This window comes from Pipistrellus kuhlii, unplaced genomic scaffold (genome assembly GCF_014108245.1).
Source record: "Pipistrellus kuhlii isolate mPipKuh1 unplaced genomic scaffold, mPipKuh1.p scaffold_m20_p_9, whole genome shotgun sequence".
Classification (NCBI taxonomy): Eukaryota; Metazoa; Chordata; class Mammalia; order Chiroptera; family Vespertilionidae; genus Pipistrellus; species Pipistrellus kuhlii.
The window spans coordinates 30,302,710-30,446,888 of record NW_023425595.1 but is presented as its reverse complement, the minus strand read 5'-3'; the positions used below and the strand labels follow the sequence as shown (position 1 = coordinate 30,446,888).

General features: G+C 37.3%; 13 protein-coding genes and 2 pseudogenes across 13 annotated transcripts; 10 read left to right on the top strand and 5 right to left on the bottom strand.

Annotated features, from left to right (window-relative positions):
* Window positions 1–7,821: 7,821 nt before the first annotated feature.
* On the bottom strand, window positions 7,822–8,742 carry LOC118713510 (putative olfactory receptor 52P1). Its single transcript, XM_036428141.1, has one exon. The coding sequence runs from the start codon at window positions 8,740–8,742 to the stop codon at window positions 7,822–7,824; it is 921 nt and encodes a 306-aa protein (XP_036284034.1).
* An 11,326-nt stretch (window positions 8,743–20,068) lies between these two features.
* Window positions 20,069–21,049, top strand: LOC118713515 (putative olfactory receptor 52P1). The gene has a single exon (XM_036428146.1). The coding sequence runs from the start codon at window positions 20,084–20,086 to the stop codon at window positions 21,047–21,049; it is 966 nt and encodes a 321-aa protein (XP_036284039.1). The 5' UTR covers window positions 20,069–20,083.
* Window positions 21,050–28,714: 7,665 nt separating this feature from the next.
* LOC118713491 (olfactory receptor 52N4) lies at window positions 28,715–29,698 on the top strand. Its single transcript, XM_036428119.1, has one exon. The coding sequence runs from the start codon at window positions 28,720–28,722 to the stop codon at window positions 29,683–29,685; it is 966 nt and encodes a 321-aa protein (XP_036284012.1). The 5' UTR covers window positions 28,715–28,719; the 3' UTR covers window positions 29,686–29,698.
* Window positions 29,699–33,773: 4,075 nt separating this feature from the next.
* Window positions 33,774–35,963, top strand: LOC118713214 (olfactory receptor 52N4-like). The gene is given in 3 exon segments (XM_045577901.1): window positions 33,774–33,897; window positions 35,022–35,176; window positions 35,178–35,963. Coding segments are annotated over 3 exon segments (969 nt in total). The 5' UTR covers window positions 33,774–33,869.
* Window positions 35,964–45,124: 9,161 nt separating this feature from the next.
* LOC118713211 (putative olfactory receptor 56B2) lies at window positions 45,125–46,084 on the top strand. The gene has a single exon (XM_036427612.1). The coding sequence runs from the start codon at window positions 45,125–45,127 to the stop codon at window positions 46,082–46,084; it is 960 nt and encodes a 319-aa protein (XP_036283505.1).
* An 11,779-nt stretch (window positions 46,085–57,863) lies between these two features.
* Window positions 57,864–58,823, top strand: LOC118713210 (putative olfactory receptor 56B2). Its single transcript, XM_036427611.1, has one exon. The coding sequence runs from the start codon at window positions 57,864–57,866 to the stop codon at window positions 58,821–58,823; it is 960 nt and encodes a 319-aa protein (XP_036283504.1).
* A 5,667-nt stretch (window positions 58,824–64,490) lies between these two features.
* LOC118713209 (olfactory receptor 52N5) lies at window positions 64,491–65,456 on the bottom strand. The gene has a single exon (XM_036427610.1). It carries the CDS (start codon window positions 65,454–65,456, stop codon window positions 64,491–64,493), a length of 966 nt encoding a protein of 321 aa, XP_036283503.1.
* Window positions 65,457–76,646: 11,190 nt separating this feature from the next.
* LOC118713482 lies at window positions 76,647–78,234 on the top strand (annotated as a pseudogene).
* Window positions 78,235–85,524: 7,290 nt separating this feature from the next.
* On the top strand, window positions 85,525–86,524 carry LOC118713490 (olfactory receptor 52N2). Its single transcript, XM_036428118.1, has one exon. The coding sequence runs from the start codon at window positions 85,541–85,543 to the stop codon at window positions 86,504–86,506; it is 966 nt and encodes a 321-aa protein (XP_036284011.1). The 5' UTR covers window positions 85,525–85,540; the 3' UTR covers window positions 86,507–86,524.
* A 6,589-nt stretch (window positions 86,525–93,113) lies between these two features.
* LOC118713208 (olfactory receptor 52E4-like) lies at window positions 93,114–94,085 on the top strand. Its single transcript, XM_036427609.1, has one exon. The coding sequence runs from the start codon at window positions 93,114–93,116 to the stop codon at window positions 94,083–94,085; it is 972 nt and encodes a 323-aa protein (XP_036283502.1).
* A 7,887-nt stretch (window positions 94,086–101,972) lies between these two features.
* On the top strand, window positions 101,973–102,935 carry LOC118713418 (olfactory receptor 52N2-like). The gene has a single exon (XM_036427918.1). The coding sequence runs from the start codon at window positions 101,973–101,975 to the stop codon at window positions 102,933–102,935; it is 963 nt and encodes a 320-aa protein (XP_036283811.1).
* A 5,505-nt stretch (window positions 102,936–108,440) lies between these two features.
* On the bottom strand, window positions 108,441–109,382 carry LOC118712961 (olfactory receptor 52E8-like). Its single transcript, XM_036427261.1, has one exon. It carries the CDS (start codon window positions 109,380–109,382, stop codon window positions 108,441–108,443), a length of 942 nt encoding a protein of 313 aa, XP_036283154.1.
* Window positions 109,383–120,147: 10,765 nt separating this feature from the next.
* Window positions 120,148–121,090, bottom strand: LOC118713207 (olfactory receptor 52E8). The gene has a single exon (XM_036427608.1). It carries the CDS (start codon window positions 121,084–121,086, stop codon window positions 120,148–120,150), a length of 939 nt encoding a protein of 312 aa, XP_036283501.1. The 5' UTR covers window positions 121,087–121,090.
* An 8,266-nt stretch (window positions 121,091–129,356) lies between these two features.
* Window positions 129,357–130,304, bottom strand: LOC118713206 (olfactory receptor 52E8-like). Its single transcript, XM_036427607.1, has one exon. The coding sequence runs from the start codon at window positions 130,296–130,298 to the stop codon at window positions 129,357–129,359; it is 942 nt and encodes a 313-aa protein (XP_036283500.1). The 5' UTR covers window positions 130,299–130,304.
* An 11,471-nt stretch (window positions 130,305–141,775) lies between these two features.
* LOC118712582 lies at window positions 141,776–142,709 on the top strand (annotated as a pseudogene).
* Window positions 142,710–144,179: the final 1,470 nt, after the last annotated feature.

Sequence of the window (144,179 nt, the reverse complement as noted above, 5' to 3'; positions counted from 1 at the left end):
GAACTAATGTATGAAGGTAGAATGTAGTGAAAAAAGATACCTCTACTTAAAGCTACATAATCATTATTTTAAAAAAGACTTAAAAATTTAAACTACAGTAAATAAACAAAACTTCTCTAGAGTGTGGTGCCTGATATGATAAATGATAAGAAAGGCTCAAGTTCATGGAATAATTCATTAATATGGTCAGAGAAAGCTGGGATATTTCATGTGCTGCCTATCTGAAATGAATACCAAGAGTAGATACTTTACCCACCATAAAGATATAATAACAAAAAATTCACTCAGCTAAATGTTTTATGATGAACCATTTAATTGACCAATAAGTATCAGATTGTGAAGGGGATTGTGTTGAGATCTTAAAATGATTTTTAAAGATTTGATTCAAATGGGATTGATGTAGAGAAACAGAGTTCATATGCCAGAAAATATTATCCACCTTTCATAATTATTTAATTTTTCTTTTTTATTTGGTTAGATAGTTTTAAAAATGATCTATTTGCACATAAACACATTATGTGTTGTTGGAATTGTGCCAGGAACACTGGAAGGAGCAATGAATTATGGGAAAATTGAGGGAACTAAAGAAAATCAAAGAAAATGCAAGAAGAAAGATTAACTGTGCCTGTCCTTTCTGACTTGGACTTTTTTCCTTCTTCAAAGGTGTTATTAATCTATGGTTGATTGTTTCTACTGAGGGATGAGCTTGATTCCTCTCTTGTGGGCTTGCTGGAAATGTGACAGATGACACTAATATTAAGTATTTTTCTTTCCATGTCTATAGAGTTGTTCCTAGCTATGGAAAAGCTAGAAAAATGTTCACATGTTTCATATTTTGGTTAGGTTTAATCACTTGCACTTGTCTATTGGGTATTTCAAAGTTGAATTATGATAGGGTCTACTTCACTGTTATTATCACCATTATCTATGTATAATTTTAAATGGTCTCAAGCACCCCAAATGGAGTATAAATAATTATATAATGCTAGTTATATAAATGTCTCCTAATAAATGATCAGGGAGGTGACACCTCTGACCAGATTATAGGGTTTGTGGGAAGGTTGTTCAGCATTGGAGACTAAAAAATAGAGTTTCCCCCAAAACAGGCCAAAAACTTGCTTATTGGCAATTTATTTAAAAATGTGATCACAGAGATTAGGAGTGAAAAACAGTCAGAGTGAATCTGTGAAGGAAGAAAAGTCAATGCAAGGAATTGCAATCCAGTTTTATGCTGCTAGTGGAGACTAGTGTCCAACCCTGCCAGGACCCTCAGAGGAACCTTATGAAATATTTCACAATTGTCCTTCCCAGGGGATGAAAGAATCATACTCTGTTGATTATGTGGGGCTCATGTACTGCCTATCAAGTGTTGACTTTTCCTTACTACTGGGTTGTGTATGCACTGGTTGCTAGGGGTGTCCTGTGGCATGGAGTTAGGGCAGCTCCATGGGAAGAAGCTCTAGGTTCTATACATGATCTGATTTCACCTTCATGGAACTGGTCACTGTAACAGTGGCTGAATAAAGTGTGAGCAAGCAAGAGGATTTTGAAGTGGTGTTCCAGGATTGTCTCATGTAACAAGCTACAGCCTGGGGACCACTATAAATTTGGTTGTAGAATATTTTAATTTTTAGCCAATTACTAAACGAACATAAGAAAAATTCAACCTTGAGATAAGATAGGTGCTTTACATGTCTTATGGGGAAAAAAAAGTATAAGGTGAGAATTAAACAAGAAACAACTTCTCTGGGCAAAACTAAATGATACTTTATTAATTCTACAAAGAAGAACAAATTATTATAATTTTGTGTTTTGTTAATTTATTTAATAACACCTCTTAGCAACTGATCCACATGAGCATAAACAGACTTATTTTGTTATTTTTCATGCTTCCTTAGCATTTCTTTGTATGTTTGTTAAATTATTTCAGCTGTCACCTATTAATGGCCAGATGGGTGTTCCAGGCTTTTGTTGTTTAAAAAGGTCATATGAACATCTTGTTACATTGACCTTTTTTTCTGCAAATGGCAAGTATTATTGAAGTGTAAATATGTAATTATAGGGAAGGAAATATATTGTCTTTTTACTTTCTTATTGTTGTTCTTTTTGCCTAATCACCAAAATATACCACATGAAATGTAAGCATTAAAATGTAAAGGGTATAGGTCTAGCCAGTTTTGCTCAGTGCATAGAGCATTGGTCTGTGGACTGAAGGGTCCCGGATTCAATTCTGGTCAAGGGCATGTACCTTTCATTGCAGGTTCCCTAGCCCTGGTCAGGGTGTGTGAAGGAGGCAACCAATTGATGTGTCTCTCTCACATCAATGTTTCTCTCTGTCTCTCCCTCTCCCTTCCACTCTCTCTAAAACTCAATGGAAAAATATCTTCAGGTGATGATTAATAAAAAAATAGAAATAAAATAAAATATGAGGGGTATAATATAAACATTCCACTCAGCTAATGACTGGTAATAGTTGACATTGTATTAAGTTTCTTAGAGCTAATGTAAGAAACTATCACAAACTAGGTAGCTTAAAACAATTTTTTTCTCTCTCATGGTTCTGGACGCTGCAAGTTGTCAAGTTGTCAGCAGGATCACGCTCCCTCAGGAAGTTTTGGGTAGGGGGAAAACTTTCTTTGCCTCTTTCCTGGTTTTTGATGGTTGATGACAATTCTTCCTCTTCCTCAGCCTGAAGATACAATTCTCCAACCTCTGACTCTGTCATTATGTGGCATGTTCTGTGTATATCTCTTCACATCATTCTTTCTGTACAAATTTTCTTCTTTGTATAAAGACTCCAAGCACTGTGTTAGGTTTCACCCTAATTTAGTATAACCTTATCTGAACTCAGGAATTAAGCAAAGGGAAAAAGCAAACAAACAAAACACAATCTCATAGACACAGACAAGACTATGGTGTTTAACAGAGGAAAAGGGAGTTTGGGGAAGGTAAAAGAGGGGTTAAAGGAGGATAAATGGTGATGAAAAGAGACTTGACTTAGGGTGGTGAACACACAATATAATATACAGATGATGTATATTGTATATCTGAAACTTATATAATTTTATTACCAATGTCACCTCAATAAGTTCAATAAAAGATAGAAAAAAAAACCCTCTCCATTATGCATAAAAAGATACTATTTCCAAATAAGTTCAAATTCTGAAATTCTGGGCATGTATTCACAGTTATTCCTTACCCAAACAAATTTTGTTAGTATTATTACTACAAAATAAAATAATGTTTATGGTACTGTTTTGTAATTTATTATTTATCTTAATATTATTAACTGCCACCCATGATACTACATATAGATTTATCCCTCTCTCTCTCTTTAAAAAACTGTTTTATAGTCCTATATTGGTTGACATTTGGATTTATTTTTATTTTAAAAAATTTTGTGGGTGGCCTTAGAGCAGGGGTTGGAAACTATGGTCAGTGGACTAAATTCAACTTATTGCTTGTTTTGTTAAATATAATTTTATTAGAACACAGCCACCATTTTTGCTGCTACTAACACCACAGTGATAGTGTTGGTTAGTTGTGGCAAAGACCAGGTTACCCACAAAGCCAAAAATGTTTACTATGTGACACTTTATAGAAAGAGTTTTCTGACCCTTCCTCAAAAAGAGTCCAGGAGTCAGAGAGAGACAGTATGTTACTTGGAATTTCCTTTAAGATTGCCCTCCAAATTCTATTGGTGTCCTATGATGACCATATGAATGTGCCTTATACACCTCCTACTATAGGGTGTCAATTGACTGAAGGACCTAACCACTGCATTTTGAAATTCATCGTTACATTTGTATCAAAGTGATGTCTTACATTGAATTCCCCTAACCAATGACTGTGTGTGGCAAGGATGTTAAGGAAGACCACTTCCTGGGGTCATGCACTATCTTGGTAGGCATCTTGTTCAGCTGATTTGTCTTTGCATGGCAGTCTAAGATACTTTCACTCAGCCTTTTCTCTATTTTTTAACTTGGAGTTAGACATGTATTGTGGTCTGACTGTTCTCTCAATCTATACTGATAGTCTTCTTTATTTTCTTTGATACAGATATTACTTCAAAAATATTCTTACCTGTTAAATTCCATCTTGGCATCTGCTTTGCCAAGAACTGAGGCTATTACAAATTGACACTGAGAGTGGTACAAGTGGTAAGATAGAAAATTGGGACAAATTTACTTCCTGCCTGGTAGGCAGAGAATGCTCTTCTGATTGGTAGGTGGGGTAGGATAGTACCTGGGGAGAGGTCAGTATCTTCATTGCTAAATATTTTACCAATGGTGGGAAATATTGTATTAAGTACAATTTGAAAAATATTGAGGAAGTAGTGCCAACAATGACAGGAATGTACTTCTTACTGGGAACTTGTCTTTATGTTCTATACTAGTAGAAGGATGAAAGAGTCAGTAACAAGTATTTAGTAGCTAAAAGGGAGAACCAGAGAGCCTTAGTGGTGGTAGTATATAAAGAGACCTTCCTCACTAATAATGGAAGGAAAGATATAATTGAATGGCAGGCAGGAGTCTGAGGGTTCCAAGGATGTTTTAATATTCAGCAAAGACAGGTCTGCTATGTATAGATCAGGATCTTTGTAGAGAAAACATGGAAACTTGAAAACTGAAACAGAGCATTAACATCCAGATAAATGTTATTGAAGGTGATTCAGTAATCTTTTTTTGACCTTCTGGACAGGCAGATATCCCTGCAAAGTTCCAAGACTACTTCTGTGACAAAAGATGCTGTAGAAGCATCTACCCCTAATGACAACAGATTTCCCTATTCCATGACATACCTCCTCTCCTCTTCCTCTTTCTCAGGCTAATACATAGGGCTAAATCACTGAATAGCACAGCTAGGTACATTCTAGAATTCCTACAAGAAGAAAAATACACAACCCTGAATAATTATAGGACATAGCTGGCATGTATTGGTGGGAGACAGGGATAATCTCTGAAATTAAATTTTGAGTTTGCTTAATCAAAGGTGTAAGAATATAAGGCTAGATGACCAGGAATTAATTCACTTTTTTAATGAATGGAACTGAATACACATATTAGTTTTCTATTGCTCAATAATGAACTACCACAAATCGAGGAAGCAAACTAGTTGGAGTTCACTGAATTAGGTTTTATGTCCTAGAAATAGTCCTTCATGGCTCCTAACTCTACTCTGTGGGCTCTTGGTTCTGGATTCTGGGCTCTTAGTCATCCTTAATTTTCAGCCTCTTAGTCATCCTTAATTTTTCACAAATAGCAGCATGTGTTTGTAGTTGAGTAGTTTATCAGTCTGTTTGTTGCCAATGTAATTTTGGAGGTATGTGACCCTAATCAACAGGAGGGTATAGGGAGGCTTTCAAAATGTCACTAGGAGGAAATCATGTACAACTAGGTGACTTACTTGGGTACTTACTGGTATTTCTTTGCCCACTATAAATAAAGATGTAGAGTAATTCTAAACTGAGAATATGACTACCAAGAGGTTAGATATTTCAGGAATGAAGTTTGGAGTTATATAACCAGGCAAACCATGGTACCTGCCTTGGTGATAGTGAATGGTGAGGGAAATTTAGAGTGGATAGTGAAGGACAAAATGAATATTGGTTGAAGTCCTGAGATCAACTGCATAGGCAATGACTAGAGTTCATCCCACTAACCCTTCCTCCTGAGTTTTCCAACTGGAAAAAAAAGCCTTTAAAAATAAGATCAAGCCAAAACCGGTTTGGCTCAATGGATAAAGTGTCAGCCTGCAGACTGAAAGGTCCCAGGTTCAATTCCAGTCAAAGGCATGTTATCTTGGTTGCGGGCACATCCCAGTAGGGGGTATGCAGGAGGCAGCTGATCCGATGTTTCTCTCTCATCGATATTTCTATCTCTCTCCATTCCTCTCTGTAAAAAAAATCAATAAAATATATATTTTTTAAATCATATGCAAGTCATATTTTGAACCCAGGTAGAGAAATAGATTTGTGCTGTACAAAGGATGGATTACAGAGTTTGTACTAGAGATTTAGTACAAAGTGGCTCACAGACTTTGTACTAGAGGGATTGTAACTGTAATTGCCTAAGGGTTACCATTGTTTGCCAGAGTCATGCCCTGCAGAAGCTACTTCCAGGCTGTAACTGACAATATCCCTCCAATTACTAGGAGTTAGACCTACACTTAAGAGATTTTTTTTTTTAAAGTCTGCTCATTTTAGTTCAAAGACTCTCCAATGATGTTGCTCTAAGGAATCTAGATCGCCTCCATCCAACTTTCTCTTTCTTATTCACTCAGGGTCAAACTTGGACTGTAGTCTGATGGTTTTCCTAACCTCGCCTGACAGTCTCCCTAGTTTCTTTCACAAAGGTATTTCCACTAGTAAAATTATTTTATGTTTAATTATTCTTCATATTATTTTCTTTGAGGATCCAGACTGACATAGCTCCCTTGGGCAAACCAAAAAATGGAAATTGGCCAATATATTCTATTAAAGCCAACTCCTAGAGGCCAACATGTATCTCAGAAGAGTGGAAATTAGATGGGAGTGGAGTGGATCATTGAAAACAGGATGACTAGAAAAAAGGTAACTGGTTAGGTATAAACCTAGAGACACCTTTAACTAATTCTTATTGTTTAGAATGAGGTAGGCACAAAATAACTGCCATGGTTTTATGACTAAAGCCATTTCTATTATATGTTCTCCCTAGTCTCGCTGTACAACTTTTTCATTCTTGGTTGTCTTTTAGGCAACATGTAGAGTGGAAATATATTTTATAATCAGAAATATTATTATTTAAATTCATGCTTAGCCAATTACTAACTGTGTGACTATGGGAAAGGTACAAAGAAATTGAGCTTTTGTAACTTGAATTGCAAAATGAATATTATTACATAAATTGAGTTAAAATTGAAATGATCCCATGGTGTATTATATATAAAAACTAGAGGCCCAGTGCACAGATTCATGTACATTAAAAGAAATACTTTAGAGGTTGGGGAGGGGCTATGGGAGATGGGCTCCAGGGCATGTCCAGCCCATCTCGCCCAGTCTTGATCGGCTGGACCCCAACAGCAAGCTAATCTACAGTCAGAGTTTTTGCTCCCCTGGGTTCAATATGCATCATAGTGACTGGTCAAATGTCAAAAGAATGGTTGGGGAGTAATTAGCATATTAGGCTTTTATATATAGATAGATACATAGAATAACTAGCACAGAGCCACCTCAACAGATGGCATTTCTTCTGGACCTAATAAAATGCGAAAAATATAAGATAGGAGTCTTACATTCCCTCCTCCACCAGAACAAAGCTACCCAATCTTAGTTATTGCTCTGAACTTTTCTTATGTTTTTAAAAAAATATATATTTTATTGATCTTTTTACAGAGAGGAAGGGAGAGAGATAGAGAGCTAGAAATGTCGATGAGAGAGTAACATCGACCAGCTGCCTCTTGCACACCCCCTACCAGGGATGTGCCCGCAACCAATGTACATGCCCTTGACCGGAATCGAACCCGGGACTTTTCAGTCCGCAGACAGATGCTCTACCACTGAGTCAAACCGGTTTCGGCTTCTTATGGTTTTTATTATCCAGTGTCATCATCTGCTTATCCAAGGTTTGGATGCTATGTCTTCTCTGTAATTGAGATTATAGTTTGATGACAATAGATATTCAGTATTTTTTAAATTAGTTTTTCTCTAAATTCTGACATGCTGATCATAAATGTTAGGCATAAAGTCTCTTTGCATGTTCTCACCTTCAATGCAAAATATGGCAAAAACATCAGCTGCCCTCACTATTTGTTGTGTAGATCCACAGACTATGCAAGTTCTCTTCACAGACATTTGACCATCTTGTCTCGTATTTCCTTCATATTTATACCATAGATGATGGGATTGAGCATTGAGGGTAGAAGAAGGTAAAGATTTGCAAGGAGAATGTGGGCTTGAGGTGGGATATTGAGACCAATGCGGTGAATAAGGGAGGAAAAGAGTGCAGGCACATAGGTGACAATGATGACAAAGAAGTGGGCCGAGCAGGTGTTGAGAGCTTTGAAGATAGCACCTTGAGACTTGAGGTGTACCACAGCCTTCAAGATGAGACCATAAGAGAAGCCAATAAGCAGCAAATCAAGTCCCACCACAAGCAGTATTGCAAAAAGCCCGTAGATACGATTAGGTCTGGTGTGGTCACAGGCCATTTTTACCACAGCCATGTGGTCACAGTAGGTGTGAGGAATGATCACATGGCAGAAGGTCAACCTTTGAAGTAGAAGAGGCATGGGAAAGACAATAATCACACCCTTCACTAGAGCTATGAGTCCTAGGCGTCCAACTAAGGTGTAGCTCAGAATTGTGTTGTAGCGTAATGGCTCACACACAGCCACAAAGCGGTCAAAGGCCATTGCAACAAGTAGGGCTGATCGTACCACCGATGCTCCATGGATGAAAAACATCTGGGTGAAACAGGCATTGGAAGTTATGTCATGATCATTGAACCAGAAGAGGCAGAGGAGCTTGGGCATCAGAGCCAGAGTCGATATGAGGTCAGCTACCATCAGCAGGGCCAGGAGCAGGTACATTGGTGCATGAAGTGTGGGTTCTGTGGCCACCAGGAAGAGGATTGCACCATTGCCAATGAGAATAGCCAAAAACATGGAGGAGAATGCAAGAGCTAGCCACAAGTGCTGTGACTCTAAGCCAGGGATGCCCATCAAAGTAAAGGTCAGGTAGCTGGAATGGTTGAAGAAGAGCATCGTGGAAACTGTTGGTAGTTGTTAAATTTAGACACCTGCTAATGAGACATAGGTAGTGGGTTGTTTTTATCAGTTTGGCATTTAATGAGTTGCTAAAATGGGGCTCAGAGAAAGATGAAAAAATACCTCTCTGATGTCACAGAGTGTGCAATAGTGCTTTAGGACTATATCAAAACACTATATTATTTTCACCGTCACTTTTGAATGATGTTCAGGCTTTTGCCCCTGTATGTGTGAGGTTTACTTTTTCCTCTCCCAGTTCAGCAATTCTAAGCTTAAATTTTTTTTCTAGAGTTCTGAGTAAGAATAGGACAAAATATTTTTTTATTATTGGTTAAAGAATAGAAGAACCCCATAGAAAAACCAGTATTTTCTCACTCAGAAGCTTCCTAGATAAAGAGGAAATATGATTCCTCATTCCTGTTGCATTTGTGTTAAGCTATTGGGGAAAAATCTTCTTTGAGTTTCTTCCTTTTTATGGGTTGTCCCTATTTCATGAATCCACTCTCTGGTCATAATTCTATTTCTCCCTGGGGCTCTCTTTTTTTGGACAAAGTACAAGAGATGTAATGTCCAAATAAAAATATCACTACCTATCAAGCTAAGCATCTATGCACCTGGCCAGTTCTCTGAAGTTTTTTACATGACATGTGCACCTTTCTATTACAACTGGTCCTAATGTGTAAATTAATTCCCTTAGTCATGAAGGATTTACCTTAAATCAGTCCACTGGGCTACCTAAGAGTACTCATCATGAATTAAGCAGATTTTTCCCCCTCTTTCATATATATATATATATATTTAATATATATATATATATGAAAGAGGGGGAAAAATCTGCTTAATCTGGGTTCTTGTATTCAAAAATTATAAATGGGCCTTGTATTCAAAAATTATAAATATATACATATATATATATATATATATATATATATATATATATATGTATATATTTATAATTTTTCCTGTTTGTTACCATCTTATCTCCTTACTAGGACAGAAAGCATCTATAATAATAAAAGGGTAATATGCTAATTAGACCAGAAGACCTTCCGGATGAAGCTGAGGCTGCAGTCCTGGGATTGACGAAGCCTCTGTGGCTGCGAAGGCCTACTCTTGCACAAATTTCATGCCTCGGGCATCTAGTATTTTATCATTACAATCACTTTCTTATGTGTTGTTTTTTTTCTCCACTTCTTTGTTTCTCTTTCCCTTAATTGTACTATTATAGTAAAGGAACAAATCCTGTTTAACCCAAATCTGTCTACTTTACATCTAGACAGGAGCAGCTGAACAAGACTTCCAAGAAACATGCAACATAACCATTGATTCTAGTTTTACCACAGTCCCTAAGTGAGTTCTCATCATAGTCAGGCAAATATAACATTTTATTCATACACTAGTAGACATGCTACTATCTTTTGTCTTTATCTCCTAGCATGCCCATCTCTCTCCTCAAAATCAGAAGATGATCTTCCTTTCTTTTTTGTTTAAAACACACACACACACACACATACAGAAGAAACTAAAAGATACATTTCTTACACCTCCAACATCAGCACTGATTGTATTAGTACCTATAAACTGTACCTTCCTATTAAAAAGAATATCCTGCCTCACTTTTTATTTAAAGTTTACTGATTTGCTTCTGAACCAATCATATTTCCTTTCCCTACACAAAACTTTTTTTCAGTAATTATACTACTGTCCCCTGCCTAATTGCCTTTTCCTTTTCTTGTGGTACTTTCCACTCTTCTCATTTACACCTCTATTTCTATCCAGAGCACCTTTATTTTTCACTTGGAATACTGAAATAACCTCCTCACTGCTCTTCCTGCTTTTCCTTTGCCTACACATGGCTTATTGTCTACGGAGTGTCCTTATTATCTTAAAAAATAAGAGCAACATGATACTATAATTCTTAATAGTTTCCTATTATATAAGAAATATGTAAGAATCAACCTGATTCTTGAAATCTTTCTCTCCCTCACTTTCTACATCCTCTCTAAACGTGCTCAACTTTCAGAAGTGAGGCAGTACTTTTAGGTATCTGGGGTAGAGGTGGCAGGGTGACTAGTAAATAAATACCAGTTAAACAGAATTTGTGGGGGCTACAGACAGATTTCACCTAGAGAACAGTCTTATTAAAAGAAGGGGAGGTGTAGGTATTTTTAATTATTTATAATGGAACTTACCTGGAAATGTTCTATTACGTTCTTCCTACCAGCCTCCCTTCTCTTGATAATCAGAACCTTGTTGTTCGGAAGTTACATCTTGAATCTACCTATCTCATGTTTCACGGAACACTGTTTATTTTTATTGTTGTTGTCATTGTTGAGCTGATGTTAGTTCCTGGGAGGGGGCTTATTGCCTACTCTGGCTTCTCCTTCTGTATTTTGTCTTGATACACAACATATAAGGCTTCTTGTTAGAGTGGATCAAGGCTCTCACACTATATAAGGGGAAAATGTAAACTCTGTTTTATTACCCAAGAACTCTGAGCACAGCCACGATTCTCCAGAGGGCAAGGAAAGGGGATGGTGGAAAAAAAAATAGCTCATTAGGAGATCCCGTTGGGCCTTGTATTCAAAGAGAATGAGACCTGAAAAGCAGTTCTCAGAGGAAAAGGGATAATTTTGGCCATTTCCAGTTGTCATGTAATGAGTGTTACGTGATTTTCCTCCATTCAGTGATGCCTGTATAGATATAGCCTTAACCCTTTAACAGAGACTTTTGAATAAGGTCATTTTCACATAAATAATTGTCTATAGTCTTTTTGCAAAACAATGAATGTCACTTGTGAGGAAACTCAAGCATCTGTGTGCCATTATAATAAGAGAAGGACTAATTCAACAACAGATAACTTCCTATCAAATAAGAATAGAATTCTCTAAATGGACTCTAATTTTGAAAGAAAAAAGACAATAATTTTGCATCCTAATGCCCCCATAATAGATTTATTTATATAACCACTGTTGAAAAAAAAGATGAAGTGGCTATTATCAAACTTTAGGGGGCTTTTAAAAGCACAGATTGCTGATTTCCATCACCAATATTTCTGATTCAGTGGGTTTCAGGTGGGACCCAATAATATGTTGTCTCACAAATCCTCAGGTGATGATACTGCTATTCTGAGATCTCCCCCTTCCCCTTTGAGAGGCATGGGCGGTCGTATTTTGGACACTGCAGATAGGGACTGTTTATAAGTTTTAATTGATAACATGTTCATGTTTAGTTGCAGCTGATCAGAGATACTGATGCAAGCGCTCAAGATTTCATATTTAAAGGATATAAATCTTTTAACCTTTGTGCAGTTTTTTTCTTCTTTTCATTTCTGTCAAAATAGGGACAGCTTTTTGGTGATGCCTTTACCCTATAAAGACATAGAATTCTCTAAAGAATTCTAAATTTGTCCTTAAACTCTTTCTCTTTGATAAAGATTCTAATTAATATTATTCTTATTCCTTTTGAGATGGTGGGGGCATGGTTGTAATTTTTGGTGAAAATATTATGTATGGAGAAAATTTTGCTCTTTAGTGTTAATGTATGCTAAACAGTGAGTCTATCCCTCCCAAGTCTGTTATTCTTACATAATTCTTAATTATGAAATTCCATGCCTAATTTACTTTATAAACAAAAACCTATATAATATTCTAGTTGTAGTATAGAAAAGAATAAAAATAATTTGCAATAGACATAATAACTTATGTATAACATGTGATACATGCTATTTATATTATAAGTATATATGTAATATACACATTCATATTTAATTAGACCGGACTGTAATAAAGACAAGTAGCATGATTTCCAATATTCAATATTCAGGCATAATAAGAAACATCAGGAGTTGGGAGTTAGTCTCTGTAAACAGGACAGTTGCAAATGCAGAGGAATAGAGATGAGTGGTTTAGGGAACTCAAACAAAACATGTACATTGCCATTAGAGACTTCACATTTCCCACCCTCTAGAATGTTTCCATTGATTTCAGAGAGAGAAGAAGGAGAGAGAGGATGGAGAGAAAGAGAGAGAGAGAGAGAGAGAGAGAGAGAGAGAGAGAGAGAGAGAGAGAGAGAGAGAGAGAGAGAGAGAGAGAGAAGAGAGAAGAGAGAAGAGAGAGGAGAGAGGAGAGAAGCATCGACATGATAGAGAAACATTGATTAGTTGTTTCCTATAGGTTCCCTGATGGGAGAGAACCTACAACCTGGGAATGTGTCCTGACTGAGAATTCAGCCCACAACCTTTTGGTGTACACTGGTAGGGGTGTCGAACTCAATCAGAGAAGGGGCCAAAATCCAGCCTAAATCGCGGGCCGAATGGTTTACTGAACAGTCATAAACTGTCATTGTGATGGAAACGCAGCGGAGTGCAGTGATGACAGCGCAGTGCGGGCCACATTGCAAGGCCTGGCGGGACGGATTTGGCCCGCGGGCCTTGTGTTTGACACATGTGGTGTACAGGATGATGCTCCAACCAAGTGAGCCATCTGGCCAGGGCTGACTTAACATTTCTTGGTAAAGTTATAAATAAATTAAGTTAGGACCAGCCTTTAATTCTTTATTAGGGAAACTCAGTGAATATTAAAAGCATGTATGGCAGTGTGAGTTATTTTCCAACAAATAAGATTCCCATGTCCCTCTGAGCATAATGTTCTTTCCCACTTCATCGGTGTGGGACTTGACCATGGTTTGCTTGAACATTGGGAGGCTGCAGACATGACACATGGAGAGGCCCTAAATGTGTTTGTGCTATTGGGCTTGTCCCTGTATGCCCGGAATCTATTCTGAGAGCTTGTCCCGGGTGGCCTCTGCCACGTTAGCCTGCACTGTGGGGTGAATACTCCTGAAGCTGACATGTGGTAAAATTCATGTAACATGATAGTTGCCATTTTCATATATATTTGGAATACGGGTGACCTGATTCATCTATGCTTAGGTTTGTATATATGGATACACATTTTACCATTTTAAAAATTTGTTTAAGGTTTTTATTGTTAGTCGAAACAGGTTTGTCTCAGTGGATAGAGCGCCAGCCTGAGGACTGAAAGGTCCCAGGTTGGATTCTGGTCAAGGGCGTGTACCTTGGTTGCAGGCACATCCCCAGTAGGGGGCGTGCAGGAGGCGGCTGATCAATGTTTCTCTCTCATCTCTTTTTCTAACTATCTCTGTCCCTTCCTCTCTGTGAAAAATCAATAAAATATATTTTAAAAAATAAAGTTTTTATTGTTAACACTATTTTAGATGTACCGCATTCCTACTCCTCTTTGCCCACCTTCATCCAGTCTCAGTCACCCCTCCCCTTGGCCCTCACACACTATTGTCTGTGTTTATGGGTTATGCATATATGCTCCTTCGTGGTGTTCTTTAATCACATACATTATGTTTATAAAATCTCTTATATTGCTCATATTTTTCATAAATTTTGTCCACCTATTTATGTTGATTTTATATTTGTAAATCTTGTTGAACTTCTGTAATAGTCTAATCAATTTTCTATAGATTGTCTACAAAAATACTAATATCCATGCCCTGGCCCATGTGACTTTAGTGGTTAGAGTGTCAGCCTGTGGATGGAAGGGTCATGGATTTAATTCCTGATCAAGGGTATTTACCTGGGTTGCAGGCTCAATCCCCTGCCCTGGTCTGGGACATGCAGGAAACATCCAATTGATGTATCTTCCATTGATGTTTCTCTCTCTCTTTCTCTCCCTTCCGGTCTCTGAATAATCAACAGAAAAATATCCTCAGGTGATGATAAAACAAACAAACAAACAAACAAAATTGCTAATATCATTCACAATTATTTCTTTATTATTTTTTCTTAATGCATGAATTTGACATAAAGTATCAATATACTGCTCGATATAAAAGGAGTGAAGGTGATTGTGAATTTGCTTGCCTTTTTGCTCTAAAAGCATTTAGAAAGGTTTTCAAATTTTTATGATTTACTACTCATTTCTATATATTTTTTACTTTATCTTTTTTATTTTTAAAGTATTATATATAGTAGTTCAGATATCTCCTTTCCCACACACATTGACCTTCCCCCAGCCTCTCCTACCCGTTGTCACATGCCCTCATCCCCGACCCCCAGTGTTTTGAGTCCATTGGTTGTGCTTATATGTATGCATACAAGTCCTTTGGTTGATCTCTTTTCCCCCTCCTCAACACTCCCCAGCCTTCCCACTGTAATTTGACAGTCTGTTCAGTGCTTTACTGCCTCTGTATCAATCTTTTTGTTCATCAGGTTATAATGTTCTTTATTTTCCATAAATGAGTGAGATGATGTGATATTTTTCTTTCATTGCTTGGCTTATTTCACTTAGCATAATGCTCTCCAGGTCCATCTATGTTGCTGCAAAAGTTAAGAATTCCTTCTTTTTTTTTTTATAGCAGCATAGTATTCAATTGTGTAGATATACCATAGTTTTCTAATCCACTCGTCTGCTGATGAGCATTTAGATTGCTTCCAAATCTTAGCTATGGTGAATTGTGCTGCTATAAACATAGGAATACATATACCCTTTCTGATTGGTGTTTCTAGTTTCTTGGGATATATTCCTAGAAGTGGGATTACTGGGTCAAATGGGAGTTCCATTTTTAGTTTTTTGAGAAAACTCCATACTGTTCTCCACAGTGGCTGTACAAGTCTGCATTCCCACCAGCAATGCATGAGGGTTCTTTTTTCTCCACATTCTTGCCAGCACTTGTTTATTGATTTACTGATGATGGCCATTCTGACAGGTGTGAGATGATATTGCATTGTGGTTTTGATTTGCATCTCTCAGATAATTAGTGACTTTGAGCATGTTTTTATATGTCTCTTGGCCTTACTTTTGTCTTCTTTAGAAAAGATTCTATTTTTGTCTGTTGCCCATTTTTTATTGGATCAGCCATCTTTCTTCTATTAAGTTGTAGTAATTCCCTGTAGATGTTGGAGATTAAACCTTAATCAGTGATAACAATTGCAAATATGTCCTCACATACAGTAGGTTTTCTTGTTGTTTTGTTGATAGTTTCTTTTGCTGTGTAAAATATTTTATTTTGATGTAGTCTTATTTATTTATTTATTTATTTATTTATTTTCTCTTTAGTTTCCATTGCCCTAGGAGTGGTATCGGTCAAGAAATAGCTTTGGCATATGTCTGAGATTTCTCTGCCTGTGGATTCCTCTAATATTTTTATGGTTTTCTGTCTTATGTTTAAGTCATGTAACCATTTTGAGTTTATTTTTGTTATGATGTAAGTTGATGGTCTAGTTTCATTTTTTTGCATATATATGTCCTATTTTCCCAACACCCTTTATTGAAGAGACTGTCTTGACTCCATCGTATGTTCATGCCTCCTTTGTCAAATATTAATTGAGCATAGTGGTTTGGGTCAATATTTGTGTTCTCTATTCTACTCCATTGGTCTGTATGCCTGTTCTTGTGTCAGTACCAGGCTGTTTTGAGAACAGTGGCCTTGTAATACAGCTTGAAATCTGGTATTGAAATCCCACCTAATTTATTCTTCTTTCTCAGGATTGCTGTGGCTACTCGGAATCTTTTTTAATTCCAGATGAATTTTTGGAGAGTTCTTTCTAGGTCTGTGAAATATGCCATTGGTATTTTAATGGGGAGTACATTGAATCTATAGATTGCTTTGGGTAGTATAGACATTTTAATAATGTTGATTCTACCAATCCATGAACATGGAATGTTCTTCCATCTGTTTACATCTTCCTCTATCTCTTTTTCAGTGTCCTATAGTTTTCTACGTATAGGTCTTTTACCTCCTTAGTTAAGTTTATTCTTAGGGATCTTAATGTGTAGTAAATCATAAAAAAATAAAAACATTTCTAAATGCTTTTAGAGCAAAAAGGCAAGCAAATTCACAATTACCTTCATTCCTTTTATATGGAGCAGTGTAATATATCTGTTTTTAATGTTTCTTTTAGTTGTCCCTTTTATTCTCTCAAACATACCAAATTTCTGGTAGATATACATTAATGATATAATGAAATAAATTAAGATAACACATTAGTTTTTGTATCATTAAAGTTTTCATCAGAAAAACATATCCAATGTGTGTGTGTGTGTGTGTGTGTGTGTGTGTATGTGTGTGTGTTGTATCTGATATGTGGAGATTTAAAACACAAACAAAAGAAAAATAGAAATTGTTCCAAGGGAGTAGGTTACAAATATACTTTCCCTAACTTTTTAACAAAAGCCTCTACCTTCACCTTGTATTCTGGTCTGAACAAACAGAAGAGAAGAGCTTGAATGAGTGAATTCCTAGGGAACACAGGAGGTCCCTAGATGACTCTAGCCATAAGCTCAGAGCCACCCACCAAACTCCCATGTGGACCTGTGAGATAGGTTTCATTAGTATAATAACTCTTGTCTCAGCATTCAGATAGTTGAACATGGGAGACTTGTAGTGCTCTTTTTATCCTCTGGGTGAGATGATAAGCATACACAGCTCCATAAAGAAGTTGGTGTGTATGAAGGTTGGGATTCCTTATAAGTTACAGGAACTGTAAGTAATGTTCACTTGCATTAATCAAATTAGGAAGTAAATCTAGTCCAGTGATTTGTGGTAATCTGTGCTCAGTTCAGTTTCAAAAAAAAAAAAAAAAAAAAAAAAAAAAGCATAGAAACAGAAACCTAAAGAGCAGGAAGGAGCCTCAGTGAACAATCAAATTAAGCCTCCTGGCTTTGGGTGAGTGAATTTGTGAGATGATTGAAAATTGTAGGAATGTCTGGTATACACATAGTGATTGGGGTGGTGTAGTGAGCATGGCTTTTCTGGTTCTTCCTCTGACTTGCTCCATTCTCTCTTGAGCTATCCAGTTGAGCATAGGTAGGACAACATTAGCTCAGAAAACAAACCTATGTCATAAAAACCAGAACTGAGTGCATCTAGTTTGACTGAGAGCAGACAAGGAAGCTATTTTCCTATCTCCATTAATGATTGTTAGGTGACCCTAGTAGACATATAGAAAAAATAAAATAAAAAGAATCTTGATTTTATCAGCACGTATGCTCTACAATGGAACAATTTCATTATATACATGTGCAAGCTAAGAATAGACTCTAGTTGGCTAAGGAAACTGCGTGAGGATTCTGTATGAGATATGAGGTCACTTTCCTATTAAAATGAGGCAATGACATTTATTGAACACCTTCAAAGGTTCTCAATGAAATAAAAGGTTCTTTTGATTTCAACAACCAGAGTATTATTATTATTACCATATTACCATATAGGTCAGAAAACTATAGGATCTTACAGTAAAATTAACTTGTCCAAGGCATCACTGTCACCAAGACAAACACAAACATCTGTTCCCAGTTTTATAGATTCCAATGGCTACAGTCTTTTTTACCACCACACATTCCTGCTTTAAAAATTCCAAGATCCTATGCCTCCAAAATGTTTTGCCTATTCAAAGACTATGCTTAAAGCAAGCATGAAATCTGTAGTATACTTTTATATGAATATTAGGTGGTCTCAAGAGCTTAAATCACATCAATAATAGTCACATTTTTGGACAAGTTTAAACTTAACTTTGATGTGTTTCTCCTTAGGGAAGATAGGACCCTGGGTCAAATTGATTAGAACCTTAGATCTTTGCTATATCTGCCCTCACAGATATACACTCACAGAATAGTATATCCAACAAGACTCTTCATACACACCTACTGGTACATACACACCTTGAGCTGTGATTAGAATAACATTTGTCACCAATCTGCTCTCCTTCTATTAGTCCCTATGTCTATGAAGACAAAACAATAATAAATTTTGTTTACCTGCATGATTGGGCTATCAAGTGTTGTTTTGATTTTAAACCCAACTACACAATAATGAATAATCTGCTGTTAAGTCAAAAATTAAAGGAACTTCTTTGGTTTTCTTTCCAGTGACTATCATACTCAGTGCCTGGACTATTGAGAGATAGGAGAGTCTCTTTTCACCTGACATATATGTACCTGCAATAAGGAAGAGTTGTGGTAGAGTTGATTCATCTTTGATAACTATTTCTCACTCCTCAAATTTCCAGAACCTGTGGCTTTTTGTTTTTGTTTTTTGTAATGATTATTGAAGAACTGGTTACCCAGCTTTGAGAATAAAGCAACTTATTAAGAAGGTTCACATTAAATGTTTGTGGTTGAATAAATGAATATGAATTTCTAGGCAGTAAAGTTCATTCCCATTTTGAAAACTTCCAATAAAAGTGATTTATCACATATTATCTTAATGAATAGACCTTTGTTTCTATCCTATTACTATCATGATTTCCCATGTTCCACAGAATTACTTTGGGTTTAAGTACTCCTTGCTCTGAACTGGGTCCTTCTAGAGTGGAGGCAAGGGAAAGGTAGGATAAATGAGGTAGTTGCATACGATTTTTTCCACAGGGAGAGATGAGTCATCACTGTCCAGCCATGAGTTAAGATAGAATTAGCAACTCACTTCCTGACATTGTGAAAAGTCCAGATTAAAAAGGATTTGGCTATATCTTATCTATGAAATCACCAAGAACCACAGATAGAGTGTGAATAAAGGTGTAATGCAGAAGTGGACTGTGAAAGACTGGAAGTGTCTGTTTTAGAAGTAGAACCCGGTTTCAGGATTAACTCCAAGTCTTAGGAAGTGGTAACTGGATATTTGAGGGTACATAAAGCATGTTCTGGAATTTCAAATGAACGTTCATTGGGGATATTGGTATTATTTCTTGGTTACTGAAAACAGGGGAATTATGTTAATCTTATGATCAGAAATAATTACCAAGCACTAGGTCACAAACTGGAATCCATCCTAAGTTCAAAAACTAAACAAAATGATGTCTACCTTCATTCAGGAAACTGTTGTAGTTTGGGTTCTGCCTAATCTCTCCCCATACTCCAGAAAAGAAAGGTGAGAAAGGGGATAGGGGAGAGAAAGAGAGTGAGAAAAAGAGGTCTAGTACTTTTTAGGGCAATAGGTTTTAGCTAGAAAACAATTCTAATTAATTTAAGTGTTTATTTGAGCCCTGTCTCACATTCATTAATTTTATTCAACAAGTATGATATATCAGGCATGATACAAAGCTCTTTACAAATATTAACCCATATAATTTTCTTAACAATCCTACGGGTTGTACTACTATATTAATCACATTTGATAGATGATAAAGCTTGCCTAACACTGTATAGCTAATAAGTATTACTCTAGTCTCACTGATACCCCTGTTCTGTGTTGTCTCTTCAGGTAATGTGACACAGTGTGTGAGTTTCTGACCAGATAAGATGTTCAGAACTCTTGGCTATCTCCTTTATTGCAGGAGCTGTTTTTTGCTTCTCATCTCATCCAGACCATGGAGTCTCATAATCACACTAATCTGGACACTTCTCTTTTCTTCCTCCTGGGCATCCCAGGAATGGAACAGTTCCACCTGTGGCTCTCACTCCCTGTGTGCTGCCTGGGCACTGCTACAATTGTGGGCAACATAACCATCCTGGTTGTTGTTGCCACCGAACCAGCCCTGCACAAGCCTGTTTACCTGTTCCTGTGCATGCTCTCCACCATTGACTTGGCTGCCTCCTTTTCCACAGTTCCCAAGCTCCTGGCCATCCTCTGGTGTGGAGCTGGACATATCTCTGCCTCTGCCTGCCTGGCACAGATGTTCTTCATTCATGCCTTCTGCATGATGGAGTCCACCGTGCTGCTGGCCATGGCCTTTGACCGCTATGTGGCCATTTGCTACCCACTCCGCTATGCCACTATCCTTACTGACACCATCGTTCTTCGAATTGGATTGGTAGCTATGGTGCGGGGCTCCATACTCATGCTCCCATGTCCCTTCCTCATTGGGCGTTTAAGCTTCTGTCAAAGCCGTGTAATCCCACATACATACTGTGAGCACATGGCTGTAGTGAAGCTAGCCTGTGGAGATACCAGGCCTAACCGCGTGTATGGACTGACAGCAGCACTGCTGGTCATTGGGGTTGATCTGTTCTGCATTGGTTTCTCCTACGCCTTTATTGCACAAGCTGTTTTTCGCCTCTCATCTCAAGAAGCTCGGTCCAAGGCCCTAGGAACCTGTGGTTCCCATGTCTGTGTCATCCTAATCTCCTATACACCAGCCCTCTTCTCCTTTTTTACTCATCGCTTTGGCCACCATGTTCCACTCCATATTCACATTCTTTTGGCCAATGTCTATCTGCTCTTCCCGCCTGCTCTTAATCCTATGGTTTATGGAGTTAAGACCAAAGAGATTCGGGAAAAGGTTATCAAGGTGTTTGTAAAGGGGCAGGGAACTGGTGCCAAGGCATCTGAATGATCCAGGAATATAGAAGAGACTTAGTCCAAAAGAAAAGAAGATTTTCAAGATTAAATAATCCTCAGTATTTGAAATTGGAAAGAAGTTTTAATAGGGTGATGATGCCTTCTAGATCATACCCAAGATTGAAAAATCACAGAGGAGGTCAAATTGGTTCAGCATTTTTAACTTCCATCTAACAAAGCATAACCTTGGGAGAGTCTTCCATCTAGATTACAAGAGCTTCTGCATTGTCAAAGAAACTTTCCTTAGTTCCTGGCCCTCTCCCAACAAAGAGGCATAGATTTCTAACCTCCTATTTTAGGCTACAGCTGCTATTTTGCCATCTACAAGGATCAGAAGATGGCAAAAGAAATCAGAGCTACATGAGACCATAGGAAGCCTGAAACAGCAATCAGAAAGAATATATGCACCCCTTTGTTCATTGCAGTGCTATTAATAATGGCTAAAAACTAGATGGGTGGATGAAAAAGCTTTGGTACATTTACACAATGGAATACTATGCATATGTAAAAAAGAAGAATCTCTTAACTGTGACATATCATGGAGGAACCTAGAGAGTATTATGCTAAGCAAAATAAACTAGTTTTTTTTTTTGTATTATTTGTCATTATGGCATTTTACTTCCCAGTTTAACACACATGCAAGAAAAATAAATTAAAACTAAAAGTGGAGACCAGAGTACACTATTGTTTTGTCCAAGACTAATGAAGAGTATACAGAATAAATAAGCCTAATAAATGAGACATTTCCTGTAAACATATACTGAGCTTATACCCCAATAAGAGACAAGATTCATTCTTCTCAGGAAAATATAACACTTTAACCAAAACATCATGCTCTTATTAACGAGATCACACCATACCATTAACAAGCCTTATAAAGAGAAATAATATAAGCAAACTCATCAGGTAACCAACACCTTGGTTAAAGGATAAGGAGCCAACAAGTCTCAGCAAATTGTCATGCAACTATTGGAATGAAGGAAGGGGAGCTCAAAAACATAATAGGATTTCATTTTGAGGGGATAATCTGATAAAAATGTCATACAAGTTTTACATGCAAGTTTATTTATTATGTTTCTTTTAGAGGGACATGTAAGTGTAAGATTATGTTTAAATGAATTAAATGCAGCTATAATCTACTTTTATGTAATTCTAGTAACCCTGTTTTGGAATTATGTACATTTAAATGAAAATACCAGTCTATGTTATAATACTTTATGATCATCTTTGTTAATACAGGTATAATAAATATATATATAAATATATTTACATATATTTAATCAAGGTAAGATATTCTAAAAGTTACTTCTAAGTTATAGAATTATAAAAAATTTAGTAACCTTTAAAAGGATTAGCCAAAAATCATATATACAGAACACATAGACACAGACAACAGTGTGGTAATAGCTAGAGAGAAAGAGGGGTGGTGCCCATGTGGAGGTGGGCAGAGCAGGGTAAAACAGGGATGGCAAAAGACTTTATTTGGGGTGATGGGCACAAATGCACTGTGCAGATGATGTTTTATTAAGCTGTATACTTGAAACTTGGATGGTTTTTCAAACCAATGTCATTCCAATCGATACCAATAAAAGGGTAATATGCTAATTAGCCCAGGAGACCCTATGGGAGACATTCCAGATGTCCTTCCAGACAAAGCCATGGTGGCGGGCCAAGGCAGAGGCAGTTATGGGCATTCAGGCCAGGAGGGGATGGCATTTGGGGTTAATCAGGTTGCCAAGGAGGGACAGTTGTGGGCAAGAAGGCTGACGAGGGGGCAGATGGGGCTGAGCAGGTTGGCAGGCAGAGTGGTTAAGGGCAAACAGGCAGGCAGGCAGGTGAGCGATTAGGAGACCGAGGTCCCAGATTGCGAGAGGGATGTCTGACTGCTGGACACCTCCCGAGGGGTCCCAGATTCAAGAGGGTGCAGGCTGAGCTAAGGGACACCCCTCCCTATGTATGAATTTAATGCACTGGGCCAATAGGAAATTCAATAAAATAAAATACCTATCATCCCAAATTATTTAATATATGTCGGTATTACTTTTACCTATTTTAAATAGGTAAAAAATTAGAATCAGTTACTTTCTAAAATTATTGTTGTCATCATGATTATTATTTTAGTTTTTACATATTCATCTAATTTATTTACCAATGTGGAAATGCAAGAAGCCTAAACTTTTGATGTCTTTCATAACATTCATCATTTTCCTTCCTTGAAAGTAAGCCTTTTAAGTCAAGGGCCATATTTATGTCTTTCCTAGACTATTTTGGAGAGTAGAAAAAGCTCAATAAACATTAATTAAATGGAGAAATTAAATATTTAATTAAACATTAAAATAAAAATGAATCACTGTGTGAAGTTAAAATATTTCATATTTAAATGCTTTTGAGGAGAAACCACAGTGGTGGCATAGGTAAACACCTATATTTCTGCCTCGCACAACAATTTCAAAACTACAATTAAAATACAAAATGTCTATCATCCAGAACCACGGGAAAGCTAGCCGAGTGGAATTTCTACAACTAGAAGGAAAGAGAAAAGAGCATTGAGACATGCACAAGTGCTGAAAAGCTGAGGTATGGAGGTGTGCGAATCGGGTTGGTGGTGGGCAATTGGATGTGCTGCTTTTTTCCAACCCAAAGGGAGACAAGCTCCCAATTACTCCAAAATCCAGTTTCTGGGGCGATGGTGGGGACCCAAACTCCTATGGGTAGAAGCAGAACTGTCGGCCATCGGGTCGGAAAGTGAGGGGGACTTTTTTGCAAAGGTGTGCCCAGCAATTATTGTTTACTGTGCTGGGAGCTGGATGCGGGGACTTGGAAATGTGGAAACACACAGAAGGCTGACTGGCAGCCATAGCTGTTTGACATACCCTAGCCTAGTGATGCCCTGATATTCCGCCCGGCACAATCTACAAACCCACCCAAGCTCTGAGCAGCAGCTTTGGCATATAAATGGCCTGCCCTATCGCAGCTTAACCCAAACAAACTGCAGCTCTGGACACACAGCTCTAAAACATCCAAATATTTCCATATATACATGCTAACACACAAACATACACTCACATGTGTTTATTCACTTAAATATGTACCATTATTTGGGCATTAATAGTGGAAAGTTCTCTTTTCCTTCTCCCCATAGAGATTAGCTTGATCCCCACATCAACACCTGTATCTATGATACTTTGAATTAGCCCCTTAGGACACATAACACACATTTTCATTTAAAGGCTCAGTTCAATAGTACAGAAAACAAGGACGTTAGAGATTGGCAGCTACGCATGTACATTTATTCTAAAATTATGATTATTTTGACCAAGATCCTGAACATCTGGACCAGATTGAATTCAGCTCACTGTTTTGTTATCCTGAAACTAAGGTATTTAAAGCATACAAAAGAGAGGTTCATTGCCACATTTTGATAAGATAAAATGGAGAGGGTATTTGAATGTATACCAAATGCTTTTTTTCCCCCTCAGAAATAAATTCTTTATTTCATTCACACAATTTGAAGGCAGACATGTGTAAAATTGAGTGTTCCTGGAAAACATGTGCTTTCCAAAATATGGTACTAATTGCAGTCTACTATCGTACTGATCTTGACTGTATTATTTCTCTATTCAAACAGGAATCTTTATTTCAGTAGTGGTAAAAATCATGACAAGGAGAAATAGGAGAAAAGAAAATAGTTTTTGACTATTAGAGCAGTCTTCAGATTATCTTCGCTTCTTACCTGTCCCTACCTTATTCCTCAAAATTATAGTGCAGTCTCCCTTGATTATTTTCTGGAGAGACAGAGCTGTAACTCTAAGGTTGTAAGGCATGAAGAGAGGTCCTGGAAGAGCATACTTACTAACATGTTCAACCATGTTTACTTTCTATTTCCAAATCAAATTACTTTGGAAAATCTGAGCTGTGCTCTCTTGGTGTCACTTTATGCTGTAGAATTTTCCTTATACACTATCAGATGATGATTTTAAAATAGTCAATTTTATTAATGAAAGGTAGAATGACCATTTCTTCTGATGGAACACAGAACTCATTTAGTGGCATTCAATTTATTTCTATGATGTTAATTTTTGTAAGCAAGCCTCAATCACTGTTGGTCTGAGAATACACAAAATTTTAATTTTAACTTATTTCAATATGTCACTTTCATGGTAGCATTTTTGGGTCCTGTTTTCAAATATTTGCCTATTCCAAATATCAAAGAGAATGTGCTTTTTTGTATTTTATCTTTAGTTCAATATTTTTCTAAAATTGTTTTTGTATATGATATGATTTAGAGAACAAAATATGTTTCTTTTTCTTTCACATATACCGTATTTTTCGGACCATAAGACGCTCCGGACCATAAGACGCACCAGTTTTTAGAGAAGGGAAATGAAGAAAAAAAGATTCTGAAACAAATATTGTCCTAAAATATTTTATGTGCATTAAAACCCAACATCACAGTCATAAACACATGTAATCAACCCTGTAAAGTAAACAGCAGCATTTAGAACCATTTTAGAGCCGGGCAAGCACACAGAGACCACACAGAGCCGGGCAAGTAAAAAAACTTTTTTTTTAAAGTATATGTGTAGGCTATATTTGGACCATAAGACGCAGGGACTTTTTCCCCCCACTTCTAGGGGGAAAAAAGTGCATCTTATGGTCCAAAAAATACGGTATTAATTGGCTCAGTAATACTTATTGAAAATAACATTTTTTCCCTCCACAATGTTCAGTGTTCCCTTTGTCATAGATTAATGGTTTAATGTGCATATCAATATTTGGTTTGAGTCCTGTATTTCTTGCAAAAGCATTTTCATCCATATTTAAAAGGATGGACAATCTGTTTTTAAAGGAAGTCACATAGATATTCCATATGCTTATTTTAGGAATTGAAAAATGAGGTTAAGATCCATGTATTTCATTAAGATACTACTTTTTTTGAACTTCTGATCTTAGATAATTTGAGAGGCCAAAAAACACTCAAAGGTGTTAAGTGAATTAAAAAATCAGTTATCAAATTTAGGTGTTCTAAGAAATTGGTGGAATTACCACCACATTATTTGAAAATGCTTTTATGGAAAATCAGATACACCATTTTCTGTTTTGGGTAACTGTAGGAGTATTGGGATGGTGTTCAATGGAAGCCAATTGGGTTGTGTGGGGAACTTGGTCATAGAGTTCCTTTCATGCTAGTGGGCAGAAAACCTACATAAAATTTCTTGTTGCTGTACTTTCTAAAGAATTATCTGCCTTTCTAATATGCCTGAATTTAACATGAATTCTCATTTTGCTCCCTGTTGGGCAGAGACTACAATATCTCAGTGTTTCCCCCTTCCCTTTTTTTACCCTCACTTCTCTGGGTAGGGGTAGGGTTGGAGGATATTTTCCTTGAGGGTAGAAAGAGGATTCTGACTTCACTGTTAAGCACCATAAAGTTAACTTATGACCCTCTGGACTCTTGTGAATTATTTATTCTCTATTACCAAGAAATTTTCTGTTAATTGATAATTACAAGATTCTTTATGATTTAGCTCCTGGCCAAATGTTTAGCTCATGACTTTCTCCCACCACACCAGTGAATTCTCACACACTTGATTGTTTTGATTTTCATATTTTTACATGTTTATTCTTCTCCCTGGAAATCCTTTTACAAATGAGTATCCTTATAATTTGTCTTTCTTCAAAATAGGTATCAAACCCTATTTCTTTAACATAGTCAATAGTCTGGTGCTCACTAAGGGGTTTTGTCCAGACTTCTGTTTTAGTTCTTGTTACATTTACTGTGATTATTTGTATGTATTTTGGTCTCTACACTAAATTCTGAACATCTTAAAAGATGAAAATGTGTCCTCATATTGTCACATTGTAGGTATTCAATAAATATTTCTGGGAAACAAAGATATTAATAAAAGAATGAGATGCCATTTCTTTGCCCCAATTATTTAGTTAACTTGAAAATAAGATTTTGGTGTAAGTGCAGAATTTTGGATTAATTAATTTTTCTTTTGAATGAGAAATAAATTTACGGTGTGGTTAGAAGTAAAAATATGAAATTAAATTTCTATTGACTCCCGCTAGAACCCAATTAAAATAGTTTCCATTGTTAAAGTTTGTAAACCCAAAAGGTCAGACAGAATAAGAGAGAAAATAACATATTATTGAATGATAAATATTATTGAATGATAAATATTACTGGAGAAACTATCCTAATTGAGGCAAAGTAAGAAGATCTTGTTAGTAAGGTATAATAATACCATGCAACTTTTTGTTTGTATGTTTTTGTATTTTCCAAAGATACCAGATGATCTCAGAAAGCAATGCCTAAAGATAAAATAGAATATTTCTTACAAGACAGAAGGGAAGAAATAATTTGTTACTATTGATAGGTTTATTATCTGAAGCAATGTTAGCTATTTTCAGTTATTACTATATATATATTTTCTGAATAAAAACATAAAAGCTTTTCTACAAATCTATCAAGATAAGGTATATTGAAAAAAGGAGGTCTTAAAAGTGAGAAGACTTCCCTAGGTGATTTGGTTCAATGGATAGAGCATCAGCCTGAGGACTGAAGGGTCTCAGGTTCAATTCTGGTCAAAGGCACATGCCCAGGTTGGCAGGCTAAATCCCCAGTGCAGGGTGCATAGGAGGCAGCCTATTAATGATTCTCTCTTATCATTGATGTTTTTATTTCTCTCTCTTCCTCTCTGAAATCAATAAAAACATATATTAAAGATAGATAATGACTCTTTAAACAACAACGATATTATTTTACAAAGTGATAAGACTGAATACAAAATGCTACCAAACTGTGAAACATCAAGACCAATAGAAGAATAACTAATTCAATATTTTCAAATACTTACAGCAGTACCTTAGTAATCAAAAATAATTATCATCCATTAATTATCAATAAGAATAAAATTGCAATCATCTGTTGGGTCATTGATAAGGAGATCAAAAAATCTTTTTCAAGGACATATCAATAGGGAGATGCATATAGTTTTAATAGTTAAGTAAGGTATCCTAACAAAGATTCTTTTATAGAAATCATACAGAATTATACTTTGTTGTTAATCCTCAGTGGACGATATTTTTCCCCCTTCATTTTTTTTAGAAACTGTAGAAAGGAGGGAGGAAGGGGGAGAGACAGAGGAAAACATCGATGTTGACCTGATACATTGCTTGCTTGCCTCCCACTAGCGCCCAGACATGGGTGAGGGATCAGATGTGCAACCACATACATTCCTTTGACGAGAAATAGAACCCATGAGACTGTGGTGTGGTGCACAAGTCACATTATAACCACTGAGATACACTGGCCTAGGCCAGAGATACACTTTAATATAAATATCTGAGGATGAGAAGCTCTTTTTTTTTTTTTTAAGATATTGAAGAAAACATATTGCCTATAATGAGAACTTGGATTACCTGATAAAAATTGGTTGAATGAACAGAAGAACTGATCAACAAATAAGCAACAAACAAACAAAAACAAAAAAGCTACTCCCTGGCACTTAGAAAACATGGTTGTGTGATCATTAAAATGAACTAGAAAATTTTAAGCATATGGTGAAAGTTATATAGTAACCATAAATTATGTTTTCTCTTTTCTTTTTCTTTCTCTAGGAAAAAAAAAAAACACATAAATTTTAAGCCTAACTGATCATGCTAAAGCTGAATAAAACAAACCTGCACCCAACCTCATTTATTCTTAATGGAATCCCAGGACTTGAAGACATACAAATATGGATTTCCCTCCCATTCTGCTCAATGTATGTCATGGCTATGATGGGGAATTGTGGGCTCCTCTACCTCATCCGCTATGAAGACTCACTGCACAAGCCCATGTACTATTTCTTGGCTATGCTTTCCCTTACTGACCTTGTCATGTGTTCTAGTACAATCCCTAAAGCACTCTGCATCTTTTGGTTTCATCTTACGAAAATTGGCTTTGATGAATGTCTGGTCCAGATGTTCTTTACCCACACCTTCACAGGAATGGAATCTGGGGTGCTTATGCTTATGGCCTTGGACCGCTATGTAGCCATCTGTTACCCTCTGCGCTACTCAACTATCTTCACCAATCCGGTTATTGCAAAGGGTGGGCTTGTTACTTTCCTGAGAGGAGTATTGCTTGTTATTCCTTTTACTTTCCTCACCAAGCGCCTTCCCTACTGCAGAGGCAATATTATATACCACACTTTCTGTGACCACATGTCTGTAGCCAAGTTATCCTGTGGCAATGTCAAGATCAATGCCATCTATGGTCTGATGGTTGCCCTTCTGATTGGAGGTTTTGACATCCTATGCATTACAATCTCCTACACCATGATTCTCCGGGCTGTGGTCAGCCTCTCCTCAGCAGATGCTCAACAGAAGGCCTTCAGTACCTGCACTGCCCACATCTGTGCCATTGTTTTCTCCTACAGTCCAGCTTTCTTTTCCTTCTTTTCCCACCGCTTTGGGGGTCATACAATACCGCCATCTTGCCACATCATTATGGCCAATATTTATGTGCTCCTGCCTCCCACTATGAATCCGATTGTCTATGGGGTAAAAACCAAGCAGATACGAGACTGTATCATTAGGATCCTTTCAGGTTCTAAAAATATCAAATCCCATAGCATATGAAAGAGATAATTTTCAGGAGAGCAGAGGGCTCCAATTTAGACAGGAGCCAATAAAATATTTTGAGAAGTACTACTTTTACCATGGAAATGAAGCATGTTGAATGGTGCATTTCTAAATACATATTGAGAATTTCAACATCACTGGCCAGCCCACCAACCTTTCTGTGTGAATTATTTTTTGTTTCTCACTCCATTGAAATATTAGTCTAATAATTAACTCACATTCCTTGGACAAAGTGAATTTATTAATTAATTACTAAAAACTAGAGGCCCGGTTCATGAAATTTGTACATGGATCGGGTCCCTAGGCCTTGCCAGCCATCAGGGTCAATGAGAACCTTCCAGTTGCTGGCTGGAGCCTTCATTCTGGCTGCCAACTGAGGCCTCCCTTTGTTCCGTGTTGCCCTCTGGTGGTCAGTGTATGTCATAACAAGCAATCAAACTTCCAGTCTCCAGGTTGAGTTCCTGAGAGGATGCTTTGCTTTGCATATTAGTCATATATATATATATATATATATATATATATATATATATATATATATGTATATATGTATGTATATAGATGTATATAGTTAAGCAAAGTGGAAGGAGATGATTTATTATAATTTCCAAATAGTGATTATAATTTACAGACTGAGAAACAGTTGTTACTTTCCTCTGGAAAATATTGGCTATATATTTTTAATCAGTATCAAAATACCTTTTTCAATCACTTGTTTCTAAAAGAGAAACAAGCAGGACTCCTACAAAGCCATTAACATAATCAGTTTGAAATCTCTAGACATATTATTATTATTATTACTATTATTAGGCTGAATAGGTCTCCCCTTTCCAGATCAGGCATATTATTTTCCTACAAACTAATATGATATCAATTTCCTTCCAGAGGGTCTTTGAAAGCATATAATCTGGAGGGTGAGGTTAATAGATCTCTTCAACAAATGTGAAAACTATCTATACTAATGAAAGCCCTCCACATGTCCTTCTGGACAAACTCATGGTGGAGGCCTAGGCAGAGGCAGTTAGGGGCCATCAGGCAGGCAGTGGAGCAGTTAGGGGTAATCAGTCTGGCCAGGGAGCAAGCAGTTAAGGGCGATCAGTCCAGCAGGGGAGAAGTTAAGGTTGATCAGGTCAGCACATGGAGCCATTAGGGGCAATCAGGCAGGCAGGCAGATGTCGTTAGGGGCAATCAGGCAGGCAGGCAGTTAGGCAAGCAATTAGGAGCCAGCAACCCGGTGTGCAAGAGGGATGTCCGACTGCTTGTTTAGGCCCTGGCCTCTAGCTTTATATATAAAACCATGAGTGGGGACTTGTTTCCAAATTGACTTGGTTCATCTTATCTCCACTTGTGAATCTAATAAATAATGTCTTTCTAATATGTGAGATTTTTCTAAACAGATAAAAAAAAGTGAAATAGCACTTTTACATTATTGTCTCATGATCTAAAACCAATTACATAAGAAGTATAGCATTAAGTGAATTTTTATTTGTATTTTTCTCTGTCAAACATAAAATAGCACACATTATTGCTCCCCAATTCAGTTAGTTATCCTCATCAAATTTTATTTAATTATTTCATTAGTCTTTACTTACTATCCCACATTTAAAATATATATATTTTATTAATTTTTTACAGAGAGAAAGGGAGAGAGATAGTTAAAAAACATCGATGAGAGAGAAACATTGATTAGCTGCCTCCTGCACACCTCCCACTGGGGATGTGCCCACAACCAAGGTACATGCCCTTGACCGCAACTGAACCTGGGACCTTTCAATCCGCAGGCCGACGCTCTATCCACTGAGCCAAGCCGGTTTCGGCACTATCCCACATCTTAAATCCTACAAATAATCTCACCCCCTAATATATAATTACTTTCTATGTGTTACCCTATTTCTGTGTTCACCTTTAACTCAAAATTTCTAAAGTAAGAGTTGGTTCCTAAACTGGTTTCTGTGCATGGAGAAACAAAAAGAAGAGGCAGACAGTTCAGTACTGGTAAGGCAGTATGTTCAATAACAGAAGAATTTAAATACAAGGCTTGTCTTGGGTGGCTGAAAGACAAATAGATCTGCATACCCTCCAACCAGAATTTTAAAAGTTACATAAAGGCTTTAACTGGGTTCAGTCAGCTAGGTCAGTGGTCGACAAACTCATTAGTCAACAGAGAGGCAAACCCCCCTCCAGTACATGACTTTTCATGCACCCGGCCTCTAGTAAATAAATAAAAGAAGAAATGGTTAGATTTGTGAAGAAATGGATTGATCCTGTATGTACATGTTTTCAACATGTGCCCCACAAAGTCTTACAGAAAAATAAACAACTTTGCAATAAATGTTACAATTTCTAATATTAATTTTTAAAAGTTTGCTTTCATTCTTTTTTAAGTTTTTATTTATTTATTTGAGAGACAGAGAAGATAGAGAGAAGGAAACATCAGTTTGTTGTTCCATCTGTTTATGCATTCATTGGTTAATTGTTGTTACATACGTACCCTTTTTATGTATAGAATTCTTAACCTCGACGTATCAAAACAATGCTCTAAGCAAGTGAATTCTCTACATAAATGCATGTTCACACTCAAACACACAACATTAAAATTACTTATTTATTTATTAGGCCATAGGAGTAAGAAAGGAAAGTTTTCATTCTCTTAGGGTAGGAGTTAGCTTCATTCCCACAACAGTGCCTGTGTCTCTAATGTGCTGAAATATTCCCTTGAGATATATAACACACATTTTTTTATTTAAATGCTTAGTTTAATAGTAGAAATATCAAGGGATTTAGAGGTTGAAGGCTGTATGTGTACATAAAAATAAACTCATGTAGAATCATGATGAGTTTTTTTTAACCAAGATCTTGAGCACCTGTATTTTTGTATTTTTCTCTGTCAAACATAAAATAGCACACATTATCGCTCCCCAATTCAGTTAGTTATCCTCATCAAATTTTATTATTCTGAAAACCAGAAACCAAAGTATTAAAGGACTCTATCTTGTGGAACTAGAAACAAAGTGTTTGGGTTTTTTTTAATTTTATAGGTAGTGCAATTAAGAGAAGAGAGTGTTTGGATGAATACTAATTGATTATTATATTCTTAGAAATACAGGTTTGATTCATCCACCAATTTGAGGACAGTAGTGTTGTGAAAACTTAGTTGATTTTTTTTTGGGGGGGAGGGTGTTCATTTCCATGTTCAGTGTAACTTTTGATTATGATTATAAATAAGTTACTTTCCTAATCAAACTGAATCACTGGTTCCATTGTAATGGAAGTCAGATACAAATCACCCCCATAGTTCTCCATCACGGTCAGAACACTCTTGCTATTTATCTACTCTCCCATTGTCTCTAAGTAAGATTCTATAATAATTTACTTGCTTCATGTCTGGAGAGACTTATCTGTGACTGTTTCCTCCACTTTACAAGCAAAACTTACTTGGAGGAACTCAATATCATATTGAGAGGAAAACATGGATAATAAAATTGAGGATTATCCAATGAGAAAGCAAATTTATTGTCTATGGGTTTGGGGAAAGAGAATAGACAACAGATGACAGAAATTTATATTTTCTGATGATTTCTGAAGTAGGTAAGTTTTGTGTCTAAAGTGAAGTTCTGCCAAGACCGGTTTGGCTCAATGGATAGAGCGTCGGCTTGGGGACTGAAGGGTCCCAGGTTCAATTCCGGTCAAGGGCATGTACCTTGGTTGTGGGCATATCCCCAGTGGGGGGTGTGCAAGAGGCAGCTGATGGATGATTCTCTCTCATCAATGTTTCTAACTCTCTATCTCTCTCCCTTCCTCTCTGTACAAAATCAATAAAAAAAAATATTTAAAGTGAAGTTCTGTTTTATCTGGTGGTTTAAGTGTGAAATTTTATTAATTTACTCATTAATCTCTTTATTCATTCAAAAATATTTATCAGCATAATCTAATAAAATGTGTCTGGGGGCTTGCTAGATACTAGATATACTATAAATACAATCTAAAAAAATTAGAGTTTTTTATATTAAGGGTGATTCAAGAATATAATAATAAAAGCATATATGCTAATTAGACTGGACGTCCTTCAGGATGTTTTTGCAGATGACCTTCCAGGCGAAGCCGGGGCCGCCAGAGAAGCCTGGGTCCCGTGTGCCAGAGGGAAGCCTGTGCCAGCAGCTGGGGGAAGGAAGGCCCACTCTTGCATGAATGTCATGCATGGGGCCTCTAGTAAATAAATATTTATAATTCATGATATTAAATGACAAAAGAGATTGATTATGTCAGAACTTCCCAGAAACAGACAGATGGTGTGGGAAAGACTAGTAATAATAGATTGTATTTAATTGTCAAGAAATAATAGTAAAACATTTTATAATTCTGAAAATCAGTTAAAATTTTTTGATAATAGCTACATCAGATGCTAAACAAAATAAACAAAATTATTATCAAAAGGAAAAATATTAATAGGGAAAAAATATAAATGTCATTTCATGTGACTTATCAGGGATAATACCAATACATAATAAAAATAAAACACTAGGCAATAATCTTAATAAAACAACTTAAAAGGAAGTAAAAGTCTAGACAAATTATTTTAAAATAAAAGAGTCAAATGCTAAGTAATTATCTGTGGGAAGCTAGAATTTGACAGTCAAATGATGGAGTTGGATTATTTTTTTTATTTTCGTTATTATCCTATAGTACTATTTCTTTCTAACACACATTTCTATGACAAAATTAAAAAGAAATAATTAAAATGAGGTGATCAGAGAAGGGCTTAGTGTTGGTATTAAATATACAGCCATTCAGACATAAAACAGCCTTGTCTCCTTAGGGTCTTCATTTACTCAAATAAGGTGAAAATTTATAAATGTAATTCCTAGGCTTGTGATGAGTATTAAATGAGTAATTTTTGTCAACTTCCTCAAAGAGTATTTGATATATGAATATGAATCATTAAGAGTAATAAATTAGTAAGGATTGTATCTATGTCCTCTTAGTTTCAAAATAATGCAGACAATATATGTGTTTGAGCCTGGGACATAGTGGATGGTAAATATGTATTTGTCTAATGACTTGGTAAATTAATGAATTAACAATCAAAACCTACTTGGTTTTAACTTGTTTAAGTAAATATTTTCTTACATTTAAACTATTTGTTTGGCATTAAAATCCAAATTTGACAGAGAGAGAAAAAGGGAGAGTGAGAGAAAGAACAGGACTAAAATTGTGTTTTGTTTTGTGTTTTTTTTTTCTTATCCTGGAGGATTGAAAAACAAAATATAAACTAAGAAACACAGAGAAACTATAAGCTGCTTAATGTTTCTAACAACCTAATGCTGCTAATGCTAAACCAAACTTGACTCCAGCCTCATTCATTCTTAACAGTATCCCAGGGCTAGAGAACATGCACCTCTGGATTTCCTTCCCATTCTGCACCATGTATGTTATCGCTGTGGTAGGGAATTGTGGACTTCTCTGCCTCATCCGCTATGAGGACTCCCTGCATCAGGACCATGTACTATTTCTTGGCCATGCTTTCCTTTACTGACCTTGTCATGTGCACTACTACCGTCCCTAAAGCCCTCTACATCTTCTGGTTCAATCTTAAGGAAATCAGCTTTGATGGATGCTTGGTTCAGATGTTCTTTAGCTACACCTCAACAGGGATGGAATCTGGGGTGCTCACGCTTATGGCCTTGGACGGCTATGTGGCTATCTGTTACCCTCTGGGCTACTCAGCTATCTTCACTACTCCGATCATAGCAAAGGCTGGCTTAGCCACTTTCCTGAGAGTGGCATTGCTTTTCATTCCTTTGACATTCATCACCAAGAAATTACCCTACTGCAGAGGCAATATAATATACCATACCTACTGTGACCACATGTCTGTAGCCAAGTTATCTTGTGGAAATATCAAGGTCAGTGTTATCTGTGGTCTAATGGTTGCGCTCATGATTGGGGGCTTTGATATCCTATGTATCACAGTCTCCTACACCATGATCCTACGGACGGTGGTCAGCCTCTGCACAGCGGATGCTTGGCAGAAGGCCTTCAGCACCTGTATTGCCCACATCTGTGCCATTGTTTTTCCCTACAGTCCAGCCTTCTTTTGCTTCTTTTCCCATCGTTTTGGAGGTCACATAATTCCTGTCTCTTGCCACATCATTGTGGCTAATATTTACCTGCTCTTGCCTCCCACTATGAACCCTATTGTCTATGGTGTGAAAACCAAACAGATACGAGACTGTGTCATAAGGATCTTTTCAGGTTCTAAGATTACCAAGTCCCCATAACATATGAAAGAGACATTTGTCATGGGAGGGAAGAGAAGCAGTGTGGAAGAAGAGTGGAGAGGTAAGAAAAGAAGGAAATAGAACAAAATAAATACTTCTTTTGTTCATTTAGTCAGGTCTCATAATGCCTTCTTGAGAATACTGTATGACAAGGGACTGTTTGATTCCTGCATTCCCATTGTCTTCAGAATCTTAACATCACTGGCATGCCCAGAACCATTCCTGTCAGTTTTACCTCTTCTCATCCTGTGAAGGACTGATCTCATCATTAACCAAAGTTCCCAGAAACATAAGCATAATGGGACACTGAGACAATGGAGGGAAATGAAATCAACTTTTGATGAATGACTGATTGAAGGAGATTATCTACAATCAGATGCAAGCTCGTCCTATCATATTTTCAAATAGTGATTGGCCTTTCTGGTTTGAAGGATAATGTTATTTTCCTTTGGGGAAAAAAATGCTATGTTTTTTTCATCAGTACCAAAATTCCTGTTTTCTCACTCTTGTCTTCCTGATGATGAAGTTATGAAATATCCATGAGGTCATTAGTTTTAATGAGGTTTCAGGCTCTGGTTTTTAGAGGGTCCAAATTTGGTCTTTGTTCATTTTATTTATAATTTTTACCTTAATCAGATTTATAAAAAGTGTTTCTATCTTTATATGTTCAGAGTCCATTTTAGTTTTTGTTAATTTTCTTTAATTTTCATAGTTTTTTTCTGTTTTTATTGCATTAATTTTTACCCTTATCATTTATTTTCTACTTTTGGTTTAATTCACTTGTTCTTTACCTGGACTTCTTTCTGTATAAAATATCTGCTTTACTGTTGCTAATTTGTCTTTTTCTTTTGAAAAAGTTTAAAAGAAAAGAAGACTTCTTTGCATATGTGTTTCAATTGTGTCATCCTCATTTTATCATGAAGTTCTTTAAATATAATTTATTTTTCTGAATTTCAGTTATTTAGTAGCATCTATTTCATTTTAATTCTTAAATATTTATTGTTTAAAATATTACATATGTACCCCTTTTTCTCCAATTGAGTCCTTCTAGCTCTCCCTTGTGCTCTCACCTCCCGCCCGAGGCCTTCACTACCCTGCTGTCAGTGTCCATGGGTTCTGCATATATGCATACAAGTTCTTCGGTGGATCCCTTCCCTTCCACTCACCCTCCCACACCTTCCCTCTGAGATTCCACAGTCTGTTTCATGTTTCTATTTATCTGAATCTATTTTGTTCATCAGTTAATTTTGTTCATAAGATTCTACATACAGGTGAAATCATGTAAAGCTTGTTTTTCTCTGATCAGTTTATTTCACTTAGCATAATACTCTCCAGGTTCCATAGATTTTAGATTCTTGCTGAATGGTTCTTTTGTTATTAAATTCTATTTTTATTCTGTTACAGTAAGATGATATACTCTATTAATATGGATTTGAGTGATTGAGATTTTCCTTGGAACCCAATGTATGTTGATTTATATGCACACATCTTTCGGTCTTATTAATAGATGACTTTTTTCATTGCTTGTGGTGTTCTAAATCTCCTCTTTGCTCATACTTGCTATGTTATTTGTATCTATTTTATTCACATCTGTCAGACATAAGGTTTAATGTCAATTAAGGGGTTTCCTCTACATATTTCTAAGTTCATATTATTAATTATTCTTAGTTATATGCTTTCTTAATGATTTTTCTCTCCAGTCAAAATGTAAGGTTCTAAGGGAAGAAATGTTTCCTTCTTGTTCAACATAGTAACTACAGGCATAGTTCATGTGCATGTATGCATACATACATTGGACATTAAAAATATTTGTTGAATAAATAAATGCATTGATAAAATTATCAATTTTATAAAAATATAGAGGTGAAAATAGTAAGAAGAGGGACTTTAGGAATAAAACCGTCATTCCAAATTCTGAAGAACAATAATATCTAAAGAGTAGACATTAGAATAAAAGACCATTTAAGGTACTTGAAAGAAATGAACAGTGGAATTACAAGTAGACAGAGAAGAAGAGTGAACCACACTACTTGCAAAAATCTTATCCATAAAACAAAGGGGAATATTAGAGTAGTTTCTTCTTAAAATGAGAACAAAATTAATTGAGAATTAAACATGCTGAAATGTTTGAGGGAGAAAACAGAAGAAATTGTAATAGAGACCATGAAGATGAAAAATGGATAAGAAAATAAGTATCCCAGAAGAGAAGCATGACTATGGGTATTATTAGCACAAAGAAGAGCTGACACTTCCACAATAGCAGGCAGGCTGCTGGAAAGAGGTGGAGATGGCTGAGCTTGTGATTTTGGTTGTAAGAAGTTGGTAAAACTTAAAGAAAATTTTCTCATCTTTTATCTTTCTTTTATTCCCTCATTCTTTGGTATATTAGTAGAACACACTCTAAATGGAACTTCCTTCTCCAGATGTTATAAACATACTAGAGGCTTAGTGCATGAAAAATTGTGCATTTGGGGAGTGGGCATCCCTAGCCCAGCCTGCACTCCCTTGGAGTCCAGGAACCCTCAGGTGATGTCCACCTTCCACCTTAGGCCTGCTCCCCAGGGTAACGAATCTAAGCTGGCAGCCAGACATCCCTCTGACAGCCCTGGGAGATCTCAGAGGATGTCTGACTGATGGCTTAGGCCCTCTCCCCAGGGCCTAGGCCATTGGATATCCTTAGTGCTGCTGAGGAGGCGGGATCCCCTCGCCCCCCAAGTGCACAAATTTTCATGCACTGGGCCGCTAGTATGTTTATAACATCTTGAGAAGAATGTTCCATTTTAGAGTGTGTTCCACTAATATACCAAAGAATGAGAGGATAAAAGAAAGATAAAGGGAGATAAAAATTTCTGTAAGTTTTACAGAAACCCTCAGGTGATGTCCAACTGCCAGCTCCCCAGGAGACTGGGCCTAAGCTGGCAGTCAGACATCCCCCTGGCAGCTCTGGGAGCCCTCAGGGGATGTCTGACTGATGGCTTAGGCCACTCCCCAGGGACTTAGGCCACTGGACATCCTTGGTGCTGACGAGGAGGCGGGAGAGGCTCCTGCCACAACTGCTGTACTCACAGCCATCCGCCAGCTTGTGGCTGAGTGGAGTTCCCCCTGTGGAACAGACATTAAGCATCTGCCCCCTCATGGCCAATGTGCATCATAAAGACCAGTTGTTCCCGGTCCTTGCACCATTAGGGTCAATTTGCATATTATCCTTTTATTATATAGGATTGGTTTTCAAAAAACTTAATCCTTAATTGTTCTTATTGCAAGAGAATAAAACTAACATTTTGTACAAGAATTATATCTTACCTTATGTACCTTGCCATACTTCCTGCACATATAATTCCTTGTGCTTGAAATGCACTTCTTTTTCTACTTTATCTTTTTAGAAGTCTCCTGTTCATCCTCCAAGGCCCATCTCAAAATGTACACCTCCTGAGAACCATTTTTTCTTATTTAATTACTTGTAACTACTTATTTTCATGTGCTGCTAATAATATAGAAGTGTACGTATATTGTATCATGTTATGGTATAATGTTGTATTAGGTTATGTTATCTATAATAATAAAAGCATAATGTGCTAATTAGATTGCATGTTCTTCTGGACAAAGCCAAGGCCATGAAGGAAGCACGGGTTCCAGGTACCAGAGGGAAGCCCGTGTCCTAGTGACCAGAGGAGGCTGGTGCTAGCAGCCAGGGGAAGGAAGGCCTACTCTTGCATGAATTCCAAACATCGGACTTCTAGTATATTTTATATTATATTATATTATATTATATTGTATTATGTTATATTACATTATATTACATTATATTATACTATATTATATTAATTATATTAATTATATTATATTATATTACCGTATTTTTCGGACCATAAGACGCACTTTTTTCCCTCCGGAAGTGGGGGGAAAAAGTCCCTGCGTCTTATGGTCCAAATATAGCCTACACATATACTTTAAAAAAAAAGTTTTTTCACTTGCCCGGCTCTGTGTGGTCTCTGTGTGCTTGCCCGGCTCTAAAATGGTTCTAAATGCTGCTGTTTACTTTACAGGGTTGATTACATGTGTTTATGACTGTGATGTTGGGTTTTAATGCACATAAAATATTTTAGGACACTATTTGTCTCAGAATCTTTTTTTCTTCATTTCCCTTCTCTAAAAACGGGTGCGTCTTATGGTTCGGAGCGTCTTATGGTCCGAAAAATACGGTATATTATATTATATTATATTATATTATATTATATTATATTAATTATATTATACTATACTCGAGGCCCAGTGGGTTACTCAACCTGACCTGCAGTCTCTCCAATCTGGGAGCCTTCAGGGGACCACTCATCCCAGTTTCTAATGGTTCCCCATTCGCCATCCACTGATTAGAGCCTGCAGGCTGGGGTTGGGGAGGAACCAAGAGATGGTCAATGTACCTCATAGCGACTGGTCAATCAGTTGCTTTGGTCATTATGGTTGCTGGCCTTTTATTATATAGGATGACTCATTAGTTAATTAAAGTCTTATAAAATAGTATCTTATCATTATTGCAAAAATCACTATGCATTATAATCTCAAAATTGGATCATCAAGATAATCCTGACATATATGTATGCATATAATTTGAACTTTAAAAAGAAAAATAAATAGGAGAACATATGTGTGTGACACTGATGGAAACTTTCTGAAACATTGTAAGTTCTTTCCACTTGCATCCTAAACATTCTTTCAGAAATAAACAAACTCTTCCATGAAGATTAAAATCACCAACTTTCATTATCATTTCTTGTTCATTCTTTTCCCCCACCCCCAGATATAATTCCTCACACACAAGCACACTGATATAGATGCATGCATGAAATTATTCTCCTATTTGTGGATCATGGAGTAGACAACAGGAATTTAAAACTTCCACTCTTTTCCTCTTCCAATAGTGTTTAGCTTGATTTCTAAACCAGCACCCATGTCTCTAATGTTCTGTAATATTCCCTGGATATCTACAACACAGTTTTCTTTAAAAACTCAGCTCAATGGTATGATATCAAGGGAGTTAGAGGTTAATGGCCGTGCAAGGATATATATGGCAGAGTCCTGATGTTTTTTAAACAATACCCTGAGCACCTGACCTAATTGCATTCATCCTGCTGTTCTCTACCAAGAATCTGAGGTATTAAAGGGCACACAAGAGTGGGACTACTTAAGATTTTTATTGTAGCTAGTACTAAGATTAATTGTAGAGTCTTTATGAGTTGATTATAGTCTTAGAAATCCATGGATTTAATTACATACACACTTGTAGGCACAAGTGTTGTAAAAGGTAGGTGAGGGGGGCTGAAGAATGTTAATTCCCCAATTTTCAGATTATACTTCAGTGCCTCTTTCCACTATGAATATAAGCATTGTTGTTATTTTGCCATCCCAGCAGAGATTATTGGTTCTGTCAAAGTGGAAGTCAGGTATGATTCACCACATGATTCACAAGAAATGGAACAGCTAGAGAACAATTCTCAATTTTGGTCAGAACACTCATGCTTTTTAGCTACCCTCCCATTGATCTCTGAATAAGAATCTAATTTATTTTCTTTTATTCTAGATAAAATTATTTGTGCTTGTTTCATCCACATTATAGGAAAAAAATCCAGCTGGAGGAACCCACTATCCTATTGACAAAAGACCTTGAATAGTAAAATTGAAGATCATCTTAGAGAGTAGCCATGAGGCATGGAAATGAGAATAGAGAACAGACAATGTTAAACTATAAAGAGGATATTGAAGGTTAACTAATAAGTTGCTATTGATTTCCGTGTACAGGTTTAAAAATTTCCACCGTGAACTAATGGAGTGAAAAAAAATAATTTCAGTATTTCTATTATTTTGCTTATGGAAAACCTTAGCAACCTTGGAGATCAAACCATTTAATGCAATCAGCATAAACTCCACTGTTAATTCAGTCACATCATCTACTGTTTCTCAAAGTGATCTTGATCCAATCACTATTTATTTAACTGGCATTTTTTCTGACATTAATAATTCCCAACTGATTTGGAGCCAATTGTTTTTTTCTTGGTATAATTTTCCTTCACCAAAAAATCTTTATGCATACCTTGTATATGGATTGCTTTACACAATTTTAATTATTTAAAATAATTTAAAATTTTTACATGTACTTACTGATAGCATAAATTTGCATTTAAAATCTCTGTGAACTATGACCAATTTGCAGTACATTTTAATTAATTTATCCTTATTGTCAAAACCAAAACATATTCATTGTGAGCTCACTTATTCAATTTCCTATCTTTTGAAAATTTCTTTTGATTTATCTATTTTACGAGAGATAAAATTATTTACTTTAGAAATTTAGGTTTAATGATGATTCATGAAATAGACATTATCACTTCATTTCTTCAGGTGGTACCCCTTATGCTTTCCAGAACACATATGCTTAGACTGCAACATAATAATGCTTAAAAGTTTATTATGAAAATTGAATTAGTTCTACATTAACTTGTACATTCATTCAAAAACATCTGTTGAGATCTAATATGTGCAAAATGTCTTAATAAAAACTTCAAATAGAAATGTAAGTACAATATGTTGAAATATTAGAGTTTTGGACAAACTGTGGTTGATTTAAGAATCTAAACAGTTTTATAATACCATTATATTACACTTTAAAAAAAAGATTTGTCTACTGCTGTAAAAAGGAAGGAACTCCTATCATTTGCAACTGCGTGGATGGAGCTGGAAAGCATTATGCTAAGCAAAATAAGTCAGGCACAGAAAGATAAATATCACATGTTCTCACTCATTTGTGGAGTATAATGAACAACATAAACTGATGAACAAAAAATAGATTTAGAGATATAGAAGCATCAATCAGATGCTCAAACCTCAGAGGGAAGGCAGGGGAGGGCAGGATTAAAGGAGAGAAATCAACCAAAGGATTTGTATGGATGCATATAAGCATAAGAAATGGATACAGACACCTGGGTGGGGGGAGTGGAGGAGCATGAATGGGGGAATGGTGGGACAATGGGAGGATAAGGACAATTTGTAATACCTTAATGAATAAAGGGGGAAAGGGATTGATCCATCAACAAATATATTCCTTTCCTATGACACCTGCCACTTACAATTGCTTCATGTTATCAAGATTTAAAGGATGACTTTCTATCCTCCCTGAAGGAGAACTGAGACTTCCTAACAGAGATAATGATTGTACCTAGATTCAGTGGTGGGAGTGCACAAAAGGAAATAGAGGGTTGCAAAATCACCAAGCTAAGAATAAGCAGTGTAATGTGAGAAGACAAGAAATAGCAAATAGCAACAGTAGAGAACTCTAACCTGGCAGAATGCTAACCATGCTTCAGTTCTAGAATCCTTTGCCTTTTCCTCACTGAAAAACTTCCTGAGCTCCTACAAATTTCTGCTTCGTTACTATTCTGTGCACTACTGCATGACTCAGTATGTGATGATACTACATCAGTCTCAGAGGAGCAAATAATTATGTCTTCCTTGGGTCACATTGCTGTTTCCAAAATATTTGCTTGTTGAAATACACAACCTTTCATCCTTCACTATGAATAGCGATAAAACAGGATGACAGCTAGTCAGTAAACTCTTCATATCATATCTCTGATTCAACCACTATTGTAACATTACTATTATTGATGTATTCTTCAAAATTGTTAATGTTCTTAAAATAAGTTCTTTTCAATAGTCTTGATCTGATCTGTTAGCTAAGTGTTTCCAAGCATAAATTTCTCTATTCTCAGTTCTATACAGTAAGGCTCTAAATAAAGTCATCCTTTAGCAAACTAAAGGTAAGAGGCAAGGCCACACATCAGATTGCTTTTGTGTTGTCCAGTTTTCATGACTTACAATATGGAATGGAATGAACAAGGCCCTGATATCTCTAATATTCTAACCCATAATTATAAGAGGATGAAGATAATGTGACCTGACTTATAGAGTTTTCTTGATGATTAATTGTGTTAACAAAAATGCAATATTACGGTTTCTGCCTCCTTATGAATATCAAATAAAGTTAGTGAAGAGATTTTGAGTGGTGGGAACACAAGCCAATATCCATATAATGTATCCTAGAGGTCTACACTTGAAATTCATATAATCTTATCAACCATTTTCATTTCAATATATTTAATTTAAAAATAAAATGAATTACTATAAAATAAAGAAAACAAATAATTTAATAAAATCTTATTTATTTATTTATTTATTTATTTTTTAAATCAATCTTTATTGTTCATATTATTACAAAGGTTCCTCATTTCTTCCCCCCTCCATCAGGTTCCCACCCCACCCTCCCCCCCCTCCCCATCTTCCATTGTCCTCATCCATAGGTGCAGTTTATGTTCAGTCTCTTCCTCCCTCCCTTTCCCCTATAGTAAATCCCTTTTCAGATAGTAAATCAGTTACTTAGCATTTTCTCATATCAATAATACCTCCACATGCCCAAAGATACATTTCACACAAAAGACATTTCCAAATAGGTCAACCAGCCTCATCCAGGCCCTACCCAAGGCACTCACAGATCAACACCCCAGCCCTATACTAACTCAACACATCCAGATCTAAGCCTTCATCACTTGATTCAGCAGACCCTCAAGTTCCCACAAAAGTTTCCAGCCATGTCTGAGAGGCAGCCGTGGGGCAGGGGCAGGCGAGGAGCGAGCTGTTCCGTGCCTGGCTGCTCCGGGCCTGGCCTCTGTTGCTCTGGTCCATTCCACAACCAGCTGCTCCGGGTCTGGTCACTGCCGCTCCGACCTAGTTGCTCTGGACTTGGCTGCTGCTGCTCCAGGCCTGGCCACACCCGACCCGGCTGCTCTGGGCCCAGCTGCTCTGGGTCCGGCAGCTCCAGGCCTGGCCGCTCCCAGCCTGGCAGCTGCTGCTCTGGGCCTGGCCACTCCCAGCCTGGCAGCTGCTGCTCCGGGCCTGGCCGCTTCAAGCCTGTCAGCCGCTGCTCCAGTCCTGGCTACTCCCAGCCTGGCAGCTGCTGCTCCGGGCCTGACCGCACCAGACCCGGCTGCTCCAGGCCTGGCTGCTCCCAGCCTAATTTAATAAAATCTTAATCCTCGAATACTTCTGTTCAAATGTGGTCATAAATAGTCTTCAGAATGGTAATCTTGAATATTTTTTTCTCTTACTAAAGAATGTTCCAGAATCTTAAAGCCTCCAACATCTCTAAGATCCAGGTCTCTGAATTTATTCTCATGGGATTACCAGGCATTCACAGCTGGCAAAACTGGCTCTCCCTGCCATTGGCTCTTCTCTACCTCTTAGCCCTCAGTGCCAACATCCTGATCCTGATCATCATCTATCAAGAGCCAACACTGCACCAGCCTATGTACTATTTCCTGGGCATCCTGGCTGTGGTAGACATGGGGCTGGCTACCACTATCATGCCCAAGATATTGGCCATCTTATGGTTCAATGCTAAAGCCATCAGTCTCCCTGAGTGTTTTCTGCAGATGTATGCCATACATTGTTTTGTGGGCATGGAGTCAGGTATCTTTGTATCCATGGCTATAGATAGATATGTAGCTATTTGTCGACCACTACGCTATCCATCAATAATTACTGACTCTTTTGTGATCAAAGCAACTGTGTTCATGGCACTCAGAAACACCATAAGTACCCTCCCAGTGCCTGTATTGGCTGCTCAGAGGCACTACTGCTCCCAGAACCAAATAGAACACTATCTGTGTTCTAATCTCGGTGTCACCAGTCTATCCTGTGATGACAGAACTATCAACAGCATTTACCATCTTCTTCTGGCCTGGACACTCATGGGAAGTGACCTGGGTTTGATTATTTTATCATATGCTTTGATACTTCACTCTGTGCTGAAGCTGAACTTGGCAGAAGCTGCGTCCAAGGCCCTAAGCACCTGCACGTCCCACCTCATTCTGATTCTATTCTTCTATACAATTGTCATTGTCATTTCCATCACACATAGTGCTGCAATGTCAGTTCCCATCATTCCAGTGCTACTCAATGTACTGCACAGTGTCATTCCTCCTGCCCTCAATCCCATGGTGTATGCTCTCAAAAACAAGGAGCTAAGGCAAAGTTTATATAAGGTCCTTAAAGTACACATCAAGAGCAACTAGTGCATAGAGGATGCTACTTTTTCTCATTTCTCCAGATATATACTCAGTGTAATATCCAGGAAGTGCTTAATTGAAGAACAACTAAAGAAAAGTGGCACTGTTTCAACTTTCAGTTATTACAATGTATCAGTGGCAAAAACTAAAACAGAAAGTGGGCCCTGGCCAATCTTCTCAGTGGTTAGAGCACCAGACAGTGCATAGGAGGATTGTAGATTTGATTTCTGGTCAAGGGCTCTCACCTGGGTTGTAGATTCTCTCTCTGCCCCAAGTCTTGGTGCATTCAGGAGGCAACCAATCAATGTATGTCATTCTCATTCACATTTCTCTATCTCTATCTCCTCCCCACACATGCACACACACACACACACACACACACACACACACACACTTCCTTCCTTCCACTCTCTTTGAAAAGCAATGGATAAAATATCCTCAGAGGAGGATTAACAACAATAACAAAACAACACAAAAAGTTGGTCAAATATATGGTAACAGAAAAATATTTGACTTTGAATGATCGGCACACAATGCAACATACACCTGATTTGTTAAAGAATTGTACACTTGAAAACCAGATAATTTTATTAACCAATGTCACCCCAATAAATCTAATAAAACAAAGAAAGAAAAATGGTGACACATTTGAAATTTTGGCTTTTCAACAAAATTTGCTTTTTAATATATTTTATTGATTTTTTTACAGAGAGGAAGAGAGAGGGATAGAGAGTTAGAAACATTGATCAGCTGCCTCCTACACACTCCCTACTGAATAAATGCCCACAACCAAGGTACATGCCCTTGACTGGAACTGAACTTAGGACCTTGGAGTCTGCAGGTGCACGCTCTCACCACTGAGCCAAACCAGCTAGGGCTCAACAAAATCTTAATCAAAAACAATAACATTATGTTGCCTCTTGTCTCAAGGAATATAAAAGAAATTCAAAGAAATACTATTTGAATTTCAATTTTGTTTTGTGTATCTTCTTTTTCTATGCCTTGTCTGCACTTTTTTCCCCCCTTTGTGATATCTTTCTACATTTCTCAGTTCACAGGAATCAAAATACTTATTGCCAAAATTGATCATTCATTGGTTCAAGACATTTTATAATCAGTTGAAAAAATTTTTTTATTACAAATGCCCATTGAAATTTTTTATTTTAATTTTATGTTTCGTTTAAGAAATGTTTTCTGAAAGAAGTAACCATTGTCCAAGAGCCATTTCCTCCATGCATCACTCTATAGGGAAATAAATATTTATTTGGATACCAGTAAAACAAGAATTTAAAATCATGAGAATAGTAAACCTTTTTAAAATTTCGTTATTGATTAAGGTGTTTCATATGTGTCCTTATTCCCTCATTACCCCATAACCCCCACTTATACCCTCACCCCCCTGTTGTCTGTGTCCATTGGTTAGGCTTATATGCAGGCATCCAAGTCCTTTGGTTGATCTCTCTCCCTTGCCCCTAATTCCCCACCTTCCCTCTGAGGTTTGACAGTCTGATCAGTGTTTCTCTGTTTCTGAATCTGTTTTTGTTCATCAGTTTATGTTGTTCATTACATTTCATAAGTAAGTGAGGTCATGTGATATTTATATTTCACTGACTGGCTTATTTTACTTAACATAATGCTCTCCAGTTCCATCCATGCTGTTACAAATTGTATGAACTTTTTTTTTTTTTTTTTTTTTTTTTTTACTGTAGTGTAGTTTTCTATTGAGTAGATTATCACAATTCTTAAATCCACTCATCTGCTGATGGGCACTTAGGCTGTTTCCAAATCTTAGCTATGGTGAATTGTGCTGCTATGAACATAGGGGTGCATATATCCTTTCTTATCGGTGTTTCTAGCTTCTAGGGATATATTCCTAGAAGTGGGATCACTGGGTCAAGTGGGAGTTCCATTTTTAGTTTTTTTGAAGAAACTCCATACTGTTTTCCAAGTGGCTGCACCAGTCTGCATTCCCACCAGCAGTGCACCAGGGTTCCTTTTTCTCCCAACTGCACCAGTACTTGTTGTTTGTTTATTTGTTGATGATAGCCATCATGACAGGTGTGAGATGGTACCTCATTGTCATTTTGATTTGCATCTCTTGGCTGATTAATTTGAGCAAGTTTTTATATGCCTCTTGGCCTTCCTTCTGTCTTCTTTTGAAAATTATCTATTTAGGTCCCTTGCCCATTTTTTTGATTGGATTGTTTATCTTCCTTTTTTAAAGTTGTATGAGTTCCCTGTAAATGTTGGAGATTAAGCCCTTATCAGAGATAACTTTGGAAAATATGTTCTCCCATGAAGTGGGCTTTCTTGTCGTTTTATTGATGGTTTCTTTTGCTGTGAAAAAGCTTTTCATTTTGATGTAGTTCCATTTGTTTGTTTTCATTTTATTTCCAATTGCCGTAGGAGCAGTAATAGTGAAGAAATTGCTTTGGCATATGTCAGAGATTTTGCTGCCTGTGGGTTTCTCTAGTATTTTTGTAGTTTCCCATCTTATATTTAAGTCCTGCATCCATTTTGAGTTTATTTTTGTTTATGGTGTTGTTGGTGGTCTAGTTTCATATTTTTGCATTTATCTGTCCAATTTTCCCAACACCATTTATTGAAGAGACTATCTTTATTCCATTTGATGTTCATGCCTCCTTTGTCAAATATTAATTGAGCATAGTGGCTCAGGTCGATTTCTGGGTTAATAGCATTTCACATTTGAGCACATTGGTTTATAAAGTCGGTGCTAATCTTTTCCTGTTTTCTGAAAAAAAGATTGGTTTTACCTCTTTTATACCTTCAAATTGTTTATATGGAATGATTTGAAAAGTTTTCTACTGCTTAAAACTAGTGGTTACAAAAAAAACAAAACACACTTATATAGAATCCTAAGCTAAATCATGTTCAAACCAAAAAAAGAAAAAAATGACAGAGAGAAAAGAGAAGCAATCAGAATTAAAACTTTGGAAAAGGCTATTACATAGGAAAGATTAAAACAGAAGATTTTATAAAATAATTTCTGAAAAGTCTTAAAATATATAATATAATGCTGTGGAAAAATGAATGATTCAAGTTCATGATCTCAAAACAAATAATAACTATGCAAGTTCTTTTAGGAACACAAGATAAAGAAGAATTTTCTCAAAATAAATTAAAAGGTCCTGGAGTCTTATTATTTTCTTCAAAAGCTTCAGAGTAGATCTTTGTTACAGAATATAGAATAAATGTGGAAAGCTAAGTCCTCTCAAGAGCTATTAATGAAGATTCTGTCTTATTCAATATTACTTTCATAGTCATTTGGGATCTAAAAATAATACACCAAAAGAAGACATCAAAATTATAAACATTTTGAGACATAGGTCATGTTTTTCTACATAGAGATTTGAGAAAATTTATAGGAATTATGGGAATTAATTAAAGCTTAACAATGTTATTTGGTAAAATGTGATATTAAAATTTTCAATGTTTTCCAGAAGAAGTAATTAGAGATATAATGCAAAATGCATATGGCCATGTTGTGTTAAGTTGTGGCCCATCAAATCTTCGGTCCTTCGGGAAACCATAAAAATACTGGAAGCATCCACAGGCAGCAAAATCTCAGACATATGCCAAAAGAACTTCTTCACCGATACTGCCCCTAGAGCAATGGAAGCTAAAGAGAAAATAAATAAATGGGACTTCATAAAATAAAAAGCTTTTTTAGCCGGGACCGGTTTAGCTCAATGGATAGAGCGTCGGCTTGGGGACTGAAGGGACCCAGGTTCGATTCCGGTCAAGGGCATGTACCTTGGTTGCGGGCATATGCCCAGTAGGGGGTGTGCAAGAGGCAACTGATCGATGACTCTCTCTCATCGATGTTTCTAACTCTCTATCTCTCTCCCTTCCTCTCTGTACAAAATCAATAAAATATATTAAAAAAAAAAAAGCTTTTTTACAGCAAAAGAAACCATCAACAAAACAACAAGAAAGCCCACGGTGTGGGAGAACATATTTGCAAATAATACCACTGATAAAGGTTTAATCTCCAACATTTACAGACAGCTTATACAAATAAATAAAAGGAAGATGAATGATCCAATTAAAAAATGGGCAATGGACCTAAATAGAATATTTTCAAAAGAAGACAGAAGGAAGGCCAAAAGGCACATGAAAACATGCTCAAAGTCACTAATTGTCCGAGAGGTGCAAATCAAAACAACAATGTGGTACCATCTCACACCTGTCAGAATGGCCAACATCAACAAATCAACAAAGGACAAGTGTTGGCGAGGTTGCGGAGAAAAAGGAACCCTCATGCACTGCTGGTGGGAATGCAGACTGGTACAACCACTGTGGAGAACAGTGTGGAGTTTCCTCAAAAAACTGAAAATGGAACTCCCATTTGACCCAGTAATCCCACTTCTAGGAATATATCCCGAGAAACTAGAAACACCAATCAGAAAGGATATTTGCACCCCTATGTTCATAGCAGCACAATCTACAATAGCCAGAATTTGGAAACAACCTAGGTGCCCGTCAGCAGATGATTGGATCCAAAAACTATGGTACATCTACACAATGGAATACTATGCTGCCATAAAAAAGAAGGAATTCTCATCATTTGCAGCAACCTGGATGGAATTGGAGAACATCATGCTGAGTGAAATAAGCCAATCAATGAAGGAGAAACACCACATGACCTCACTCATTGGTGGATGATAAAGATCATTATAAACTGATGAACCAAGAGACAGATATAGAGAAAATAAAGCAACAGGCAGACTGTCAAATAACAGTAGGGAGGGGAGGAAGATCTGGAGGAGATAATAGATCAACCAAAGGACTTGTATACATGCATATAAGTACAACCAATGGACACAAAACTCTGGGGAAGGAGGAGATGTGTGGGAGGGAGGGAGGGGGCAAAAAAAAATTAATAAAATATGTAAAAATAAATAAATAAATAAATAATTTTAAATTTAAATAATGTAAAAAAAAAAAATCTTCGGTCCTTGATTATTTTGACTTGAGAAAACCCAGACTTGCCAGGTTTAGACTTGTTAGGTTTAGAGATGATCTATCTCAGCCCCATAATACCTATGTGCGATCAGTAGATGCTCATATAGCTTGATTGGCTATGACCCAGTGGACAAATCTGAAAGGACTTCTTGGAAGAAGGAAAATTATAATAGGATTGAAAAGAATATTTGTTACTTAAACAAGGTCTATAATTTGGAAATTGGTAAGGTATTAATGGCTGGCCTGGGAATTTAAGCAGGTAATATAGACAGAGTGTAGAGTACAGTATAAAAGTAAGACCAGGGTTGTGTCATTATGTTTGCCCTATGCTTACATCCTTTCAATTCAGTCACAGGCTCAAGACCTCTAAGTAGAATCAGAGAACATAGTCTGGGTACAAAAAGATGAATTTTCTTCTAAAATTATTATTTATACAATAGTATGCAAAAAATACTTGTTCATCTTTTGTTTCTGGCTGAAAATAAAACCACTACGTTCTTGTATGGGGCATCTTTCTTAGTCATAAAAGTAACATGCTTTGCAATTGACCATTATGCATGGAGCCAACAGTACTAGCCTAATCCCAAGATACTTCATCCTCAACGGGATTCCTGGGCTGGAAGCCTCACACATCTGGATCTCCCTGCCATTCTGCTTCATGTATTGTACATCATTGCTCTTGTGAATTGTGAGCTCAAATCTACATCTCTATAACTTTTCAGGCATGGCGAGTCCCTAAACTGACCAATGTGTTACTTCCTAGCCTTTGTCATTTATAGATGTTAGTGGGTGTATTTCATTTGTCCCTGATATGTCAGGTATCTTTTGGCTTAGTCTCAAAGTGATTGACTCTGATGTCTACTTGGAGCAAATGTTTTTCATCCACATGCTGACAGACATAGAATCTGGTAAAGCAGCAAACAAATTAACAAACAAATAAAAAAAAGAACACATAATGGAGCAAAGATAGTCTATTCAATAAATGGTGCTATAAAATTGGACAAATACATACAAAAAATAAATAAACTAGACCACCTCTTACACCAAACACAAGAATAAACTCAAAATGGATTAAAGATATAAATGTTATATTCAATATCATAAAAACTCTGAAGAAAACATAGGCAATAAAATATCAGACATTTCTCATAGCAATATTTTTTCTAATATATCTCCTCAGGCAAGGGAAACAAAAGAAAAAATATACAAATAATACTACATCAAACTAAAAAGCTTTTGCACAGCCAAGATGAAAAGAGAATCCAATGAATGAGAGAATATATTTACTAATGATATATCTGATAAGGGATTAATATTGAAAACTTATGGAGAACTTATAAAAGTCAACAACAACAACAAAAATACAACACCCAAAGAATCCAATTAAAAAATGGGCAAAGGACCTAAATAGACTCTCCTCCAAAGAAGACATTCAGATGGTCAATAGACACATGAAAAAATGCTCAACATCACTATTCATCAGAGAAATGCAAATTTAAACCACAAAGAAATATCAACTCACACATATCAGAATGGTTATCATCAATAAATCAACAAAGAGAAAGTGTTGACAAGGATGTGAAGAAAAGGCCATCCTAGTGCACTGTTGGTGGGAACACAGATTGGTGCAACCACTGTGAAAAGAAGCATGAAAGTACCTCAAATATTAAAATGGAACTGCCTCATGACCCAGTGACTCCACTTCTGAGAATATTATCTGAAGAAATCTGAAACACTAATTTGAAAGAATATATGCACCCCTATGTTCATTGCAGTGTTATTAGCAATAGCTAAGATTGGGAAGCAGCCCAAATGTCTATCAGTAGATGAGTGAATCAACAAGTTGTGGTACATATACATAGTGGAATACTACTTGGTTGTAAAAAAAATAAAAATAAAAAACAAAAAAGAAGGAAATCTTATCATTTGTGACAGAATGGATGGACCTGAATAGCATTATGCTAAGTGAAATAAGCCAGTCAGAGAAAGACAAATACCATCTGATTTCATTCATATGTGAAATCTAATGAACAAAATAAACTAACAAACAAAATAAAAACAGACTTAGACAGAGAGAACAGACTGACAGTGGTCAGAGGAGGAAAGGTGCGAGGCTGGTGAAAAAGGTGAAGGGATTAAGCATAAAAATAACAATTCATAACAGAGAATGCAAGGGAGTTGTGTGTTGGGATAGAGAGAGGGGATGATAGAAGAAGTTATCAAGGGGAATAAATGGTGATGGAAGGAGCCTTGACTTGGGATAGTGGACACAAAATACAATATACAGATGATGTATTATATTATAGAATTGTACACATGAAGCCTATATATTCCTAGAAATGTGTCAAACATGAGTCCCATTTTTAGTTTTTTGAGAAAACTCTATACTGTTCTCTACAGTGGCTTCACCACTGTAAAATAAATGAATACATATGTCTAAGAATATTAAAATGTTTAAAGAAATTGTGTAGATACCCATGATGCACTTTTAATCATAGTATTACTGGACCATCTTGTTTTGAATGTGATTATGGTATAACATTAATTGAAAATGGCAGAACTTTTGTTCTAGTACGGTATTATCCAATCTTTCTAAAAGACATACTGTATAACTAAGTGTACTAAAAGATACCTCTTCATATAGATTATGAGTTCTATTTATCTCATTCTTAATTAAAAATTTCCAATTAATAAAATTATATAGGAATTAGAGGCCCAGTGCACAAAATCACTCATAGGTAGGGTCACCAGGCTTAGCTTGCAATCAGGGCCATCTTGTGCCCACTTCCCAGTCCCCAGTCCCATATCTCTGCCATTCACCTCAGTTCCTCATGGTTCCCCATTTGCCGTCCAGTGATAGGAGCCTGCAGGCTGGGGTTGGGGAGGAACCAAGAGATGGTCAATGTACCTCATAACGACTGGTCACTCAGTTGCTCTGGTCATTATGGTTGCTGGCCTTTTATTATATAGGATGAATCTTATTAGTTAATTAAAGTCTTATAAAATAGTATCTTATCATTATTGCAAAAATCACTATCCATTATAATCTCAAAATTGGATCATCAAGATAATCCTGACATACATGTATGCATATAATTTGAACTTTAAAAAGAAAAATAAATAGGAGAACATATGTATGTGACACTGATGGAAACCTTTTGAAACATTGTACAATAAGTTCTTTCCACTTGTGTCCTAAACATTCTTTCAGAAATAAACAAACTCTTCCATGAAGATTAAAATCATCAACATTCATTATCATTTCTTGTTCATTCTTTTTCCCCACCCCCAGATATAATTCCTCACACACAAGCACACTGATATAGATGAATGTATGAAATTATTCTCCTATTTGTGGATCATGGAGTAGACAACAGGAATTTAAAACTTCCACTCATTTCCTCTTCCAATAGTGTTTAGCTTGATTTCTAAACCAGCACCCATGTCTCTAATGTTCTGTAATATTTCCTGGATATCTACAACACAGTTTTCTTTAAAAACTCAGCTCAATGGTATGATATCAAGGGAGTTAGAGGTTAATGGCCGTACAAGGATATATATGGCAGAGTCGTGCTGTTTTTTAAACAATACCCTGAGCACCTGACCTAATTGCATTCATCCTGCTGTTCCTCTACCAAGAATCTCAGGTATTAAAGGGCACACAAAAGTGGAACTATTTAAGATTATTGTTGTAGTTAGTACTAAGATTAATTGTAGAGTCTTTATGAATTTATTTTAGTCTTAGAAATCCATGGATTTAATTACATACACACTTGTAGGCATAAGTGTTGTAAAAGGTAGGTGAGAGGGGCATGTTAATTCCCCAATTTTCAGATTATAATTCAGTGTATCTTTCCACTATGAATATAGACATTGTTGTTATTTTGCCATCCCAGCAGAGATTATTGGTTCTGTCAAAGTGGAAGTCAGGTATGATTCACCACATGATTCACAAGAAATGGAGCAGCTAAAGAATAATTTTTAATTTTGGTCAGAACACTTATGCTTTTTAGCTGCCCTCCCGTTGATCTCTGAATAAGAATCTAATTTATTTGCTTTTATCCTCAACAGAATTATTTGTGCATGTTTCATCCATGTTATAGGGCAAAAACCCAGCTGGAGGAACCCACTATGCTATTGACAAAAGACCTTGAATAGTAAAATTGAAGATCATCTAGTGAGAAGCCATGAGGTGTGGAAATGAGAATAGAAAACAGACAATGTTAAACTGTACAGAGGACATTAAAGGTTAGCTAATGAGTTGCTATTGATTTTCGTGTACAGGTTTTAAAATTTCCACCATGAACTAATTGAGTGGAAAAAAAAATCATTTTGGTACTTCTATTATTTTGCTTATGGAAAACCTTAGCAACCTTGGAGATTAAACGATTTAATGCAATCAGCATAAACTCCACTGTTAATTCAGTCACATAATCTACTGTTTCTCAAAGTGATCTTGATCCAATCACTATTTATTTAACTTGCATTTTTTCTGACATTAATAATTTCCAACTGATTTGGAGCTAATTGTTTTTTTCTTAGTATAATTCTCCTTCACCAAAAAAATCTTTATGCATACCTTGTATATGGATTGCTTTGCACATTTTTAATTATTTAAAATATATTTAAAATTTTTACATGTACTTACTGATAGCATAAATTTGCATTTGTAATCTCTGTGAACTATGACCAATTTGCAGTATATTTTAATTAATTTATCCTTATTATCCAAACCAAAACATATTTGTTGTGAGCTGACTTATTCAATGTCCTGTCTTTTGAAAATTCCTTTTGATTTGTCTATTTCAAGAGAGAGAAAATTATTTACTTTAAAAATTTAGGTTTTATATTGATTCATGAAATAGACATCATCACTTCATTTCTTCAGGTGGTTCCTCTTATGCTTTCCAGAACACATATTGCTTAGACTGCAATATAATAATTCTTAAAAGTTTATTATGAAAATTGAATTAGTTCTACATTAATTTGTACATTCATTCAAAAACATCTGGTGAGATCCAATATGTGCAAAATGTCTTAATAAAAACTTCAAATAGAAATGTAAGTACAATATGTTGAAATATTAGAGTTTTGGATAAACTGTGGTTGATTTAAGAATTTAAACAGTTTTACAATACCATTATATTACACTTAAATAAAAAAAAAGATTTGTCTACTGCTGTAAAAAGGAAGGAACTCCTATCATTTGCAACTGCATGGATGGAGCTGGAGAGCATTATGCTAAGCAAAATAAGTCAGTCAGAAAAAGATAAATATCACATGCTCTCACTCATTTGTGGAGTATAATGAACAACATAAACTAATGAACAAAAATAGATCTAGAGTTAGAGAAGCATCAATCAGATTCTCAAACCTCAGAGGGAAGGCAGAGGAGGGCAGGATTAAAGGAGAGAAATCAACCAAAGGATTTGTATGGATGCATATAAGCATAAGAAATGGATACAGACACCTGGGTGAGGGAGAGTGGGAGAGCATGAATTGGGGGATGGTTTGACAATGGGAGGATAAGGACAATTTGTAATACCTTAATGAATAAAGGGAAAAAAGGGATTGATCCATCAACAAATATATTCCTTTCCTATGACACCTGCCACTGTTACAATTGCTTCATGTTATCAAGATTTAAAGGATGACTTTCTATCCTCCCTGAAGGAGAACTGAGACTTCCTAACAGAGATAATGATTGTAACTAGATTCAGTGGTGAGAGTGCACAAAAGAAAATAGAGGGTTGCTAAATCACCAAGCTAAGAATAAGCAGTGTAATGTGAGAAGACAAGAAATAGCAAATAGCAACAGTAGAGAACTCTAATCTGGCAGAATGCTAACCATGCTTCAGTTCTAGAATCCTTTGCCTTTTCCTCATTGAAAAACTTCCTGAGCTCCTACAAATTTGTGCTTCGTTACTATTCTGTCCACTACTGCATGACTCAGTTTGTGATGATACTACATCAGTCTTAGAGGAGCAAATAATTATGTCTTCCTTGGGTCACATTGCTGTTTCCAAAATAGTTGCTTGTTGAAATACATAACCTAAAATCCTTCACTATGAATAGCGATAAAACGGATGAGAGCTGAGTCAGTAAACTCTTCATATCATATCTCTGATTCAACCACTGTTGTAACATTACTATTATTGACGTATTCTTCAAAATTGTTAATGTTCTTAAAATAAGTTCTTTTCAATAGTCTTGATCTGATCTGTTAGCTAAGTGTTTCCATGCATAAATTTCTCTACTCTCAATTCTATATAGTATGGCTCTAAATAAAGTCATCCTTTAGCAAACTAAAGGTAAAAGGCAAGGCCACACATCAGATTGCTTTTGTGTTGTCCAGTTTTCATGACTTACAATATGGAAGGGAATGAACAAGGCCCTGATATCTCTAACATTCTAACCCATAATTATAAGAGGATGAAGGTAATGTGACCTGCCTTATAGAGTTTTTGTGATGATTAATTGTGTTAACAAAAATGCACTATTACAGTTTCTGCCTCCTTATGAATATCAAATAAAGTTAGTGCAGAGATTTTGAGTGGTGGGAACACAAGCCAATATCCATATAATGTATCCTAGAGGTCTACACTTGAAATTCATATTATCTTATCAACTATTTTCATTTCAATAATATTTAACTAAAAAATAAAATGAATTACTATAAAAATAAACAAAGGAAATAAATAATTTAATAAAATCTTAAACCTCGAATACTTCTGTTCAAGTGTGGTCATAGATAATCTTCAGAATGGTAACCTTGAATATTTTTTTCTCTTACTAAAGAATGTTCCAGTATCTTAAAGCCTCCAACATCTCTAAGATCCAGGTCTCTGAATTTATTCTCATGGGATTCCCAGGCATTCACAGCTGGCAAAACTGGCTCTCCCTGCCATTGGCTCTGCTCTACCTCTTAGCCCTCAGTGCCAACATCCTGATCCTGATCATCATCTATCAAGAGCCAACACTGCACCAGCCTATGTACCATTTCCTGGGCATCCTGGCTGTGGTAGACATGGGGCTGGCTACCACTATCATGCCCAAGATATTGGCCATCTTATGGTTCAATGCTAAAGCCATCAGTCTCCCTGAGTGTTTTCTGCAGATGTATGCCATACATTGTTTTGTGTGCATGGAGTCAGGCATGTTTGTATGCATGGCCATAGATAGATATGTAGCTATTTGTCGACCACTACGCTATCCATCAATAATTACTGACTCTTTTGTGATCAAAGCAACTGTGTTCATGGCACTCAGAAACACCATAAGTACTATCCCAGTGCCTGTATTAGCTGCTCAGAGGCACTACTGCTCCCAGAACCAAATAGAACACTGTTTGTGTTCTAATCTCGGTGTCACCAGTCTATCCTGTGATGACAGAACTATCAACAGCATTTACCAGCTCCTTCTGGCCTGGACACTCATGGGAAGTGACCTGGGTTTGATTATTTTATCATATTCTTTGATACTTCACTCTGTGCTGAAGCTGAACTCGGCAGAAGCTGTGTCCAAGGCCCTAAGCACCTGCACGTCCCACCTCATTCTGATCCTATTCTTCTATACAGTTGTCATTGTCATTTCCATCACACATAGTGCTGCAATGTCAGTTCCCATCATTCCAGTGCTACTCAATGTACTGCACAATGTCATTCCTCCTGCCCTCAATCCCATGGTGTATGCTCTCAAAAACAAGGAGCTAAGGCAAAGTTTATATAAGGTCCTTAAAGTACACATCAAGAGCAACTAATGCATAGAGGATGCTACTTTTTCTCATTTCTCCAGATATATACTCAATGTAATATCCAACAAGTGTCTAATGGCAGAACAACTGTTTCAGCTTTCAGTTATTACAACGTATCAGTAGCAACAAATAAAACATTAATTTTGTCAAATGTTAGTATTTGTTGACAGAAGAATATTGCACTTTGAATGGCACACAATACAGTACACAGCTGATATATCAAAGACTTGTACTCTTGAAATGTGTAAAATTTTATTAACCAATGCCCCCCCTAATAAATCTAAAAACAAAGAAAAAATGGTGACATATTTGAAATTTTGGGTTTTCAACAGTATCTTAATCAAAATCAGTAACATTATGTTGCCTGTTCCCTCAAGGAATATGAATGAAATGCAATGAAATACTATTTGAATTTTTGTTTTGTTTTTTTCTATCTTGTCTTTCTATTCCTCTTCTGGGCCCCCTTTTTTGTTTTGTTATGTCTTTCTCCATTTATTAGTTCACAAGAATGAAAATATTTATTGCCATAAGTGATTATCCATTAGTTCAAGACATTTTTATAATCAGTTGGAATAATAATTTTTCTTATTACAAATGCCAGTGAAACATTTTGTTTGGAAAATGCTTTCTGAAATAATTAACCATTTTGTTTGGGAAATGCTTTCTGAAATAATTAACCATTATCCAAGAGCCATATCCTTCATCTGTTACACCAGAAGGAAAATAAGTATGCATTTGGATTCCAGTAAAAAAGAATTTAAAATCATGAGAATAGTATGCTTTTATTGTATAACTAGAGGCTGGGTGCATGAAATTCATGAATGGGTGTGGGGTGGAGGGTGTCCCTCAACCCAGCCTGCACCCTCTCCAATCTGGGACCCCTCAAGGGATGTCCGACTGTCCGTTTAGGCCCAATAGGTTCAGGCCTAAACGGGCAGTTGGACATTCCTCTCACAATCCAGAACTGCTGGCTCCCAACTGCTCACTTGCCTGCCTTCCTAATTGCCCCTAATCGCTTCTGCCTGCCAGCCTGATCACCCCTAACCACTCTCCTGCCAGCCTGAATGATGCCTAACTGCTCCCATGCCAGCCCAATTGCCCCTAACTGCCCGCCTCTGCAGGCCTGGTATCCCCCAACGCCCTCTCCTGCTGGCCATCTTGTGGAGGCTATCTTATGTTCACATGTGGGCAGCCATCTTTGACGGCATGAGGGCAGCAATCTTATGTGTTGGAATGATGGTAAATTTGCATATTACTCTTTTATGAGGTAGGATAGAGGCCTGGTGCATGGGTGGGGGCCAGCTGGTTTGCCCTGAAGAGTGTCCCAGGGCAAAGAGTGTCAGGCTGGGTTTTCCCTTGGGGTGTGGGGTGGTTTGGGTGAGGGGCCTGTGGTGGTATGCAAGCTGACCACACCCACCAGCGACCCAAGTGGAGGCCCTCGTATCTGGGATTTATTTATCTTCTACAGGTGAAACTTTTGTAGCATTGAGTGGAGGCCTAGGCTGGCCAGAGTGGGTGGAAAGCTTGGCTTACTCATTGCTGGGGGCAACTCAAGCCTCCTGCTCTCTCCAGCTCTGTGGCTGCAGCCATCTTTTTGGTTGGGACTTATTTAACTTCTATAATTGGAACTTTGTAGCCTTGAGTGGAGACCTAGGCCAGCCAGGGTGTGCAGAAAGCTTGGTTTTCTCCATTACCAGGAAAACCCAAGCCTCCTGCTCTCTGTGGCTGCAGCCATCTTGGTTGTGTTGATTTGCATACTCACTTCTGATTGGCTGATGGGCATGGATTGTGGTTATAGCAGAGGTATGGTCAATTTTCATATTATTCTTTTATTAGATAGGATTAAATATTTCAATGTATATGTCTAAAAAAAGAATCTTAAAACATCAACATAGATTAAGGTGACCAGATCATCCCTTTTTTGAAGGGATAGTCCTGATTTCTAACAATTTTTCCTGTGTCCAGCAGCATTTTTAAAAAGTCCCAATTTTTGGAAAGATTGGAAAACTGTCCCCCAAAAAGCAGGACGATCTGGTCACCTTAACATAAATAGATATCTTTAGAATTTAATAAAACTTTTAAAAAGTTTTATTTTCATATTTTGGACTTATATTTAAAATTATTCAATACTTTAGGGATTGTGTAATTATAAGGGGACTGTCTTTGGTACCATGTTGATAAATGAAAGCTTTGAAAGGGCAGTTCCCAGAAAGATCAGAAATGTTACTGAGGAATATGGGCAATAAGAAAGCAAAGTGATTAAAGAATTTAATGTAATTTATATTTAGTGAGGATGTACTTTTATAATTTCACTATTTCTAACATATACTAGTATAGCAAATATTAAGAATGAAATATTACCAGGACTCTTTCATACTTCCAATGCCACAATTATGCTATTCTTTAGCAATTCTTAATGATTATAACCAAAATACCTTGGTCATGCTCAGGAATAAATTTCTTGTCATTTTTAAAGGCTTTTATTCTTCTATCCCAGAATTCTCACTTTTTCATGGAGGCTTCATCTACTTGAAGCCATCCTCCCTATTCAATCTAATATTGTATGGGGGTTTCTGTAAGTCATTTATCAAGGAAGGGTGTTGGATTTTGTCAAATGCTTTTCTGCATCAATTGATATGACTGTGATTTTTATCTCTCAATTTGTTTATGTGATGTATCATGTTTATTGATTTGTAGTATTGTACCATCTTTGCATTCCTTGGATAAATCCTACTTGGTCATGGTGTATCATCTTTCTGATGTACTGCTAGATCTGGTTTGCTAAAATTTTGTTGAGGGTTTTTTGTAAAAGTCATTTTAGAGCCAACTCAAACCTTTTTTTATTTACTGTCTTTTGTTAATTTACCCTGACAGTTGAATTGATATAGATTGTAAACATGCTGCTGATAAATTGGAAAAGATAGAAATTGGTGGAAATAGGGTCTAAATTAAATATGAGCAATGAAATATAAGTTATAAAAACTCGCAAAGATGCTGAGGGAAGGCGGGGGTTGTGGGAGTAAGAGATCAACCAAAGGACTTGTGTGCGTGTGTATGAGCATAACCAATGGGCACAGACAGGGGGGCAGGGGTGGGGGAATGTGCTGGGGTAGGGGGTGGCCAGGGAGAGGTCAATGTGGAAAATTGGAGATTTATATATAATACATTAAATAATAAAGAACTTAAAAAAAACTCACAAAGAAATTAATACTATTTTTCTTTAAAATTGTTACAATTTACCATATTAATTTTTACTGACATCTCAAATAGCATTTGTTTTTGTGGTTTATACCTATATATATGAACTGTGTTCAAAATTAAAATAGAAACTTTTAAGTGTTTATTTAAAAAATTTATTACAATTATTACTGTAATTAAATACTGACAAGATTATATTAGTTTCAGGAGTACAATATAGTGAATAGACATTTATATAACGTATGAATTGATCACCTCAATAAATCTTGAACACATCTGATACCATATGTAGCTATTATAATATTATTGACTATATTCCCTATGATGTAAATATCCATGATTGTTTCCTAATTAACAAAATGTACTTCTTAAACCCTTTTTCTTTTTCACCCATTCCTAAAACCCCCTCCCATCTGGCAACCATAAAAAATGTTCTCTGTGTCTGTAGTTTGTTTCTGTCTCATTTGTTCATTTATTTTGTTTTTTAGATTCCACATAGTATGTGTTAGTCTTTCTCCATCTGACTTATTTCACTTAGTATAATACTCTCAAGGGCCATCCATGTTGTCCCAAATGGCAAGGTTTCACTCTTTTATGGCTGAGTAATACTCCATCGTATATTTGTACCACTTTATCCATTCATTATTGATGAACGCTTTGGTTATTTCTAGATCTTGGCTGTAATAATGCTACAATGTGCATATGGGTGCATATGTCTTTTCAAATTAGTGTTCTAGGTTTCTTTGAATAAAGTCCCAGAAGTTAATTTGCTGTGTCCTTCTTCATCTCTTATTATTATCATTGGTTTAATGTCTATTTTTATCTAGTATAAGTATTGCTACCCAGCTTTATTTTTTATTTTATTTTTTTTTTTTGCTCCACCTCATGAAATTCTTTTTCCACCCCTGATTTTGTCTGTCTATGTGTTTTGTTCTGAAGTGAGTCTCTTATAGGCAACATATATAAGGGTCTTATTTTCGTATCCATTTAGCCACTATGTTTTTTTATTGGGATATTTAAACCACTTATGTTTAAAGTAAATTATTAATAGATATGTGGTTTTTACCATTTTATTATTCCTTTAACATTACTTGTAGTATTGGCTTGGTGGGAAGCAATTTATTTGTCCTTTAATTTTAAATGATAGCCTTGTTGGGTAGAAAGTAATCTTGCTTTTCATCACTTTGGCTATTCCATGCCGATCCCAGAAGACCAGCAGACTTTCTATTGAGAAATAAGCCAACAGTTTTCTGGGAGCTCCCTTGTAGGTAACTAACTGCTTTTCTCTTGCTGCTTTTAAGATTCTTTATTTGTTTTTAACCTTTGGCATTTTAATTACAGTGTGTCTTGGTGTGGACCATTTTGGATTCATCTTGTTTGAAACTCTGCATTTTCTGAGCTGTATATTTATTTCCTTCACCACGTTAGAAAAGTTTGATGTCCTTATTTCTTCAAACAGGTTTTCAACTCCTTACACTTCTCTTCTCCTTCTAGTGTGCCTATAATGTGAATGTAGGTACAGTTGATATAGTACCAGGGGCCCTCTAAACTAGCCTAGTTTTTTATTAATTTTTTTTCTTTTAGTTGATTTAAAAGTAGCTCTAACAAATCTATTATATTATCATAAAACATATTTTTGTGACTTTATAGATTCCCCAAAGGGTCTTGAGGGCCCCCAGGCATCCATTAACAATACCTCAAGTGCTGCATGAGATGTTCCACAGGTAAAAGTGGAGGGAACTGGATGCAGATCACTGATGACCAGTGAGCAAGCAAAGAAATCTTAGTGAACTGAGAGATTGTAGTGGAATGTCGACATCCAAGATGTTTTCACACAGCCAGTGATTATGAGCACTGCTTATGTAAGTGTCCATGGGAATTCTCAATAAGTAATAGAGTAAAACTCTGAGATCAGTAAATAACTGAAGAAAAATAAAATTATTTCTTGAGGGCTAAACTATATATTATACATGTTCTTTGTTTATTGAGTAAATTCATCTGCACTGCTTTTTACAACATGATTTCTACTACATGTCATCCTCTTAAAACCCATGACTGCCATTTTATTTACATATTGTCAGCATACTTTATAAGCTGAATTTTTGCTTCAGGGACTGCCCAGGCTGGATGTCCTGCATGAGAAGCCTCTATGAGGAGAATTACAAACACAAATGAGACACTTGGGAACTCTCTCAAAAGGTTAACAAAATATTGATAGCTTATATGAATATATTGGCAGACAGTTGTAGTGACCCCATATCAATGACCTGATTAAACTGGTGATGGAGAAAATCATCAGAGAAAGGCACCAGGACATAAATCCAGACATAGCTATAAATTTCTCCACTATCATTGCAGAAAACATACATCTGAGATAAGTCATGGCAAATAAATGATGCCATATATAAGTAAACACATGATGTCATTCATGGGTTTCTTTTTGTTGTTTTTCATTCATTTTTCTTCAATCAAATTTCAGTTGTCCTGAATACCTGCACCTTTCTCACCCCGGAAGAGCTTTATGACACTGTCACGGATCTGCTTTGTCTTTACCCCATAAACAATAGGGTTCAGAGTTGGAGGAAGAAGAAGATAAAGATTAGCCACAATAATGTGAAGAGAAGGGGGAATAGTGTGTCCTCCAAAACGGTGGGTAAAGAAAGTGAAGAATGCTGGAACATAGGTGATGATAATGGCAGATATATGGGCAGTGCAGGTGCTGAAGGCCTTCTGCTGAGCATCTGCTGATGAAAGGTTGACCACTGCACGGAGGATCATAGTGTAAGATGCGGATATACAGCAAATGTCAAATACTCCAATCAGGAGGGCAACCATCAGACCATAGATGACATGGACCTTGATGCTAGCACAGGATAACTTCACCACTGACATGTGGTCACAATATGTATGGGAGATAATATTGCTTTGGCAGAAAGGCAAACGCTTGACTAAGAAAGGAAAAGGAATCATTAGTAACACACCCCTCAAGAAGGTGGCAATCCCAGCTTTGGCAATAATAGAGTTAGTGAGTATGGTAGCATAACGCAATGGGTAGCAAATAGCGACATAGCGGTCCAGAGCCATGAGCATGAGTACACCAGACTCCACACCCGTGAACCCATGGACAAAGAACATCTGAACTAAGCAGGCATTGAACTTAATTTCTTTGAAGTTAAACCAGAAGATGCAGAGTGCATTGGGTAGAGTGGTGGTGCAGGTAAAGAGGTCAATGAGGGAGAGCATGGCCAGAAAGAAATACATTGGACGATGTAAGGACTCTTCGTGATAAATGAGGTACACAAGGCCAAGGTTTCCCACAAGGGAAATGATATACATTGTGCAGAATGGGAGAGAGATCCATACATGTACTCTCTCCAGACCAGGAATTCCATCAAGAATAAAAGATTTTGGAGCCACATATGAATTGTTGGAAGCCAGCATAACTAATCCAGTTGACGAATGCTAGTTTTCCAGAAGTATTTATTCTGAGAAGAAATAAATAATAAATTTAATTCAGATCATCCTTGAGAAGGCAAACTTAAGTTTGGAATTAAATTTTATTTATAACGGCATTAATAATTTTTAATAATAGAGACTGAAAATATACCATTTATTGAATAATGTTCTACTACAGGTAATATTTTAAAGTTTTATAAGCAGCCTAAATGTAATTTTTAAAGTCATCATTACAAAGTTGCAATTATTGTTTATCACCAAATAAAAGAAGAAACTGAGGCACGGAGAGATCCAATAATGTTAAATGTTACAAAATTAGATTCAGGGACAGAAATGATATTCATATATGACTCTAACATTCATATAATGTGTTTGCATCTGAATTTGAAAGAGTATATGGCTTATACATAACAAGTCATAATTGCAGAAGGATGGCCTGAAATTTGTTTATTGCATTTTATCAAGATTATGATTATTTAAACCAAATATGATCTTATTCAAATTTCAGGTCTTTCCATACCAATTGTATGACTTCATATTTGAAGCATCAGTCACTCATATATTGGGTCGGCAAGTAAGTAATTGCTGGTTTCACACATATATGGCTTCAGTTGAATTTTTAGGTTTGCAGACGTAGTACAAATGTAAAACACATTTTGTTATTTGATAGTTGGCTATTCAGCTGTTAATCAGTAAAAAAAGTTTTTTGATCTGTTTTGTAGTTTTCGTTTGGCGTTCGTTGAAAAATGGAAAATCAAAAGGAACATTTTTGTCATATTTTGCTTTTTTATTTCCGCAAAGGGAAAAACGCATCGCAAGCTCATAAAAAGTTATGTGCTGTTTATGGTGACGAAGCCTTAAAAGAACGGCAGTGTCAAAATTGGTTTGCCAAATTTCGTTCTGGTGATTTTTCACTCAAAGATGAAAAACGCTCTGGTCGTCCAGTTGAAGTTGATGACGCCCTAATCAAAGCAATAATCAATTCGGACTGTCACAGTACAACACGTGAGATTGCAGAGAAGCTTCATGTATCACATACATGCATTGAAAATCACTTAAAACAACTTGGCTATGTTCAAAAACTCGATACATGGTTTCCTCACGAACTGAAAGAATCAGAGTTAATGCAACGCATTAGCAGCTGCGATTTGCTAAAGAAACGTAATGAAAATGGTCCATTTTTAAAACGACTGATAACTGGCGATGAAAAATGGGTTGTTTACAACAATATCAAGCAGAAAAGATCGTGGAGCAGGCCAGGTGAACCAACTCAAACAACATCAAAAGCTGATATTCATCAAAAGAAGGTTTTGTTATCAGTTTGGTGGGATTACAAAGGAATTGTCTACTTTGAACTCTTACCACCCAACCGAACGATCAATTCTGATGTCTACATTGAACAACTAACGAAATTAAACAATGAAGTTGAAGAAAAGCGGCCCGAATTGACAAATCGAAAAGGTGTTGTATTCCATCATGACAATGCAAGGCCACACACATCTTTGGTCACTCGGCAAAAATTAATGGAGCTTGGTTGGGATGTTTTGCCACATCCACCATATAGTCCTGACCTTGCACCATCTGATTACTTTTTGTTTCGATCTTTACAAAACTCCTTGAATGGTAAAAATTTCAATAATGATGATGATGTCAAATCGTACCTGATTCAGTTTTTTGCTAATAAAAACCAGAAGTTTTTTGAACGTGGGATTATGATGCTGCCTGAAAGATGGCAAGAGGTCATTGATCAAAATGGGCAATACATTACAGAATAAAGTTATTTAGTTCCATGAAAAAATTGTCTTTGATTTTCTTTTAAAAATCCGCAATTACTTAGCTGCCGACCCAATATAATGTGAGGTTAATGATAGCTACCTGAAAGAGTTATGAAAAATAATCAAAAGTTGATTTTACACCTAAGTTAGTAACATCTGGAATTGGATATACTAACTCAAAATGCAAATGTAAAAGCTATATGAATATGAGATGCACAAACAGTGGTCAGGAGGTTTCATTGTCCTATGAAAGAGAAAAAAAATAAGAAGTCTCTCTTTCTTAAAAACCCTGTAATCCCTCAAAGTCATTGAGGTCATCTACTTTCTTTTCATGTATTTTGTCTTAACACAATTTGGAAAAAGCATATTCTCTGGACTCCCTCTTTATTCTCTTTCTTAGAATACTGTCCACTCTCAAGACTTCAAATATAGCCAACAATAAAATAATTTTCAGAGAACCAAGATGGCAGCATAGATAAATGCCTATACTTGCTGCCTCCTACAATCACATCAAAATTAAACATACTACTTTTTTATTTTTATTTTATTGATTTTTTTATAGAGAGGAGGAGAGAGGGATAGAGAGCTAGAAACGTCAATGAGAGAGAAACATCGACCAGCTGCCTCTTGCACACCCCCTACTGGGAATGTGCCCGCAACCAATGTATTGGGTCGGCAACTAAGTAATTGCGGATTTTAAAAAGAAAATCAAAGACAATTTTTTCATGGAACTGAATAACTTTATTCTGTAATGTATTGCCCATTTTGATCAATGACCTTTTGCCATCTTTCAGGCAGCATCATAATCCCACGTTCAAAAAACTTCTGGTTTTTATTAGCAAAAAACTGAATCAGGTCCGATTTGACATCATCATCATTATTGAAATTTTTACCATTCAAGGAGTTTTGTAAAGATCGAAACAAAAAGTAATCAGATGGTGCAAGGTCAGGACTATATGGTGGATGTGGCAAAACATCCCAACCAAGCTCCATTAATTTTTGCCGAGTGACCAAAGATGTGTGTGGCCTTGCATTGTCATGATGGAATACAACACCTTTTCAATTTGTCAATTCGGGCCGCTTTTCTTCAACTGCATTGTTTAATTTCGTTAGTTGTTCAATGTAGACATCAGAATTGATCGTTCGGTTGGGTGGTAAGAGTTCAAAGTAGACAATTCCTTTGTAATTCCACCAAACTGATAACAAAACCTTCTTTTGATGAATATCAGCTTTTGATGTTGTTTGAGTTGGTTCACCTGGCCTGCTCCACGATCTTTTCCGCTTGATATTGTTGTAAACAACCCATTTTTCATCGCCAGTTATCAGTCGTTTTAAAAATGGATCATTTTCATTACGTTTCTTTAGCAAATCGCAGCTGCTAATGCGTTGCGTTAACTGTGATTCTTTCAGTTCGTGAGGAACCCATGTATCGAGTTTTTGAACATAGCCAAGTTGTTTTAAGTGATTTTCAATGCATGTATGTGATACATGAAGCTTCTCTGCAATCTCACGTGTTGTACTGTGACAGTCCGAATTGATTATTGCTTTGATTAGGGCGTCATCAACTTCAACTGGACGACCAGAGCGTTTTTCATCTTTGAGTGAAAAATCACCAGAACGAAATTTGGCAAACCAATTTTGACACTGCTGTTCTTTTAAGGCTTCGTCACCATAAACAGCACATAACTTTTTATGAGCTTGCGATGCGTTTTTCCCTTTGTGGAAATAAAAAAGCAAAATATGATGAAAATGTTCCTTTTGATTTTCCATTTTTCAACGAACGCCCAACGAAAACTACAAAACAGATCAAAAAACTTTTTTTACTGATTAACAGCTGAATAGCCAACTATCAAATAACAAAATGTGTTTTACATTTGTACTACGTCTGCAAACCTAAAAATTCAACTGAATTTTTGTTGTGTGAAACCTGCAATTACTTAGCTGCCGACCCAATATAATACATGCCCTTGACCGGAATCGAACCTGGGACCTTTCAGTTCGCAGACCGATGCTCTACCACTGAGCCAAACTGGTTTCGGCAATCACATCAAAATTACAACTAAAATACAGAACAGCTGTCATCCAGAACTGCCAGAAAGCTGACTGAGTGGAAGTACTACAAGTAGAAAGGTAAAGAAGAAAGCACATTGAGACTGGTAGGAGGTGAGGAGGCACAGACAGGCTTGTCCAGCACCCAACAATGCCACTTTTATAATTGGGAGGGATATTGTCTCTGCGGAGACCACCCAGAGAAGTAAGGGGTCCCAGTCCCACACTAGACCATAAGCCCAGGGTTCCAAAGCTAGAGAAATAAGTTCCTACAGGCAATAAGAACTTGGACTGTAAAACCAATGCAGATTGAGGCTGAGTGACACACAGGTTGCTTGAGACCAAGCTGCTCCTCTTTAAAAGCTGGCACCAGGGGGCTCCAGTGGCGCAATCGGTTAGCGCGCGGTACTTGTAAAAGCTGGCACCACAAACTGAATTTACAAGCTCACACTTCCTCTGAGCTCCAGCAAAGGGGCAAGGCTTTGGGGGATCCAGACACATACAGGGAGAAACTGGACTGTCAGGGGCTGCTTTCTTCCAGACAGAGGTGCTTGCAACAGTCATTGTTCCAATGTTGGGACCTCCCCAATGCAGGGCTGACTGGCAGCCATTTCTGTGTGTTCTGCCCTGGTGACTCCTGAGACCCTGCCCCACAATTTACAACCCCACCCAAGCTGTGTGCAGTGGCTTTTGCATATGAATGGTCTGTCTTTTCTCAGGCTAAAACTCTGTCAAACAAGCCTCAGTTTTAAGAAGTCCCAAACCTATCAATAAAAGGCCCAAGGCAGGCACCAGCACCAGCCTGCCTCACTTCACAGCTGAGCCTTGTCTGGGCACTTCCAAACCTGATACAAAGAGAAGGAATCCTCATATCTCTCTGTAGCTCCTGCTGGGTGGCCCCAGGCAGTGGCTGACTTTGCATCTCCCTGGAGACCCAAGAGCCAGTGTACCCACTGGATGGTGTAAGACCATACCAGATTACAGCTCTTCACATCTATAAATGACACACCCAAGGGGAAGACTCAGTGAGCACCAAAGCCCCACTGAAGCAAGTCCTGCTCCATAAGGGTGTCTCTGCAGCAGCTCTCCCACTGTAGTTGCAGCAGGTTCCTACAACCAATTGGCCTGGAGGTCAATTCCTCTCAATGACACCAAAATCAATCAAGGCTCAACTTCAACAAAACTGTTCACACAGCCCACAAAGGGGTACACCAAGAGTGTCCACCTCAGGTGATTGTGGAGGCTGAGCCACTGGGCCTATAGAAGACCTACTACACAATGCCACTCTATCAACTCAAAGAGACTTAGCAGCTACCCAATACATAGAAACAAACACAGGGAACCAGCCAAAATGTGAAGACAAAGAAACTTGTTACAAATGAAAGAAATGGAAAAAAGCAAACAACTGAATACAGAGTTAAAAACCACAGTTATAAGATTACTCAATAATCTTTTAGAAACTTCTGAGGAACTTAGTGAAACTTTCAAGGATCTTAGTGAGAATGCCAAATAAAAATGTAGAAGAAGAAGAAGAAGAAGAAGAAGAAGAAGAAGAAGAAGAAGAAGAAGAAAAAGTTGCAGTCAGAAATTAAGCATACACTGACTAAAATAAAGAATAATAACAGGGATTCAATAGTAGACTAGAGGATCCTGAGAATCAAATCAATGATTTGAAATATGAGGAAGCAAAAAAAACACCCAACCAGAAGAACAAAAAGAATCCAAAAATGTGAAGATAGTGTAAGGAGCCTTTGGGACAACTTCAATTATACCAACATTCAAATTATGGAGGTGCCAGAAGAAGAGAAAGAGCAAGATACTGAAACCCTATTTGAAAAAATAATGACTGAAAACCTCCCCTACCTGGTGGGGAAAAAATTGACTTACAAGTTCAGGAAGCACAGAAAACTCCAAACAAGAGGAATTCAAAGAGGACAATACCAAGACACACCATGATTAAAATGCATAGAGCTAAAGACAAAGAGAAAATCTTAAAAGCAGCAAGAGAAAAACAGTTACCTACAAGGGAGCACCCATATGACTGTCAGCTCATTTCTCAACGGAAACTATGCAAGCCAAAAGGGAGTGACAAGAAATATTCAATGTGATGAATAGCAAGAACCTACAACCAAGATTACTCTACCCAGCAAAGCCATCATTTAGAATTGAAGGTCAGATAAAGAGCTTCACAGACAAGAAAAAGCTAAAGGAGTTCATCACCACCAAAAGAGTATCATATGAAATGCTAAAAGGTATTGTTTAGGAAGAGGGAGAAGAAAAAGGTAAAGATAGAAAATATACACAACAAAGTGACAACAAATATATATCTATCAACAAGTGAATCTAATAATCAAATGAATAAAAAAATCTGATGAACAGAATAAACTGGTGAATGGAATAGAATCAGGGGCATGGAAATGGAACAGATTATCAAAGGGAAAGAGGTTGTGGGGGGCAGTGCGGGAAGAGATTAGACAAAGATCTTTTATGCATGTATGCATTACCTATAGACACAGACAATAGGTTGGTGAGGGCCTGGGATAGGGTAGGAACTGGGGAGCTATGGGAGGGGGGAGAGGGGAAGAGGGACATCTTTAATCATTTCAACAATAAATATTAATTAAAATTAAAAAATTAACTTCCAATATGTAGAATTTTATCATATATCCCCCAAAAAAGAAAATAACTTTTAGATAATGAATTTATTAAGGAAGTTATGTCACAATTGTGCACTTCTTCTGAGGGCATATGAATATTTTCATTTAAAATTTTCATGGACAGATTAAATTGACCATGTATAAGACTAAACTCATCACTTAAACCTCTATCTCATGCCAAATAGGCTATATTTCTGGGTTCTGTTTTTTGGATAATATCGCCAACATCTACCACATGACCTACAAGCATATTTGTGATCTCATCAAATATCTCTCTACCTCATCTTAGTTATAATTTCTTTATAACTCAAAGTTTCTTGGTTCTTATTCTAACCAGGTCACATCAGCATGTCTGTTATTTGTACTCTATCCTCAGATAAGAAAAACTTCTATTTTTAATCCAGAAATATTCTAAATCAGCCTTTTCTTTCTATTACCACTCTATTGTCTTTTAAAGATCACCTAGATACATCCAACTATTTCTCTGCTTAGTCTCTTAAAATAAATTTTGTCTTATAGCAAAATTTTGAAAACATTTTAATCCACTGCTAAAAAATCCTCAATGTCTCTCCATAAATTTGAGGCTAGCGCTCAAATTTCTTGGCATAGCATTCAATAAAGTTAAATTTAGATTTTATCTAAAAATTTCCATTTTATTTCTTTGCATTTACTAAGCATCCAAAAGTGTTCTGGTTTGAATGATAAACTATATCCTAACATTCCATGCTTAAATTTTGCTCGATTACTTGCTAATCCCAAAATACTGCATATACTTCAATACTCTGTTGGCTTTGCTCAATTTATTTCCCTTATTTGAAAGTCACTCTGTCATATACTCATCTTGACAAGTCTTTTTTAAACTCTGAAGTAGAATGTCATTTTCTTTAAAGAGTACTGTGTATTTCAGAGTTCAGGGTAAGTGCTGTCATTAAATTCCCTGACCCAGGCACAGGATGTTTAATTTGCTTTCCCAAAGCTATTAGTGATTAACTGAAAGTGAAATCCAGGTTTTTCTAGTTCAGACTCATATCTGTTTAGCTAAAACAAAATCCTTTATAAAGGCTAAAAACAGTGAATCGTGATTTATTTTCTCATTTATTTGTTTTTGTGTTTGTTCGCTTCACCCCCCTTCCCATCTGTTTCTGACTTGAGACCTCTACAGCTCCTGCTCATTATAATTTTTGCTTGCCCAATATTTCAGACATCTCCCAGGTAAAGAATAAGAGGGTTTTATGGAATGATTTATACTGTCTCTTTCAAAGGAGAAAGTGGTTTGGTTACAAGTACCATTCAGACTTATCCCAAACCTCCTCCACTTCATTATTTTTGCCTGTGGTTCTGGGGAAGCAAAAAGGAGAGAGAAAATAGAAAATTATTAGAAGTATAATAATGATGAAAGCACAGGAATCGAGGTCCACCTCAAGGTCTTCTTTCAGTCTTAAAGTGAGCCTTTTTCAATGAAAGAAACAAAACAGCCATATACTACACAAAGCATACCACGTCAAGATATGTCACCTATACCACCTCATATCAATCAGTTTCTCTTTCCTTGTTGATGACAGTAGTTTCCTTTACCTGATCCACATGCCTTAGTCTCCTGGATCTGATGATTGATGCTCTCACTGCTGTTTCTATTTCTTCATCCCACTCTGGGCGGCCATTTGGCACAAAGTATGTACAGCACCCATTGTTGCCTTTGGCTGTTTAAAACAGAAAACAGGCCCCTTCAGATTACCACTTGACCTCAGTGCCTGAAACAATTAGGATGAATCATTTAGAAAGGCCAACAAGGTTTGCCTTTTCACTCCCTTCTCACCTCCATGCCATGCTTCTCTAGAGATGACCTAGAATAGCATATTTTTAGAGGAAGGCAGGGGGGCTGGGACACAGAATAAAATACTATTAATCATTTGAATAATCTCCCCGATCTCCTAATAAGGATGTCAGGAAAAAGCTATATTTAGAAAGAGTTCTAGATTTTCTAAGACTGTGTCATCATTTTGTTATTGTTCTGAAATGTTTTTCTTGAAATGTCCAATTTAAATTTTTTTTGGGGGGGTGAAACACATAGTGTTACCTCTAAACCTGAATATTTCAAGAGTATGGACTCTAACTATAGTTAACAATTCTATTTGTTAATTTTTATTAAGTTTATTGGGTTGGCATTGGTTAATAAGATTACATAAGTTTCAAATGTACAATTCTAAAGGGTGGTACTTATTTATCTTTTCCTGATCTGAGACATGATAAGGTTATTATTGTCTAATTCTATGTTACATCATTGTAAACATATTTGTAAAAATGAATAAATATACAGAGAAGAATTTTCTATACTCTAAAGGAGAGGTTGAGAGCATCTAGCTTTTCCCTTGTCCACACAGGAGCAAACATCCCTTGCTGACATTGTCTGGGCTTGGAATGTGAAGTGAATATGTTCCTCCTATTTTTTTCCTAGACTAGGAAATCACCAAATATCATCTATACAACAATGCCCTTCATCCCTGTAACTACACACAGGCAGAATAGAATAAGACTAGGCTTTGTCACACAATAAGCCTTTACCTTACCCACAATATAGCTCCAGACAAGAAGAAATGTGAAAGGTGCTCATGCCAAGGAGAGGGACCAGGAAGTATATAATGGTGACACCCTGTATTCACCTTATAAATCATAAGCCAAGTCAGTTAGTCTAGCTGACTTCCCAAAGTAAACACACATAATCTCATAATAATCTCATATTGGGGAGACTCCCAAATCTCAATATGAAATAAGGCTTAAGAGTCCCCAGGGACCACAAAGCCCTGAGGGAAAGCATGGTACAGAACTTCAAATATGTATTTAGGGGAAAAATAAAAAACCCAACCATAGCTGGCCTCTAATTGAGGGCAGTTCAGAAAGTAATTCACATGGTACAGATATGGCAACATTAGGATTAGAAGTTGAAATCTCTCATCCAACCTTTTTCCTCTTTTATGAAATTTATTTTACACCTATTATACCAAACAGGATTTTAAACATTAACATATAAACACCATAATATGATATAGCAAGACAAAAGTATTTATCTTATAATAAACAAGATACACCATTACTTATGGTCTTCAAACATTATTATACTTTAACTTTCATAATTTGGTAATGAATTCATGATAATTAAAATAAAGCAAAATGCATACATTATGTGTGTTATATTACAAGTGTTTAGTTATTTGTTATTCTGAATTCTCAACTATTACATTCATTAATTTCAAAAAATGTAATAATAAAAAAATTCTATGTAATAAAAGAGTAATATGTAAATTGACCATCACTCCAACACACAAGATAGCTGCCCCCATGTGGACACAAATGGCTGCCACAAGAGGCCAGCAGGGGAGGGCAGTTGTGGGCAATCAGGCCAGCAGAGGAGAGCTGTTGAGGGCCACCAGGCCTGCAGAGGAGGGCAGTTGGAGGGGACAAAGCCTTCAGGGTAGGGCATTTGGGAGCATCAGGCCTGCAGGGGAGGGAAATTGGGGGGGACCAGGCCTGCAGGGGAGAACAGCTGGGGGGACCCAGGCCTGCACAGGAGGGCAGTTGGGATGTACCAAGCCTACAAGGGAGAGCAGTTGGGGGTGATTAGGCCTGCAGGGGAAGGCAGTTAGGGATGACTGGGCTAGACGAGGAGGGCAGTGGGGGGCGACCAGGCCTGCAGGGAAGGACAAGACCTTTAGGGAAGGGCAGTTGCGGGAGACCAGGTGTACAGGGGAGGACAGTTGGGTGAGATCAGGCCTCCAAGGGAGAGCAATTTAGAGCAATAGGCCAGCAGGTGAGGAAAGTTAGGGGTGACCAGGGCAGCAGGGGATTGCAGTTAGAGGCAACCAGCCCTGCAGGGGAGGGCAGATGGGAGGGACAAGGCTTGTAGGGGAGGGCAGTTGGGGAGGGACCAGGCCTGTAGGGGAGGGCAGTTAAGGGTGACCAGGCTGGCAAGGAGGCAGTTAGGGGCAATTGGGCCAGCAGGGGAAGGCAGCTAGGGGTGACCAGGCTTGCAAGGGAGGGAAGTTAGGGGCAACCAGGCCTAACAGGCAGTTAGACATCCCTCAAGTTGTCCCAGATAAGAGAGGGTGCAGGCTGGGCTGAGGAACACACACACACACACACACACACACACACACTGCAGTGCACAAAAAACAACAACAACCCTCTAGTCTCTATAATAAAGAACCAAGGTATAACACCATTATTACCAAAGCTCGACCAGACGGAAGTCAGTGCTGGGTTGCTGTGGCAACCCAGAGCTGACTGCTTCCACTGCAGGTGTGATACCCTAGCTCTGACTGCTGAGGGGCTGTGAGTCAGGGTCAGAAAGAGGCCTGAAGAGAGAAGCAAGGACTGCTCCATTGCCTCTGTGGCAGCTTTTGACCAGCACTTGCCTCTCTCCTTCTTTCTCAGTCTGGCCAGCAGCCGCACCTCCATTTCTCTCCAGGACTCCACTGGGGCTGTTGATCAGCCCCTCCTTTCTAATAGGGTCCCATTGATAGGCCCACAGACACTGACTGGCATAGAAACTGTACAATCAGAACCAAATATGGGTGAAGTGTGAGGAATCAATAGCTGCGTAGGAGGTGGAGCTTTCATTCAGACTGGCATTAAAATTGACCAATCAGAATGAAATCTTGGGGTTTAGAGGTGTTTCTGTCCAGGGAGAATGTACAGCAATGGCCTTCGCAAATCTACAGAAAGTGCTCATCAGTGACAGCTTGGACCCTCTTCCAGAAGATCCTCAAGATGGAGGGTTGCAAGTGGCGGAGAAGCAAAATCTGTGTAAAGAGGAGCTGATAGCCAAGCTGCAGCACTGCGAAGGCCTTGTCCTCCCTGGATGCCATCAATGCAGCAGAGAAGCTCCAGGTGGTGGGCAGGGCCGGCAGCAGCATGGACAATGTGGATCTGGGGGCTGCCATGAGGAAGAGCACCCTGGTCATGAACAGTCCCAGTGGGAACAGTCTTTGTGCTGTGGAGCTACCTGTGCTGTAGGATGATCATGTGTCTGGCCAGGAAGGTTCCCCAGGAGGTGGCTTCAATGAAGGATAGCAAATGGGACTGAAAGAAGTTCATGGGAACTGAATTGAACAGAAAGACAGTGAAAATTCTTGGCCTGGGGAGGATTGGGAGAGAGGTGGCCATCCAGATGCAGTCTTTCGGGATGAAGACTGCAGAGTACAACCCCATCATCTCACCAGGGGTCTCGGCCTTCTTCAGCATTCAGCAACTGCCCCTGGGGGAGATCTGGCCCCTCTGTGACTTCATCACTCTCCTGCCCTCCAGGACAGGCCTGCTAAATGACAGCACCTTGGCCCTGTGCAAGAAGGGTGTGAACGTGGTGAACTGCACCCACGGAGGGATTGTGGGTGAGGGCGCCCTGCTCGGGGCCCTGCAGTCGAGACATTGTGTGGGTGCAGCGCTGGACGTGTTCACGGAGGAGCCGCGTTGGGACCATGCCTTGGTAGACCACGAGAGCATCATCAGCTGCCCCCACCTGGGCACCAGCACCAAGGAGGCCCAGAGCTGCTGCGGGGAGCATTCGCTGTCCAGTTCGTGGACATGGTGAAGGGGAGAGCCCTTGCTGGAGGGTCGTGAATGCCCAGGCCTTTACCAGGGCCTTCCCTCCACACACCAAACCTTGGATTGGTCTGGCAGAAGCTCTGGGGACTCTGATGCGAGCCTTGGCATGGTCCCCCAAAGGGACCATCCAGGTGGTAATACAGGGCTTATCGCTGAAGAATGCTGGGAACTGCCTGAGCCGCAGAGTCATTGTCGGCCTCCTCAAAGATGCTTCTAATCATGTGGATGTGAACTTGGTGAATTGCAAGCTGCTGGTGAAGGAGGGTGGCCTCAATGTAACCACCTCCCATAACCCCACTGTGCCAGGAAAACAAGGATGCGGGGAAGGCCTCATCGTTGCTTTCGGGATGAGCGTGGCCCTTGCAGGTGCCCCCTATCAGACTATGGGCTTTGTTCAGGGCACCAATACCTGTGCTGCAGGCACTCAATGGAGCTACTTTCAGACCAGAAGTGCCTCTCTGCAGGGGTCTGTCCCTTCTCCTGTTCTGGATTAGCACTCCAACCCTGCCATACTGCATACCATGATTGGGCTCCTGGCAGAGGCAGGCATGCAGCTGCTGTCCTACCAGACTTTGGTGGTGTCCGATGGGGAGACTTGGCACATCATGGGCATTTGCACCCTACTTCCCAGCCTTGGACACCTGGAAGCAGCATGTGACTGAGGCCTTTCAGTTTCATTTCTGACCTTGGGGCTCACCTAGACCAGCTTTGTGATCAACATGGACAGGTCATATTCCTAGGGCTGACAATTACGTATGTGGTCAAAGAACCAAATCTGGGTCAACTGTGAGGAGCCAATGGCTGCCTATGAGGAGGAGCTTTTGACACTGACTGGCTTAGAAACTAACCAATCAAAACCAAATCTGGGTCAACTGTGAGGAGTCTATGGCTGTCTAGGAGGTGTAGCTTTTGATGCTGACTGGCATAGAAATGGAACAATCAGAACCAAACGGCTGGCAGAGGAGGGCAATTGGGGGTGAGATCAGGCTGGCAGGGGAAAGAAGTTATGTGCAACCAGGCTGCCAGGGGAGGGCAGTTAGGGGTGGTCAGGCAGGCAGGCAAGAGAGTGGTTAGGAATCAGGAGTCCCAGATTGCAAGAGGGATGTCCAACTGCAGGTGCATGGACATGGTGAAGAGGAGAGCCCTTGATATCAGGCCTAAACTGACAATCAGACATCCCCCAAAGGGTGTCCAATTGGAGAGGATGTAGGCTGGGCTGAGAGGGAACCCGCCTCTTTGTGCACAAATTTCATGCACTGGGCCACTAGTATATAGATAAACAGATTTCATTTCACCTTTCACACCTATGAGTTCTTACATCATAATATTTATAAGCATATAAACTTGTTTAATATAGTTTTTAATTAGAAAATAAGAAGAAAAATACTTTAAGCCATTATATTTCAAAGTTTTTCTACCATAAGACACTTGGAGCATGTTTGCCATCTGCTAGTTTACTGTTTATGTCATTTAATTAATATTTTACCTAATGCTAGTAATCTTGAAATGAAGCATATTTCAAAAGGAAGGCTTGCCTCTAGGCTTTTCACTTATTGTAACTCTGATTTGGAATGAAGCTGTACTTCCTGTACTTTCAATAACCAAAAATTTACTATGGGTAGAAGCTCTGTTGTATAGAACTAATTTTGTTGTATCTTATGTGCTTTAGTGAATGAGTCCATTCACTGCAAAAGAAAAACCTAGATCTGCTGGATTTCTGCCCATTTTAGCTGCCTGTTCTAGAAGAAAAATGTACGATTTCACAAGATTCCTTCTCACTGTTTTTACCTTCCAATATATTTTTCACTCACTTAACCAAACACAAGGGATATTAAATTGTCATGATGTTCTCTGTTTCCTTTCTCAAAAATCCCTTCACTATTGAAAACATTCGATTCAGACTTCACTTATATGTGAAATCTAAGAAACAAAATAAATAAATAAACAAAGTAGAATCAGACTCTTAGATACAGAAAACGGACTGATAGCTATCAGAGGGGAAGGGCACTTGGGGGCTGGCTGAAAAAAGTGAAGGTATTAAAAAAAAACCCAAAAAAAACCTCATAAACAGAGATAGCACTATGGAAGAAAAGGAGGTTGAGGGGAGGTAAAAGTAAGTAGTGGTAAATGGTTATAAAAGAAGGCTTGACTTGTGGTTCTCAACACTGAATACAATATACAGATGATGTATTATAAAATTGTACACCTGGAGCCTATATAATTTTATTAATCAATGCCATCCTAGTAAATTACATTAACAATTAAAAATAAAAAATATTTAGATTATAAATGTCTCTCTATGCCATAGAGTCTATGGGATAAATTTAAATGTATAATCAGTATATTTGCTATCTCTTGGAATTGTGTTTCGGATTTGGCAGGCGAGAATTCTACCACTGAACCACCAATGCTCTACAGTGTGTTTCGGATTTGGTAGATTTTGTTCATCAGGTATTCTCACTTCTACCACACCAAGGCAGTAGTGAACAAACTAAGAAATTATTTTTCCTAAACTGCTTCATATATAATGTCACTAAACTTTTACTTACAAACTATGGGGTTACTGTAATGGTCTTTATATCAGAGGTGAAGAATATTTGCTACCAAAACAGGAAGATTGCATGAATATCAGAACACTGAGATTATAATTTAAACTAGAGGCCCAATTCATGAAATTCGTGCACAGGGGTGTGTGTCCCTCAGCCCAGCCTACACCCTTTTCAATCTGGGATTCCTCTCACAATCGAGGACTGCTGGCTCCCAACTGCTCCCTGCCTGCCTTCCTGATTGCCCCTAAGCACTTCTGCCTGGCAGCCTGATCACCCCCTAACGACTCTCATGCCAGCCTGATTGATGCCTAACTCCTCCCCTGCCAGTCTGTTTGCCCCTAACTTCCCTCCCCTGTAGGCCTGGTCACCCCTAAATGTCCTCCCCTACGGCCTGGTCTCCCTCAACTGTTCTCCCTTTCAGGCCTGGTCAATCCAACTGCTTTCCCCTGCAGGCCTGCCCCCCCCCCCCCAACTGCCCTTCCCTGCAGGCCTGGTCACCCCCAACTTCCTTCCTTTGTCAGCCTGGTCACGCCCATCTGCCCTCTCCTGATGGACATCTTATAACAGCCATCTTGTGTCCACATGGGGGCAGCTATCTTTGACCACATGGGGGCAGCCATCTTGTGTGTTGGAGTGATGGTCAATTTGCATATTACTCTTTTATTAGATAGATACCATATGTTAAGATTTATGCTGTTTGGAAGCAGTGTCAGGACAAACAATAACAACATAAGCAACAAGGTAAAACTGGAACATAAACTTAAAAATGTGGAGAAATAAAATGTAATAAATGATATTTGAGTAACAATCTCCAATTAGTTTTGTCATCTTTCTCATTGCAAACTGAAAAATGGATTTCATGAGGTGAAAAACACACAACTTTAAAGACGAAGGATCACAACTGAATTAGAGCAAGCCAGCCAGAATCATTGAGAAATTTAAAAATAATTATAAGGTATAGGATGAGGGAAGAAAATTCTCAGGAAGAGAAAGAATGAAGGGGAGAGAAAAGGAAAGAATAGGAGAGGTAAGGACTGAGAAATGGTGTAAGACACTTCATTTCAAATTTCCTCTCCTGCCCTAGAAACCAAGGCAGAGCTCAGCGGGCCTGGGGGAAATGCCCAGACCTCCACATCCACCTCTCACCATTTGATTAGATCTAGAACCAATCAAGGTACCAAGTACAAAGAACTCATGCCAACATTTCAATTTAGTTAAAGCATGTTTTCTTCCAAACTATGAGATATTAATATTCCCAAAGCAAAGGAAGTGGAAGGAAATTACAAGGTAATACCAAGGCTAGTGAAAATTATCTTGTTCCCTCAGAATCTCTAGAACCATTTGGACAACCATTTCAGATTGGTCATATGTAAAGATGTACAGAGATAAGGCAAATGAAATAACAAAACAAAACATACAAATGGGAGAACACTAAGTACAGTGAGCATTCTATTGTATATGACCTTCTCCAAGGTCTCTACTAACAATTGTGTTTTATGCTTTACTAAATGGAAATATTAATTCAAAATATATAATTAGAATCTCATCTCACTCTTTCCTGAGTTCTGTCTCAGCACTGAATAGCAAATGTACTTTTCCTTAAAATTAAAAATACCATAAACATGGCTTGTCTTTCAAAAACAAAAACAAAACCTAAAATTATTTACAAAGCAGTTTTATAGAAAAACTAATAGGATTGCACAAGAATGGCTTTTGTCTGATAAGAATCAGAGGTGAGAATTTTGAATTTAACATATTTATATTAGAGATTAGAAATCAAAGTACTTTAGTCAATAGAAAAAGAGATTTAATATTGGTCTGAGATTCTCCCTTGATTCCTTTGAAGCAATTAATATCTGTATAAATTATGCTTACCAACCTATATTTTGGGTGATTTTATGTTAGACTGTCACAGCACAGATTTGTTTTTCCAACTAATGCTATGTTTATGCACCCAAAAACACAATGTTATGTTTATGCACCCAAATACACCCTATACGCCCACATAACAGTAGGGAATAAAGAGTTTGTAGGCAAATGTATATGGGTTTGAGGGTGCAAAGTGTGTTATGCAGGAAGAGTTATGTGTGAAGTAGGGCATTTTCCTAAGTATATTTAACATTAATACTTTTATTGTTTTGTATTTTACTCCTGCTTAAAACGCTGATAAATATAGAAATAATCTCTGAAGTCCCGAGGGAACTTTACTCTCTCCAAAGCCTCCTGGGGGCATCTAATATGGAGATCCAATCAGATATAGACACATCTGAAAAAATCCTCAAAGGGTACAGAAATGCTATGCAGAGTGGGACCTGGTTGTTGTAAAATTCTTTGATGCTCTGGAGTCTCAGCCATGCCCATGAGTCTGGTCTTTGCCAACACTGAGGTGAGTTTAGATGATTCCCCAAAACTTGTGTTTTCTCTAAATGTAAATAAAGCTTGTGGTACAAGAAATACAAGTGTTTGGATGTGGTTGATGGCAGCTCAGTAATTCTTCTTAACTCCCACCAGAATAGATGACCATTCGTGGGACTAAGAAGAAAAGCAGAGTTCCCCTCATTGTGAAATAAATTTTAAATTACCTCATGATTTAATGAACATAAAAATGTCTCCACAATAATAGACACCAATAACTTGGGGAAAAAAGAGGTTGTTTTTTTTTTCTGAATTGATGAATATTGATAGTCATCAGAATAGCTTCTAGTGGAAATGTTCTTTGTGAACAAGTAATAGAAAATTAGATTTGAATCCCAGAGGCACTGAGGCAGATTTCTGGAAGGGGCTTCCCTATAAAAATCTTTCTGTATAACTCTGTGTATGTGGGCAAGTCCAGGAATAGGAAGGCAACTATCTCAGAGATAGGTTCTCTCTCACAGACAGGCTCTCTCTTATGGACAAGTTCTCTCTCACAGATAGGCGTTCTCTATATAGAGAGCTCCGTTAGCTAAAGACTAACTTTCTGTGACTTTAAACATTTGTTCTATCTCCTCCTTAAGATATTATTAAAAATAAGCTTTCTCCTATGCCATCATGATTTGTTTAAGCTAGTTATGTTCAGTGTATGCAGTTATATATTAAAATTAGAATCAGTAAGTTAGGACCATGGTGGGCAAACTGCAGCTCGCAAGCCACATGCGGCTCTTTGGCCCCTTGTGTGTGGCTCTTCCACAAAATACTATGGCCTGGGTGAATCTATTTTGAAGAAGTGGCTTTAGAAGTTGTTTTTTTTTTAAAATATATTTTATTGATTTTCTACAGAGAAAAGAAGGGGGATAGAGAGTTAGAAACATTGCTGAGAGAGAAACATCAATCAGTTGCCTCCTGCACACCCCTACTGGGGATGTGCCTGCACCCAGGTACATGCCCTTGGCTGGAATCAAACCTGGGACCCTTCATTCTGCAGGCCAATGCTCTATCCACTAAACCAAACCAGTTAGGGCAAAAAGTTTAAGTTTTAAAAATTTGGCTCTCAAAAAAAATTTCAATTGTTGTACTGTTGATATTTGGTGTTGACTAATGAGTTTGCAGACCATTGATAGAACAACATGTATAAACTGATAAAACCCATGGCTTCAAAGTCAAAATCATGTGGATTTGAATCATGGCTCTATAAACTCTTAGTATTTGTGGCCTTAGGAATTTTATTGATTCACTCTGGAGTTAAGTTTCCTCATGTATAAATGAGGATAAAAACATACATCCATGGCATTTTTTGTAAGTTTGGATACAGGATTAATTATTAGCTCCATAAATATAGAAGGTTTTATCTGTTTGGTTCACCAATATATTCCTAGAAACTAGAAGGACAGCTGGCATGTGAAAGACAGTCAATAAAGATCTGTTAAGTATGTTTTAGCACATAACATGGCAAGTATTATTTATTATTATAATAGATAACATATATTGATTACCTACTAGATTCCAGGTATCACTTGAAGGATTAACTCTCACTGAATCATTCTAACACCTCTATAGTAGGTGTTTTTATCACTCCTCCCCCTTTAAAAGTCACAAAATTATAAAAAAAGAAAGCTGAGTTTGCTCAAGTCCATCGAGCTAGTTAATATTAGAATCTCATGGAGTCTGCATGTCCATGTTCTGTATAAATTAGAATGCAATAAAGCTCTGCTCTCATATTTTCAGAGGGCAGACACTCATCTATTTTGCTTTCCTTCTTTGGAATATGCTCTAATAGCAGAATTCATTTACCTCTATGAGAAAGAACTGTCAGAGAAGGTGTAAAGAGAAATCATTTACTGAGGAGGCAGAGAGGAAACTGACCCAGAGTTTATCTGTTACTTTGTTTGGTTATGATTTGAGTGTAGATCAATTGTTTAATTAAATGGTGTTGATGCTTGGAAGAGGCTGAGGATTTTCATTGATGGGTGATCAGTTTGAGTTTAGAAGCCAGACATGCAAAGACAAATTTTCTTCCTCCTCTGATATCTGAATATCCTGGTCTTTTGTTTTCAATCTTGTGGCTCCAGTGCCCTCTGGCTGTCTTAGAAGGAGGCAGACATCAGAGGTGGCATCGCCTGCATGCCGGTTCTCACTGCAGAAGTTCCGATGCTTAGTTACCTAGACCAGCAGGAGCCTTTCAAGGATTGAACTGGACCATATGTCCCTGGGTTTCCTTCTGGGTTGAGACATTTATAATGTTTGCTGTCTAAAATGTGAGAATATAGTTTAGTCTCTTGGAGTCCCTAGTAACTAGCATTTGCTTTCTAAAGTTCACTTCTCAATCACCCCATGTAACTGCAATTTTCAAAATCTCATACTAAAGAGATTTCCCATCATAAAGTACACAACTGCACTTGAGTTACAGCAGGATTGAGAAGCTTCATTTGAATTGTCTTGATATATTAATAAAGGTAAATTTGATCACATGGGTTGCTTTATACTGTGGTAGAAAAAAATAATAGTAGTAGTAATAACAGTAGTACTACAGCTAATGTTTATTGAGTATTCATCATGTACTCTGCACAATTTTAACAGATTACATAAATGGTTTTATTGAATAATCTGAAAATTTTCTGAATTTGGCACAATATTAGCCCCATCTTAGATTGAGAAAAATGAGCCACAAAATGGCTAAAAAATTGTCAACATCACATTCAAGGTAAGAAGATGGAATGTACAGTTGGACAATGTGACTCCAGGGCAACTTGAACACTTCACATTCAAAATGTTATCAGTGGGGTTTTTCTGTTGTTTTTGTTCATTTGTTTTGCATTTAGTTTCCAAGTCCTCTACTCACTTAAAAAAAAAAAAAGTTCTTTATTGATTAAGTATTTACATATGTGTCCTTATTCTCCCATTACCCCCCACACCCCCTATTCATGCCCCATGTTGTCTGTGCTTATACTCACTTTTGAATCACTTCTTTGTCCAGCAAACTTCAGTTTTAAAAGAAGTAAAATGCCCATCTCCTGTCAGCCATTATGTGGGGAACCAACAGCTCCAGCCTGACTCCCGAATTCTTTATCTTGAATGGTGTTCCTGGGCTGGAAGCTGCACACACCTGGATCTCCCTGCCCTTCTGCTTCATGTACATCATTGCTGTCTTGGGGAACTGTGGGCTCATGTACCTCATCAGCCACGAGGAGGCCCTGCACCGGCCCATGTACTACTTCCTGGCCCTGCTCTCCTTCACAGATGTCACTCTGTGCACCACCACTGTCCCCAAAATGCTGTGCATATTCTGGTTCAACCTCAAGGAGATTGACTTTAATGCCTGCCTGGCTCAGATGTTTTTTGTCCACATGCTGACAGGGATGGAGTCTGGGGTGCTTATGCTCATGGCTCTGGATCGTTATGTGGCCATCTGCTACCCTTTACGTTATTCCACCATCCTCACCAACTCTGTAATTGCCAAGGCCGGTCTTGCCACCTTTCTGAGGGGTGTGCTGCTCGTCATCCCATTCACATTCCTCACCAAGCGCCTGTCCTATTGCCGGGGCAACTTCATCCCCCATACCTACTGTGACCACATGTCTGTGGCCAAGGTGTCCTGTGGCAATTTCAAGATCAATGCTATTTATGGTCTGATGGTTGCTCTCCTTATTGGTATGTTTGACATCTGCTGCATTTCCCTGTCTTACACTATGATACTGCGAGCTGTCGTGAGCCTGTCATCCGCAGATGCCCGTCACAAAGCCTTCAGCACCTGCACGTCGCATATCTGTGCCATTGTGATCACCTATGTCCCAGCTTTTTTCACTTTCTTCACTCACCGTTTTGGGGAACACAGTATCCCGCACCACATACACATCATTGTGGCCAACCTTTATCTGCTACTGCCCCCGACAATGAACCCAATTGTTTATGGAGTCAAAACCAAACAGATTCGGGAAGGTGTCATCAAATTTTTACTTGGAGACAAGGCTGTCTTGACCCAAGACAACTAAATCATAAATCACAAAGACATATTGCTGGGCTGTTGGGGATTTTAAAAAAAAATGAGTGGAGGAGAAATGTGTAAAAGATGTGAGAAAATGGTATTAAAAGCATGAGTCCTCAATGTATAGAGTCTCTGGAGCATTTGTGAGTAGATATTATGAAATGTTTCTTTTGTGCAAAAATCTGCCAAAGAAGAGAATGCAGAAGAAAGAGATGACATATCTTCCTTGTAGATTTCATGTTTTACATAGGGATGTATAGGCTCATATGACTAGTGAGAACAGACAGGTAACAAAGTGAGGATTGCAGGCCTGTTGGTAGTGTATGCAGTGCCTATCAGAAGAGGAAGTTGTGGTGACGTGGAGCAAGCATGTCCTCTACACAAAGGGCAAATTCTATTCCATTCAAGCATCTGAGCACATTGTTGCCATGGGATACTATAGGCCCAGTGTTGCAAAATTTTTGTCTATTTTTAAGACAAGCTAGGCTCAGATGTTTTCTGAAATCTTCCTATTTTAATTATTTGCTAAATGTTTGTTTGTTCTTAACTACTCTACATTCCATTTAAGACATGTCTAAGAGTTCTGTTTACCCATTTCATCAAGTTGGGACCTCCACAATTTTACACCTAAAAAATAAAATTGTGATTTTTACCAGTCCAGCAGCTAAAATTATTGATTAAATTCTTAGTATGTGCTATAATGTATCCACTTCTTCATTCATTTTTTGATATGTTTATGTAGGTGATATTATTGGTCATACCTTGGGTTTAATGAAAGAGAAGAGAAGAGAGAGAGAGAGAAAGAGAGAGAGAGAAGCATTGCCAAGAGAGACACTTAAAATAAAGTCAGGAGGCTACTAAGGAAGTGGGGCCTGTGCACATCCCATGCCTCAGTTTTCAGAACTACTATTAAGTTGCTAAACTTGTTGCAAAACTCAGCTCAAGGACAATCCTGAAACATTCTGGAGCCATAAATATGCTGGACAACCTGGACACACCCTTCCTTGTAGTTTTCATCTCCCCACCTTTCCTTGTTCTCTCTAGAGCACACTTTGGGTTACTACCTGAATCTGCATCTCTTGGATTTGACCCCAAGTAAACTTTTACTTTATTCTACAGCCTCAGATTTTTATTGGTTAACATACAAAAACATTTTTGATGCCAATACATATACTTTCAACTAATAATTTTGGCCTTAGATAGTGATCATCTGTTTTGTTTTGTAAGGGAAGGAAAAGTTTTTCTCAGTGCTTTTAGAGTCCCTGGCTGGATCTAAAAGGTAAACTGACAAAGGCCTATTAACATGAGAAAAGCATACAAATGTTTTTGAATTTTTACGTGTACACAGGAGTCTTCACAAGAAAATGAAGACCTGAAGAAGTGACTTGAGAAAAAAGTTTTTACACTTGTTAGACAAAGAAACAATCCATTTGTAAAACAAATAAACAAAAAACAATTGGAAAAAAACTTGACAAACCTTTGGACTGGGGAAGTAAATAGTGAGGAAATAACTAGGAAGATAACAGCTTAACAGGTTTTGTTTGCAGTTTCCTTTGGTACTTTTGCTAATAAGAGTTTGTCTCCAGGAAAAGAAGTTTTTCCCTGCCTCTAGGCAAAAGAGGAAGCAACCACCATAATCAAATATTGTATGTTCTTCCAGATTCTCCCACAACGACAGGCTTTTAAAACCCAAATGATAGCATACTAAATACTGTTTTTTATTGAACGATATATTGTGATATTCCTTTATCCCATATCTCTGTATAGAACATCTTTTATCTTTGTATAACCTTTTCTTCTTTACATTTGGAGTAATGTTGGAGTGCATAAACTTTACCAAGCTCATTTGTCCATTTAGAAGCTCCAAAACTATTTCTAGAAGGAATTGTTAGATCACAGCACATTGTTCCTTTATTTGGAGAGGTGGTACCCCAAATTTGTAAAGTAGAAGACCAACTTTTCCCCAACATTCATTAAATAATGTTTTAATAAATTTCAAATATTTTGCCATTTGGAGTTGTAAAACAATAAAACTGTTATTTACATACTATCCAACAATGAATTAACCAGATTTCTATATACTTATAATTTATTTAGTTTTATGTGCATACCTATTAATAACCTTGACTGATATTTTATTAGGCATTTAACAATTATTTGCTAGATCTCTTTATTTAGCTGTTTATTCCTTTGCCCATGATATGAGTCACATAGTTCTATTCCCTCATATCTCTCTTGGTCTTGTTTATGGCTATTTTTATCATAGAAATTTTTAAAGAGTCAAATATATTAATATTTTCTTTAATGACTACAAAGTTTTATCTCAGGTTTATAATGGTTGTTGCTCATCTGAGATTATTGGAATAAAAATATTCTCCCATATATTCTTCTATATTATTTCTTTCATTTTAATCTTAACTTTTTGAATAAGTGAGATATAACACATTTGCAAAACAGTGCACAAAGCTCAGTAAATTGTCAACATTCATGTAACCTTTTTCACCTCATGGCACACATAAACTAATTACTAAAATTTTGCAGCTCATCAAAAATATATCCTATTTCTGCCAATCTGACAAAAAAAAAATAAGTATAATATTAATTTACATAAGGTGGCTATTATTGTGTTGGCTGTGGTCAGTTTTTTATTTGACATTCTAAGGGGGAAAAAGGTCAGTGATCCTGACTAAATAGTTAGGTATTGCATGTCTTAAACATTCTTGTGTCACACTCGTTGAAATCCCTGCTGTATGTCATACCAAAGTGAAACAAACAAGTGAATTCCCTGACTCTTATCCTCAAACTGAGAGGCTCACTCTTAGTGATAGAGGCAGAAATAGAATACTGGGGGCCAACTATAATGGTAAGAAATATTAATCATGTTCTATTAACCATGATTGTTTCGTTCTGGTTAAAGAAGGCACTTTCGAACCTGGCTGGGTGTGGTACGGGACCTGGGAGCTCACCTGGAAGTGCAGCCCATCCTCCCCATCAAAGAACGGCCTATTATCATAGAAAGATTAATAACCTCGTTGCAGAAACCAGAGCCACCGGCCCTTTGAAGACCCCCAGCCTTTGCAGGCCTTCAGGCCTCTGCAAATCTCCAACCTGAATTACCTGTAAACTGCTCATTTGATATACCTTTTTGCCTAGTTCCCCATGTAATCTTTGTCCTTCTACCCAATATAAGCAGCTGTTACCGAGCAGATTTTTGTGGATGACCTGCTGCTCTCCCATTCTGCCAGAAGTATTTGGATAAATGCTCATATGTGATTCAATCCTGTTTCTGCTTAATTGACTCTAGTAGTGACAGGCAGCATGGACCCACTGAATGTTCCGTTACATTAGCACACAATCAGTGCAATGATATTCAACCTCATCAAATGGGAGCCAGGCTCACAGTGTCTAGTACCTGTGACCACTTGATTGTGATCTTCCATCTTCGTCCCCCATCGGGAAGTTAATGATTGCAAAGGAAGCCAGGTGAATTCACTGAACTTACAGCTGTGCTTCCCTGGTTAAGGGGACAAATGTAATAAGATTTACTGTATTCCCAGCCCTGGTTTATGATGGAAACACTGGGATGCAGGGGCTCTTCCCATGACTGTTAAAAGGTTTGCAGCTCATACACCAATCACTTAGTTCATAGCACACAGAGGCTATTAAGGGGGACTGTGGACCATCTGGAAGATGAGGACAATGAATATTACGAAATTGTACTCTATTCCTTTGAGGTTAGAATTTATTCCACTGATGGAACCCTGGATATGTCCCATGCCAAAGGGAGCGTGATCTGATGACTTGAATCAGAGTTACTAACTTCCAACTGTAAACACCACTGCATACCAACACCACTGCATACCAACACCACTGCATACCAACACCACTGCATACCAACACCACCGCATACCAACACCACTGCATACCAACTGCAAACTTAAATAATTACCATTAGGATGGCCAAATCTTTTGTAGTTGTCATTTCATGCCTTATATCTCCCGTGGGCCTGGGGGGTAAGAAAACATTGACACAAAGACTGACAGAAAGACTGCCTGCTTCTTCTGAAGAATTAAATGAACCATTTTGCCCAGTGATACAAACACCCTGAATAAAGTCATTCTTTGGCAGTGTTCACCATTGACCAGTAACATGTTCAAAATTGTCATATCTCAGCTTTCTATATTTCAATAATCCGGGTTTCTGATGGAACTGAGTATGACAAATAGAGTCCATTTCTTGGGAATTAGTGGTTCAAAGAAATAAGTAAGGGTTAATCTTTCAGATTTCCTGCAGGTTGGTCACTCAGAGAAGCAGTTGGTCTCCTATATAATACCATGAAAACTGGGTACAAATGAGTAATAAATTAAATGATGGAAGAATGCTGAGAAACTGTTTCATGTTAATGGTGGACCATATTACATAAGGAGGTAAGTTATTTACTTCTCTGCTATTTCTTCTCCTTATTCTCCTTTTTCTCACTGACTTCTCAAATCTTCATGTTGCATTTATTTAACCTTTATTTACTTATACATTTTAGGATTTCTAGCCTCCAATTATTTTGTTTTCCTGTTTTGGTAAACCTGTTCATCCATGGTATAGTCTCGACCCTGGGGGCCTAATATATGTTGGTCTGAACAAAAAGGACATTGAACTTAGAGAGCACAAAAAGGAATGTCTGAGCTCTGAATTCTGACATGGCTAAATAGGACTGATACATTCAATCACAATAGTGTTGGGTCCCAGGAAAAGAGATTCTGTGTCTCTGTGTATGAGTCCAAATGTAATTTGTAATGACCTAAAAACCTGCTACTGCTCCAATCTCCATGAAATTCCACTGATTAGCACAATTCTGGAAAATTTGACATTGTGCAGTGTCTGGCCATTTCCCCTTATTTAACCCAGAGTAGGAATATTTCAGGAGTCTTTAAGCCTATCTGCTCACTACTATTCCAGACCATTTTTACATGCCTGGCATTAGCATTATTTTTATACCTATTGTTTCTCCGGTATATATTATACATTTCCAATTATATTATTGTGCTTTTGTTATTGTAAATGAAAGCCAACATTTATTAAGAGTTTAAGGCTGTTAAGCCAAAGATAAAACTCAGGTGTCATCTGTGGGGTTGGTCCAAGTGGAGACTAATAATGGAAGATGGTAGCCATAGATCCCATGGTTCAGAAATATAGTCATAGGAGAATAAACTATTTCTTTCAGAAAGAGGAACCTTCCAGACCCTAGGGATTAATGGTCCTGTGGGAGATGAGCTGGGGGTTGGAAGCCTATCGGAGCATAAACATTGATGTTCCTTTGTAGGCGTCACAAATAAAGTCAGGAGAGATGCTGCTATAATCTGGTCCTAAAGGGATCATGGTCAAGGCTAAGACAGGTGATGCTACTACTCAAGGCTGAGCTCTGGGAGTGAGGCACCAGAAATGAGGTTTGAGAAATAAGTGACAAACTAGAAACCTCTGAAACTGAAGCTGAGAAACTCAGACGTATAAGGTAGGTGTTGTTTTAATATTCTTGGTAGGGTACAGTGTCCAACTTTATTTCTTCTTAATTTCAGGTGTTGTTTTTTTTTAAGTGTAGGTCAAACAGAATGTGTTTTATATTTATTTATCTTTTTTGTTGTTGAAAGTATTAGAGTTGTCCCATTCCCCCAACCCACATTGAGCCCTCCTCCACCCCACGCCTGACTCTTTCCCAAGCCTTCACCACACTATAGTCTATGTCCATGAGCTATTGATATATGCATAAAAGTTCTTAGGTTAATCTTTTTTAACAAAGGTTTTCTTTCTATGCAGAATTTGTAGAATAAATTTCTATAGAAATTTCAATAGAAAACTTGAGCAAACCCTTGGAAGTAAGTTATTCCTTTGTCTTATCTGACTCTCACTTAGCTAAGGGAACCTTTCAAGCAAAAATACCCCCAACTCCGACTTACCACACCAGCTATGTATCACAGAAGAAAAAAATAAGGAAGAAGAGGAAAAGTTTGATTTTTTTTTTTTTTTTTACTCCTCCTCACAAACCTGCATCCTGTTTCCTCAGAAAGTTATTGACTTTTCTAAAGCTCTTGTTTCACACCTTATGAAAGCTGTTCACATACCAGAGGGCTAAAAGAATATTCATTCTAGAATTCAAATTCAAGCACCATCTTGTCTTAAAGATACTTAATGTTCATTATTAGCTTTATGTTAAAATCACCCCCATAATGCACTTTTATATCTGCTTAGATGTCGCTTTGTTAGGACTTCCCATATGATAAATTTAAAATGATGCCAGTTTCATCATTACTCAATTGCCATTGTTGTTTTCCTTTATATTTATCTTATCTATACACATTTATATAATGATACATATTTTAATAATATTTAATATTATAAAGTGAGATTTTGTCTGATTTCTTTGCTATACTCAACAGAATTGTTAGTATTTTTTCATATCTAAATGAGTCCATACTTTCAAGGATGGTATATAATCTTCACAATTTTCTGCTCATTGCTGCTTCAATTTCATTATGTTGTTTTATTTGATGTGGTTTGATTTTAAATGTTTTGATAATGTGTTTGTTTTTCCTTTTGATTGCAAAGAGAAAACAGAGAGGGAATGTCCCCCTCCAATGACACCAACTTCCACCCCTCCTCTTTCATCCTGCTGGGAGTTCCAGGCCTTGAAGAGATGCACTTTTGGATCGGATTTCCTTTTTGTTCTGTATATTTGATTGCCCTTTTGGGGAACATCACTATCCTGTTTGTGATCAAGAATGACCACAGTCTTCATCAGCCCATGTTTTATTTCCTGGCTATGTTAGCCTCCGTTGATCTGGGCCTGTCCACATCTACTATCCCAAAGATGTTGGGTATATTCTGGTTTTCTTTAAACGAGATTAGCTTTGGGGGTTGTGTCACCCAGATGTTCTTCATTCATATATTCACTGGTATGGAGACGGTCGTGCTGGTTGCCATGGCCTTTGACCGCTATGTTGCCATCTGCAACCCTCTGCGGTACAGCCTGATTCTCACTAACAGAACCATTGGCCTCACCCTTGTGGTGATGTTTGGTGTCAATTTCATTTTGGATATTCCTCTGGTGTTTCTCATCTGGAGGCTTCCCTTCTGTGGACACCGTAGAATGCCCCACACGTACTGTGAGCACATGGGGATTGCTCGGCTGGCCTGTGCCAATATAAAGGTAAACATGATATTTGGATTAATTCTCATATCAATGATGTTCGTTGATGTGGTTCTGATTTTCATCTCCTATGTGAGAATACTCCAAGCTGTCTTTTGCCTTCCCTCTCGCGATGCCAGGCTCAAAGCTCTTAATACTTGTGGCTCGCATATCTGTGTTATCCTAGCCTTCTTCACTCCAGCTTTCTTCTCCTTCATGACCCATCGGTTTGGCAGGAATGTTCCCACATACATTCACATTCTCCTGGCCAATTTATATGTTGTCGTGCCCCCGGCCCTAAATCCTGTCATCTATGGAGTGAGGACTAAGCAGATTCGGGAGTGGGTTTCAAGTTTCTTTTTGAAAAAAACCAACATAAACTCTCTCATAGATTCTCATTTTAAATAGGGAAAAGCAATGTATTTCTCAATTACAGATGCAACAACAACAAAAAAATACTTTGAACTTATTATTATTTTATTTATAATTTCTTTAGATATCCCAATTAGAATATATAATGTGATTACTGTCGAAGCAATCAGGAACATTTATGGAATACCTACAAATTTTGGATAATTTAATTACAAGATTTTATTGGACTTACTATTATTTTATTTATAATTTCTTTAGATATCCCAATTAGAATATAAAATGTGATTACTGTCGAAGCAATCACAAACATTTATGGAATACCTACAAATTTTGGATAATTTAGTTACAAGATTTTATTAGAATTAGGTCTTTAAGTAGGATTGTGTGGAATAAAATGCTTCTTTTTATTTTCAGGAAGTCAATTGTTCTGGCCACATTGCCCAACTTATACACATGCCTACATCAGGGAATACAGGTTTTTAATACTTGTAACAGATTCATTCATTCCTTTCTTACTTGCTTAATTATTTTTATCAACAATCTCATTGATACTTTATTATGTGCCACAATCTGATGTCATATAAATATAAATATAGAAATGTACATGGCATTTTAAGGGTCTTATAAGAAGAAGCATTTGGAGAAATTTTGCATGGAGTTTTCTCAGTCATCATGTAGATGCAGATCTCACTATAAGTAATTTATTGTTCAAAGTGAACTGGTCTGTCTGTAGATGTGTATACATGCAATACTGCAAAACATATATAAATGTAATTATATTTATATTTTAATAATCTATCTCCATCTCAGAAAGAGGAAGAGAGTGAGAGACAAAGAATTTCATAGAAACATCAATATGGCACGGAAAATAAACCCATTTTCTCAAAAACTTACTCAAAAAGTTTTCCCCCCTTGTGTTATTATGTTGAAAAATCATGTATGTTTATCACTGTGAGGTGTTGTTTTTTTCCATTTGAAACTATTACAAATAAAGCTGCTATGAACATCCAGGTACAAGTATTTGTGTGAACAATTGTTTTCTTTTGAGTACATACCAAGGGGTATTTTAGTTGGGTCATATGATAGATGTATTTTAAAATATATTTTAGTGATTTTTTACAGAGAGGAAGGGAAAGGGATAGAGAACTAGAAACATCGATGATGAGAGAAACATTGACCAGCTGCCTCCTGCACATCCCCCACCAGGGATGTGCCCACAACCAATGTATATGCCCTTGACCGGAATCGAACCTGGGACCTTTCAGTCCACAGACCGATGCTCTATCCACTGAGCCAAACTGGTTTCGGCTATAGATGTATATATTTTAAACAATACTTTTAAAACTTCAAAATTGTCCTCCAAAATCTTTTCATTTTGCATTTAATTAGCAATGAATGAAAGTTCTGATTGCTCCATATCCTTGCTAATATTTGGTAATGCCAGTATTTTTAATTTTAGCAATTTTAATTGTATTGCTGTCTACTGTGGTTTCAATTTACATTTCCCTAATGACCAATGATGGTGAGCATCTTTTTATATGCTCAGTGACTATTTGTATACTGCTTGTGAAATATGTATTAAAATGTTACCTTATTTTAATAGGGTTTTGTCTTTTTTAAGATTGACTTGTAAAATTTTTTCATATTCTGCATAAAAATTCATAATCTGATCTATGTGTTGCATGTAACTTCTCTCAGTCCAGAGCTTTCATTTTCTATCATTTTTCTCAATAGTGTGTTCTGGGAAATATATCTATCTATCTATATATATAAATACCTAAGTGACCATATCAACTGAACAGATGACACAACTAGGGCAACTAGGCCAGCAGGGGGGTTAGTGAGGGGCCTAAACTGGCAGTCGGACATTTTCCAAGGCATCCTGAATTGGAGAGGTGCTGGATGGGCTGAGGGGACCCCCCTCCATTCATGAATTTTGTGCACTGGGCCTCTAATATGTATATAAAGTCTGTACATGCTGAGTAGGAAGTTCTGAAGGTCAGTTAATCAATGGAGTTTTAGGGCAGGCTCATCTCACACGGAACTAATGTGCCCCCAGAACCATCCTATGGTTATTTATCCATTTTCATACAGCATAATTGAAAGATATACACTCAGCAGCTGGCATAATTATCTCTTGCTTGGGAAAGGTCAGTATTTTGTTCTGTTGAGGCACTCAACTGATTGAATGAGGTCCCTACATAGTTTTGACTATACCACCAGTAAGGTTTAAAAGAACCTGAGAAAATTGTGCCTTGGTTTGCAGAATTTAGGGTGGTTCACATACTATCTCATAAAATGGTAATATGCTAATTGACTGTCACTTCAACACAGAAGATGGCCACCCCAGTGTGGAAACAATATGGCTGCCACAAGATGGTCGACAGAGAAGGGCAGTTGTGAGCAATCAGGCCAGCAGGGGAGTGCCGTTAGAGATGACCAGGCTTGCAGGGAAGGGCAGTTGGGAAACCAGGCCTGAAGGGGAAGGCAGTTGGAGGGGACCAGGCCTGCAGGGGAGGGCAGTTTGGGGAGAGATCAAGCCAGCAAGGGAGGAAAGTTAGAGGCAATGCGACAGGCAGGCAGAGACAGTTAGGGGTGATCCAGCAGACAGGCAGGTGAGTGGTTAGGAGCCAGTGGTCCCAGGTTGCAAGAGGGATTGGGTCTAAACCAGCAGTTGGATATCCCATAAGGGGTCCCCAATTGGAGAGTGTATAGGCTGGGCTTAGGGGACCCCCCTCCATGCATGAATTTATATAAATCAATGTTTTCCTAACTTTTGACATATGTGTACCCCTTCTATAATTTTCGTAATGCTGAGCACCCCTCGTACTCATGAGAACGTAGAATTAGGTGCAGCTAAGCACGGTGCAATGCATATCGCCACCAAACTCAGGTGCAACGTGTACCCCCACCAAACTCTTCCCGTACTCCTGGGGGTACACGTACCACACTTTGGGAAACACTGGTTATAGATAAACAAATTCACCTGATTGGTTTGGCTCAATAGATAGAGCATCGGCTTGCAGACTGAAGGGTTCCAGGTTGGATTCCGGTCAAGGGCATGTACCATCATTGTGGGCACATCCCCAGTAGGGGGTGTACAGGAGGCAGCTGATCAATGTTTCTCTCTCATCGATGCTTCTAACTCTATGTCCCTCTCCCTTCCTCTCTGTGAAATATCAAGAAAATATATTTTAAAAAGAAAATCAAGTAAGATAATGCCAGTGTTTTAAAAAAATAAACAGATTTCATTTCACCTTTCATACCTATGAGTTCTTACATCATAATATTTATAAGCATGTATACATGCTTAATATAGTTTTTAATTAGAAAATCAGAGGAAAAATATTTTAAGCAAGTATATTTCAAAGTTTTTCTACCTTAAGACACTTGGAGCATGTTTGCCATCTGCTAGTTTACTGTTTATGTCATTTAATTAATATTTTACCTAATGCTAGTAATCTTGAAATGAAGCATATGTCAAGAGGAAAGCTTGACTCTAGGCTTTTCACTTATTGTAACTCTAATTTGGAGTGAAGCTGTACCTCCTGTACTTTTAATAACCAAAAATTTAGTATAGGTAAAAGCTCTATAGTATAGAGTTAATTTTGTTTTATCTTATTTGCTCTAGTGAATGATTCTATTCACTGTAAAAGGAAAATCTAGATCTTCTGGATTTCTGCCCATTTTAGCTTCCTGTTCTAGAAGAATGATGTACCATTTCATCAGATTCCTTTTCACTGTTTTTACCTTCCATATATCCTTCACTCACTTGGACAAACCCAAGGGATATTAAATTGTCATGTTGTTCTCTGCTTCCTTCCCCGAAATCCCTTCACTATTGAAAACATTCAATCCAGTCTTCTATGTTTCCTTAGGCTTGATCAAGTTTCATTAAAAAATTTGCAACTTTAAGTAAAACTGTATTTCTATTGAGGTAGAGGGGAAGCATTGCATTTAACAATGCAATGTTTCAAATGAACACACTATACATATGTATTAAATAAACTATATTTTAGTAAGTTTCTAGTACAGCTGATCCTGAAATTATTTATTAAACATTTATGAGGAAGCTTTGGGACCTATACAAGCTAAATAGGTAAAGTTATAGCAAAGGTTATAAAACTGAAATTGCAATGTTCTGGGAAGTTAGATACAATTCCAGGTTTATACTTCAATAGATATTAGACACAGATCATATATTTATTCTAAAAGAGGTTGTTAAAATTTGAGGATAATTATTAAGGTCACTTTCCCCCTGCTCAAATACTAGTATATTTTAATATACAAGTGTATTTTCAACAAAGCTAAATTTACCTCCTCTCCTCTCAGATACCCATGGGTCATTTATTTGGAGCCATAAATAAATACCCATTCCCCTTTTGCTTGGAAAATCCCCAGAGATACTATTAAGTGTTGTTAAATAAGGTTCCCAACCAGTACTGTGCAATTTTTCTGAGCAATATCATCATGAGTGGAAACTTTAAAACATCTGGCAACAGGGTGAGTTTGGGTAACAAGCGAAAAAATATACAGGATGCACAGAAACGGTGCAACTAAATAGGAGAAATTTGAGTCAGAGGGTAGTTGATCAAGGAAACCTTGTATTATGTCACTCTCTGGATTTCTGAAAACAAAGAGCATGGCAAAGTGCTTTAAAAAGGGAGAAGAAGAAGGGGGAAATGTTAAATGAAGTTTAGGTAGTGGAGGAAGGAGACTCCATGATGCTGATGTGACCAGAAGAGGATAATGTTACAGGCAAGCACATTTCCATACCATAATAGAAACACTTGTCTGTTCTTGATAGATAGAGGAGTCTTTCTTTGGAAGAGACAATGACAATTAATTAGTGTAACAGTTTGGAGGAATCTGTGACCATATAGTTCAACTTCTTATATCATGCATGTTATATGTTATTTTCCTTTGCTGCCTTCATCTGATGATATTTTTTTATATTATTGGACATTTCTATCGGCATGAATCAACATTCCTTAAACCCAAATCTACATTTCTATAACTTTTCCTTTTTACCACATGTATTCTCTTTGCATGCAAAAAAAAAAAAAAAAAGAAAAGAAAAAAAAAGAAAAGGTGGTTATTTGCATCTAATCTGTGTACTCATTCCAATTATAAATATCTCCCAATTTCATTTTCTTAATCTTTAAGATTTCAGATATCTTGTAACTAACTGTGTTTGCCTCCTCTGATGCACTTTCATTTTTCAATATGCACACTAATTTCTCAAGATATTTATATATAAGTAAGAAGAACAAACAAAAAGAAGGTTTGGAAATTCATTTATTCATTACACAACATTTTCCTTGTAAAAGTCATTGTTTTAAGTGAAAAAGTTATAGCAATGAACAAAATAACAGAAATTCCTGCAGGGACAAGAGGCAATACTAATTGCAATGGAGGAAGGAAAATATGGAAAGGGAGATTTTATACCAAGATTGGCAGAGGTCTAGGTTGCAATTTTAAATTGGGAGGTAAAACTTGATTTTGGGATGACACTGAGTCGAGACTGGAAACTGTTAAAGGTATGTGCCATGGTATTATCTGGGATAGGACAATACATGCATTGGAAATAGCAAATGGAAATGCTCTGAATTGCGCACGTTTACTGAGATTGAGAAACCTCCAATGTGTATGTATAGACTGAGAAGGTCAGAGTTTGAATAGGAGGAGACTCATTCAGAGATTTAAAATGGTGTTAATAGTGTAGAATGTTATGGCTTTTGCTCTGAGAGAGATGTAAGACTACTGGAGGGTTAAGTAGTGCATCAACATGGATTTACTTACATTTACTTTGCAAAGCACAATAAAGGTAATAATGTTAACAGCACTGTGACTGTGCTATATAATGTGTTTGTTATGTTCAAAGCTGAGGTGAACATCTCCATGGTTTACTCCACTTAGTGTTTACAGCACTTTACAGTTGAATGAATTGCTTTATAAAGTCAGTGCTAATATTTTTCTGTTTTCTAAAAAAAGTTGGCTTGTATCTCTTTTGTATATTGATATTATTTATATAACATTATTTTAAAAGTTTTCTACTGTTTAAAACTAATGGTTTAAAATAACCATTTATATAGAAAACCTAGGCTAAATTAGCCCCCCACCTCAAATAAAATAGAGGCCAAAACCGGTTTGGCTCAGTGGATAGAGCGTCAGCCTGCTGACTGAAAGGTGCCAGGTTCAATTCCGGTCAAGGGCATGTACCTTGGTTGCGGGCACATCCCCAGTAGGGAGTGTGCAGGAGGCAGCTGATCTATGTTTCTCTCTCATCGATGTTTCTAACTGTCTATCTCTCTCCCTTCCTCTCTCTAACAAATCAATAAAAATATTTTAAAAAGCAAATAAAATAGAGAAAGAAAGAAAGAAAAAAGAAACAATCAGAATTAAAATTTTGGAAAAGTCTATTCTATAGAAAAGAGAAAAATATATTATATTAAAATGTAATATAAATTATAAAATAATTGTTGAAAATGCTATAAAATATATAATATTATGCTGTGGTAAGATGAGTGATCCAAGGTTATGATCTCAAATAAACAATATCAAAGGAAAAACTTTTAGATACAAAAGATTTTTCCAAAAAAAAAGTTTCTGAAGTCTTATTATTTTCATAAAAAAACTTTCAGGCTAGATCTTTGTCCTAAAATATGAAAAGCTAAGTGTTATCAAGATAATTAATTAGTGAAGATTCCATCTTACCCAATATAAATGTTCATAGTCATTTGGGGGCTAAAATAATACCCCAAAAGAAGACACAAAATTGTAAATATTTAGCGATATAGGCCATGCTTATTTACATAGTAATTTGAGAAAATTAATAGAAACTATGAGATTTAATTAAAGCTCAATAATGTCATTGGTAAAATGTAAATACTAAAATCTTTCATGTTTACCAGCAAGAAACAATAAAAGAAAATGCAAAATGCATAGCCATGGTTTTTCTATCTTATTGTTGAAAGTCTTACAAATGTTCCCTAATTTTCCCCATAACCCCTTCTAGCCTGTACCCACTCCCTGTCTCAGCATAGCCATGGTGTGTTTTTTTAAGTTTTACTCAGTATAAAAATTAAAAAAAAAAAAAATCCTCACTCTTTGATATGTTTAGAGAGAAGAAGGGAGAGAGAAGGAAACATTTATGTGAGAGAGAACATTGTTCGTTTAGTACTTCTCTGCATGCCCCAAATGGAGATCAAACCCAAAACCCAGGCAATTAGCCTGATGGGGAACCGAATCAGCAAATTTCAGTACACAGGATGATGCTCAACCAACTGGATGATGCTCAACAAACTAAGCCACTCTGGCGGGGCAGAATATACATTTAACCAACCAAAGCTCCGGTCCTTGGCTATTCTGACTTGAAAAATCCAGACTTGCCAGATTAAGACTTGTAGATAGATGTTTCTCAGCTACGTAATACCTGTGTGCAATCAGTATGTGCTCACAAAATTTGGTTGGCTATAATCCAGTGTTCACATCTGAAAATATTTATTGGAAGAAGGAAAATTATGTGAGGAACAAATGGAACCAGTGTTACTTAAACAAGGTTCAAAATTTGGAAATTGGGCAAAAGGGCAAAAGCAAGTATTAGTGATTGCATTGGGAACTTAATCAGGTACAGACAGACAGTTTATAATACAGAATAAAAGTAAGTGTAAGACCCTAGCTTTGTTACTATGTTTGCGCTATGTTTATATTCTTTTGATTCAGTCACACGCTCAAGACCTCTAAGTGGGATCAAAGAACACAATCTGGGTACAAAAAGTTAATTTCTCTCCTGAAATTATTATTTATAGTATGCAAATACTTATTCATCTTTTGTCTCCAGCTAAAAACAAATCACTGCTATCTTCCTGTATAGGGCATCTTTCTTAGTCGGAAAGGTAACATGTTTTGCAATTGACCATTATGCATGGAGCCAACAGTACCAGCCTGACCCCAAGATACTTCATCCTCAATGGGATTCCTGGGCTGGAAGCCTCACACATCTGGATCTCCCTGCCATTCTGCTTCATGTACATCATTGCTCTTGTGGGAAATTGTGGTCTCATTTACGTCATCACCCATGAGGAGGCCCTACACCGACCCATGTATTATTTCCTAGCCTTGCTGTCACTTACAGATATTAGTGGGTGTACTACATTTGTCCCCAATATGTTAGGTATCTTTTGGTTTAGTCTCAAAGAGATTGACTTTAATGCCTGCCTTGTGCAGATGTTTTTCATCCACATGCTGACAGGCATGGAGTCTGGGGTTCTCATGCTCATGGCCCTGGATCGCTATGTGGCCATTTGCTACCCTCTACGCTATTCCACCATCCTCACCAACACCACAATTACCAAGGTTGGGCTTGCCACCTTGTCTCGAAGTATATTAGTCATGATCCCATTTACATTCTTGATCAAGCGTCTTCCTTTCTGCAGGGGCAACCTCATCTACCATACTTACTGTGACCATATGTCTGTGGCCAAATTATCCTGTGGCAACATCAAGATTAATGCTATTTATGGTCTCATAGCTGCCACACTGATTGGGGGGTTTGATATGGTCTGTATCTCTATGTCTTATACTATGATTATTCGTGCTGTAGTCCATCTGTCATCTGCAGATGCTCAACACAAAGCCTTCAGCACGTGTACATCACACATATGTGCTATTGTCATCACCTATGTCCCAGCCTTCTTCAACTTCTTCACTCACCGCTTCGGGGCACACACCATACCACACCATGTCCACATTCTTATAGCCAATCTCTATCTGTTGTTGCCTCCCACCTTGAATCCAATTGTCTATGGAGTGAAGACCAAGCAGATCCATGAAGAGGTTATCAAATTATTTTTTAGAGAGAAAGATATATTGAGTATGAGATAAATCTATGAGGGCAAAATTCTGAATTTAATATGAAAATAAAGAAAAAAGTTATAGTTAAAGAAGAGTACATACAAAATCAGACCATCATGAGATCAGTCGAAAATACATAAATATTCTGTTACTAAATTTATGTAGCAATCACACAATTTTTAATCTAAAACCACCAATTAGATAGAAAAAAAATAGACAGGAAATAATTATATTTTTTGCACAGTTTGACTTTAGTTAAACCCTGTGAAATAGTTAGCATATTCAACTTCAAGTAAACTTTTAATGATTCATGCACTGTTTGGTCTAGGCAGAGTGGGGGAGTATATCAAAAAGAATAAAGAAGGTCAGATAAGAGTCATCAGGAGATTGGGAAAGGCACATAAACAAACTGCTTCTATGTGCTACAGGGAAGTGAGAAACACTTCCCCAGAATGTCTGTGCTGCATTCCAGAGGTCCTTTTAATGTCATATTTATGTGAAACTTGTATAACTTTAGAAACAAATTCTTGTCTGCTCATTTTATCTCTAGTTACCTAGGTAATTATTTGGATTCCTATAAATATATTACTGAACATTGAAAGTAAACTGGAAGAAATAAGATCACTGGAGTTTATTGTAATCTGGGAGGCACTCCATGAAGTTAATATGAAGCAGAAGTTTGGAAGACATTGTGGATACTATTTGGCAGCTGTTTGTGGGAAGGTTCTATAAATAGTGGAAAGGAGACTTGAAGAAAATCTAATATAATTCACCAATCAAGGATGCCTCAGTTTCAGTGCTTTGTTTGACTTTAATACAGAGGGAGAAACAGTTGAGTGCTCAGGAACAACGGTGAAAGAAACATTTTATTTACATTTCTGGATATAACAAAGGAAACAATGGAATGATTAAAGTGGTATGCAAAATAGCAAGATTGAATGAAAAGTGAGACAAAATAAGAGCATGTCTGACAGGAAATTGGAGTAACACAATGTGATCAGGTTTTGATACAAATGTATATGTAGATAGAAATATTAAGTTATATTGATTGAGTATATTCTTATCTGCTATTATGAAAATATTTTTAATATCATGTTACATAGTCAAATGATTATAAAATATATTAATCATATCATGTATTTTTATAATATAATTTTCACATATTTTAAAGCAAAACCTGTGTTTAAAAAAATATTTAGCCCAACTGGCATGGCTCAGTGGTTGAGCATCAACCTATGAACCAGGAGGTCAGAGTTCAACTCCCAATCAGGGCACATGCTCAGGTTGTGGGTTCAATCTCCACAGATTTCCCTGCAGGAGGTAGCCAAACAACAATTCTCTCTCATCATTGATGTTTCTATCTCTCTCTCTTTCTCTCACTTTTCCTCTCTGAAATCAATAAAATATATATATATTTAAAAATATTTAGATGAGTGGATAAATAAACTGTGGTACATTTACACAATAGGATACTACTTAACCATAAAAAAGAAATAAGCCTTCCCTTTTATGACAGTATGGATGAACCTGGAGAGTATTATGCTAAGTGAAATAAGTCAGTTACAGAAATACAAATACCATATGATTTCACTTATATGTGAAATCTAAGGAAAAAATAAACAAAGTAGAATCAGTCTCGTAGACATAGAAAACAGACTGATAGCTGTCAAAGGGGAGGGATTTGGGGGGGCTGGCTGAAAAAGGTGAAAGGATTAAGAAAACAACCTCATAGAGATAGAACTATGGTGATCCAAGAAGGAAAGAGGTTGAGGGGAGGTAGAAGGGGTGATGGTAAATGGTTATAAAAGAAACCTTGACTTGTGGTTCTCAACACAGAATACAATATACAGATGATGAATTATAAAACTGAACACCTGGAGCTTATATAATTTTATTAATCAATTTCACCCTAGTAAATTCACTAACAATTAAAAAAGTAAAATAAAAAATATTTAGATTATAAAATGCTTCTCTATGATATAAATTATAAATGCATAATCAGTACATTTGCTATCACTTGAAATTGTGTTTTGGATTTGGTAGATTTTGTTCATCAGGTATTCTCAGTTAAACCATACCAAGGCAGTAGCAAACAAATTAAGAAATTATTTTTCCTAAACTGCTTCATATGTAATTCATTAAACTTTTACTTCCAAACTATGGGGTTACTGTAATGATCTTTATTTCATAGATGAAGAATATTAGCTACAAAAAAAAAAGATTGCATAAATATCATAGCATTGAGATTATAATTTAAATATCATATGTTAAGGCTTATGCTGTTTGGAAGCAGCATTGGGACAAACAATAACAGCATAAGCAACAAGGTAAAACTGGAACATAAACTTAAAAATGTGGAGAAATAAAATGTAATAAATGAAATTTGAGTAACAATCTCCAATTAGTTTTGTCATCTTTCTCATTGCAAACTGAAAAAATGGATTTCATGAGGTGAAAAACACACAACTTTAAAGACGAAAGATCACAACTGAATTAGAGCAAGCCAGCCAGAATCATTGAGAAATTTAAAAATAATTATAAGGTATAGGATGAGGGAAGAAAATTCTCAGGAAGAGAGAGAATGAAAGGGAGAGAAAAGGAAAGAATAGGAGAGGTAAGGACTGGGAAATGGTGTAAGACACTTCATTTCAAATTTCCTCTCCTGCCCTAGAAACCAAGGCAGAGCTCAGCAGGCCCGGGGGAAATGCCCAGACCTCCACATCCACCTCTCACCATTTGATTAGATCTAGAACCAATCAAGGTACCAAGTACAAAGAACTCATGCCAACATTTCAATTTAGTTAAAGCATGTTTTCTTCCAAACTATGAGATATTAATATTCCCAAAGCAAAATGCCTATGATGGCTTACTGATTATTTCTTCCGTCTGGTTACACTATTAAAAGACCCAGCTTTGCCATGGAATAAATAAAATCTGTGTTAAACTTCTTTGACCAGTGCTCCTGGAACACACACCTAGCATTGTGTAGTCAATCCCATTACAATTGTGATAGTTCTTGACAACATAGCACTCCTCTACCATAATCCATGAATTCTAAATAAAGAGACTGTTTAGTAGTACTGTACATGAGTTTCAATGAGTTTTTATCTTCAAACCCTGATTTTAATAACCATTATAGAAATAAATGGTACCTATTTATTGATATTTAAAAAATAATATTTAGAAGGCAGGGCTGGAGAGAATCCAAGATGGCTGCTCCGGTAGGCAACTAGCCGCAGCCGCACACAACAATTTCAACAAAATACAACTAAAATATAAAATGGACATTACCCAGAACTACAGGAAAGTCGACTGACTGGAAATTCTACAACAAGAAGCAAGGAGAAAACCAGAAGGAAGCGCGGAGGAGCTGTAAAAGCCCAAGGTACGGAGACACGGAGGACAGAGCCAGAGAGGAGGGAGGCTGAGTGCCTGGCTGGCGGTCCCAAGCGGGAAGGAGAGAAAAGCTCCGACTGTGCTGGGCCCAGCACCAACTGCTTTGAACCCCAATTCTAGGCCAGACCCTGGGGACCCAGGCTCATCCATAGGGAGCCGGGCTGTAAGGTGGGACTCCGGGGAAGCGGCGAAAAGAGGTCCCGGAGGCACACACACTGCGCGCAGAGAAGGGCCGGCCAGCTGTGCAGCGGGATTGCCCTGACGGGAAGGAGACAGGGGCTCCAGACTGCTCTGAACGCCACCTCCAATCCCACTACCAACTGAACTGAACCCCAATACCGGACTCATTGGGGGAGAGCATAGACAGTTTGGCAGCAGGCGAAAATCGAGGGCACCTTTCTCTCAGAGGCTCTCGCAACAAGTACTGAAGGACCCTGAGTCTCAGGAGTCGCATAGGGCGGGGCTGACAGAAGCCAAGGCTATAGGCTCCACCCTGAAACCCCACCCCATCAGGAAAGCTGCCTGCGAAAATGCCTAAACCAAATAGATCACAAACAAAAGAAATGGAGGACAAAAAGCGACTGGATATAGAGTTCAAAACCACACTTATAAGGTTGTTCAAGAATCTCCTAGAAAAGGCCAATAAAATAAACAAGACCTATGAGGGTATGAAAAGGGATCAACTAGAAATAATAAGGGATCAACAAGAAATAAAGAATACATTGTCTGAAATAAAAAATATTTTATGGAGTCCTAAAAACAGAATGGAAGATCGCAAGAATCAAGTCAAAGATTTGGAACATAAAGAGCCAGAAGATACTCCTCCGCAGACGCAAGAAGGCCAGAGAATCCAGAAAGTTGAAGATAATGTAAGAAACCTCTGGGACAACTTCAAGTGAACCAACATCAGAATTATGGGGGTCCCAGAAGATGAGAGAGAGCAAGATATCGAAAACATACTGAAAGAAATAGTGACAGAAAACTTTCCCCACCTGGTGAAAGAATTAGACTTACAAGTCCGGGAAGCGCACAGAAGGAATCCAAAGAGGACCACACCAAACAAAAGGAATCCAAAGAGGACCACACCAAGACATATCATAATTAAGATTCCAAGAGCAAAAGACAAAGAGAGAATATTAAAAGAAGCAAGAGCAAAGAAGGTAGTTACCTACAAAGGAGCACCTATACAATTGTCAGCTGATTTCTCAACAGAAACCACGCAGGCCAGACGGGAATGGCAAGAAATATTCAAGGTGATGAATAGCAAGAACCTACAGCCAAAGATAATCTATCCAGCAAAGCTATCACTCAGATTCAAAGGTCAGATAAAAAGCTTCACTAATAAAAAAAAAAAAGCTAAAGGAGTTCATCACCACCAAACCAGAATTATATGAATTGCTGAAGGGGGTTCTTTCAGAAGAGAAAGTAAATAAAGATAAAAATTATGAACAACAAATACGTAACTATCAACAAGTGAATCTAAAAACCAAGGAAACTAAAAAAAAAAAAAAAAAATCTGAGGAACAATATTAACTGTTGAATATAATAGAATCAGAGGTATGGAAGGGGAGTAAACTGTTTATTCTTGGGGAAAAGGGGAGAGGGGGATGTGGGAAGAGACTGTACATAAACTGTGCACCTATGGATGAGGACAATGGGGGTGGGGAAAGGGCAGAGGGTGGGGTGAGAAGGGGGGGAAAGGAACATTTGTAATAATATGAACAATAAAAATTTATTTAAAAAAGAAAAACAAGGCGGAGCTGTGGAGAGGCTATATCCTATTTTGAGAAATTTTTCAGGGAGTGTATTATAGAGGAACAAATATTTCTGAAATAGTGCAATTATCTTTTTCTTTTTCTTATGGAGAGACCAGGAGGACAACATTTTTAATAAATATTTTAATAAAAAGCTTAAACTTTAAAAAAGAAAAAAAGAAAAAAGAAAAAATAATATCAATATTTATATTTATTCTAGGAACAAATATTTGCTATGTAAATTTATCTCCAATTTGATGCTGCCCATACTGAGAGAACATTGTGTTTCACATCAGATTCTGTAAAGCATTTACTCTATAATAGCTTAAGGACACTTCCCTGTTTTAAGGATGGGAAGGAATATTTCCGAATCAAGTGCTCAGAGTCAAACATCCTTAAAAAGAAAGACTGTTACCACCCGATCTCGAATCTGCTTGGTTCTCACGCCATAAATAATGGGGTTGAGAGCAGGGGGAATTATCACATAAAAATTAGCCAGGAGGATGTGGATATAAAGTGGAATATTGTGGCCAAATCGGTGAGTCATAAAGGAGAAAAAGGCTGGGGTGAAGAAAGCTAAGATGACACAGACATGGGAACCACAGGTATTGAAAGCTTTGAGCCTGGCCTCCCAGGATGGGAGTCTGAAGACAGCACGTAGAATTGTCACATATGAGACAGCAATCAAAATAACATCCAGAAGTATCAAGGAGATAAGGATTAACCCAAATATTATATTGGCCTTTATGCTGACACAAGCCAGACGGGCAATGCCCATGTGCTCGCAGTAGGTATGGGGTATAATATTATGCCCACAGAATGAAAGCCTTAAAAGGAGAAATACAAGTGGAAAAACAAACACAAAATTTTTCAGCATGCCTACAACAGCAATAACACAAATAGTTCTGCTGGTGAGAATTGTGTTGTAACGAAGTGGGTGGCAAATGGCAACATAGCGATCAAAAGCCATGGCTACAAGCATGAATGTTTCAATGCCTGTAAACAGGTGTATGAAGAACATTTGAGCTAAGCATCCCCCAAAGGCAATCTCACTGAGGCCAAACCAGAAGATGCTCAGCATTTTGGGAATGGTGGCAGTGGACAGGCCGAGGTCAGTGAGAGCCAGCATGGCCAACAAGTAGAACATGGGCTGGTGAAGGCTGCGCTCAGTGTGGATCACAAAAAGGATGATGACATTTCCCCAGAGGGCTATTAGATACACTATACAAAATGGGAAGCCAAGCCAGAGCTGCATATTTTCCAGTCCTGGGATTCCCCTCAGCAGGAACGATGAGGGGTGAATACATGATGTATTGGCTGGAGACATAATGGCAAGGGCTTCTGATGGTCACATCCACTCATTTGAAGAATCTTTTGTTCTATATAAAGGTTCCCAGTACCTCATCGATACTGCTAATAGTGAATAAGAACAACAAAAAGATGTAATTGGTACATTTTATCAAGGAACATAGAAGTAAGATCATATTTTCTCTTAGATTCTCTTCTCTCATTTACTTTAATTAATATTCTATATAATAATGTCTGGTTGTCTGGTCTTTCATTCAACCAATCAACATGAATATGCTAATGATATGCAAAGGCCACTCAACCACTCGCTATGATGGGCACTGACTACCAGGGGGCAGACATTCCAACCAGTAGGTTAGCTTGCTGCTGCAGTCTGACCAATTGGGACTGGCAAGACTAGCCAGACATGCCCTGGAACCCTTTTGCAATCCTCCCCTGGCTGGCCAACCTCCCTCTTCCCTCCTCGGCCTCGACTGTGCACCATTTGGGTCCCTTGGTCTGACCTGTGCCCTCTTGCAATCTGAGACCCCTCAAGGAATGTCAGAGAGCCAGTTTCAGCTCAATACCACAGGCCAGGCAAAGGGACCCCACTAGTGCACAAATTTGTGCACTGGGCATCTAGTATATAAGTGAAGGAGAAGATTCCTTAAAAAAATAAATGGATATTTGGACATTGCACAATATGATCTATATTAATTTTAGTGTGAATGTATACAACTCAGTTGATATAAGATTCTTATTAGGTTCTAATTTTTTGAAATATTTAATTATAAATTTGTATATTAAATTTATATCCTATGAATAAGTGATTATAATCCATGAGCACTGTCAATATTGTAGATCTCAGAGCATCCTTTAATATCATTTGAATGCTTATTTAGAAATATGAGTCCAATATATGCTGCTGAGCATTTCCATTTATAATATCTACTTAAGAGGACCTATCTTTCTTTCTCAACATGCTTGTAAATAACTTTCAATAAAATTGAAGCATATTTTTTGCTCCTTCTTAGTATGTATTGTTACTTTTTATTTTTGTCATCAGTGGATGAAGATATTTGCTTTATTCTTTGAAACAAGAATCTTGCCTTACATGGCCACTGATTTCACAAACTTCAATGCAGCATAATAAATCTTAAATATGAAGTATGAAAGAGAGATTGACTCAGGCTTCAAGCAGTGACCAAACCTTTCAGGCTCCCCACTTATTTCCCCTATTCTTCATAGCAGACAACTTGAACTATTTCATTTCTAATAATCTGCAATATTTCCAACTTTGTTTCTAAGTGGGGTATAATGGATAGTGTTGTTGTTGTTGTCTTTGCTATTAGAAGGAAAGGGACAGTTATAAAAATATAGTGTTATATCAGAATTTAACATTACCTGTTTCACAAGAAATCTTTAGATAAATCATACCACTTGCTACTCACATCAGCCTCAGAAGAGAAACAGGACAGATTCTGTAAGTGTATTTCTTGTTTGTGTGTGGGTCCTAGATTTTTTCCCAATTTATTTTTCCTCATTCTCTACAAACTTTTTGAGAATTTTACTAATATAATTGGTCTAAATACACATTTTTTTTAAATAAGAGGGAACCAAAAGTGGGTAAGTTCTTAATTATAATTAATAAAAAAAAATAGCCCACTGAAGAAAATGAAACAATATTAATAATGGGAGACATGACCTTTTCCTAGAAGCAAGGAAAGTGGAGACATTGCACAGTACACAATGCATTTGAGGTTTTAGAAAATCAAAGTAGACTTTAACAATGCAAGAGGCATGACCCTGTGAAAGACATTAAGAAAGATAAAAATCATAAGGAAGAATTGATTAGGGGAGCGAATGGGGAAGGGGTAAGGGAAGAGGGAAGGAGGGAGAGGAAAGGAGAGGAGAACAGTAGGAAGACAGAAGGAAGAGAGGGAGAAAAACGAAAGAAGAGGAGATAAATTCAACAATAACTCAACAAAACAATTTGCTTGTATGACTGTTTAGTTTTTCCTTTTTCTTTTCCTTATCATTAAAAGTAGATATACTGGTAAAAAAAAATGATAAAACACTAAAATATGTACAATTACTTGAAATGAACATGAAATTATTTTGATTTATCACCTTCAAATTAATATTTATATTGTACATATAGTGAATGAGAGTATTAAATCAATAGATTCAAGTCCAAACCTTCCCAAACTATATGTTCAAATATGTATAGGAGCTAAGCCTGTGGGCAACTCACCAGGTATAACCAATATTGAAAGAATTCTGCAAATCTGACTGACCACTGCTCCACGCATATCTCAAGATCATTACTGTGGTTCGAGGAGAAAAGTTTACACTGGGATTGAGAGTCCTCTCCCTGACCAGGAGCAGCTGCTCTTCTTGGGCTCCATGTGATGAGACCATGGAAGACAATGAACTCACAAGTTCTCACCATAGGTTTGTGAGCATATAAAAAGCACACGGGCAAAGGCATCCTTTGGGACTTTCAAGTCTCTCCCCTTAGGTTCTCAACTTGCAAGAATTTCTCATCTTCTAACAACCCACAGTTTCTCTCTTGCCATCAGTCCCATAAGGGTAATGTCTGAGCCAACCTATAATTTTCCATCTTGTCACCAGGGTTGTTACAGTCTCTAAGGATTTTGTCACTTTTTTCCAGAAAATTTTATTTACTTGATCTAGAAGTCAGGTTATCAAGTGTGCACTTGTTTATTTAAGATTAGGTATTGCTCAGATGTGTTTTGCCTCTTTCCCCCCACTCCAAAGCTTTTATTCTGAGTGTGTAGATAACACTAACCACTAATACACAAATACCGTATTTTTCGGACCATAAGACGCTCCGGACCATAAGACGCACCAGTTTTTAGAGAAGGGAAATGAAGAAAAAAAGATTCTGAAACAAATAGTGTCCTAAAATATTTTATGTGCATTAAAACCCAACATCACAGTCATAAACACATGTAATCAACCCTGTAAAGTAAACAGCAGCATTTAGAACCATTTTAGAGCCGGGCAAGCACACAGAGACCACACAGAGCCGGGCAAGTAAAAAAACTTTTTTTTTTAAGTATATGTGTAGGCTATATTTGGACCATAAGACGCAGGGACTTTTTCCCCCCACTTCTGGGGGGGAAAAAGTGCGTCTTATGGTCCAAAAAATACGGTATGTAAAAATTAAGTTTTAAGTTAGATGGTGCTAAGTATAGAGATAAAGAAATGCAAATAACTAGTACATCTTCCAAGTTTTCTAACTCACTTTCTTTTAGAAAGGAGTTGAAAGGTGGCACAATAGAAACTGCAAAGTAAGTTAAGAACAGATATTAACTTAGAACATTACAGAAAGATTGGATGCTATGTGTAGCCTGGATAAGTATAGAATCATAGAAGAATTACTTTTTTTTTTTTTTTTTTTTTAGAAAGGATAGAAGGCAGCTCTAAAAGCTGTCAGCTGAAAGCTGGTATGGCATTAAAACCTTGACCATGGTGATGCCCAATGAAAAATACAACTTCACAAAATATGGACATTAGACAAGGTCACACTGTGCTCGTGATGATGTAGTGAAGTGAAAACAAGACATTTCCATAATCATGCCTGAGAAAGAGAAAATATATATACTGCCCTCCAACCAAGAACTGTCCTCCTAGGAAATATTAGTGACTGGTTAGTTATCAAATATACCTTTAGACTCTACTCCATTCCTCTGACTTTTTACATATAAACTAGAGGCACATTGCATGAAGATTAATGCAAGAATAGACCTTCCTTCTCCTGGCTTTGCTCCTGGCTAGAGCACCATTCCTGTAGCTCCCTATTAGCAGGTGTCCCTCTCCGCCTGGCCATTTTTTGTTGGGTTAATTTGCATGCTCACTTCTGATTGGCTGATGGGTGTCACAGAGGTATGGTAAATTTGTATATTTTTCTTTTATTAGTGTATACTAGAGACCCTATGCACGAAATTTATGAAAGAGTAGGTCTTCCTTCCCCCAGCTCTCGGCACTGGCTTCCCTCTGGCACCTGGGACTTGAGCTTCCCTCGCAATCCTGGCTTTATCTGGAAGGCTGTCTGGAAGGACATCTGGTCTAATTAGCATATTATACTTTTATTATTATAGATATTATGAAGATATCCAATATATGAATTAGCCTTCTTTTAAAAACTACCTGCTTCTGAGAAACATCCCCAAAACAAGTCCAAATTCATCCTCAAACCCTTTCTTCTACACTCTGAGTCCCCTAACATTTCCTCACTGCATGTGGTGTCACCTGCTCTACCAAGTAAAAAACCCTACTTTTCCTTTACCACAATGTACTCCTGATGGTTGTTGGCTAGAGGGCACAGATATTTTCTATGTTTAGAATATCAGTGGGTCCATATGCCCACCAGAAATTGGCATTCTTGGCATTGTTTATAAACCATTCTAAAAGCTTGTAGTTTGCGTTTCCCTGACATCATCTAATGCTGCGCAATTTTTTATCCATTTATTTGCCATCTATATAATTTCCTTTGGTGACATGTCTGTTCAAATCATTTGCCCATTTTTAAAATTTTCTTATGGAGTTTGAGAATTTGTTATATATTCTGGATACAAGTTTTTTTGTTTGTTTGTTTTTTGTTTGTTTGTTGTTTTGTTTTTTGTTTTGTTTTGTTTTTGTGTGTGTGTGTGTTTTTACCACATATGTATTTTGTAGTAAATATTTTACCCCAGTCTGTGATTTCTTTTTTTCTTCCCTAAATAGTGCACTTTAAGAAAGTCAAACTCACCTTTTTTTTCTTTTAAAAATAGTGCCTTGGATTTGTTTTGTTTTGATATTTAAATAATGTATTAGTTTAATTTCTAATTTAATAAGAAAAAAGAAAGAACAGTGACTTTGGTGTTATAATTAAGAATACTTAGCATTAACCAAAGATTTCCTTTCATGTGATCTTCTAAAAGTTTTAAGTATTGCCTTTAAAATTTCTGTCACTTCTTGAGATACATGTTAATATACTATTATTAAAGCCTAACAAACTCCTAGGAAAATGCATAAGATGCTGAGTTTAGGTTAATATCTTTTTATTAACACCAAACAGATTAAAAAGCAACAACAGAATATTGCTAGTAATTCAGAAGCCACTTCATATCAGCACCCAGTTATCAGTACCTGACTTTTAACACCATACTGGTGTACCAGTTAATAATGCAGATTTTATTATCAAAGAAAACACGATAATTTCAAAAGAAACATCAAAAGTGCTTTTATTCAAAGTAATGTTCATCACCAGCTACACATTTCCTCCATCTTTTAGGTATTTTGTGGATACCATCCCAATAGAACTTTTCTTGTTTGAGGCAAACCATTCAGAGACCCAATTTTCCACTTCTTTGTATGTTTTGAAGTGCTGCTCAGAAAGTGCATGTGCCATCAATCAGAACCAGTGGTGATCTGAAGAAGCAAAGTCTGGTGAATATGGCAGATGGGTTAACACATCCCAGGCAAGATCTTTTAATGAGTCTTCAACTGGTTTTGAAGTGTGTGATGGTGCATTATCATGAAGCAAAATTACTTTGCCAGGTCTTCTAACCCATTCTGGTGACTTTATGATCAAAGTGTGGTTCAAATTAATTATTTGTTGATGGTAGCGCTCAGTACCAGGTGTACTGTTTACTAATGTGGATTTTTTTCAATAGCTGGAGTTACACTGATATATATTCGATTTGATATGTACATGTACATGTCAAATTGCAAATATCTCAACATATGTGTAACTCCATAGCTGTTTTCAATCTACTAAAACAACATCACTAAATGAAGAGTTGGGAAGAGATATACACATGGGTCTCTCTTGAGCTAAAATGAGCTGGTTCCAACATGTGTATCAACTTCTATAATTCTTAGCAAACAGTTTGAAGAAATTGAGATTATATGGCTGTTGAAACATGTCTTAAATTATTTTCTCTGAGCTATAAGATTGAGAAAGACATTAAAAGCTGTAATGGGGCCCTAACTGGTTTGGCTCAGTGGGTAAAGCATCAGCCTGTGGACTGAAAGGTCCCAGGTTCGATTTCAGTCAAGGGCGTGTACCTTGGTTGTGGGCACATCCCCAGTAGGAGGTGTGTAGGAGGCAGTTGATCAATATTTCTCTCTCATCAATGCTTCTAACTCTCTATCCCTCTCCTTTCCTCTCTGTAAAAAATCAATAAAATATATATTTTTTTAAACTGTAATGGGCAATAGACATTTTTCGAAAGAGGACGTTCAGAGAGACAAGAGACACATGAAAACATGCTCACAGTCACTAATCATCCAAGAGATTCAAATCAAAACAACAATGAGATACTACCTCATACCTGTCAGAATGGCTATAATCAACAAATGAACAAATGAATGCTGGAGAGGATGCAGAGAAAGAGGAACCCTTCTTCACTGCTGCTGGGAATGCAGACTGGTGCAGCCACTGTGGAGAACAGTCTCCTCAAAAATTTAAAAATGGAACTGCTATTTGACCCAGTAATCCCACTTCTAGGAAAATATCCCAAGAAAACGGAAACACCAATCAGAAAGGATATATGCACCCACCCCTATGTTCATAGCAGCACAATTCACCATAGCTACGATTTGGAAACAGCTTAAATGTCCTTTAGCAGATGAGTGGATTAGAAAACTATGGAATACTACACTGCTATGAAAAAGAAGAAATTCTTTCTTCAGCATGGATGGAACTGGAGAGCATTATGCTAAGTGAAATAAGCCAGGCAGGGAAAGAAAAATACCACATGATCTCACTCATTTATGGATAATAAAGAACATTATAATCTGATGAACAAAAAGATACAGAGGCAGAGAAGCATAAAACGGACTGTCAAATTATAGCTGAAAAGCTGAGGAGTTTGGGAGGGAGTAAGAAATCAACCGAAGGACTTGTATGCATGCATATATGCATAACCAATGGACACAAGACACTGTGAGGTTGGGGTTAAGGGCATGTGCCAAGTGCCAGGGGTTAGGGGAGGCCAGAGGAAGGTCAATATGAAAAAAAAAGGAGACATATTTACTACTATTTGTAATACTTTAAACAATTAAGAAAAACTTATTTCATAAATGGAGAACGCCCATTTCAAGGACCAGATCAGCCAACTACTCAATTTTATCTTATCTAAAAGACAAATTATACTTATAGTTGCAAAGATACCACTCCATTTAAAAGCTCTGGCATCAGCATTTTGAAGCCATGCATTTCTCAATAAAGTTATTCTTGTTTCTCTATACCAAGTGTACCAGTTAATAATGTGGATTTTTTTTCAGTAGATGGAATTTCACATATACATTCGATTTGATATGTATGCTGTTTTGTTGTATTGTTTTCTCTGATTACAAAAATCTGATTTATTAACTAGTACACCTAGTAGACTATGGTTCCTAACAAGGAAGCAAAGCAGACCTGAAACTATTTTTTCTTTCTTCCCTGCATGACCCACAGAAAACAATGATTCTAAGGGTAAACAATAATGATAAATCCTTGGTATTCATTTATGTGAATCTGATTTGACAATTCAGCTCTTGTGTTACCATTCCTTTTTTTAAATGTCAGAATAGATGTAATCTTTTTCTATCTGGCTTATTTGCTGTTTATACTTATAATTTGTTCGTTCTAATTGCTGTAAAGTGTTTTACTATTTAAATATATCACACTTGCTGCCGAAACCAGTTTGGCTCAGTGGATAGAGCATTGGCCTGCAGACTGAAAGGTCCTAGGTTCAATTCTGGTCAAGAGCGTGTACCTTGGTTGCAGGCACATCCCCAGTAGGGGGTGTGCCAGAGGCAGCTGATTGATGATTCTCTCTCATCAATGTTTCTAACTCTCTATCTCTTTCTATTTCTCTCTGTAAAAAAAATCAATAGCCAGGGCCGGTTTAGCTCAGTGGATAAAGCGTCAGCCTGGGGACTGACAGGTCCTGGGTTCAATTCCAGTCAAGGGCATGTACCTTGGTTGTGGACACATCCCCAGTGGGGGGTGTGTAAGAGGCAGCTGATCGATGATTCTCTCTCATCAATGTTTCTAGCTCTCTATCCCTCTCTCTTCCTCTCTGTGAAAAATCAATAAAATATATATTTTTAAAAATCAATAAAAAACATAAAAGAAAAAATAAGTAAATAAATAAATATATCACACTTGTTTTACAAATTCTATTACTAATGTACATTTGAGCTTTATCAATTATTGATTATTGCTTATAGTGCTTCTGTGATCATTGATGTATGTTCAGATGGCTTTATGCAATGCTTTTGTTGGGATATTCCTAGGGGCAGAATTTTGGTCATAGAATATATACATGATTATTTTCTGAGATATTGCTAACCAATTTTCTAAAATAATTTTAGCAATTTACCTTTCACTGGAAATATATGAAGATTCTAGTTGCTTCAACATATTGGCTACAACTTAACATTTTTCATTTTATTCATTCTGATCAGTACATAGTAGAACTTCTTAGTGATTTTAAATGTATTTCTCTTCAGGCTAAGAAAATAGAGCAACTTTTCATGTTCATTAGAAATTTGGATGTCCTCCTTTGTGAAATTTCTATTCATGTCCTTTGCTAATTTTTCTATGTATGGTATTCCTTTTTCTTATGGAATTATAGGAGTTCCTAAATATTCTGTAATACAAGTCATTTGGCTCACCTATTCTCTCCATTAATGGTAGATTTGATTAAATATGATGAGCACACAATAGAAACATACAGGTGATATATTATAGAATTGTATACTTGAAACCTATATAATTTTTATTATCACATAAAGATATCTTTATTGATTTTAGAGAGAGAAGAAAGGGAAGAAACAGTGAGAGAGAGAGAAGCATTGACGTGAGAGAGAAACATAGGTGTGTTGCCTACTGTATGTACTCTTTCTGACAAAGGATTAAACCCACAACCTAGGTATGTCCCCCAACTGGGACTCGAACCCACCACCTTTTGGTGTATGTTACAATGCTCCAACTAAATGAGCTACCTCAGGGTACACAAGAACAGAGGAAAGAAAAATAAGCACATTATCATTCTTAAATATTTCCTCTCAGAATTGACACCAGTCAGATTACTTCTACAAATACTTTATTTATAACAAGTCCCATGGCCAAGTCTAACTGCAAGAGGCTAGAAACATAAATCTCTCATGTTCCTTGAAAATATAGAGAACTAGAAATGTCAATAAGCACAAGTAATGTCCAACTTAAGTATGCCAAACACATCATTTTATTTTCATCCTTTGATTATTAAAACACATATTTGAAAGTTGTGTATTCTTCCTCTAAAGTCCTCAGACAATTTTTTCTTTCTGTGATTATTTCACCCAAAGTCTCAAGTTGCTGTAAAATGGCATTAATTTTCACATCTACTTATATCTGAATATTATATTACTTTTGCTTGTAAAGGGACCAATAGCTAAACTCCTTTGTTGCCTATTTTGATGATTAAAGCTTTCTTACCTTATCGAGAGCCAAGAGTCTTTGACTATATGGGCTAGCTTGACTTAATTAATTTGTCTGATGTCTGTTTATTAGATTTTCCTCTATTAGATTTTCTAAATACAAAAAGTAATAACTAAAGTCTATGGATATTTTAAGCAAATATGATATATAAATATCTATACAGTCTTATTTATAATATTTAGCTAGATGTAACTATAATATTTAGAAGGCAATTGCTAATTTTTTAGAAGGCAATATCTATATTTTCTTGTCAGGAAGTAAAAATTCTATGCTCATAAATGGAAAAAATAAGAAGTTTTAGGTTAAGTAAAAGAGATAACTTTGGCACACTATCTTGTATGTAGTTTCAAATAACAATTCCTTAATGGACTAAGTCAATAATTTCCATATGATTATTTTAGAAAGTGAAAACAAGTCAAATATATTTCTAGTTTTATGGGGATATCTTCAATATATTGTTCCAGTATTTGGAATATTTATTTAATATCATTACAAAGTTTCTAAAATATTCCTCCCAAATATAAATTAATATACAATCCTAGGCATAAGTTTCTTATGACATGGGATTCTGTATTTTAATCTGCCTATCATTAATATTCGTTTAATGAATATATATTTTATAATTATGCACAATTATTCCCTGCTCTATTTTTTTGTTTCTAAATGTATGCCTTCTTCTCTTTCTGTAAGTACCAGGAGCCAAAATCTGGATCATAATTTGTTATGAATAATCTGCTGATCCACACTTTATTCATCTGAAAATACAAATATTTAAAGTAATCACATCATAGAATTCACAAATGTTTAGATGTGCTAAAATCAGCAAATTATTTAGAACAGTATATGCTAATGAGTTAAATAATGTCATTGTTATTAGTTTGGTAATTCTGGCACCAAAATTACCTACAATCCTGAGCAAATTTAATTCTTCAACTTTCATATTTCCTTTGGTGATTCAGAAAGTGGACCAATTTAAAAACGACCCTATTTAATAATTTACCTCCCACCAACAGCTAACTTTTCAGATAAATTATATAACAATTATATAATTACATATATATAACAACTAAGTATCAAGTTTTCATGTGAAAAGCTGTGACTATAATAACTATATTATAAGGTAATCTTGATTATCAATATAAACATAAACCTTTCTAAAAGATGCAAACCTTAAAATTATGAAATCATCATCAATAAATTCATTATTATCCTTAAGCTCAAAGGATTATTTGCCTTTGCACATTCCCTCACTTTAAATCCCTTCTAATGAGCATATAGATAAAATATGCACAATAAAACATTCTAATACTACTGATATTTAACCATCTTTTAAAAAAATCCTCAAAACTCGCTCCCTAATCTGCTTGGTCCGGACCCCATAGATTACAGGATTGAGGGCTGGTGGAACAACCACGTATAGATTGGCTAAGATAATATGGACATATTGGGGAATATTGTGGCCAAAGCGGTGTGTCAAGAAAGAGAAAAAGGCAGGTATGAAAAAGGCTAAGATAACACCAATATGAGATCCACAGGTGTTGAGGGCTTTGAGTCGAGCCTCCCAGGAAGGCAGGCAAAAGACTGCATAGAGAATCCTGATATAGGAGAGAATAATTAGAAGCACATCCAATATTAAGAGACAAATGTTGCTAAGGCCAAACATTATATTCAGTTTGATGCTGGCACAGGCCAGACGGGCAATGCCCATGTGCTCACAGTAAGTATGAGGGATGATATGATGCCCACAGAAGGGCAGCCTCAGGAGGAGAAACACCAGCGGGCCCACCATGTACAGGCTCCGCAGAATGGAAATGCCTGCAATAATGCTGATGACTTTGCTGGTGAGGATCATGGTATATCGAAGGGGTTTACAAATGGCAATGTAGCGGTCAAAGGCCATGGCCACCAACACAATGCTCTCCATAACAGTGAAGAAGTGGATGAAGAACATCTGGGAAAGGCAGCTGTCAAAAGATATGTTCCTGAGGTTGAACCAGAAAATCCCCAGCATTTTGGGGATGGTAGCTGTGGACAGGCCCAGGTCGATGGTGTCCAACATGGCCAGGAAGTAGTACATGGGCTCATGGAGACTATGCTCAGTCTGGATCACGAACAGGACAGCAGCATTCCCCAGGAGGGCAACAAGATACACAAAGAGAAAGGGGAATCCAATCCAGACATGCCTGTCCTCTAGCCCTGGGATGCCCATCAAGAGGAATGAGGAAGGGTGGAACCGAGTGTCATTAGGCATAGACATCCTTCCTGCCTCTGTTGTTGATTCTTTATATTGGTGTTAGATAACATCTTCCCATGAAAAATGCTTGCTCCACTTCTTTTCCAGTCTCCTGGTAAAATTTAAAATTACTGTAATAGACATTTTCTCTCATTCAATGTTATTAAAACTATTCTGCCATCCTTACCTGGACATCAGATGGCTCCAGGAATCAAGCCAGTCCACTCTTCCTCAGATCTTTCCCATTGAACAAGAAGAGAGAGGAGAATAGCCATGAAGTTGATATTCAAGGTACAGAGTAGAAATAATAAAGGTCTTTGTTTTTTTGTATTTTCTGATGTTATATAACTTGTATTTAATGTATATGAAATATACTTTAGCATATGAAATTCAACACATTCTTTTATTGAGGAACTTGAAGACCATTTATCTATGTATTTGAAGACCGTTTATCTAATTTTGTGCACTTGGGGAGGGAGATCCCTCAGCCCATCCTGCACCCTCTCACAGTCCAGGGCTCTGACAGTCAGGGACACTTAGCTCCTTACTGCCTGCCTGCAGCGGAGGCAGGAGAGGATCTCATCATGGCTGCTGCACTCCCCGGCCGTGAGCCCAGCTTCTGGCTGAGTTCCTGCATTGAGTGTCTGATCCTGGTGGTCAGTGCACATCATAGAAAATGGTCATCCATCAGTCATTCAGCCATTTGGTCAATTTGCATATTGGGTTTTTTTTTATAGGATATGCATATTTTTTACTGTGCCTATATCTTTGACTATTTGATCCTGAAATCAGAGGCCACAAATTTACTTTTGTTTATTCATGCACCTAAAAATGCATCACACATACAAATTCTCAGAAAACAATGTTTCTTAAATGATTGAGTCAGAGAAAAATCATAACAACATCTAGCATACATCAAGTGATTAATAACATAGTTTCCTTCTTAGCTGGATATTCCAAAAGCCATCTTCATCCAAAATATTTTGGATCATGAATAAAGACAAGAAAATGAAGACATGTTGTACAGGGGCTTTTAAAGCTTGGGCAAACTTTGATTTACCAGTATAAAATATTCTAAATTGAAATGGTCTCATTTTTTATTGAACAAAAATTTAAATTAATTTAAGAAACTGTCTTGGGAAGTATAATCAGGTATACTTAAAGAGTTTTGCATTTTTTTTTTTTTTAGCTCCCATATTCAAGTCCATCTAAACTTACTTATACATGGAAAAGGAGGTATCACCTTGGATAGCCTTCAGATTAGAGTTTAGTAAAGCTGTCCTCTATCTAAGTCTTGATGTTTTCCTGAATGTCTCCTGTAAGTATAAATGAAAAAGGAGTTTGTTAAATGGCTCCTTATATAGTAACCAGCTTGAGTGGCAAAATCCTGGATTTATTTATCCTGAGTTCATCTTTTAAGACAATCAAGAAAGAGGAAGTTATTTATTGGCTAACTTCCTAAGTTGAAGCAATTTTGAAAACAGTGTGGAAATGGTAGTGTATGGGGCCAGTTGCCTGGAAATTGGGGGAGTTCATATTTGAGTGGTACCCATCAGAGATAGATGCACAGAAAAAAGCCTCCTTTAATCCAAAATAGGACCAGCCTGTAGCAAACAATGTGGCCCATCTGGGGCCTATTAGGAGTAGCAGAAAGAAGGGATAATTTGAGAAATTGGGTAGAAATTTAGATAGGAAATTTGAATAAAGCTTGGCCAATATTCTCACAATGTGATGAGGGTGATATAAAGATGAAATTTTAATAAATGTTGCATGATGGTAGAAAAATACAGAAAATACTATTTAGCAATGTCAGGAAACAGTTTTTATTATCATAACTTAAAGGAAATGTTACTGATGTATAGATGCCAGGGATTTTGCTAAACATCCTACAATGCACAGGGTACAAACACACACACACACACACACACACACACACACACACACACATATACAAAAAAAAAAAAAACAACCCAGAGAATAATCTGACCCACAATGTAAGTAATACCAAGATGGAAAACCCTGCCCTACACATCTTCATCTTATCTCTGCCTATTCACAGTCCCATACTGTTATGCTACTAGGAAATGACCTGAACTAGTTACATGTTATCTTATTTCTCAGTTAACTTCTTACCTTGGTCTTGAGGCCTAATAAAATAAAACAAAACAAAATACAAAAAACTTTATTATTAGTCACTGTTATGCTTCATAATTTATTAAGTCAATTTCTGTGTTCAAAAACGTACCTGCTTATCTCATTTAGTAGGCCTGAAAATGTGTTAGGTGCCAGAAAAGCATAGTCCTTGGCCTCTTGACGTTGAACCTAGCATAGAGTTGAAAAAAAAAATAGCTGAACTGATATCAAATTTTCTTCTGTGTCTCACCTGTTGTTGTATGTGTGGGACTATGAATGTGAATATATGTAGCCATGAAAATGTATAGTATGAAATTTGTAATGCCCAAAGCTTGTCTGTGTATTCCGTTTATCCCTTTCCAATGCTGTGTTACACACTTATTTTTCTTCCCTCACTCTAGTCTAACTTCGCATGAACTCATTCCCAATTTTCCACAACCCTAACTATGAATGACAGTCTTACCTTGCTTTCCAAATGCTCTAATTTAACAGGCGTCCTCAAACTTTTTAAAGTGGGGGCCAGATCACGGTCCCTCAGAGAGCTGGAGGGCCGGACTATATGAAATACTAATTCCTACTGTAACACCTCGGCTGCGCTCACTGCCCAAAAAACCTGGCGGGCCGGATCAGACTCCTCTGCAGGCCGCATGTGGCCCGCGGGCCGTAGTTTGAAGACCCCTGCAAGAGGACAGAGTTTGAAAATGCAATCTGACCTCTCTCTGGGTCCACTCCTTGCTGGCAAGGAACAGGCATTTATATTGGTGCAGTGGCCCTGCCTCCAGTGGGGTAGGGACTGCAGTCTCCCTGGGTTCCTGGAATAGATGAGTAATTGTCACTGGAGAGTTCTTCCTCCCTACACTGGTACTATGGGGCAGGAGTCACCTGCTCTTTATTTTTTCCAATGACAACGTAGCTTTTCTACTTTCCTCATTAAAAACCTGAATTCCTGATTAACATTTAAATTCCTAATTAAAATGGTTATCTGCCTTCTTCAATGACATGTCCCATCAGTCTTTCCTCTTTGTTCTACATCATCTCTGTTATAGCCGAAATTTGATATGCCTATTATTCCTTTGCCCCACTCCTCAGGAACTATCTAGGTGAAAGATCTGATAAAGCAACAAAAATGTGATGTGATAACCCAGGATTCTAGAGATAGGAAAGCTCAATAAGGTGAGCAAACTTCTTACTCATGATTACCTCATCAGTTTGTTTAATGATTATATGAGCAAAGAAAGAGGCTAATCACCAGGACGTAGAAAAACCACTCAGACACAAGAAACTTTGCAAAGTTTAGCTCCAGATAAGAGTCTTAGCTGAGCCTAGGCCGAGACACATAAGTAAAGAGACGCTTTGGATCGTCTACCCCACATGTTGCAGTCTCTAAATTATTTAAAGTGGCTTCATCCATTAGAGCTACCCCAAGTGAGATGCTGTTTTCTAGAAAAAAATGAGTCTTCCCTGGTGTGCTTTTTATGAATTCCTGACTTACAGAATCTGTAAACATAATAAAATACTTGATTTGTTGTTTTATACACTGTTAAGTTTTGGAATTTCTTATATGAAAGAATAGGAAACCAAGAGAAATTTTTCTACCTTAAATTATGTTCCATTTTAATGAACCCAAAACATATGCCATTTGTTTGAGAGAGAAAGCCATGCATAGAGAGAAAGACTGATGGACCTGGAGGAAAATTAAGGTGAGGGCAGAAGAAAAATGGGAAAGATGGAATTAATAGGATAGTTTTCTACATAGAGATAGCAAGTTTGGCCAAACTCTTGCCTTCAGTAACATGGAAAATAGAAAACATTTATAATGAACTGGATTTAATTAAAGTGATTCCCATGCAGAATGTTAGAGGTGTCAAATGGTTTCTTTTATTAATGCATAATAAAAATTGGATAGAATTAAATTAGTGAAAATGGGATTATTTCATTTTTAAATAATGTCTATAGGTGATATAAAGTAGCCAGGATTTGCTGATTTGTTGTGGGGTGTTTTTTTGTGTGTGGGGGGGGGGGGGGGGGGTTAGTTTGTTTGTTTGTTTGTTTGTTTTTTGTTTTTTGGTTTTGTTTTTTTTTAAACATCACCCAGAGCCTCAAATAATCTCTAACATTTTTCTTTTTCTTTTTTCTTTTTTTTTTTAAATATATTTTATTTGTTTTGTACAGAGAGGAAGGGAGAGAGATAGAGAGTTAGAAACATCGATGAGAGAGAGTCATCGATCAGCTGCCTCTTGCACACCCCCTACTGGGGATATGCCCGCAACCAAGGTACATGCCCTTGACCGAAATCGAACCCGGGACCTTTCAGTCCCCAAGCCTACGCTCTATCCATTGAGCCAAACCGGTCCCGGCTGTTTTTTTTTTTTTTTTAATAAAGTCTATTTTTATTCTTACTATCTCCTCACTGCTAAAGATTAGCAGAATAAAAAAAAATAGCTCCAAGACAAAGATCAAATTAAGAGTATGTGTAAAATCTTTGTTAAGAGCACAAAGACTTAAATTAGTTTCTCATACATCATTTCTGACAGATTAAAAACACTTTCAAAGTTTTAAGGAAATGCCTCACATACTTTCTTTATTAAGCTCTAAATCTTCTAAGAACCTTTTTTTTTTAAATTATTATTATTATTATTGTTAACTCAGATTGTGGAATCAAGAGCCAGAGAGCAGAACCAAGATGTCCCCCATCTCCCACCCTTTGGCAATCTCCACCCAGCCCTCATACCTTCCTCTGGCTTTCACTGCACTGTTGTCCGTGTTCATGGGCTACAGGTATATGTTCTTTGGCTAATCTCTTCACCTTCTTTTATCCAGTCCTCCCCACTCCCATCCCCTCTGGCATTTGTCAACCTGTTCCATGTATTCATGTCTCTGGTCCTATTTTGTTTGTCAGTTTATTTAGGTATTACAACTACAGAGGAATGACAAAAGGTCTAAGGTAGAAAAGAACTTATCATGAAGGGAATTCTATTATAGTTAATGGGACAGATTTATAAATTGATAAATAAGAAACCCACAAAACTTTAAGAGAAATTATAATAGCTTGGGATGAAAGGGATCAAAACAGTACAAAATTCCTTTTGACAGACAGGAAGAAAACTGATAAAATTATCTAGGTGCCAATAAGAGCTACTTTGTTGTTGTTGTTGTTAATCCTCACCTGAAGATATTTTTCCATTGTTTTTTAGGGAGAGTGGAAGAGAGAGGGAAAGACAGAGAGAAACATCCATGTGAGAGAAACTCATCTATTGGTTGCATCCTGCACAAGCCCTGACCAGGGACCAGGCTGGGGAGGAGACTGCAACCAAGGTACATGCCCTTGACCAGAATACTAATAAAACCGGGGACTACTCTATCCACGAAGCCAAACCAGCGAGGGCAACAAGAGGTACTTTTTGTCAAAAAGAAGTATGACTCAGCCCTAGTTGCTTTGGTTCGGTGGATAGAGCATCAGCCTGTGTGCTGAAGGATCCCATTTTGATTCCAGTCAAGGGCACATGCTCAATTCCCAAAAGGGGGCATACAGGAGGCAGCCTGTCAATGATTCTCTCTCATCATTGATGTTTCTATATCTCCCTCTCCCTTCATCTCTGAAATCAATTAAAATATATTTTTTTTAAAGTATGACTCAGATGGTGGAATCAAGAGCCCAGAGAGCAGAACCAAGAGCACTAAGTGATCACTTCCAGAATACTAACCAACAAACTGAAAATATATGGCAATTTCTATGGACCAGTGATTACTGTGTCCCTCCCATTTTCCACTTATTGAATCGGAATGTCTAGTGTGCTTGTCTTGTGTCTCTTTCATTATTATATGTGGTGTGTGTAGGGCATGATAATTTCCACATGAATTCATAGTCTCCATACAAGGATGAATCACACCCAATGTATCAAACATGAAAAATGTCACTGCATCAGAAACTTACATGAGATAGTGTTCCTTCAGACAAGGCATAATACCATAATGCAATAGAAAATTCTATCCAATTGTTTGTTTTGTGTGAGGTAGAAATGTAAATAATTGTGGCCAGAGGTTTTCAGAAAGTAGACTGTGATCTTTTTTTAATATTTTGAATTGTTATAAAATACATATAACATACAATTTACCATTAGTGACATTTAGAACATACACGTGTTGCTGCCATCACTAGTTCCAGAGCATTTCCAACACTTCAGAAGAAAACCCTGTACCCATGAAAGAGCAAGTGCATACTCCTCCCTTTCCCCAGGGCCTAGGAACTACCACTATGAATTTTTCTATTCTGGGTATCATACTGTGTGTAGCCTTTTATATCTGTGTATAGCCTTTTATACCTGGGTTATTTTACTTTCTATAATGTTTCAAGGTTCATACATGTTTTAGTATGTGACAGGAATTCATTATTTTTTGTAGCTTAACATAATTCAACCATATAGTTATATGACATGTTGCTTAACCGTCTTCAATTTATTTGGGTTGCTTCCATCTTTTACCTATTGTGAGTAGTGCTATTATAAACATTAGCATAGATGTTTTTGCTTGGACATCTGTTTTCAATTCTTCCGAGTCTATACACATCTAGATGTGGAATTGCTGAGTCATATGCAATTCTAAATTTGAGTTTTAGTGGAACCATAAAATTTGTATCCATAGCACCTGAACTATTTTACATTCCAACCAAAAATGTATGAGGAATCCCGTTTCTGAGATGGAGATATTATATAAATTTATCCAAAAGTACTCTAGAGATGTAAACTTTTAAAAAACTTATAATTGCACAGAGAGCTGATGTTTGTTCCACTCTGCACATGTTTAGTGACGAACTACAATATAAAGAGCATCTTTATGTACTTATTGACTAATTGTTTAGTATATGTTTTTATAAAAGCATATTTTGTCTATTTTGTATTTTCTTTATTGATTAAGGTATTACATATGTGTCCTTATCCCCGCATTGCCTCTCCACCCCACCCCTGCTCATGCCCTCACTCCCCTCGCGTCTGTGTCCATTGGTTATGCTTATATGCATGCATACAAGTCCTTTGGTTGATCTCTCCCCCTCCTCCCACCTCCCTTACCTTCTCTCTGATCAATGTTTCACTGTCTCTGGATCTGTTTTTGTTCATCAGTTTATGTTGTTCATTATATTCCACAAATGAGTGAGATCATGTGATATTTATCTTTTTTTAACTGACTTATTATCTATTTTTGATTGGGTAATTTGGTTAAGTTTATTATTAAATTGTGAGTTCTTTATATATTTTGATACAAATCATTTATCATACACATGATATAAAAATATTTTCTCACAGACTGTGGCTTGCTTTTTCATTTTATTATTGATATCTTTGAAAGAAAATATACTTTAATTTTAGTGAAGTACAATTAATCATTTAATAATATTTTTGCCATTGTCTTATCTATATAATATTGTACCAAGACTCTTGTCTTTAGTTCTCTGATCAATTGTAGGTTAATTTTCTCTATAGTGGAAAGTAAGGGTCTAAACTCAACATTTTGCATAAAGATACTAAATTGTTCCAAATTAATATTATCATTAGTTCATATTATTAACATTGAACATTAAACATAAAACCTACAATTCAAAGATAATGTTATTGGTCTCAATATTTTTCTTTTTCTCCCGTTTTTCAACTTGGTTATATGTAAGAAAATCTAATTTTGCTGGTGATCTTGATACAGCATCTAGAAGAATTCAAGAACCTGGAGAACATGCTGTGCATAAATTAAATAAGAGTCCAGAAATAAAACATAATTTTGAAAGGCGTTTGGGGAATCAGAGGAACTTAGCTAAAAGAAGTAAGGTCTCTTTGTCTCAGGATCCCTTACTTTTTATTAATACAAATTGCCCTAAGGCGAGGTAGATGTACACTTCAAAGGCCAGGGTTTAGTACACAAATCCCTTGTCAGATTGGGAAATTACCTCTGACTGTTCAGGTGTTTGGCCAGGAGGAGACAATAATATGTAGATTAAGATGCCCTTATCTGTCTGGCAGCAAGCAATCATTTTGTGCATTCTTTCAGGTTTGGGGAAATGCCCCCTGCCATTCTCAAATGATTCAGCCCACTGACATGCTGGAATCGGCTTCTGGCATAATTTTACAGTGCACGAAACATGAATTCTATTTAAATCTTTCAAGATCTCTGACTGTTTATTTATCTGTCTTGAATAAAATTCTCAGCACTCGCTCCCTAATCTGCTTGGTCCGGACCCCATAGATTACAGGATTGAGAGCTGGTGGAACAACTACATATAGATTGGCTAAGAGAATATGGACATATTGGGGAACATCATGGCCAAAGCGGTGTGTCAAGAAGGAGAAAAAGGCAGGTGTGAAAAAGGCTAAGATAACACCAATATGAGACCCACAGGTGTTGAGGGCTTTGAGTCGAGCCTCCCAGGAAGGCAGGCAAAAGACTGCATAGAGAATCCTGACATAAGAGAGAATAATTAAGAGCACATCCAATAATAAGATAGAAATGTCACCAAGGCCAAACATTATATTCAATTTGATGCTGGCACAGGCCAGACGGGCAATGCCCATGTGCTCACAGTAGGTATGAGGGATGATATGATGCCCACAGAAGGGCAGCCTCAGGAGGAGAAACACCAGCGGGGCCACCATGCAAAGGCTCCGCAGAATGGAAATGCCTGCAATAATGCTGATGACTTTGCTGGTGAGGATCATGGTATATCGAAGGGGTTTACAAATGGCAATGTAGCGGTCAAAGGCCATGGCCACCAACACAATGCTCTCCATAGCAGTGAAGAAGTGGATGAAGAACATCTGGGAAAGGCAGCTGTCAAAGGATATGTTCCTGAGGTTGAACCAGAAAATCCCCAGCATTTTGGGGATGGTAGCTGTGGACAGGCCCAGGTCGATGGTGTCCAACATGGCCAGGAAGTAGTACATGGGCTCATGGAGACTATGCTCAGTCTGGATCACGAACAGGACAGCAGCATTCCCCAGGAGGGCAACAAGATACACAAAGAGAAAGGGGAATCCAATCCAGACATGCCTGTCCTCTAGCCCTGGGATGCCCATCAAGAGGAATGAGGAAGGATGGAACCGAGTGTCATTAGGCATAGACATCCTTCCTGCCAGTGTTAGGTGCTGTGCATATCAGAGATGATTATGGACTTTCTGTTAGTGATTCCTGCTCCTCATCCATATGCCCAGATTCCTGCGGGAGGGAAAAAATACACACAAAAGAACAGTTTAATCTCTTTTTGTTCCTATTCAAAAATTATGTTAAATAAAGATTTCATCAATGACACTGTTATATACTTCAAAATTGTTGAGGGACTAATTCTTATATGTTCTGATCACACAAAAAAAGAAATGACAATTATGTGATGTGATAGAAATAATCACTAAAACTATGGAAGCAATCATATTGTAATTTATCAAATCAATATGTTCTACAACTGGAACTTACATACTATTATGTGTCAGTTATATCTCCATTCTTTTAAAAATAGAAGGAGCCCTCGTTTGGTGGCTAAGTTTGTTGGAGTATTGTTCATGTACCAGAAAAGTTGTAGGTTCAGTTTTTGGTCAGGCACATACCTAGGTTGAAGGTTCAATCCCTAGGGCATGTATGGGAGGCAATCGATCAATGTTTATCTCTCACATCACATCACATCACATCACATCACCTCTCTCTCTCTCTCTCTCTCTCTCTCTCTCTTCCTCCCTCACTCTCTCACTCTCTTCCTTCCTTTCTCTCTAAAAATAAGTAAACATATCCTCAGGTGAGGATTTTTAGAAGTTTTTTTTTTAAAAGGACTGGATTACATAGACTCCTCATGTTCTGCTAGCTTCTCCTGAGCATCAAATGGTATCAGGAATAAAGCCAGCCTGCTCTGCTACCATTTCTCCTAATTTAAAAAGAAGTCTGCTATAAAGAAGACGAAAGAATATCCTCTGCATAATGGAAATGTTAACTCTGAAGGATAGCCAGAACAAAACAAAAAAAGGAAAGATTAATTTCACAGTCTAGGTATCTGAGAGTATCCCATATATTTTTGCTTATTGTGCATGAAGATTCCTTTGGTATCAGTCATATAAACTATTTCCCTGTTAGGGAACCTAAAACCCCCAAAATGTGGAATTCATATTCCTATGTGCATGTATGTATGTACTTATGCATTTAGTGTGTTGTAAATACTGAATGGTCTGTACTTAGATAGTACAATAATAAAGCATTTATCTTTGTTTATTCATATGCCTGAAAAAAAGTTCTGCCACATAAAAGTTCTCGATTTTAAAAGTTCAAAAATAGATGAATTGATAAAAAAAAAGATGTGACAGCAAACAATTTCAATGTCATATTTTATAAAATAAAGTACTTAGTTCATGTAATAATTTGTTTCTGAAAAACAAATGACCGATCAGATTTAGAAAATGGATAATAACAAGAGGAGATACTTGACAAAGAATATTTTGCAGTTATGAATTGAGAGATTAATTTAATATAGAAGAGCCTATAATTTAGATGGAATATAACTAATCACATCCTGTAAAAAAAAACAAAAAACTGTCCAGATATAAGTCAGCTGGGGGGATGGAAGACTCAATATTCTGGGCTAGGCAACATCCAAATATATCTCTTGTACACCCTCTACTGGTGATGTGTCCGCAACCAAGGTACATGCCCTTGACTAGAATCGAATCTGGGACCTTTCAGTCTTCAGGCTGACGCTCTACCTCTGAGCCAAACCCGTTTTGGCTAGTTCCCATGTCTTTATGGATGTCTTCCTAATAGTAACATAGAAGGAGGAATTATCAAGTAATTTTGTGTTATAGTACTCATCCATATTATGTGGAAATTCTGAGCTTACTTATAAAAAATTAAACATTTGAAGTAAACAGGAAGAAGTTCATTGCTGTATAATTTATTTGATAAAAACTAGTCATAAAAGAAGGTGTGGAAGTGGTTGAATGTGATGTGTGCAATTGGGCAGAAAGCTTTGATTCAAATTTAATAATACTTGGATATTGGGGGAATTCAGAGTTCAAAGACTCCCATCAGAGATAAGTGCATCTGAAAGTAAGTACATCCTACTTTAAACTCACACCAAGGCAAATGCCTTTCTAACTGTGCCTATTGGAAACCTATGTAGAGTAGCAAAAATGAGAGATAATTTTAGTTTGGAAAATTCTCAGGATATACATATTATGTATATGCATGTGTGTGTGTGTGTGTGTGTGTGTGTGTGTGTGTGTGTGTATAAATTTGGACTACTAGAGTTGGAGAGGAGACAGCTAAAGTTCTTAATTTTGTAATGTAAAAATGTTGGAGATAGTATTCTGCCTTTCAGTAGGTGAGACTATATAAGTTAAGTGTAGAGGTGATCCCTCTAATATTAGCATAGGTCTGGCAATTTGAATATAATTTTGAATAAACTTGTCACATATCTTCAAGGATATGACTGAGCAGTAAGAAAGATAAAATTCTAAAAATGAAATTTGAAAATTGTATTGCAAGTGCTATGTAGAGGTATGTGCAGAATTTTGTAGGTGTAAAGATGAGTCAAGAAAAATTCCAGGGAAGAGGTTAGGATAATGCTAAGACTCATAGAATAATTGTTTACCCAAAGAAGGAAGAAAATTGTATTCTAGATGGAGTGAAGAGCAAGGACAAAGTAAAAATAAAAGCACAGTGACAAGTCAAGACATAAAAAGGGAACCTGACATCCTCTCTATGAACTTATCCAGAAATTCAGTAGATTGATGACCAGGCTCTTGTCTTGTTTCTTGGTCACTCTTGGTGCTTCATACAGCAGAAACATCCCAAGAAAATCAACTCATTCCATTTATTTCTATGGATTTTCTAGGAAGGCTTGAAAACTGGTGCTTCCTTCCTCTCTGAGAGAAAATAATTTCCAGTCGGCAAACATTTATAAAGAAACCATCAATAATCATTCTATAATGCATACTGTTTTTCCAATATATATTCATACATTGCCCATTCTCTACTGAATCCAAAAATAGGACTGGATCCCAACCCTACATTTGACCTCCTAACTCCTTGCTATACGGGATTATATCCAGCTATCCAGCAGTCATTTCCTCAATGTGGAATCTTTTCACTCTACCTATTCCACCAACCTCCACCAAATATCCATATTTCCATTTCTTGCAACTGATGATCACAAGGAGAAGACATAATATTCACTTTCTTTCTCATCAGGTTAGCCTGTAATCTCCTGGCCATCCTGCCATCCCTTGCTCAGATACTTCATCATTATAACCCTAAATCTTATTTTTTGTTTGTTTTTTTATTGTTGTTGATTTTAAAGACAAGAAGGGAGGGGGAGAGAGAAACATTAACATAAGAGGAAGCATTGATTGGCTCCCCACTTATCCATTCCTCTACCCCGCAGGCATCCCATCAGGGACCGAACCACAACCTTAGTATGTGTCCTGAATAGGAATTGAACCCACCACCTTTTGGTGTATGGGATGATTCTCCAACCAACTGAGTCACACCACCAGGGCTAGGTCTTATTTTCACAAAAGTCTATCTTTCAGAGTCATGCTTCATGATTCACTTATTCATAAATTTGTTACTCAAAGCATTTATTGATTCCCTTTACTATACCTAACACAGTTATGGAGAATAGAGAAAACCAGTCCTTGCCCCCTTGTTATTCACTTCTGTGCACCTGCATACAGGGTCAGAAACAATCCCTACATTGATAAAGGATACATTGATGCATCTCCTTCCATATCAGCTTTCACCCTCTTGTTTTGTGTGTGAGGTTATATAAGCTCATAGATATAAGTACACGGAGGTCAAAGTGTAGCTTCAGAGCTTATGAGTGTGCATCTTCTCTTCACCTTATTTTCATTTTTTCTCCATACTATTTTGGTATAAGCATACACCCTTTTGCTATTTTTACAATCTAATCATAATGTTACTTACCTTGGTCTTTAAATATCTAAGAAAAGTTCCTTGCATTTTCTTGGGGCCTGTCATTTATTATGCTGAATAGAAGGTATTTATATATATATATATTTCACAACCCCATTCCCTCTGGGATGGGAATTAATAGTATCTTAAAGATACAGTCCCAGAGGATTGTCATTATTTAACCTATCTGGAAGCTCTCAGGAAATCCCCTCTCACAGGATTGTTAACATAAAAACATTCAAACTCATAAAGAAATTTTGTGAGTTTATTTGAGCCAAACTATCGACAACTGCCGAGAAGCACAATCTCAACATATTGGGATAATGCTCTGGAGAACAGCAGTTCTTCACCTTGTTTTATACATTACAATCAAAGAAGGAGACATAAGTGGGTTACATGAAACCCACTGGTGATATTATAGATTAGGGAGGCAGGAGAAAGCAAAGCAGGAAAACCTCTGGGATTGGATAAAAAGCAAAATGATGGACACATGCTTCTTTTACTTAAGTGGGTGCAGGATTGTTAATAGTCAACACTTAACAAGATTATAATAACAATGAAGGAATTTATTTTCCCTGTCCTGGAGCCCCAGTGTATTTGGCTAAGCCCTGAGGAGTCTGGAAAAAAGGAAGTTACAAGTTACCCAGACATTTCACAACGATGTTATCTTAGATGCAAAAAGACAATAGGCTCATTTAAGGTAAAAATTGACTTTTACCAGGAAATATACTGGTCTAGGACCTAACTACCCACTATAAACTGCTTTTAGTTAAAGTTTTAACTTCAGACCATCCTTTGTAGTTACTTTAGGTCTTTGAGTTTGCAAAACCACCGTTTGCAAAACCTCCATGCAGGTCTTCCCTGAGCTAGTCAGGTTAGCATATGGCCTTTCTTTTGTCCACAGGGTGCATCTTTATTTGACCTGACTCAAACTCACTCACTGTGAATGACCTTTTCCCTGGGCTATTAGTCAAAACAATCAATGGAAATTGTTTAACATTGTAGCTTCTTGAAGCTAAGGAGAGACTAACCAAAAAAACTTAAAAGGTGAAATTGAGGAATGAATTGACCACACAGAGTTTTTCCAAGCTCTGAAATATTACTAAACTAGAAAGCTATACACATGTGTTAATGAAAAAACCATTGAAACCTGTAAAGAATTTTAGTGAGTTTATTTGAGCCAAACTGTCAACATATGTCAGCAGAACCTCAATGGATTGAGATATTGCTCAGAAGAATGGCAGGTTACATTTCTCTTTATACATTGCAATCAAAGGAGGGACATAGGTGGGTTACATGAAATTCATTGGTGATGGATTAAGGAGGTGGGATAAAGCAAAGGGCGGGAAACCCCTGGGCTTGGATAAAAAGTAAAATAATGGATACATACTTAGGTGAGTGTAGGAACAATTAACATGATAATGAAGGATTTTGAGGCATCTGTCCTGGCGCCTACCACATTTGGTTGTGCCTTAGGGGTTCCAGGAAAAAAAAAAAAAAAAAAAAAGGAAGTTACAAGTTAACCAGACATCTGACAGATAGGTTATCTTAGAGGCAAAAAGGCAAATGGGCTCAGTATTTGCCTTTTTGCCTCTAAGTTGATCTTTGTTGGGGAAAATATCTAGAACATAACTACCCACTATAACCTGTTTGAAGTTAAATATTTAATTTTCAAACCATCGTTTGTGGTTATTTTAGGTCTCTGAGTTTGCAAGACTGCCAGGCAGGCCTCCCCTGAGCTTGTCAGGTTAGCATGTGGCTCCTTTCGTTCACACATAAATGACTATGCATGGTCCCAGGGAAGACCTGAGAAATTCCTAATATGTCACCTCTGGCTAACCTTAGGTAATAATATTAAAATACAGAATGTGGCTCATTCTGCCAGAAAATATATGGCCAATTCAAAAAGTAATTTCACATGTACAGTAGGGTTTATTGTTATGTTGCAGACTGTACATTTTTAAATTTATTTTTTATTGCTTGACAGCATTATAGTGTTACACCCAGACTTCGTGATCCCCAAGGACCACCAGAGAGCCGAGTCCGATGCAATAAACAAAAGAGCCTTTTCCATGCTAGCATGGGTTCTGTCCCACTCACGCCGGCAGCATGGCGGAAGAGTGAATTTCTCCCAGTCCAGGGGTTTTACTCCAGTCAGTGGTGATGTCACTGCCTCGGCTAACCCTGATTGGTTGGGTAAGGGCTAGGGTTCAATTACAGAATGGAGGATAACTCCGCCCTGCCCTCTCAATAGATGCCCCTCATTTCCCTCCCTTTGCTTTCTCCACTCTGCCCTCACCCCACCCCAGCCTTTCACCACATTGTTGTCTGTGTCCATGGGATATGCATATCTACAATAATAAAAAAGAAAGATGCAAACTGACCGTACCTTTGCAACACCCACCAGCCAATTTAGGAGTGAGTATAACCCAACAAAGATGGCAGGTTAATTTGCATACACATGTGCCAAGTGGCCACTCAGGGCCTCTGGGCAGTATGGGAATGTAGAAAGGTGGCTCTGAGCCAGAGCAAAGGTCGTGCCAGCAGCCAGAGGAAGGAAAGCCCATTCTTGCATGAATAATTATGCATTGGGCCTCTAGTATGCATATAAATTCTTTTACCTTATTTTAGTAAGAAAACTACAGGGGAAAATCTCTATGAATATAAATAAAAAATTATCAACAAAATACCAGCAAACCAAATCCAACAGCAATATTACAAAAGATTATACACCATGACCAAGTGTGATTAAGCCCAGGAACACAAGGTTTGTTAAAGATAAGAGAATCAATGGATGCATTATACAATGTTAATAAAACAAAGGGAAAAAAAAAACCCCACATGATCCTCTCAATTGGTGCAAAAAAAAAAAAATTTGACAAAATCTTGAGCTACTTGGTTCCTCGGTGATTAGAGCAACTGCCCAAGGATTGAAGGGGCTCAGGTTCAATTTTGGTCAAGGTCACATATCTCAGTTGCAGGCTTAATCTGGGCCCCAGGTCATGGAGCCTGAAGGAGGCAAACAATCAATGTGTCTCTCTTGTTGTGGCAAATGACCCAGGAGAAGCAACAGCCAGCACCAGAGGAATCAGGGAAGTAAAACCCATATTACACAGTGCTACTAGTTGAGGGGACTTTGATCCAAAGCCTGAACTTACAATGTGGGGAGGTTTTGAGATATATATATATCTTCTTATGGCAGGCCCCTCGGGATGAGCTTTGCAACTCTGCCCAAGTCAGTTAAAATGGGGAAGTAAGATAACTGTTTAATTAGATACTGATCTAGGCTATAAGCCCTCTATTTTCTTTCTCACACTCACATCCATGTTTCTCTCCCTCCCTTCCACTCTCTCTAAAAATCAAACTTGTTAGTGAAAGTAGTGAAAAAAGGGAGAAAGAAAAATAAAGACTAAGAAGAATAGTCTTTATTCTTAAAAATAAAGACTTAGAATAGGCAATACTTCCTAAAAGCCTATAGGAAAGGCCATACCTACTCTTTGGGCAATGCCAGTTTCTTTACTGAACATCTACTCATTTAGTTCCAAATAGACTTTTTACTATTGCTGTAGCTATGCTTTTAACCACATGCCTCATCTTGAGCCATGGATGGCTTCAGTCATAAATTCAGGTTTCCTAATAATCAGTTTTTGAATTCAGACTAGTCCCTTTGAAATATGAAGCATGGAGAGAAACCAATATCTGACCACTATATTGTATGTGCAGTCAGTCTAAGTAAACCTACTTTTGCCAATCCTATATAACATTAAAAATCAAATATAATTTAAAAAATTTTTAATTAAAAAAGTCATATTGCATATTCAAGGTTTTATATGGAATCTTAAAAAAAAAATGGCTAAACACACAATAACAGAGAGTAGAATTTGTGGTTACCAAAAGCTATGGAATTGAGGGAAGAGAAGATAAATAAAAAATAAAAAGTAGAATGGCAGTTGCCAGAAACTAAGGGGAGGAGGTCATGGAGAGTTTAATGGGAATAGAGTTTTAGTTTTTATAAAATAAAAAAGTTTTTCCCTGATTGGTGTGCTCAGTGGATAGAGCATCAAAACTCAGACTGAAGGGTTGAGGTTTCAATTCCCAGTCAAAGGCACATACCTAGTTTCAGGTTTGATACCTGGCTCTGGTTGGGGTGAGTGCGGGCGGCAACGAATCAACATGTCTTTCTCACATTGATATTTGTCTTTCTCCTCTTTCTCTCTTCCCTTCTCCCATTCATTCTATTTAAAAATCAATAGAAAAAATATCCTCAGATGAGGATTAAAAAAAAAAAAAAACAGCAAAAAAAAAAGTTCTGGAAATGGATGGTGGTTATGGTTGTACAACAATATAAATATACTTAATACCTCTGAACTATACACTTAAAAATGGTTAAGATAGTAAATTGTATGTTATGTGTACTCTACCAAAATAAAAACTTGGGGAAAATGGGAAAAACAGAAACACTAAACCAAAGGGGGAAATGTGCATGTAATAATTGTAGTACACACTGATATGAAAATACAAAAGACATAGAAATCAGATCTAGCTGATTCATACAGAATACCATCATGGAGGACCTGGTAACTGAGGCAGAGTTGATGGAAAGTAGAAAAGAGCATTGGCTATTTCAGAAGTGATTATATATATATATATATATATATATATATATATATATATATATATATAAATCAAAGACAGGGCAATGTTTTAAAGAATCATGAAGTAGAATTAAAACTTAAAAGTTTTTTTTTTTATTGTTGACACTATTACAATGTCCCCCAATTCCCCCTTTACCCACCTCCAAGGTTTTGACAACAATGATGCATGTACTTTACTATATAAAGCCTATTGTATGCAACAGAGAAATGGAGATCATAGGAAGGGATTTTAACAGATTACATGGTGTCAGAATTGGTTTTCAAATATTTTCATGGCTTCTGAAGAGGGTAGAATCAGTATCTTCCTCCATTCAGACAGATCCCTTTCCCTTCAGGATATTGCTCTAACAGCTCATGAGACTTCCTTTCCCCTGAGCTACAAAGCTATATCTGGTATGATGATGTTTTCTGCAGATGCAGCAGGAACAAATTGTTAGATTAGCTGGGACCGGTTTGGCTCAGTGGATAGAGCGTTGGCCTGGGGACTGAAAGATCCCGGGTTCAATTCCGGTCAAGTGCATGTACCTTGGTTGCGGGCGCATCCCCAGTTGTGGGTGTGCAAGAGGCAGCTGATCAATGATTTTCTCTCATCAATGTTTTTAACTCTCTATCCCTCTCTCTTCCTCTCTGTGAAAAATCAATAAAATATATTTTTAAAAAATTGTTAGATTAACTTAATGACCCATGAGCCCATGTTTATGTCTGAAAGCTACAGGGATATCCCCACTTCTCTATAAAGATTTTCTCTGTGTGACAGGACAAACTTGGGACCTGGAGGTTAGCAGAGGCTCCAGTCACCATGTTTAAGCACCTGGGCTTCAGTTGAGATATTGCTCAAAGAGAGGACTGGAAGAGGAAATATTAGAAAGGTAAGGATGCATGGGTAGGGGAGATGAAATGCTACAGGGAAGAGTCAGTGGGAGAAAGAGCTAGTAGATAAAGGAAAAATTACGGCTTCAATGAATTCACTGTAGGTGGGCACTAAATGGGAAACATCTCTAACTATTATCAATTGAGCTTTTGAAATGAACCCTGGGACTGAGCTCTTTGTCCATTTGCATATCGAGAAAAAGATAAACTATTGCATCACCCTCCAGGAATGACCCTTGAGCTTATTGGCCTGGCCGTTTGCCATTGTTTGTGGCACTCAGCTGCAGCAGCAAGAAAACAAGCATTCTAACCCAAACTGTGAGAGGGTGGATGTCCTGTTGATTTTGAACTCCACTGTGAGAGTAGAGTATCCTTGGCCACTGCCCTGGAAATTCTCCTCAGCTAATAAAATGTTGTTGAGAAATAGCCACCATAAAACTGAGGCTGACTCTGGACTCTGTGTCTCTTGATGTTATTATCCTGTTTCCTCATACTCTTCCAAGTAAATTTCTACAAGCCTTCTAATCTATCAGCCTGATTCCTTCCCTAAATACTGGCAAGCACATTGACGGTTTTCTCTCCAGCTTCTTTGGGTACCAGAGATGCTCTTCTTATACCTCTGTGTGGAATAGAGGACTTTTAACTCCCTTGCCTGGGCATTTCTATTTCTACTGTGCAATAACTACCTGGCAAAGGTATATGCGATCACATACATAATAAAACTTCTCTCTCTCTCTCTCTCTCTCTCTCTCTCTCTCTCTCTCTCTCTCTCTTCTTCTTCTTCTTCTTCTTCTTCTTCTTCTCCTCCTCCTCCTTCTTCTCCTTCTTCTTCTGCTGCTTCTTCTTCTCCTTCTTCTTCTTCTTCTTCTTCTTCTTCTTCTTCTTCTTCTTCTTCTTCTTCTTCTTCCCTCTGTCTCCCTCTCTCTCTCTTTCTCCCCCCCTCTCTCTTTCTTTCCTTCTCTTCCTCCTTTCCCCTGATTTACACACATACTCACACATGTATACACATACTATACAAATCCTGATTCTATTCAAAAGCTAAATTCTAAAAAAAAAAAAAAAAAAAAAGGACATCATATCATCATATGGCAGTTTGGGGGATATAAAAATGAATATCTCCTGGTTCTTTGCCCCCCAATAGCAACATTTTTGTTAGTAGACAATAGGTAAATACATAAATTAAGTCATATCATGTTAGATGCTGCAGAGTTGTACAAAATCCTAGACACACACAAAAATTACAATAATTTTCTTTGTTACTTTGGGGAGTTGAGGAAGATTCACAAAATTTTAATTTCAGTGTCACTTAAATTTGCTAGATATTTTATCTATTCATACCCAAATAAAAGCATAATTTCAGTAAATAGGTATGATTTTTGTATGTTAATTGTTGGTGTTATAGGTTGTAATAAAGAAGGACATGATTTAACTGATAAACCAAGGATAATTTACTGGAAGACCATCTAGGAATCACAGAATAAACAGAAGTCTGGAAATATGGGATTAAAAACCAAGCCATTCCATAAGATTAAGAAGCATCAAAAATAGCAACCTTCTTTATGTTATATGAACATATCATATCCATGAGGTAAATCCCTACATTTATACTATATCAAAACATAGACAATGGTATAAGTCAATTATTCTCATTTAGACTTAGGATTCATTTTTTAAAATATATTTTTATTGTTGATAGTATTATAGCTATCTTCCATTTCTTTCTTTCCCCCCTTTTAGATTTAGGATTCTTTAATACCACACTGTCTTTGAGAACCACTGTGTATAGTAATTTCCCAAAAGTAACCAATGGACACTTTTAAAAAGGAATGAACGGAAATGTAAGTATACCCTACTTTTTGAAATATTCACAATTCCTTCAATATCTCAGATATTAGAAAAAAATAAAGCCATGGACATATTGCCTATAATGTACAGTATATTGAGAAAATTGACCAACTATCCTCTGGAAAAAAAAGAGGATCTCTAATGTTTGTAAATTTAATTGCTTCTACCATTCTTTCCAGCATACTGGTTAGAGGTCTTTTCATCTTTCCAGGATCTTGACAAGAAAATACCTTAAAGAAAGTGAGATCCTACTTCATACCAGGAATTCAATGACACTTGCTAAGAGAATGTCTTCTTTCAATGATACCCAGTTCCATCCCCACTTCTTTCTCCTGCTAGGAATATCAGGACTAGAAACTGTGCATATATGGATCGCTTTCCCATTCTGTATTGTGTACCTGATCGCCCTAGTGGGGAACATCACCATTCTCTTTGTGATCAAGACTGAGCATAGTCTCCACCAGTCCATGTTCTACTTCCTGGCCATGTTGTCTATGATTGACCTGGGTCTCTCTACATCTACCATCCCCAAAATGCTGGGTATCTTCTGGTTCAACCTCCAAGAAATCAGCTTTGGGAGTTGCCTGGCTCAGATGTTCTTTATACACGTTTACAGGCATGGAGACAGTTCTACTGGTAGCCATGACTTATGACCGCTTTGTAGCCATCTGCAACCCTCTCCAGCACACAATGATCCTCACCAATAAAAAGATCAGCATCCTATTCTCTGTTGTTGTGGGAAGAAATTTACTCCTTGTGCCTCCATTTGGTTTCTCATTCTGAGGCTGCCCTTCTGTGGACATTACGTCATCCCTCACACACACTGTGAGCACATGGGTCTTGCCCAGGTTGGCCTGTGCACCCATCAAGGTCAACATTATCTACGGGCTAATGGCGATTTCTAATATCATCGTAGATGTGATCCTGATTGCCTCTTCTTATGTGCTTAAGCTGTTTTCCGCCTTCCCTCTCAGGAAGCCCAACTAAAGGCTCTCAATACCTGTGGTTCACATGTCTGTGTCATGCTGTGCTTTTATACACCAGCATTTTTTTCTTTTATGACACACCGCTTTGGTAAAAAACATTCCACATTATATCCACATTCTTTTGGCTAATGTATATGTGGTTGTCCCACCTGCTCTTAATCCGGTCATTTATGGAATCAGAACCAAGCAAATCAGAGAGCGGGTTGTAAAGATATTTGTACAGAAATAATATTTGTAAAGAGTGGGGAAATATATCCACATACTACCTATAGTTAATCTAAGCATTGTCTTAAATTTTCTCTTATATTGGATCATAGAGGCCAGATTTTTCATTTTTATTGAAAGTGGTTTGGGATTGACAGATAGAGCAAAGCTAATTTGCTGTCCACTCTGTTCACCCACCCCCATGTAACTGCACAAATGGAAAAGGAAGATATTCAAGAGGCAAGAGAATGGGAAAGAGAATGGCTGGTGGAAAAGGGTGTGAACTCACCCCATTTCTCTATATAGTTTCTCTCTAGATCAGTTTAGACTTTGAAAGAACACTAACCTAATGAATAAATAGAATTTGGAAATGCTATTTATATAGGATTAAATAAAAAGTGAGATAATTTATATTGTTTTGAAAAGCTATTGTAAGTAGTTACAGTGTTATTGTAGCAGGAGAATTGAAATGTCCAGAAATGGTCTATTTTGACAATAAAAAAATATAAATAGATGGTTTATGAGACTGAACAGAAAAGGGAAAATGCCTGAACACTAGAAAGAATCTTTATGTACAGAGGTTGAATAACAATCAAATATATAATTATTTTTACCCATTAGTCTAAGTTTTCATTAATAAATTATTATATATCAAATAGGTCCATGAATTTTGTAATACATTTTTTTTAGTCAAATGGTCAGTGACCTCACAAAAATATTGGTCCCAGGCATAATATACAGTGGTAGTGCAGTGGGAAAAGACATGTAATGAGACTAAAGCCACAGCTGCCTACTAATTATTCACCTTACTTTCTCTCTTTTTGTTCACATAGTACCCTTAGAAGATATTTAAATTTCTTTTTATGATGTTAGACAGTTACCTAAAATAATACTTATTTTTTAAAAATAATGTAGATGAATATACTTTGAAATCAAAACTAGCATGTTTTCCTTGGGGATTTAATTTTTTTTAAAAAAAGGAATAAAATAATCATGTAATTGCCATCCATGTTCTATGTTTGTATCCCTAGATAGTGCCACATAATTTTAGAGTATTCTCTCTCTAAGGCCCAAAGTAGGATAAAGGGGGGAAAAACTGGTATGACAGGAGTATTTTTATATGATTTATGGGTATTGAGGAAAATATTGAGCTTCCTAAAGCTTTAACTAATAATGAAATTCAAAAACATTGATATAAAAATGTATAGACAGATATATCAGATTTTGTAGAGAATCCTATGTAATAAAGGGCTAATTTGCAAATCGGCCAAACTGCAAAATGACTGGTCGCTATGATGCACACTCACCACCAGGGGGGAGACGCTCAGCACAGGAGCTGCCCCCTGGGTCAGTACTCTCACACAGGGGAAACGCCTCTCAGCCGGAAGCCTGACTCATGGCAGGCAAATGCAGCAGCCTCTCCTGCCCCCATGGCAGCCCTAAGGATGTCTGACTGCCGGACGTCCGAATGCTGGATGTCCGGGCCTAAGCCATC

Excerpts from the sequence above, each read along its gene's own strand:
- LOC118713206 (XM_036427607.1), bottom strand. The coding sequence starts at position 130,298 with ATGTCTATGCCTAATGACACTCGGTTCCATCCTTCCTCATTCCTCTTG.
- LOC118713510 (XM_036428141.1), bottom strand. The coding sequence starts at position 8,742 with ATGCTCTTCTTCAACCATTCCAGCTACCTGACCTTTACTTTGATGGGC.
- LOC118713515 (XM_036428146.1), top strand. The coding sequence starts at position 20,084 with ATGGAGTCTCATAATCACACTAATCTGGACACTTCTCTTTTCTTCCTC.
- LOC118713208 (XM_036427609.1), top strand. The coding sequence starts at position 93,114 with ATGTCCCCCTCCAATGACACCAACTTCCACCCCTCCTCTTTCATCCTG.
- LOC118713211 (XM_036427612.1), top strand. The coding sequence starts at position 45,125 with ATGTTCCAGAATCTTAAAGCCTCCAACATCTCTAAGATCCAGGTCTCT.
- LOC118713491 (XM_036428119.1), top strand. The coding sequence starts at position 28,720 with ATGCTAAAGCTGAATAAAACAAACCTGCACCCAACCTCATTTATTCTT.
- LOC118713490 (XM_036428118.1), top strand. The coding sequence starts at position 85,541 with ATGTGGGGAACCAACAGCTCCAGCCTGACTCCCGAATTCTTTATCTTG.
- LOC118713207 (XM_036427608.1), bottom strand. The coding sequence starts at position 121,086 with ATGTCTATGCCTAATGACACTCGGTTCCACCCTTCCTCATTCCTCTTG.
- LOC118712961 (XM_036427261.1), bottom strand. The coding sequence starts at position 109,382 with ATGTCTCCAGCCAATACATCATGTATTCACCCCTCATCGTTCCTGCTG.
- LOC118713418 (XM_036427918.1), top strand. The coding sequence starts at position 101,973 with ATGCATGGAGCCAACAGTACCAGCCTGACCCCAAGATACTTCATCCTC.
- LOC118713209 (XM_036427610.1), bottom strand. The coding sequence starts at position 65,456 with ATGCTGGCTTCCAACAATTCATATGTGGCTCCAAAATCTTTTATTCTT.
- LOC118713210 (XM_036427611.1), top strand. The coding sequence starts at position 57,864 with ATGTTCCAGTATCTTAAAGCCTCCAACATCTCTAAGATCCAGGTCTCT.